Genomic DNA, 144,179 nt, shown 5'->3' on the forward strand with positions numbered 1-144,179 from the left:
AAAAACAGTTCAACATATGTCTACATTCAGAATGTGCTGCAGCATGCTTACCCAGAACAGGAGAGCCAACCTTGTGGCCATCGTAAACCTGAATATAGTCTCCACATAATTCAGGGACCAGGTCGAAGGAGGTAAATGTCAGTCGGACCTTCTCGCCTTCAGGCACTGTAATTCTCCACTGATCCAAGGGACAAAAACAGGACAAACACACACTGTGGTATTTTGTAATGCAAAGAAAGATTCTAGCTTACAGTTTTTAGATGATATCAAAGAGCAAATGGTTGAACCCAAAAAGAAAAGTAAATTAAAAACTAACATGCAGTGTGATTAATGTTGTCAGTATCATGTTTCTCTAGTCTCATGGCAACTGTATGGGCCGCATTTCAACATACTGTAACTCACAAATAATTCCATCCCAGATTCCCCTTCTACTAGGACAGACGGTGATCCGTCAAGCTTAAGCACAGCTGCATGAAATAATGAAGACAGCCATAGCACCATATGACTCTGCATCCAAGCCCAGCATGCAGATACTTGCATCATCTCTGACTCTAATTTATTGTAATTAGATGCATGAATCACTCATCAAGGCCGTAAAGCACTGTCAAAATTAGCTTTGGAAATCCAAAGCTAATGGATTTGCTTTGAGGTGAAACTCTGAAACCTCTAGGTTTGTTGAACACCACATTATTAATCAATAAAAACACTTTGTGATCTATATTGAATTGAATTAGGGACATCTTTCAAGTAATGGGCTGCAGTTAAATTTGCACAATCGATAGGAGTAAACCTCATCTAACTCATTGGTTTCGCCATTGTCTCTTCTTCTGTGATTAGCTTTATCTGGCAAAAAAATCATGCTACATAATAGCTTAAACCTGGATTCACTTTATAAATTATTATCAAAGACATGTTGGAACTGAATGTGAAACGTTTGTGTATTTATCTTAAAAAGGACTCTTGGTGTTGACAAGAGTTTTTCCATGTTTTTCTATGCATCAGATTTATCTTCAAATATGTTCACATCTCTGTTTTTCTTATTAATTCCCAAGTTTTGGGGAAATAAATAAAAACAGATTTTAGATTATTTTCTGATCATGTGTTTATCAAGTAAAAGAAAGGAGTTTCCCGTTTACATATATACTCAGGCACCGTATGATGATACTACCAATTTCTGGTAGTATCACCAGTGGAGTTCTGGTACATCCTACTTTTATCAGTGCTCTTCAACATGTTTCTACTCTTTGAATGGAGTCTGCAGTTTGTTTTGCAAAATTAATAAGGCTCATACCTTATCAAGATCTCACAGCTGATGGTGTTTGCCAGTGTGAAAACAAAGTGTGGAGGGAATTGTATGTAAATGGAGGAATGCAGTGACAGAGATGAATCAATTAGCACTGTACATTCATGGTTATGTACAGGTATAATCAACATACAGAGGACAGTTCTATGGATCCCTGTTTAAATAAGGAGGAATTATGAACATTCAGTGGATGATTTTTGATCATAAAAAGACAAATACCCTCCTGGAAAGACAGCTGCTACCCCCTACCGTCCTAACTAATGGTTTGTGTTCTTCTGATGATTAATATCCAAATAAAAACTCTGTGTTGTTGGATCTTATCCAGGTCAAGGGCAATTTGTAAATGGAGCTAAATGTGGTTGTAAAAGTGGTGGACGCATGAGGAGAGCAACAAAAGTCGGGTGTATGTTGCGCATTCAGTTTAGATGGTTGAGGTTAGGGTACGGGGGCTAGAGAGTGCAGTGTATCACTGGAGAGTCCCTATGGTTGATGCTAACCAGACACTTGTGTGTATTTGTGCAGTGATGTTGCACTTATTTTAAGGCAGCTCTTTAATTTTCTGGTATGTTTCTGTATCTGTTGTCTTTGTGCAGTATGTCTCTTTTGGATGTTTTATGTCTTTAGCATTCCTTTGTAGTTTTGTCCATCATGTTCTTAAATAGATAAATCTAAAAGAATTTAAAAAAATAACACATCACTTTACATTTGATAACATTTACTAAAAAGATTTTTTGTGGAAAACAATATTGCACTCTTTTTTGATAATTCATGCTTTCAAGGGTTTAAGTTTATTTCTTCATTGTCCTTTGCATGTCTTTTGTTAATTCTGTATCTTTTTTAGTTTTATTTGTTGGTGATTTGCATCTATCCCTTGTCCTTGTTTTATTTATTTTGGTACTTGTTTGATTTACTTTACAAATGAAAAAAATTTACATTTAATTCCAAAAGAAGCCCCAGAAGAGGGCTTTCAGATTAACTTGACAGCTGGGTTTGTGCCCAGTTGTCCAATTCAGTAATCTTCCCATGATGTAACACAAACAGTGGAATCAAGGGAAGCATGTCTGCTTAAAAAGATCCCCCCAGCAGCATCTCTAATGCAGCATTTTATTTAGAAAAACTGAAAAGCCTGCAGTTATTGTCTCTTTTGAAGTTTTCGTCTCAACATAATCACTCCCTTTGTTAGGTGAAGTGTGAAGTGAAGTGTGAAACCTGAGGCATAAAAATACATATGCTGCTGTTTAATAAACACAGCAGCAAATGCCTCTGAAAGACCACTTCATACTTGTGGTCATGTGATCTTCTGTAATATAAAGTATCATTTAAAGCAGTTCCAATATAAATTAGTTATAGACTTGTACCAGATACTCATTTCAAGAAAATATGTCTGTGCATTGTGCTGTTTGATGCACTACAACCACACATGCGGATGCTGTTGGCACATTTGAGCTGCAGTGGCCATACCTGGTATAGTGCTGCATTTCTGTAGTTCTCCTCTGGAAAGCCTGGGGTCATCAGATTCCCCTGATCACCTTGGAAGAAACCACCAGCTCCAGCTATTTCTGGCAGCAGGAATAAAGGACACTTCAGCTGCACTGACAACTGATTATACCTGCAGTACAACCCTCCTCTTCCAAACAAGCTAGTGTTATAACTGATACATAGCTGAAATATATGTTGTCTCTTCCTCTTACCTGATGCAAGTTCTGGAGCCACAGCTGCATAATGAGCTTTGAATCCTTGATCTGTTTTTCTTTCATTAGTGATGAAGTTGATCATTAGGTAGTTGGAAAGAATTACAATTGGCATTGGTCTGATGTAGCCACAGAATCTACCTGAAGACACCATACAACACATTTGGAAAAGATTATCTACAAATTACATGAATAACAAACAAGTATACTGTATAAGGACAAAAAATTACCAAGAGGTAGCATATATTTTTGGAGTCTTTTGATCCATGTTTTAATTTTGTATGTCAGTCATTAATTACTTACTATGCACAAGACAATAGTAGCTATAGTAGCTGTTCAATATTATAATTTCATATTGTAATATTTACAACTGTTTATTAGGATACCTTGGATTGTAATTATTATCGGATTAGATATTTTATTAGATATTTGCTTTTAATACATAACCAATAAGTCTGACTTTGTTGTTACCTCACATTTGAAATTATTTTAAAAACTAAAAACATGCCCCATATTTCCCCTAATTAACTACCACTTGGCTGAAAAATGATTCCATACACAATATATATGTAAAAAAAAAGAAAGCCTGCTTCAAGCTGCAATCTGGTGGAAAACAAGTATTTAAACATGTAGCAGTTTTCAGTCGACCAGCAGGATTTTGTGGCTTACCAAGGATGGATGAATCCTTTTAGCCTTGAACAGATACCTGCCTGCCTAAAATAAGAGTCAACTCAAATTTTTAGAAATTATTTCTCTCCTCCCCTTAGGTAAGAAAAATATTTACCAATGTCTGTCAGTGTGTCTCGCAGCATAAGAAAGTCTGCCGTGCAGTGCTCGGTGTCCTCCAAAGCAAACTCCTCAAACCACAGATGAATCACCTGCAGCAGAAACATGCAGAGGTGCTTCATCTTTCTTGTTTTACATCTGAGAAGTCGATAAGAGAGACAGGCTGCTGAGAGGATAGGCAGGAGCAAGTGCTAAGTTCGAAATGTGTGTGCATGCATGTGTGAAAGAAAATATGTCAGTGCCTTTTTTATGTGTTTTTTTTGTGAGAAGAGGGGGAAGGCAGCTCATGAGTGAGTGAGGCTTGCAGGACAGCAGCCATGTTGGCAGAGAGGGAAGGATCAAGGATTGTATTTTGTCCTGTGGGTCTGGGGAGGAGAGCTGAAGAAAATGAAGGAGACGAGGCAGCCATCTGTCTACGATGCTGCAACTGCATTCCTCCCAGCTGTCCCTCTCTGCTTGGCTTCACATTAGACAGCTTCCATAATGTTAACTTGTCAAACTTTAGTGATTAGAAACCAGGCAACTCTGAACTGTTTCAATATGCACATTCCTGGAAAGCAGAGGTCATGTGTTGAAACTAGTTTTGAAAAAGAATCACAAACATTTTTTCAGAAAAATATTTTCTTTCATACTACAAAAATATAAATTCTTGATTCTTGTAAACTGTTCACCAAATCAACACCTGAAGTGGAATCATCTGCCTTTAGCTCTGAGCACAATATCAATTATTACTGCTGCTGCAAAAAATAAAAACTGTTCATATTTTTTTCAAAATGGCCACTCCTTACTGAAATGATGTTGTTTCTGGTCCACTTTGTTAAAGCTATTTAAAGAAGGATTAACTTGTCTGTGAGCAATATCTGAATCCACATCATATTGATGTTCATTAAATTTGTTTTCTAGATTTATAAAGGGTTGATTAGTTTTAAACCTCAAAGTTTTCGCTGTCTGGTGTTTGAAACAGCAGTGTTGCTAATTCCTGTCACCTTTTCAGGGTCCACAGTGATGGTCCACGTGCAGACGTTGCCGTTGTCGTAGCTGCTGGGGTAGTTCCCACTGGAGAAGGTGCCTGACTCTTCAATCATCTCCTGCAGACCCCCACACTCTGGACCTGAAAGAAAAAGGCTGTTACTCAGCTATCCTTTTGGAAAGCATAAAAAAATAATATACACTACCGTTCAAAAGTTTGGGGTCACTTTGCCATGGGATTCAATAGGAAAGTGACCCCAAACTTTTGAACGGTAGTGTAATTTTTTTTTTGTTTTTAACAGTGCTTAACAGTCCTGGGCCTTGTCAGATTTTTCATTTCATCATGTGCTGAATGTTTTTTATAGGTAAAAGGTCTGGACTGCAGGCAGGCCAGTTCAGGATCCAAATTTTTTCCCCTGTGAAGCCATGCTGTAGTGATATATGCCATATGTGGTTTAGCATTGTCTCACTGAAATATGCAAAGCCCTTTCTGAAACAGATTTTATCTGGATGGGAACATGTTTCTCTAAAACCATTATATGTCCTCCTGCATTATTGGCGCTTTCAAAGATGCCTAAGCTGCTCATTATACACCAGTGCAACCCCATACCTAAAGAGATGTAGGCTTTTGAACTGCCCATGATAAGAAGCTGGCTGGTCCCTCTCCTCTTTAGTCAACAGGATATAGCATCCATGATTTGCAAATTATTGCAAGCTGGTTTATTTACATTTTAAATATTGTTCCAGCATTTTTGAATTGGAGTTTTATATTATAAACTGTAAAGGTGTCCTTGTTTACTTGTAACAGCAAGTTTCAGTTCCAGAGCTGAACCACCAGCTCAGACTCTGGCCATTTCAATTGAATTGAGTGGGGACAGTCATGTGTTTACCAAATGTCCTTGAACAGTTGGTGAAATATTTCAGCTTGGATCAGAATATCGACCCAACTAACATGAGACCAACTATGGCTGAAAATAAGTCTGTAATGCTGAATTATTATTACACTAACAACAACACTGCAGGTAAGCAGAGATACACTTTACTGTGAACTTCCAACAATAAAAAAAAATACCTCATGGTATTTGCAGCAATAAATTAAAACCAACTGAAAAGCTGCAGTAAACCAACTTTAATATTTTTTATGTTGTCATCCACACAAGCAGGATGCTTGTGGCTGAAGTAGCTTTTTCAGTCAGTCGGGAGCACATCTGTGTTTAACAACAACATGATGGATTTTCTTTTTTATTAACATAAATGTAAACGTGGTCTTATCTATTCCTCTTGTGTAAAAAGAGAAGAGGATTCTTGAGACATAGATCATTTTATTATATTGTTTCTCATTTATTCATTGATGTTATGATGTTATGATGTTATGATGTTATGAAGGCCAAGTAAGTACAATCCACAGGTCTGTAACGCCACAAAGCTCTTTCTGATGCTATGTCTGTGTGATCATGGTGACGCAACAATTTCTTAAACCTTCAAGCCTTCATGGCTTGAAGGTCATGTGCATTAAGCCCCGAGACTTCCTCAGACTTCCTGAATCTTTCTACAGCATGGTGTACTGTAGGTGTAATGCTTTTCATGTTTTTTCTTTACTTGTTCATGCCATTCTGGTAGCGTCCAATAAAGTGTTGAGCCACAAATCATAATTGCTTGAATAGAGGAACTTTTAGTTTATTTTTTTTTATAACCAATGCTGACACCCTCACCTATGGACTGATATTCTGTGCTACTTCATGACAGCCCAGATCATAACATGAGCTGCAATTTAGTTTTATACTATACAGTCCTGATGCAAAACATCAGTTGTACTGTATGTCTTCTGTTTCTTTGCATTGTCCCTGATAAAAAACTAAAACAAATACAATCTGAAAATAAGAGCTGCAGAACTGGCACATGCCAAAAATAGCTAAATCTCTCCATTCACTTTAATATCTCTTATACAGTTGACAGAAAAACCAGCTAACTATGTCACTTCAGAAACCCAATTAAGATGAATATATTTAATTGTAATTCTATGAAACACACAGTTAATTGATATCAACATGAAAAGATTTTAGTAAGAGTTGTGCATAAAAACGACAAAGCAGGATGCATTTTAATCAAAACACTCACCTGCATGACTAGAAGAGTCATCCTTCTCAGTGAAGTAGATGACCACAAGCCCAATGCAGACGCCGGTCATTGCCACAAAGAGAAATATCAGACATTTTTCCAGGGCATTCAGACCCCTAGATCGACGACCCTTTACATCCATTAACCTTCACAGTGGCAAAGATGTACTAAACTGACTTTTCAGCAGTTCACCACCTTATAACCGACACGAAGAGAACCAAATCTGAACTTTGATCACAAAGATAAATCCCCGTTTGCCCATATGTAATACTGCAGCATTTAAAGCAGGTACTGGGGTGATCGTCATCAAGCCATAAATCATATAGTATCATAGCTGGAAGTTAATGATTGTTGATCCTCCTTCAAGCCCAATTATTGGAACATGCAGTCATCTTTCAGGAGAACTTACTTTCAATAACAGATCAAATTCAAAGCTTTTTTCTATTGTTATTGTTATTTAAGAATACTCAGAAATATATTTTGTAATATGATTTAAACATCAGTCGCGGATTGTGACATAATATTTTACTAAATATAATTCTATAAATTATGTCTTAATTTAATATTAAACAAGTGTTTGCCAAAATCTTGGTGCTCTATTTTAGTTTAACACTGCACAGCAAATTCATTGTTGTGTATGTTATTGATAGCTTTCATAAACAACACTCAGTTGGAAACCTGTTGATACAAATAATCTTTAAATTAACAACCACTAAGGACAGAGATACTACCTATCTGCCAAAGCTGAGACACTCTGAGACACCCAGTGTATATCTTTATCTATAAATCTGTCTCTATCCCGTAATTATTTAGATATTAAACAAATAAAAAAAAAGTCAACATTATGTCAGAATGACAAAAGCAATAAAATATTTTGTTTTCAAATCAGGAGATCTATTTTAAATTTCCATTTAATCCATTTAGTAACATATCTAAGTCTGGTACAGAAGAGTCAGTATTCCACAGACTCTTTGAGATGTAATGTCTGAGGAACATTAGTATCAATATTAAATTAAATAGCAATCAATCCATTAGTAGTGGAGATTTCATTCTGTACCAAAGGGCTGGAAAATATCTAAAAAAGTGAAGTGAATGTTTGCCTTGTAAATAATGGTCTCATTCAGAGGCAGGTTGCATGAGGACACAACTACCTGTGACTGTCAAGTCTCTCCATGTCAAAGCCTGAATACAGGAGATTAAAATGATCTTGATAAAATTGTTCCAGGGGAGCAGGATGAAAAAAAAGATAGCAATAACTATTTTTAGATTTAAAAGGGTAAAAGCTGAGTTTGATCCAGACAACAATTGAAATCGCTTGAAAGTTTCTTTCACAGGCCAGACATTTCTGTACCCCTTCAGATCAAAAACAGGGAAATTAATGTTGTCCACTGTACTGCAGGCACTAAAGAGAGACACAGGCCATGGTTTGACAAAAACACTGAGGTGAGTGATAATGAGTTTCACAAGGAGAACCTTCATATTTGAATGAATCTTTATTCAAAAAGGGTTCAATTGGGTATTTTCATAATGATATTCTGTTCTCACTTTGATCAAGGTTCAGAATTTCCTTTATTCTTGCTTTTTTAAAAATAACAAAAAGAAAGAAAACAATGAAATCGCAACAGCTGCTTATCTGTCCTTGAGGATGCTAAAGACAATGGGAAATATCATTCTTTACATTTTTTTACAGTCCTAATCTTTCACTTTTGCTTTTGGATACACTACATTTGTATGTCTGTTCCTGTGTCCATCTCCACTGAGAAAGTCTGTCTTCCCTTTTTTTTCTTTGTGTTTCACCTTTATCAGTGTTTGTTTTCTATCTTCTTGCGCCACCAGGGGAGCTGTGATTTATGGGCACATCTGTGAGCCATAATAAAGCAGTAATGAAGCCAGGGAAGGTGACCTTTGTGTATATGTGTTCATATATAGGCTTTTTTCCACATGCATCTTTGCACATATATGTCTGTTTTTGAAAGGTTACAAGTGCATATGCACGGATGTTGAGTGGTGGGTAAACAGTAATGACATTAGATGTTGGATTCATTGAACTGTGCAGACAAAACACTGAATATATTTCAAGCTCTTGCAACACAGGACTGTGACAAGAGGAGACAAAAGGACTTTTGCTCCAGAAAACCAGGATTGTTTGATACAAACACACACACTTACACAGGCCAAGACTTCATTGCAAACAAATGTAGGGCACATAATCCACTGGGAACAGAGCGGCCATCAGGAAGAAGAGTCTCACTACCAGCTATCAGGCTAATACAATACAAGGATGAGAAAGAGAGAGGAACAAAAGATGATCATTTTGTGGAAAGCATCCTGCACAGAGGGAGGCCAGCAAAGACTTTAATTACCTCACTGTTAGTGGTTTAGGATGCTTCATTGTGTTTTAATCTGAAGAGAGAGAAGAGTAACTGGGAAAAAGACAAATTGGGAGTGAAAGTTCAAGGAGAAACACAGTGAAAAAGAAAGACACAGAGAGGAAAACCAAAGGTGAATGCAGATGGTGGAAAACACAGCTAAGTATGGAAAAACATTTTTTAAAAATTATGGCAAATTGTTTTCACTAGAAATTGTCAATGTAGTTCTGGAGCCTCTGCAATATAGAAATAAACGGCAACACTGTGTTCATCAGCTCCCAAGATTACCCACTGTCTTAAAATATGATCAGTAAATATTATTAACATCAATCCCCATGACAGAAGTGTATCTAATTTGTCACGAATGAGCTGTGAGTAGATATGTTTTTGGTCTAGATAACTGTAATGGTCTCGCTCCAAGTACTGTAGGGCTTCCTATGAGGGATTCTATAAGAAATGAGGGAGCTTCTATGTTTTTGAAGCTAACTAGGTCACTATGAGCAGATTTCAAATCCCAATACCACAGCATCTTATCTGTAAGACTTCAATCATAGCTAAAAAAAAAAAAAAAACACTGCTGCCCTCAATTTCTTCCAAACTTCAGAAATGCTATTACATGTAGTGGCGTTTACACTTTAAAATTATGGAAAAATAAAGAGGAATAGATGGGAGAATATAAAAAAGAGAACCCTTTATATGATGGAGTTTTTAAACCAACTTGTACACAAGCACTTCAAATAAATGTGCAATTTGCTTAGCAAACAGAAGAGAAGCAGGCATGATTTATCTTTTTATAACTAAGAAACTCTGATAAATGCACACCACAGTTTTCCTCAGAGCCCTTCAGCTCAGCCACAGCACTGCTACCATTAGTTTCAGCATGTCAGCATGAGTCCGGGGAAGCCTTTGGGCTGTAACAGGAAGGCTCCTGCCAGCTCTCATGGACCATCAGTCTTTAATTGTAGATTTTGAACCAGCCTGGGAGTTCCCTTCTAAGATGAAGACAGTCTAGAGATTATTATTTTGTGCTCATGCTTGGTATGGGGGCCGTACTGAAACATTAAATGTTTCAAATAAATACCCGGTTAATGTCTTTAACAACACAGTGGTACAGTGTGTAAATTATTTTTAAATTTTTTTTTTTCACTTGCTCTCTGAAGGGATTAATAAAGTATTTCTATTCTATTCTATTCTATTCTATTCATTTGTACAGTGATGGTCTGGTGAGTTGTCCCCAGTGTATTCAGAGTGACTTTGCACTTAAGCATTGTGTTGTGTGACATAATATGCAATCATTCATTGTGGCATTGCTAACTTTATTATGTGTCATGGAGCAGATGGAGTTAGGTGGTAAACTGTAGCATAATTTCCATAGGGTGGTTGAGGCTGCCAAAAAGAGCTCACAATAGACAAGAGATCAGATTCTAGTCTTTCCTTTAAGATGCCATAAAATCCATAAAGATGCCATAAAAATATAGAGGCAGGAAGTGCAAATGGATGGCAGCATTTTTAACCCAGAATATACTGTGGGTGGGCTTGAAATTTGGCATGTCAGCAACAATCACAAGATCGCACATGTGAAGAGCCAAACAATTTGATTAGCCAGTGCCTCCAATGACAATTGAAACGTTAAACTCTTTCAAATATTCCATTTCTTTTCTAGCAGAACAAAGAAATTACCCAGAGTTTCAAATGGAAACACAAGACTTTAATGACGAATGAATGAGAAGTTGCACCTAAAATGTGGACCCTCTAATATCAATTTTAAAATCACCATAGGTTTTTAACTTCTGAGAAAATTTCACTTAGGCTACTCTCACACTGCTTTTTTTTTTTTTTTTTATTGAAATCCGATTTTTGTGCGTGGTTGTTCACATTATCGTTTCAATGTGACTTTCAGCACACTTAAGTGTAAATGTTGCGTGGCCCTGAAGTGACACGGATGCAAAAAGGACAACACAATGTCAGACGCTGTGTTTACGTAGGTAAATATAAAGCTACATCGGGTAGCATGTGTGTCAGTTTAGGAGTTGTTGTGCAGGCACAGAGGAAAGAAATTATGATGTAACATTGTTGTGTCCCTTGTTTACATTCAATCTTACTGTGTCTTGCCTCCTCTGTGATTTGTGATTTCTGTCTCATTTCAGTGATGTAAAATTCAATGAAATGCTACGTGACCATTCAGACTGAGGTCGCTTCGACACAGATCTGATATATATCTGATGTAGGACCACACATGAAAGTGACCTCTGTGCCGTTGAGACAGCCATTAAAAGCAATCCAACATGAGTCACAAAAATTTGGAGTTGAGCTGCAGTGTGAATGTAGCTTTAGTAACTTGACACACGTTTACTAAAATACTTTACTGACACTTCCTGGTTAGGTTTAGGCAATAACATCACTTGTTTAAAGTTAGAAGAAGATTATGATTAGGACTGAAATACATTCTTTTTACAAGGTGATATTTATCCATATGGATCTGGTTGCGTTGGTTACATATAAACTTAAAACTTTATCCCTCCCTGGTTGAGTTGAAGTAATAAAATCAGTTCATTACGTATAAAAATTAAAACTTTTTCTTAAGGGTTAGTAAACAATCATATTCAAACAAAACCACTACCTTCATGAACTCCCACTTTACATGAAGCTGATGTTATCACCACGAAAGGTTGCATGTTCTTCACATATTAGTGTTGTTTTTTTCAGCCTGCAACACAAATGCTCTATGAAGACAATTTTGTGTGGAACAGAGTCTCCATTGAGACATAATTTAAGCCTTATGATAGACATTATACAAACCAATTTATAAAAACAGTTTCTAGGGCAGTTGAATCCTTATATTGAATTGTGTTTTATCTACTCATATTCATTATGTTTTCGGTCATATTTAAAGCTTTGATGGTTCTTAATGGCAGAAACCTGTTAAAATTTGTTAACAATTGAATGATGTGCAAAAACGTTTACATGACAGATTTGATATGTGATGCATTATCCTGATATGTACATTAGACCACCAAGTCAACAATACACCTTATTTGTTTTTTATTTGATTTTTGTTTGTCCCCAGTACATGAGCCATTGAAATCCCTCTCCATGTTTCTCACCACTGAAATAAATCTTCTCCAGTGCTAACCTAAGTCTGTGATAAAGATGCAGTGTGTAGAAGGTTATTAAAAATTGAAACACAGCTAATTAAAGACAGGCTAAAAGAATTAGATTTGAGGCTAACGAATGCAACAAGAAAGAAAAGAAATTATGTGTAAAGTAGTAGCTGACTTTAGTAGGAAGTGACAGCTGAGGCTTAGGCTGAATTTGGCATTTAAATATAACTCCAAAGATCAGTGTTGTCAGTTTGACAGTCCTCACTCAGCCCTGAAGCATGAGATTTGTCTTGAATAATAAATTCTGTGTAGAAAGCGGTCACTGTTGCCACAATAAACATTCAAAGGTTCTTGATCTTACATAAATCCGAGCAGGTATGTCGGGATAGATATAAGTACGACTTAGTGGCTGACTGCGTCCTCTGATCCCAGTGGATCAAAAATGAAAAAGGCATTAGGATTAGACGCGAAAGTCAGCGTTATTCATTACACGTGACATTTCACAGCACTACTACGGATACAGAGGACTTTTGCATCCATGATTTCACATCCTGATATTAACATGAAGTGACATACTTGTTAAGACAGAAACAGCAGTCACCCTGAATCTGTGTCACAGCAGTCAGGACAGTACATTCACACTAAAAGGAAGTTTATAGTTTGTTTTTTTTTAACTTAAAAGGAGAAGTACTTGACAAAGGAACATAACGAAAGATCGCATGAAATAAGAGAACTGGTTTACTTAGAACCTCAACTTTAACTCTTTAATCACCAGATAAGTTAAGGAATCAGCTAACTGAACACTTACAGCATTAAGCTCTGGTTACCTGGCCTTCCACACTGTGGGGATATAGAGAATGGATGAATGGAGCTGCAAGTGTTAAACTACTACGGAATCACAGAAGTATCAAAAAAAATGATAAATTTGTAAAAACATATAAAAATATTTTCCACGTTGATTTAGTTGTTTTTTTTTCTAATTTTTCTTCTTTTATCTGTTACTATTAGTAGGTATTTCTTACTTTTTTTTAAAATATTGTCTTTGCTATTTCCCATTAAATCTTATTTCTCATGCACTCTGACTTTTCCATGTTGAAATTGCTTTAGCTATTTTCCTACTGTGTGCAACTCCTAACATTTAACATGCTGTTAATAGAACCAAGTCTTGAACATCCCGTATTAATTTTTTTCCCTGTATTTCTACCAGACTATACCTACCAACAGTTTTTATTTTTGTTGTTTCTGTTACTTAGAATGAAGTATAAATAACTCATTTACTTATGAATTCTTTCTCCCTTATTTAGGAAATCGGTTGCATGGCTTTAGCAGAAAATGTTCAATATGCATGTAAAATATAAAATAATTTAACACTTATTTATCATCGAGTTGTGGGCAAGGTCTAGTAGATAACTACTGACTTGGATCTGAACAGGTGCAGTTTAAATTTTGATTAGCATCCTCAGCAGGGAAATAGATATTTAAAAGTAACGACAAAACCTTTTGGAAAAAGGCAAAACAAAAGCAACTGAGACACAAACAATAACTATAGCAATGTGGGGGGGAAAGGAAAAGTTAAAGGATATGAAACAAATAAATAAATGATACATTAAAGTATATTTGATATTTATGCTTTCATTTATTTAACTTTTGTAATTCATGTTTTTATTTCTAAATTATCAGATGATCCAAGAATCCGAAATCCTAGAAGTGTTTTCTTAAATGAACTCCTGATCCATTAATGGTCTTTAGACTGAGGAATTTTCACCAATATTTATTAATCCAGATGTTTACATGTTGTTTTCAAGCTTTCCTGATGTATTTGTATGACATTTATATTATTATAAAACATGTGATGTGTTTCCATTTCTTAACTTTATATTATTTTTCATTAAAAAATAGCTTACGAAATATGAAATACAACAATGCTAACTTCCTAAATCCAAAAATCCAAACACTATGTAACTTAAATATGAACAAGCTGGAAATCAGATTTCAAACATGGCAGGTATGTGTGACGAAAAATTTAGTAATTACAAACATTTGCATTCATAGCCTGCAGAACTATTAAGTTTAAGATAAAAAAATAACACACTGGAATGTGGAGTTAACCCCCAGCATTACTCTGACAACTTAAACCATTATTGTTTCTAATGTTAGCTACTATCAGGGGGTCCATTTCATTGTCCCTCCAGTCTGGTAGCTGTCTTCAAAATCATGATATAAGACGAAATTCTGTCATTTTCCTTGTCTGTTGATCTCATAACAATAAGAAACAGCATAAGGGTGTAGTTAAATTCCTGTTGATATACAATAAAACTATTTTTAAAGCAACTTCAGTGAAGACTAAACTAAACTGCCTATTTATATTCTAAGTCGTCATTTAGTTTGACTAAATCTTGAGACTCGTTTCTGTAATCCTGACTGCAACCCAACAAGCCCTGCAGCTGCAGCACATCTTGTTCCGCATGACTTGCCCTCCATTCACCTTATTTACTGTATGCCTGTTTTCAAAACAAAGACATGGAAATGGGTCTTCTCAGTCCCTGCTTTCACATTTATCAGTCGTTCCTGAAAGCCTGAATGAATCAGCTAAAAGACACTTTGAAGCAGGTTGCTCTTTAAGCTCTTTTGCTCTGAACGATTTGATTTAAAATGGCTGACTGGCTGAAGTTAGTTTGTCTGTTTTTGCTTTATCAAAAGGGCAGGAGTCCTATTCAGATGTCCTGGAGTGGTGGCATGTACAAACACACATATGCAACATTTCCTCTTGACTTCTTGCAGAGATTTTCGACCCAGACTACAAGTGAAGTCATCAGCGAGAGAGACAATGCAAGAACTTGTCAGGAAATAGTCCAGAGCTTCTGGAGCCACTGTGTATGTGAGCAAGTGTGTATGAGATTTTGCTGACCTGAAGACTCATATCAGCACAATAAGGAGGCCAACCCATTATCCTCAAAGTGTAGTAAAGAAAGCATAGAATCTGCATCATGTGCTGCCTCCTGCTCGCTCCAGACAGCCACTCCTACTTTACGTCTCCAGCAAGGAGGGTGTATCCCCTGCGGAAAGCCTCCCACTGATCTGTGGTCAGAAAGGCCTAACCTATCAGTCCAGACTTTTCCCTGAAAATCCCCGAGGTTTGTGACTGAAAACAGTGTTTTTCTGTGTGTGTGCAGAGGAGTCACTTAGTGGTATTGTATTATATGTGTATCTGTCAGATTTTATTTTGACTGGGTCAGTCAATATTGAGGTAAATCAACTTTCTCTTTTATTTATTTTGACAATTGGGTTGTTTTGAGAAAATTATGCTATAAAACAGTTGCATCTCTTTTAATATTTCTGTACAGTGAATTACAGAAATTGGCAGTGGGATTAATGTACTTTTAATGTAATTTTACAGAACACACCTATATGCTATTTTGCATAAGATATATAGTTCAATACAAACTGCAGGGTTGTATAGGCTTCTCAGTGTCAGTACAAAGGAATCTGTGGCTATTAACTTTTTTAAAGTTCATACTAAGAAAAAAAGCAAGAGAAAGGTTTCTTTGTTTTGTTTGGGTGGTCAATAATAATACAAATCTATGTATTTTAATAAGTTAAGAGAACAGTTAATAATATATTTTAAAAAAATAGTGAAATGGTCTAAATTTAAGACAGTAATGATGAGATAACTAACACATATTTATGGTATTACATACACAAACCAGGTGGTAAAGATGGTTTATTTTTACAAAATGTTAATAAAATTCATTATAATCACTAGAATACTTGATTTATCAAACAGTCCTGCGACCCTGTGTAAACACATAAAATTTCTTGGCTGTGAGACACAGCTATCTTTCTTTTTTTACTTTTGCGGATGAACTCAGAATTTGTATTGTTTTTATTAATTAATAACACTTTTTAAAGCAATGTACTTATTTCTCATCTAATACAATTAGTGTGTTTAGGCAATGGCACAGGGCTCAGAAGACTATACAAGGGAAACTGATATTTTCTTGAAATTCATTTTCACAACCGTGATGTGTTGACGTTTTTTTTTTTATCTCTTACAAGGATTTGAAGTTTGTTCACTCTTTAACCTTCTCTCTTCCACTCACACAATGACTGTGGGAGGGAGAGTTGTGATTCGCCTCTTTAACAGTGAGACGTGACAGGCATTCATTTCTATCTATTTATCCATTCCTATCTGATGCTGAAATTCCCACATATAAACCTGAGAAAATGAGAAACTGTTTTAAGTTTCTGTACTGTCAAATGCATTAAAACCTAACATACTTAAAAACCTGGAATACAAACTTTTCTGCATTTTGTTGCCTTGTACATGCATCATGTTCAGTGACGCTGAATTTAATCCAATATAACTGTTTTAACTGTTATTTTTAACCCAAAAATGCCATATGTATCATAATTGATAATTTTTTTAATTTACTCTAATTTTATTTGAAAAACTTTCCTTTTATGAACTTAGTCCACTATTTTTGATACAACTACCAGAACAATGGTTCTTTACCTCTTTTCAAAGTCCAACGTCAGAAATGATTCGTGAAAGTCAGCCATCTTTTTTCTTATTTTAATAATAAAAAGAATAACAGAGATTAAACAGAGCATTTATGTGAGCATACAGTCCCCTTTTTTAACCACACTCTAAAATAAAATTATGCATGAAAAAAACAGCAATCGTATAAATAGAGGGCCCCAAAACACTTTGAAAACATTTACCAAATGCTTCACATGTTATAAGATGTTGGCTTAATTATTTTTGCACAAATGTTCTGACAGTAGACAATATTTCTACCTCAAGGTGAGTGGTTTTTACAGTGACAATCTGGACTTTAAGTCATTCAACAGCCTTTGAAACTAGAATACATGCGCTTTACTATTATTGCCTTCATTAAAAACTCTTCTTTTTCTTTTTAATAACATCTATTTCTAGAAAATAAGTCTTAAAGTGTTAATTTGATGCTTCTATATCCTTTTTTCATCACAAATATCACAAATATTTTGACTCTTTATGCTACAACATTCCAGTTTACTTACTTACAGGGATCGACGTCCCATAAATGTTTCACTTGGCATTGCAATCATGACGAGGGGAGGACAAACATTGTGACCTCTAGGAAAAGGGAGGAGTCTGTCATTGGTTATCTCTGTGCCATGCTAGTCGAGGACAGAGGAGGGAGGGGGACGCACGCAGCAGTTGGGCCGTCTGACATTTTGCAGCATTGACCTGAAAATGTTCTGCTGCCTCCTTTTGTTCTTTTTGCCATGTTGTGGCGAATCAACAGCAGAGATTGACTTTCTGAAGGAGGTCTGGGCCATCAGTTTCCTCTCTTGCTCCTTGATTTTACACTGCAAGTGGCTCTGGATGGCAAATCCAAGAGATTCTGGGTCCACTGAAGCCCCATAGACCTCCCAAGTCATTCCTTGTTCATCCCAGACAACATCGTGGACACTTTTTCCTTTCTGCTTCCCTGACTGATCATCCTCCTTGTTGTTTCTCTCTGGTTCTATCTTCTTATTGGAGCTAGTGTTCTTCGTCGAGGCCTTATTTTTAGTTAGATCTGACTTGGTTGTTGTGTTTGCTGTTGTTGTTGTTATAGGCAGGGATTGCTTGGCCTTGGATGTAACAGCAGCCTGTGACAGCGCAGCATTGTTTCTGTCAGCAGATTCAGACTTAGAAGCACTAGCTGTCCCTGGGGGTGTCCCTGCTTTGAGAGAAGGAGCTGTTTTTTCCACAGATGCCTGAACTCCACTTTTATTATGGACGTCACTTGCCTCGCCTTGCTTCTTGTGACTGCTGTGTTCAATGTTAATTTGATAAACTGGTTGAATGTTACACACAGCTGATCCTAGTTCTTTAGGCTTGGCTCCGGGTGAGGAGTCGAGCTGTGTGGGCAAAGTTTCTGATTTGAAAGCAACATTATGGTTGGGGCACATTTCTGCTTCTACAGTGAGTCTCTCTGACATCTGAGCAGTGGTGGTGGATAGAGAAGCTGTGTACATTTGCTGGAAACCCACTCCATCATTAACCGGGTAGACTATAGCCAGGCTCTGCGCCTCCTCCCAAGGGACTGCACCACTGCTCAGCCTGTGAGTCGCAGTAAAAGGAAGCAGACTCGGACTTGTGGCTACAGCCTTACTAGACGTGTCAGCTACAGCCTGAACCTCCATATCATGACACCGCTTGATTGTGGGCGGTGATGGTGATGAGGTCATAGTGGAAGCCTCCCTGTAGAGCTTGCTGGGCTGCTCTCCTGCAAAGACAGCTGTGGCAGTCTGGCTGGTTGTCTCAGCCACCTCCCCACATGTCGGCATGTTTTGTGTGGCCGGGGGCAAAGTGAAGGAGTCTTTCTGTGAATAAACAGGCTGATGTTTATCTAAGGAGACTTGTGGTCTCTTTGCTGGTGGAAAATCCTTCTCAGACTGTGCTGAACATGTATTCAGATTTTTAGACCCAGCCTCTGCTTCTTTACTCATAGATGGAAGTGTAGCGGAGGGTAAAGTTTCCATGCTTTCTTTAGGTTTTGGTACTACAGAGCTTGATGAAGAGCTTTGTAAACGACCAGTCTCTTCACTTTTCTGTGACACAGCAGTATCCTTGTTTGGAGCTGAAATACCCCCTTTGTTATCACGCTGAGATTCAGATGCTGCATTCCTTAATTCACCAGCATTAGTAAGATTTTTGTTATTGGGAGAAACATGTTTATCACTAACGTTGCTTGCTGTGGCTTTGGCTGAGGATTTTAGTTGCACATGATCCTCCTCTGGTGCACTCGGCCCTTTTATTCTGTAGTCATTGCTATGCATGTCAACAATCGATGCTGTAACAGCAGTTGACAAACCGTCCTTACACACATCCTTTCCACTGGCCGGGCTTAACATTTTCACATTAGCATTAGAATCCCTCTGGTCGCCTCCTGTCTCATCCACACCTTGGCCTCTTAGTGACTGGTTTGGCAAGTGCTGATCTACACCTGTTACAGCCTCAGATTTTGTCTGGTTTCCATTGCTTGCTGCTGGTTTGTCAGACATAGGGCTGCTAACTGGTTCACCTCCCTTGGAAGCTGTCTGTGGGGTGGTGTTGGTGGGAGCAGTCATCACAGATAGGTTATCCTGCTGATCAGGGGGTGTGGGGGAGGACTTTGGACAAACCTGAGAGAGTGTGAGGTGGGGCTCGGTATCCCAATTGGCATTAGACTCCTTATTTCCCAGTGAGTCTACCACAGCCAGCTGAGGCACCATCTGGACTGTCACTGTCCTTTTTGGATTAGTTCCCATGCTGAATTTGAAGTTTCAATCTTTAAATATTTGGTAATCCAAAGACGGGTACGGATGCACAATCAGGCGCTTTATGCAATTCCTTAAGGGAAGAAAGTAGAAATACACTCAGTTTGTATATAATCAAAAAAATTATAATAATAACAAGATAAATATGCACAGACCAGACTCACATGACAATGATTTTTGTGTGCAGGACCAGTAACATGTATAAAACAATAATCTTTGTCAAAATAAAAAAGCCAAGCATCAGAACAATCTATTACCAATACCTGTGTATAGTAAGCACTACTCTCTTGCTCTTTGTACAGCAATTTATTAATAATATTGTTGTGACTGAAGTTGTATTTGACTCCATATATTAACACTGTGAAAATAGAACTTAAAATTTTCTTCGTTACATAAAAATGATTACACGATTGAAACATATTCAACATGTTGGATATTATTGTAAAAGTTTTATATCGCAGGAAAAACTAAGGGAAATCCCTAAGATGCCAAATGCTTTACACAAGCTCAAAGCAAAGTAAATATATTAGTTAAAGAGCAAAGTAGTGAACAATGGCATAAATAAGGTCTAGAAGTGCTTACATGTAAGAGGTTTTTAAGAACAGCGAATTTGCCAGATATCTGACCCTTGAACTGTTCTTGCATCAAATTTCCACCTGGCAAATACTCACCCACTCATACATCAGAGAAAAACAAACAAACTGTAAAATATGTAAAATAATCAATGCTGCATCACATAAACTGAAAAAAGTACTAAAGAAACCAAATGTCAGCCCGACTTAGTTTCACTGGATGTTCATCACTGTTGTAATGTGGCAAAATAGCAAACAAACAAACAAACAAAAAAACACTAGATGTTATTTATCAGTATGTAATTAATTTATGTCTTCTTCTTCTTTTAACAATAAAAGTAGGCTATTAAACTTTTATTTTTAATCCTACAAAATGCAGTTCAATTTAAATGGTCTTCTGAAAACCAAATCACTATTGCTTTGTCCTGCAAAAATGTCAAAAGTGAAATGGCTTCAGGTCTTCTTCTGGCCAGTAAGAAGGTTGGTGTAAATTCTAAGCTGTGATCTGCAGTCTCACATACTTTTACTCCTCAAGGCCTGATGAAGGACTCAGTCACAGTCTGTGTCCTCAACATGTCAAAGCATCTGGCTAATCCTGCAAGGTGCCATTACTCAGCATACAACTAAAATATGTGATTTTTTTTTTTTTTTTTTTTTTTTTTGGAGTCTAACAAAATTAACTGAGCTGTAAACAAGGCTGTTATATCAAACAGGACAGAGGTTTTTGTTCCTCTCTCTCTCTCACACACACCCTCTCTCTCTCTCTTTCAATTTTATGTTTTTTTAGGGGTTCTGCTTTCTAACAACATAGTCTCCCTTATTGTTACCTTTTAGAATGAAAAGCTACAAACTGAACAAATTTTAAACAATACAGATCACATATTTGATTATTTTTGTTACACTACAGCATTTGGTCATTTGTAAGCGTTAGTTTCAAGTGCGACTGGGATAATAGTAGGTTACTGGTTTTGGTCATGGACAGGTTTAGCCAATCTGTGTGTGCTCTGCCACACAGAGGGCTCTGTGGATCCGCGTGTCAGTCGTCAAAACGCACATTTTTATTGGAACGCGTATCCTGGCTGTCATTTCATATTCGAGAATTAAACGCCTGGTGTCTTTTTTTTTTTTTTTTTTTTTTGTCTGCAGCAGTTTGGAAATGGCAGAGACGAAACAGTGTGCATGCACAAAGTGAATTCATGCAAAACGCAGTCTGCATTCAAGTGATGCGCTCAACCTATTCAGGCCAATTAGGATATATGTCATGTCTGTAGCCTCCTGTCCCAATGCAACGTATCAAAAGCCGGAAATATTTGCCTATTCGATTTGACCTTGCAGACTAATTGAATACGTGAATATAGAAGAAATCACAGATTAATAACCGATAATGGTTTACCTTGATGTCCCGTGCCGTGGGTGCCGTTTGCGCGCCCGTGTTTGTGAGATGAGACTAAACCCTAGAAATGAATATTGAAAAATTCAACCCTGTGTCGGTGACACCAAGCCACGCCTTCCACCAGAATATATGAGTCTGTGAGATATCGATTCTTCAGAGCCAAGCGCAAAATTCAAGCCCCTGCTGACTGGCTGACCGTGCGCAGTGAGTCACCGCTGACTGACCGATGGATGCTGCCTCTGAGCTCTTTGTTACCTCTGGCTCAAGCTTTGAAAGAGGACCGTTCAGATGGTTTTATTAGTACTATCCCAGTGGGGAGCTGATCCAAGCTTGCAGGTAGCGTGGTGCAGCGGATGAATGGATGAATGGGAGAGAGGAGGAGAACGGAGGCAGTATTGTCACAGCCGCAGGGATTCACTGGAGGGTCACTTGAACTTGGAACTGATCACTTCTAAATCCTGCCTCCTGACAATAATTTTATAGCAGGAAAGAGAATTTATTAATATGTAGCTTTCCCTTTTTCCCACCTTCAGATTTATGATAAACCATTCCTATACTTTTTGTATGCTGAGAGGTGCATCAAGCAAAATCAGGCTGTTTCTGAATGACACAATTCTAAACATTTTCTATGGCCAGTAAAACATGCAGGGAGGCCTACTTAAAGATTCTTCTATAAGGGTATTTACTAAAGGTTAGACTTGAAGTGATTAAATATGAATAATGTACTCACCAAGAAAATACTTCATCAAAATGATTTAATATTGGCATGTTTTCCTGCTAGCCACATTTGGCCTGGCCTGATTTCAGAGAAAGGATGGTTTTTGTCAAAAATACACAGATCACACTGCTTTCTTTTAATTAGCCAGTTTGTGCACATCATCAATGCCACATTCATAAAAGAAGAGGAAAACAAGCTGTTTTAAAGGATTGTGTGTTCAATAAACTGAGTCTCACATGGCAGCTCAAACAAGGCGGGTCAGGAACACAATGCTGTCCTGCTTATAGGAACTCAGGATAAAAGAACGCTTTATGGGACACTTTAGAGGATAACATTGATTTGTTTAACCCTAGAGTTGTTGGATAGGTTAGACATATATGACAGCATGATGATCCCATGTCAGCCCTTAAAACTATAGGGCCATTACATGGAGAAATACAAAAAAAACACATCACTGCATCATTTAGGAAATAACACAAATCACATGTACCCCTTTTTAAAATCTGTTTTTTAGTCTTTAAAATGGTTCTGTCTTGTGTATGTAATATCAAAATAAAATGTAAGATCAGCATTTAAGGCTATTTTCTAGCTCATCCATGACTAATGTCTCATACTATTATTATCACATGGTTACAGGGGATTCAGTTTTCAAATTTAGCCTGAGTCTCAGACAGGAGATCCTCTTGGTTGTAGTAATTGCATGGGAAAGACCTCCAGTCTGTGAAAGCCAGAGGGACTGATTAGGTGAAAGTGTAGACCAAAACCTAATTAAAGTTGAGTGCAAAACTGGTTAACATCTCAGGGTTCGCTGTATACAGTATATTGTTGTGCCAGATTACTTCTGCCAATTACAATAGTTTTTGGATGCATACAACATTTAAATCAGGTTTTAAAGCCCTCCATAGCACAGAAGTAGCATTGTTAAAAGTTATTATTGATGTTTTCTTAGCATGTGATGCTGGTGACTGTGTGGTTTGTTTTTGCTTGACCTAACTGCTGTCTTTGACACAGTGGACCACAAAATTTTATTATTCCACTTGAATCAACTTGTGGGCATTTGTGACACAGCGCTTGGTTCAAGTCTTATCTGGTGGATAGGTCCTTCTGTGTCAATATGTCAGACTTGGAATCACTGTGCGCTCCTCTGTCGTACGGAGTCCCACAGGGCTCAATTCTAGGGCCACTGTTTTTTTCATTGTATTTATTGCCTCTGAATTCCATCCTTAGAAAGCACAGAACTGCCTTTCATTGCTATGCTGATGACTGCCAGAGTTACTTGTCTTCAAAGAGGAAGGATGGTTTCTTGGTTAAGACCTCTACTGGGTTGTTTGGAGGATATTAAGGCTTGGTTAGTCTTGAATTTTTTTTATAAGAAGAAAACACACTTCACTGTCTGCTTATAAAACTTGTCTTGAAACCTATTTTCATTCTTTGGCTTTCACCCTCAGTGAGATTTAGTCTTTGATCTTTAAAGTGCTGGACTTTAGCTTTTCTTATGTCTGATGTTTTTGTTCCTGTGTGCTGTGGTTGTTTTAAAGTGCTTTATAAATAAAGTTGGTGTGGTATGGTATGGTATGGTATTTCTGAAGGAAAGGGGTTTGAGAGCAGTGGAAAAAGTGTGGGTTGTGTCTTGCCACCATTCATTTGGCAAAGTAACATAAGACTGAATGAACCAGGGTTAAATAAATGAGAACTTTGTGTTCAATATTGTCCAATTTTGAAAATGATATAACTAGTCGATGTTGGTAAGCAGCCTTTTGGAAGGATTTGACATTTATTTAAGCTGGCACACACAGTCATGCTGCAAATCTGGCAGCAACTAGTGATAAAATTTGGAAAAGCAAGAGTTTGACTGATTTATTTGCCATGAATATGCTTGGCAGCTTTTAAAAATGTATTTATTGATTCATTTATTTATTTGTTGACTTATTTATTTTTAACTTTTGGGTAGTTCTCATTCACTTAGCTGCAACTTGAATGTCATGTTTTCTATTTACTGATGAAAAAGGAAACTATGGATTCCTGGACACAAACCTGTAAAAAAGTACTAGAGAAAAAAAATGTAGTTGTTTGGTTTGTGCAGCTGCATGTTTATCTTGCTCTAATTCTGGCATAATCTTTCCATAATTTCAACTTTTCATTTTATTTTATGGTTGCTTAGTGGCCCATGCTTGGTTGTTTTGTTTGTTTCCTTTGATTTTGCATGTTTTTCTGTTTGGTCACTAACTTTTAATCTATTCTGAGTCATTATAGGTTGTATTGTGGTTGTTTTGGACCTTGCTTTGATTGTCACCTTTTTGTGGCCAATCTTTTATCATTTGAGTCTCATTTTGATAGTTTTGCACATTATGGTCATTCCCAGTGGCAAGAAAAAGCTCATTTTGTGTAATTTCAGTCTTTTTTAATTGACTTTTGAGTTTCTTCTAAAACCATGCGTGTTTTCATATAGTTTAAATTTTGGTCTAAATTGACAGGATGTGTTTTTTTTTTATTTAATTTCCGTATAGCCAATTATAAGCCCAGAATTACTCTAGAAATATAATGTGATGGCCTAGCTCCCTGACTTGTCATGGTTCCCGGACCTGCAAACCTGATTATCAATCTGACAGTTATTGCAGCAGCTGTGAAGCAAACTGTGTAGTGACCAGTGGAGACAGCTGCACGATGTGAACACTAGATGGCGCTGTAACAGCGATGGTACAAAACACTGTACATAGTGTTGTGTTTAAAGACATCAGGCTGTTCATATTTAATACATTTAACCTGAGGTTCTCAGCGCGTATCTTCATGTTAGTAAAACATAAGCTCTATAAAACTTTTACAAGAATCTCTATGAAATTTTTTTTTTTTAAAAAGAAAGCTCAATTATCTATCTTTCGTGGGGGACTAGTGTCAGGTAGCTGTGTGTCTGGTCTGAACGTGAACGCATCGTAGACAGAGCTGTTGTCAAGAGACGTTGCTAACCTTTCCACAGAGTAGTAGCTTCAAATTGGAGGTAAGTTTTTTGGTTTAACAACATTATCTCTGCGGTGGTGGGGTAAATTTAACCTCAGCTGCTTGTTTATTATGAAAACTATCAACCCCTATGTTTGGGACGTTACTATAGCATGGTAATGTAGCATAACAAGCGAATGTATTGACAACCTGTTGTCTGGACTGTCATTTGTGAGTTTGAAGCTAGTTAGCTCACTTAGATTATAATAACGAAAATTATACAATTAATAGTTTGCTAATATTCTTTTTTTAATCGAAGCGCCACTAAACTCGCTGGGTATTTGTGACTAAAAGGAATGACCACATTTGACTGGAGTTAGCATTAGCAGTAATGCTAGCCGGCACAGTGCTATTGTTTTGGCCGTGAAGAACGTGTGGTGGCATGTGACTCTTGTCTCATTGATGCTGTGACTCTGATTGTAGATTCTGTATTGTATTTTATAACACCCACAATAACTTGACCCGCTCGGACAAGGATCTACGAATTCTACGGTCATTTTTTCATTGTGTCTCAGCTGCTTCTAAACGTGGCCATTGTTACTGAGACACAAACAGATCAGTGTGTCAGCAGCAAATGCCCTCACAATAACACGTTGGTGGAAGATAGATTACTCACCAAAACTAGCATTTATGACTCACTTTAGAGTTTTGTGTGAAATAAGCTTTGCTTTACTAACACTTTTTTGTGCTTATATTGTACTTCATCCAGGGGAAAGTTAAACTTTTGTTCTTACTCTTACTTTGCATTTCTTGTTATGGATATTTTGTTATATTGGTGGTAGTTTATCAGAACATGTGTATGCTGATAAAGTATACTTGAATTATAAAATATTACTACTAATATTGAAGGTTTGTGTTTTCTTTTTTTCATATACTTTATAACACATTCAGGTACTTCTTTCACTGACAATATGTATTCATAACAGTCAGGTTATGAGTCAGTTACTCCTTACCAGTTACATCAATGTTTGACTGAAACACTAAATTGGAGATCAGCCTTACTTGTTTCACTGTTGATATCTCACCACTGCTTGTTATTAGAATACTTTTTGACCCATTTGTAAAAGCATTCACAGGCTTTGATAACATGTTAATTTACAGTGTCAACTTAAACTGATCCATAACTTCCTATAAATTTTCTATGCTTTATAAGATGAAAACTGAAGGGGAAAGCATACTGAATGTAAAAGGTTGTTTCATTAAATGCCATAAATTAATGTGTGGTCTCTGCCTGTGTTATAGCAATGTTTGGGTACATCTGGCAGTATGTTTATACATCATTTCTGAGATACTGGCTGAAATGGCTTATCAGACAGGCAACAGGGAAGTGTGAGCTACAGAGAATATGCTCTGGATACAAGCCAGGGGCGTTGCGGACAACAAAAGCAGGTGATCTAAAGTACCCTACATGTGGTCCACTTTTTCTTCTTAGTAAACATTTCTTCCGTTGTGATAATCTCCCTCTTTTGTTGTTTCTAGAATATTCTCTTCAGGCATCTAAGAACAAGGTAAGAACATGAAACAACTAGAAGCACTCAGAGATTGCAGACCTCTGTCAAGCCATAGGGTCACTCACCTGAGAAAAAAACCCCTAAAAGGCCCAACAGCCAACCCAGTACTCCTTATATTTTAAACCTTCTCACCAGCATATCAGCATAATCGGAGTCAAATGGATTGTCAGATTATAACATCTACCATGAAGTCATCTTGTATTTATTTATTTAGCCAATGAGTCTGGGCATCATCTGATGAGCTAGATGCTGTAATGGCGAAATTATCCCTATCTCCCTATAGTAAAGAATTCTTTAAAAAAATCTTGAATCCAGATGGTGATCTGGATCACCCCCAAAATGTAATTGCATGTTCCTTTTCTGACATTTCCTGAAAATTTAACCAAAATCCACAACTTCTGTTGGTAACAGACGGACAGACAAACCAATGCCACCGAAAACATAAAAACAAACAAATGAACAGGAGCAGAAGAATGAATGCAGAATAAGTTTGGCTTTGCTCAACAAACGAATGAGGAAGACTCAGACGTGGGAGAAATGAGCCGCTCCTCCTTCTTGAGCTCTAGATGTGCAATACAATAAATGAATATCAGCTTACATCCAGCGCACTGTGGTTACTTTAGCATTATATGATTTAAGTATTTAATGTTGTTATATGTTAGCTGATAAGTGAATGTTGTAAACTAGTAAGCATTTAATATTTTCTATTTGAAATACAAGCCCAAAGTAATCCCCCATGCTAATCAATTATTTATTTATTGAAACTGTGTCTATTTCTGAATGATAAAAAAAATCATAGGGAAAAAAAATTGGCCTCTGTAAACAGCACCTTCATCATTTTTATACTGCTTCGACACTGTCAAAAATACCCGTCTCTGGTTGTTCTAGTGTTAAATAAAAATTCTGGGTCGAGGTGGTGATCAGCATCACCCCCAAAATCTAATCAGTTGTTCCTTATTCCATTTTGGAAAATTTAATCAAAGTCCATCTTGTTACTTTGGCGTTACGTTGCTGACAGACTGACAGACGCACACAGCTGAAAACATAAGGCAGAGGTAACTGTGTGTTATAGCAGTAGGTTTTGTTTATATCTGTAATAACTCCTAGTTAACTTTTAAATGTAGCTACACAAATTGTGCATTAAAAACAGCTCTCTGTTGGACTGTTTCTGTTGAACCTTGTGACCACTTCAGTACCAACTTGTTAGCTGTCAATCAAAAATATGAAAACTGTTGCAGCTTCTGAGCATTAAATATTTGATTGTCTTAATTTGTTTTCTATTAAGATGTCCTTTTGTTTTTGTTTTCTTTTCCCTTTTATTTTCTTTCTTTTTTTTAATCAAGTGAGAAGTTCCAAGGCTGTTTGAATACTGGGGGTTACTTTAGTATTAGACAGGTAGCAAATAAACAGAATGTGTAGATTCATTTATAAAAAGCTATGACACTTGCACAAATTTCCATGTTCTTAGAAATTGTAAGAAAAATACAGATAGGCAAATTTGAATTCAGTGTAATCATGAGTTGTGTCTATTCTGATATGAAAAATTATCTTCACTGCAACAGAAAGCAGATGAGAGCTCACTGTGCTGCTCCCGCAGACATTAAAAGAAGCACCCTTTGCTTCACTACAGACCTTTTCATTATCTTGTTGCCTGTTGGATGTGTGAACGCAAACGTCTTATCAGCTGGACTTAATCAGTCCTTATCTTTCACCACACTTGCCAAGTTTAGATAAATTGACTCTACAAGTAATAGTTACAGCTTTGTAAGCATTTTCCAATCAAAAGTCCATTCAGTCAGAAGTGCTGTTTCACCCTGTCCTTTCTATGAAGTTGACTTTGAAAAACATCCCTTCTCTTGTGATTGACAAGCCAGCCATAATACCTCTTTTCCATCTGATGCCCTTCTGTATCATTTTTTCTGTTGATCTTTCTTTCTTTCTTTCTTTCTTTCTTTCTTTCTTTCTTTCTTTCTAGGTTTTGAGAGGAGCTTTGAAATCTAACAAGGATAATTTGGAGCAATGCGTGGACCAAATTATGAAAGAGAAGAATATCAAATCTCAAAAAGACCCCTTGTGAGACTATTTCTCTTTTTTAGAAATTCTTTTATTTATCTGCATATGTGATCTTGTTATTATTCAGTCATATATTTGTTCTTTCTTAGGTTCAAGGGGAGCCTACACATCTGTCTGCTACAGATGACAGGATACAGCACCTTGTATGTATCTGTGGAAGACTTGAGGAAAGAAGTCTTTAGTCCTGAGAATCCTGAACATGAAGCCATGCTTCTGAAGGTGGGGATTCATTCTTCTGGATATTGCACTGTAATAGTGGCCATACAATATATTTGGCCACAAAAGTTTCATCTGTATAATCATTTTTTTCTGTTCAGTTTGAGCATTGTGAGGCAACAACATATTTTTAATCCTCTCCGTTTTGCCAATTTGACATTTCGGATTTTACAAAAACATTTGTCAGGTTTATCTCATCCAATATGTACAACATCATAATAGACGCCATTGTAGTTGCAACTCAGTACAGTGGCCAGTGTTTGACACTAGATACATTTGTACTTCCAGCTGTGGGACTTGTTGATGCCAACGGTCAAACTGGAATCCAGAATAACCAAACAATGGGGAGACATTGGATTCCAAGGAGATGACCCCAAGACTGACTTCAGAGGGATGGGTCTGCTGGGCCTGATTAACCTTGTGTAAGTACTCCATTCAAAACAGTGTGATTTTTTTATTCATTATGTTACAAAGATATTTAGAGAATAGTTATAGTAAGAAGAGCTAATACCAGAATGTTGTTGAATGGGAAGCAATTAGAAAGGTCAGTCATCATGGACCGGAAATCCCTTTTGGCCTAATTTCACTTACATTAAAGAAACATCAGCAAAAGGTCTTGTTTCCAATTCCAATGTACATGCTCAATGTTTTTGTTTTATACAATATATAGACCTAGGCTTCTTCTAAGCTGTTTTTATTTTAAATTCCCTGCTGTAATGTGTGGATATGTGCATGCTATGACAACAGTTTTCCATTAATATGTTATATATGTATGTATATTTGGAGAAACATTTAAACCTTCTTTGAAACAGCATCTTTAGAGAAAGATGTCATATCTTAACTTTAGACAAAATAAACTGTACTTCAGAAATGTATTTAACAAAAAATGCCAATAAATGTAATGTTCTTTAGTGGAAAAAATGCCTGTATAGGCCAGCTTTTGTAGAATAAGTAACCACTATCAGCATTTTTTTCCTTTTCTTTGACCAGCTTTCAGTGCTCAGTTCCTTCAGCTACCTGATCTTTGAGGCTTTTTTTTTTGCTTTTGCTTCGGCCTCAGACAAGATGATCTCAGATTGTTTACAAGGGCTTTTTGGTATTATGGAGAATTCATAGCTGATTTAGTAAATTCCAGCTACCCTGTCTGAGACAGTCAGGCAACAAAAAGCCATAATACATCCAGCACCTTCATAGCTGGGATTAGGTCCTCCTCAGTGATCTGTGTTTAACAAGTCTAATGCTGCTGTGACCAAGCCAGATTATTCCAGAAGGCCTGATCTCTGCCTGTATGTTCACTGGGAAACAATTTCTGCTCCAACACAGTTTCTGAACAGCCAAGGCTTTTCCCATCTTTGAATGTAAATGGCTGTACCAGCAGGTCTTGTGACTAAAATGTGGGACTACTTTTTGCATTAAACTGTCTGATGTCAAGAGTTTGGTGCAAAAAAAAGCTGTACAGAAACATCTATGACTAAAAGTTAAACTTTGCCCATAGCTGTATAATAAGGCAACACCAATCTCTGTCAGTGATCTACTTGTGTGGAGTGTGTGTTTACACCTCACAGTTACAGTTTAGTAGACTGTTTTTAACCTGCACTTATGTCCCCATCTGATGGAACATAATGTAAGTGCTAATTACAAATCCTAAGAAAACTCATGAAATCACTTTGAATTACTAATTAGAAGTGATTTTGAGTTTTCTTGGTTAAAAAAAGCTCTTCAGTAAACACAAACAGGGTTAAACAGCAGGACTTTCCTGACTGTTGAGGCCATAGACCATATAAATATTTGCAGTTATTAATAGTGAGTACTTGTTTCCTGTTTCGTGTACATCCATAAAAGTAACCACCTTGATCAAGGAGTATTTTATGGTGAGCTTTGATAATGTTGTCTTCTTTTTTTAATTCCACCTGCAGTTTTTTCAGTGAAAACTACACAGCCGAGGCTCGTCAGGTGTTGTCTCATGCAAACCATCCTAAACTAGGGTAAGAGAGCATCGCTGTATTGCGCAATAGAGTTGTCAGACATGATAGTTATTTAAAAAAATATATTCAATGTGAACAACTTGTATATGTTTCAGGTATTCATATGCCATAGTTGGAATTAACTTGACAGAAATGGCTTACAGCCTACTGAAGAGTGGTGCTCTGAAACCACATTTCTACAATACAGTCCAGGGCACACCTGAGCTGAGACACTTTCATCAGCTATACTGTGAGTTACAGCATGAGATCAGTATTCTGTTCTTCCTATTCTCAACGTGGAGTGTTCTACAATGTGTGCTTTTCCTCTTCTAGGTTATCTGGCTTATGAGTTTGACAAATTCTGGGTGGCAGAAGAACCAGAGAGCATCATGCAGTTCAATCAGTACAGAGAAAAATTCCATAACATAGTCAAGAGTCATCTGCAGGACCCTGATGTTTCTCTCATACTGACTGTCAGTACCAACTAATGTGTTTTAAAAATTCTCGCCAGATCTCTTCATCACCTGTGACATTGTTTTGGTCTGGTGCAAAGAAGCAGAAATGTTCAGAAAGAGCAAAAACAGAAGCATCAAAAAGTTCCGTTTCAAACAAAACAAACCCATTTTTTGTTTGGTTAGTGACTCATTTGTAGTAAATGGTAAAGGTTTTACACACAGAGCACAAATCCAGCTCCTTATACCTCCAAAAAATGACCATTCCAGTGGTGTAATTGTTGTTGAGTGTGAAATGGGAGCTGCTGCAGGGGACTCAGATGGTATTAATGATTTTTAAGCACTTTTGGTGATCAAATTTTTGAAGAACAAAGAACAACCAAACTTTAGCTATCTTGTTGTATTTATAGACTTTTTGTTTTCATAATTACCCTGCTCAGGAATGTATGATTGTGTTCACAGCTCATGGCTAAAACTTAATGGAAGGAATGTCTTCATTGTGTAGAGTTGTGCATACTTGTGTCTCACGTCATTAATGCTGTATGTAATCTATGCGATGTGAAACGCAGAAAGGTTTTATGCCCTGGTTCTCATTAATTTGTGTATGAAGACTGAAGCAGAATTTTTATTACCTGTTATTTTTATGTAGTGATTTACTTTTGAGGAAGGTTTGTAAAGACTCACACATCTTTCTCAAAGTTAATAAATTCACATTTGACTTATAACTTGTTTCATGTTTATGTTAAAAAGAAAGCTACACAAAGTATGACAGCATCTGTAAACAAGTCAGATATATTCAGGATTTACAGAAAAATGCTTTACACTTAATTAAGGTTACAAATGTTTTTTCCCCCCATATGCAGATGTGCACTGCTGTAAACTGCCTGGCATGCATATCTACAAATTTTAGATTTACATCCTTAGCATTGGATTGGCAGCACCAGACTCAGTGTGACAGGTTATAAATATTTAAGGAGAACTGTGTGTTTTTATACACATAAAGTTAAATATAATACTCTGTTTACAAGGAGAGTTTTTCCTCCTTTGTTGCCACAGGGCAAAATAAATGTTGGAACAAAGCCAAAATGAGATTACACACTTAAGTTCTCTCATCTACGTTCCAGCTCTGCTGGTTTCAAGTTCCACAGTCAGACTTTAACAGCAGTTATCTCAGTTTGTGGCTTCGATCCTCTTTTTTGTGACCATCATCGCCCTCTTGATTTGCTCAAATGAGACAAACATCACAACATTCCATGATCCCAACCTCAGAAACGAAGGCACAAATCTACACAAAAATGACAAAAAAAGACATCAGAATTTTAATGAAGTAGGAATATTAGAGTTTGTACACCAAGGATGTATGTGTCTACATTTTTCTATGTATTTCTAAATTAACAAAAGTTCATGGTCACAGAGGAAAATCTTACCCTTTGTAGAATGCTGTTGGTCCCTCTTTGGTCATCATGGTCCACGCACAGTTGATGGCACTCTTGTACTGGCCTGGTGGTGAATTCATGTACCTTGTTTTCACCACATCCACTGGGGAAGCAATAACCGTGGTAACAAAGCCAGCACCAAATGCAGACACAAAGTGGCATGGAAGATTGTCTGTGAAGGGAGTTGTAGAATATGTAAAGAAGCATAAGTCAGCAAGGTGGTTGGTCTCAGCTGTGCAGCAAAGACACGCATCAGCAGATTGTGCAATCTTGTGAACGAGGCAATATGAATGATTGTGATCAATGTCATATTAACAGTATTTATGGCAGTAAGAAAGGAAAATACAGCATGTTCTGTATTGTCAGCATGTGTACCGTTATCAGCTGGGGAGGAGTTAGAGAGAGGTGAGTGGGTGTTGGGAGTTTAGCCCAATCAGCAACCCTCTTTCTGGGATGGGGTGTGTTTGTGTTTGTTCATGCACTTACCTGACATGAGGTTATGTCTAAGAATGGCCTCCTTGATCAGGTCATATGTAACCAGCTCTGTGCAGTTGACCAGTGCGTTCCTTGTGATGTTGGGCAGTGTTCCTTGATGACATGAATGATTAATGTTACTGATAAAGGATCTCTAGATTAGGTTTTTCATGAAACTCAAATGGTACCTTTCCAGAGCCCACGCATGCCTTCGTTCTGGAAGATGTGCTTGTAGGCTTGCATAGTGCCACTGTAGCGACGAGCCACACCATCCAGGTTCATCTGTGCTTGGAATCGAACCTTGACCACATCAGTGGGTTGAGCAAAGGATACTGCCATAGCACCTGTTGTGCAACCTGCCAGGATCCGTACCAGCACACCGGGGTCTAGAGAAACAAGAACAAGCAGGAGGAGAATATGACATTAGAAGAAACTGTAGAAACAGCCAAAATGCTGCAACTCCATATAAAAGATAACATTTCTTCAGATAGATGAATTGATTATAAACACTTAATATATATTTAATATTTTTAGGATTTTGAGATCCTTTTTATCTGAACTGGATTTCTAAGCCATATCTTATTCTGAGTTATCTTAGATAAATCTGGCATGCCTCTTCCATCTTAGTTTTCTTTCTTACTGTTGGACATTGGGATCTAGCTATAAACCATACGTTTTATGCTTTTCAGAAGTAACCACTTACTGTCTTTGCCACCAGTGTAGAAGTTTTTGACGTTGTCATAGAGGCCGATTCTGATAGAGGCGAAGCACAGCTGTCTCTGCAGGCCAGCCACCAGCCCGTTATACAAGGACTTAGGCCCCTCTGTTCGGATCATGGTGGTGATGGTCCCGAACACCCCTTTGTATCTGATGCCTTCCACTGCTTTCTTCTCACCCTGAATCTGAAGACACAAATATATGCACAAAGGTAGCTGAAGGAAGGAGATGAAGCATTCAAGTCAACAGAGCAAACATCACTTTGTGTTTCCAAGTAACAAAACTAGAGGAGTTGAAGATCATGACATCAGATGTGCTTCAGTCAGGATGATTTAAGTGATTGAATTTTCTTCTACACTGATATAATTTAACAGGTACCTGTAATCTGACTTTGGCTGTGTCCAGAGGAAATGTGACAATGTCAGCTATACAGGCTGCAGCTCCAGCACTCGCCATCTTCACTCCCAGAGGAGGCGGAACATCTGAGGGTTTAAGTCCTACCATGTTTTCCTTCCACTGTGCAGACAGGTGCATCCCAACATGCAAACATACACATGCAAAGTCAAACCAGGGTTAGGTTGTCTCTTAGAAAATCACAGCATAAATATTTAGCTCATAAATTCATCATTCATTGTTTTTAATTGAACTACAGTGAAATGAGAACAGACTGATGTGTAAATTACACTTACATTGTTTTAGGTTAAGTTTAAGGGTCCTTTTGGTCTACAGTTAGTTGTTGCTAGGCAGGATTTAAATGACCAGATTGTAATCCATGAAGGGCCCAGCCACACAGAAAGGAAAGAGGCATCTTTTCCTCTGCATTTATGTGTTTTCCGATGGGCTTTTCTTTATGACATCGACAAAGAGGCGTTACTGTGTACTCCTGTACACCCGGGTCAAATCAAAGTCCATTGACTGTCAAATAGTCAATGTTCAATTTATCTCACGGTGCAGATGCTTTTCAGAAAAACAAAAGTTTACTTCCCCATTCTATGAAGATAAATCTTCTCATGCAAACTAAATATATTTCCAGACATGTTTCTATAAACTTAGAATTTTAATGTTATTTTCCATGTTCAAATATCCATTTCCAACATTATATCCACTTTTGTGTTCAGTGAGCTAAGTAAAATTCTATATCAGCAGACATAAAACACCTTCTGAGTCTGTTTTAGACTTATTGTTCAGCAACTATTTACTTCATTAGACCAAGTGTCTGTCCTGAACATCAGTGATAACTCAGTGCTATCAGATTATTTCAATGGAAGCTTGTCTGGGCCTTCAGCCAATGATAGCAGAAGTTTGTGAGCAGCAGTGTTTGGAGTTTATTGACTGAATCACAGACTGTTCTGCAGACTTTACAGCCGGCATGTCACCATTTCACTTTCAAAAAAGTATTATGGTATCATTCAGTATTTGCTTCTTTATTTCTATGATGCTACTCACACCCTCTGGTTCTAGTTGTTGGGGAACGGAGGTGGGACAGTCATGACGTGAACCAGTGAAAAGTTCTTATCAGGTTCACTGTGAGCCTGATAAGAACTTTGCATCACACTGTGTTTGGCCTCTTTCATAACATTAAAAGCAGCGTATTAAGCAGCTTGAACAGGAACAGTAAATTATAGGAAAAAGAAAAGAGTGAGATATGCAGATGTTTACCTAGCAAGGATTGAGCTGGTCCAATCCAATAGTCCTGCATTAAATTCCACTATCATAAAAAGTTTAATTCAAGTTTTGCTGGAACTATTTTAGAAATTCAGAGATTTTCTTTGGGAATTGCATATAGTTTTTTTTCTAATATTACCTACATATTTAGTACTTACTCATGGCAGTGATCTGCAGACTATCAGAATAAGGAAATAAAAAGGTCGAATTAAGATCCCTTTAAAACAATTATTGCAAAAATGGAATGTTACTGTTTTTATCTTGAATGTTATTTTAGAGAGAACTACCCACAAAACCCCCAAATACGTTGCTCTATATAGCCTACTACATCTTTCACCATACCTTATTATGCTGTATGTGTATTAACAAGTACTTTGAAAATGCATAAATTTATTCATTTTCATTGTAAAGTATGTACCGTCTGTTACTGGGTGGACCTGCCATGAGACAACAAATGAAAATAAGCTCATTTGCTGACTGACAAATTTACATTTAAGCTATACTAAGCTATAAAATAAACTATAAAATGTTAATTAACATGCACTGTCTCTTTTTAAATAACTGGAACTCAGGTAAACTGAAGTAAACTGAATTAGTTATAATAAAATCAAGATCATACCACATTGCAAAGAGTAACCTGGGAAAGCTGATATGTCTTCACAAGCGCAATAATAATAATAATAATAATAATAATAATAATTTAAGTAAATAAATCGGTTTATTATTATTATTATTATTAGTATTAGTATTAGTAGTAGTAATTATTGTTAGCTGCACAGCACTTATTTTTTTTCTCAATCATAAAGAAATCCCACATAAAAACGTGTTATTTAAGCCCTAGAAGAAGTAACTGTCCATCTGTCCTGGTCCTGACAAACATCATTACAGTTTCAGTTTAATAATTTATAGCTAAGTCATGTGTTTCAGCCTGCAGGAAGTGCTGTTGTGAGGGAGCCTGCAGGGCTGTGATTGGTCAACTGGAGACACAACCCCAGAGTGTTCGGTCTTTACTGATAGACAGGCAGCATGAACGACTGAGGTTAAAGGTGCATCTAGTCATACAGTCTCTCTTTGGTATTAGAAATTATCAATCAAATGGTTTGTTTTACTGCAAGTAGTTTACAGCAGTAATTGTTTGGAATTAACGGGTAGTTACTCTTTTCAGCTGTATTTAATTTAATTTCAGCTAAATGTTTTTTCCTTCAGGTTTTCCAAACAAGTTTTTTTTACATTTAAAAGGATTTATTTCTGGTGAAATATCATTCATTATTCTCTAAATACAGAATTAGTTCACCTTAAATATTAGTTACCTAATAACCAAATTATCTTTTTTTTAAATTTTGCTATTTAGTTTTCATTGTTTTTTTTTTTTTATTTTAAAATGTGTAGAATGGGATATTTTGATGTAAAAGCCAATGTTATATAACAGTTTCTGCCAGATTTGACCTCCTGTGGCCTTAAAACTGAACAAATACAAACAAGTTTGTATTACATGGATTTTTTATGTACTATTGTAAACTATTGGTTTTTAAATACAGTAAAGAAAAAAACAGAAACTTTAAACATTATTTTATCATTATGGATCCATTAGACAATAACCCCAAAGATTACAGCCCTGTGGACTACCAACACATTTATTTATATACTACATGCTACATGAAACATTTCTAATGACCCTGTTTGACCACCTAAACTGTTCTTTAGTTTTCTTAAAAACTAAAATTGACCCACCCCCTGGCTCTAACATTTGATACTGTCCTGCCTTAGAGATTGATGTAGCCACATTATTACACTAGTATAAAGCCATATAACTCTAAGCAGAAACATTGTGTCTGGGTAGAAGTTGATCTCATATTGACAGAAAGACAATGGACATGTTGTGTGGTCAGATGGGTCCACATTTCAGCTGCTTTTGGGGGGAAAATCTAGTTCTACATACCAAATATAAAGCAAACGATCCAGGCTGTTATCAGACAAAGTTGCAAAAGCCACAGGTTGTGATGGAATATGGTTACATCAATGTCTGTGGCATAACTGGGAGTTTGGGATTTTAGAGACTCACCATGAAGCTTAAACTAATTGTAGGTTTAATTAAGACTTTTTTCTTCAATAATATGCTTCATCACTTCCATTTACCCACACTATCAAACTCACCTCATTTTTAAATTCTGTCCTCACAACTCAAGTCCAGAGGTCTTCTTGCCTGATACGTCTTGAGCCAATCAGTCCAAACATATTCATCCATTTTTATTACCGTCTTATTTCAACTCAGGGCGGCAAGAGGGTCCAGAGCCTATTCCAGCTGCTATAAGACGACTAAGGCAGGATACACCCTGCAAATTACCAGTCCGTTACAGCAACTCTCTCACTCCTATGGTGAATTTAGAATGACTAGTTAAACCGTGCATGTTTTTGGATGTTGGAAGGAAGACAGAGTATCTGGAGAACATTCATTTAAACTTAAGTGTATTTTCCCAATTTTGCTTCTGTGAAATTGTCATGGGGTCCTTTCCATTTCCTTCTCAGAGTGGAAGAAACTCAGGCAAGCGAAAGATGTAAAATGCTTGTGACGTTTATTTGCTAGGCCAGAGTCCAGTCCAGTTTACACAGATCCTGAGCGGTTGTTACCTCCTTGGTGTCCATCCCAGCATTGCCCACATCAGTGATGATCCAAAGGTGTAATTCTGAATTAACTTAAAATCATTTTCATTCTCCCTACAGGAATACACCTTCGCCAACATTTAATTCCCCTAATTAATGCCAACAGTAAACACCTTGACCCAAGTCACATGATCAAAGTCTTTCTATTAAGGAACAGCAAAATCCTTCTGCTCAGTTTTGCCAAACCAAGCAGGATGCGGCCCGCGTACCACACCCCGCAACAACTGGTGAGTGTGTGCGTGAAATGTATGCCTAAACCAGGTGAGAGCCACCAAGTGTGCACCCTTGGCTATGCTACTCATACTAAAAAAAAGGGTGATGAAGGGGATGATTTCTAACAAGATAGAGGGAGAGAGAAAAAGCGACGTGTGTGTATGTATGTTTGCACGGATGTGTGGCGCTCGTGTGCAAGTGCTGACAGTCAGACAAAGTGGTGTCGGTGCTCCCTGACAGAAATAAATGCTTCTTTAAAAAAAAAAAAAAAAAAAAAGAGGGTTTTTACGTTTTACATTCACATGGGGCTAAATTCTCTTCCATCAGATGGCAGTGACATACAACATATTCCTGTCATGTAGTTTGATGAAATCAACCTATAAAAGGCTTGAGAACAGCACAGAATTATTGACACTGTATTTTTAATTAGATTGAAGTGATATACAATGCACCAGAATCCAGAAAAGTAACATCTGGACAGTTAAAATTTAACATATTTACATAAAAACAACTTTTAAAAAGCAACTTAAAAATGTACATAACAAAAAAGTATTCAAACTGATTTGGAGTGCAGACAATAAAATGTAAGCAAAAAGACAAGCAACTGCATATTAGTGGATCACATCCTGTTGCAAACAATGTGCAGGCTCTTAACAGCATTTTAGTGTAATTAGCATTCCTTTGAGGACGGAATCAAATCAGTTTGTTTTTATCCGAGGCATGTACTTTCTTCTTCTCTGTGATGAATACCATTTCTAAAATTATGTTAAAGTTATATAAACTTTTTTTTCTTCCTTTTTTTGCAATTTACTGAAACAAGAGAAAGGAATGTAAGGAAATTACAATGACTGCAAGTTTAAACCCAAGATGTAGTCATGTGTAAGAGTAATATTTTGTAAAAGTGAAGCACTGAGAATTAGTGATATGAAGAGTTTACATGAGCAAAACACCAGTGAATAATCCAATCTTCATTTTGTAGTTTTTCCCATTTTTCATAAGCAAACTAAAAGTTAGAATTTGCAACCAATGGTTTTTAAAGTAAGGAAGCAACCGTTTGACGAAGATGTAACGATAACTGATGATAAGCACTGTGGACTATCAATATCCCAATAAGGAACTGCACTGCATCTGTGGACATTTTACAGCTACATATCCTAAGAGTACAAGAGATTACAATATTCACACCTATGCATAAATGCCTTATAAAGTACAGCACATTGTACACTTTGATTTCATCCAAGTAGGCCTTAAGTTAATGTCCTGTTCCCTCTTTATTGGACAGAATCTATTGATTGCTATAGTAAAAGTCTTTCATTTCTGGTAAAATACATTTCTAGAAGCTGTTTTGGTCACATTCTGTCAACTATCATACACTCACATTTTACATTTACCTCCATTCTTCTGAAAAACACCCCCTGACTGATAATTTTTCTTTCCTTTAGAGCAGCACAAGTCCTTTACTAAACCTCATCCAGAAAGCGAGATTTCATAGTCACTCGTTGACAACAGGGGACGCCCAACTTTACGCACATTCTTGGCATTAGTTATGCGAGCTGCCACCTCCACAGGCTTCTCAAAATAACGCACCAGAGCCTGTTCAGTGAGGATGGAGGCCAGGAACTGCTCAAATGTGATGGCCCAGTCTTTATCTATGCTTGTGCTATGTGGCAGGCCCCTGTCGTGGGATCTGCCGGTGTGAGGTTGTCCACTCCTCTCAGTGTTAGGACCATCATCGCTTCGCACCAGTACTGTGTCATCTGCAATGTCCTCGCACTGCAGCTTTTCATCCAGCTCATGTGAACCAACGCTGAGCACAGAGTAAGATGACATTGACGTGTCATCTTTGGTTTCATCATCAGAAATGAGCATGGCAGATGAAGTGCCTGTGTCTTTAGGTGACGAGTCCTCCAGCTTGATGTCTTGCATGGGGGCCAGCTGTTCGCTCCCTTCGCCCCCTCCTCCCTCCTCACATAGACTCAGTTTGTTCTCCAGGCCTGTAGGGACAAAAACATCTCCCAAATCCTGACTCTCCTGGGTGGTTTTGAGATCCATGTAGCCTCTCCTGCATGCAGTGGGCTCCGTTTTAGCCTCCTGGTTGTGGTCCTTTCTACTGGAAGAAGAGAAAAGCTTCCCCACCTCTCCCATTTCCAGCAGCAGACTGGTGACGGTTGCAGTGCCGTGATAGAGCTCTTGCTCTGCAACATCTTCACTGAACATGCTATAGAGGGTCTTGCAAAGTTCGATGAACTGACTCTGAAGGACAGAAACATAAGGTTTTAGAGATAGTTCTATTTATGCCCCTTACATAGATCCATGCAGCAGGTTAAATCTTACCTGATTCAGCTTTGGCAGGTCTTTTGTTTTTTCTCGTTTAGATTTAGTCTCCTGGTTCCACATTTTTAGGTAATGACTGTAATCAGGATTATTAAGTTTCTTCACTGTAAAATATTAAAAGAATGATTAATGGCATTTAGATGTTTCTCCAAACAGTTTTAAAAACTAAGAGTTTTTAAATCTACAGTAGCTGGATAGTTTGTTAAAATTGCAGATGTATTTGAATGCTTCTGAGAAAATTTTTTTTTTCATAGAAGCAAATCCTGCAGGAAAAGTTTCTAGATAATAGCAGCTACAGCAAATCTCTACACCCAGACAGACTGTTAGAGGCTTTTCTCTCTTTTTTTTTTTTTTTTTTTTTTTTTAATTTAAAAAATTCTTTTTACCTTTTTCCGTTTTAAATGTTACTCTGACAAAGCCATCATCCTTCTCACTCCTGCACTTTGAATCATGGCCTAGAAGGACAGAACGATGGATGTGATCAGTTGAAAATACACACCCATGCACAAAAATATAAAGTCAACACTAAGCATTTTACAGCTTCAAGATAATCATACACGTGCAAATAAAGTATAGCATAATGATAACACACTAAAACGGGGACATACAATGTGAATATTTAGTGAATTCTGAAAATATTTGAAAAATTAATTCTCTTTTTCTTTGAGTCTTCTTGGTACATATGAAGGATTCTGATGTTGGTGGTTGAACATTCGGTAAGTTGTAGTTAAACAACAGGCTTATGTACAACAATGTGTCTCAATAGTTCTGCGATGGATAGGTTGTGAAAAAAAGGGGCATTTGATGTTTTCAAAGCAAACGGACAGATATATGGCTTTCCTTAAAGCCAACATCACAGGCTCTGGAGATCAAATGTTGATGGGTTGAAAGTTGGCTTTAGTTCGAAGTTTTAGTTGGTAGGGGCCGACACCAAAATGTTTCATAACTAAGAGAACAAAGAGCCCATTAAAAGCAAAGATGCTCACGGGAAAAGCACACTGGAAAATCTCCATGAACACAAGCTAAATGACCAACAAGAACAGTCCACAACTCGGATATTGTGAGACTGCCCTCAAGTGGCAGCCAAACACTATAACATGTGGACACACAGCTACAAAGCCCCAGCACAGACAACATATTTAGGTATGTCCAAAACATAAAAACGACCCCATACATACTCCACAAAGTTAAGTATTTACTCTCAACCTGTCTTTTGAACTTTTGAGGTTTGGTTCTACTGAGCTTTTAAAACACTGCTGTTTATGTGGTTTTTCCTTTGACCCACACAAAATGGAAAAACTTTAAGATTTCTGAGCACATCAACATTTCTACCACAGTTTGTTAGTTTTACAGTGAGCACTGTAAAACTATCCATCTCTGATTAGAAGTTTAATCAACTGCACAAGGTTTCTTTATGATTTTACATCTCTCTTTTATTCCTGCATAACTAACATTCGTCCTAATTCACTTGTTGCATGTATTGCTATTGTGATTTCATCGCTATTCGTAAGCATAATGTGGTTTACATACAGTGTCTGGTATTATAGGATAAATACAAACTTCATTTTTCACCTACAAATCTCATAACCACAAAATTTGATTTCACTTATACTAGCACCAGAATAATATTCATTACTCATTATTGTTAAAAGTAACATTTCTCTATGATCTGTGAAGAGAAAACCTGAAACACGGTGGGCTGGAGATTTGGTAACGTGTGGTTAAAAACTAAAGGAAACAAACAGGAAGGACGTGCTTTGTAATGACAAAAATAATTGCCTAAAACAAACAGTGGGCGTGTAGTGTGAGCTGTAATCCTTTGGGGTATTTGTTTGATTTCTCTTTATAAAGTAATTACTTTTTCTTTTTTTTTCTGCAGTTAGATAGATAATTGTCAAAGATAATTGGTATTATCTCATGGTTACATCTCAGTGTTTGTAACCAACTGATGTGCCTGCATATATGGACATAGAAAGGGTGTAGAAAGAAAAAAAATTATATAAAAAGTTCATCTTACCAATGGATGTTTCTGGAGTGATGTCTTCAAAGAAGTACTGAGTGGCTTCAAAGGCTGAATCGGGCTCCTCTTGTTCATGAGAGACCTCTGCAGCAAACAATTTAAAGCTCATGTCAGACTTTGCATTTCTATTTTGTAGCTAACATTTTAAAATTGAGATGGATTAATATCTTACTAAAGACTAAGCTTTTTTTTCCCCCCCTTTTATTAAAAAAAGTATTCAAGACCACACAATGAAAAGTCTGACCTACATTTGTGTCATTTTGAGAGATTATTTTCAAATGCACTGAACGGTTTTTATTCTGTAATTTTCATCATCAAGAAACCCATCTGAGAAGAGCCCAGAAATTTAATTTAATACAAATTCTGCTCTACTAATGTGACATTTTCTGTATTTCCCATAGTCAGGTTTTCCAAAAGTCTGATCTGTCTCTAAAAAGACACCCACCAGGTAACACGTGCATCTTGTAGAGGAGTTTCAGCTTCTCAGTGAGGTCCCCATGACACAGAACACCTACAAAACATCCCAAACTTTAGATGGTACACATTTACTACCTTCAAATATGATGCATCACCTTAAAACAATGAATCGACTCAGTAAACAGTCCTCTTCCTACCAAAGCCACTGATGAACTCGCGGAAGTTGATGAGGGCATCTCCATTTTCGTCAAGGAGACGGAAGAAGCGGATAGCCAGGGGGTCTGAGTGAGCTCCATTGGCCCAGGGGAACAGCAGGTTAAACAAGCCCTTAAACTGCTCCACATCGATGCGATACTGCTCCAGGTATGGCAGGCTGGGATCATGACGCTCTGTAGGGTTGCTGCTTCCTCCCCAGTAACAACTGGTCAGGTGCTCTGCCTGAGTGGAACATAAAGGTATGCATGGTCAATCAATTTTGTACTGCAATCAGTAAAATCAGTAAATAAATAAAAGGATTTCAATAATCATAAAGGACTAAAGTTTGTCCGCAATATAATGCCACTCCTGAATTATCTGAATAATTTTTAGACACTACAGTTACGTGCAGTTAGGTAAAACCAAGGCTACGGTTCAGTTTTGCCATGTGATCGGATCATCATCCATTTTCCAGTATACATGCAGGAGAGGCAAATCGACTGATGCTGTAATGCTGTGGACTACATAAGAAAAAATTGAAGGTATTCTGCCACTTTAAGTTACTTGAATTTTGTCAGATGATGCAACAGTTATGAAACCTGGATTTTATTAGAGCAGAGCAACAGTCTGAAAACGCTTGAAGTGACTGTGAGATTATAAATACTAGTATGATGGGGGACTTCAGCCATTGGACAAAAGCAACAGGAAAATATGTGATTGAAAGCAGCTTATAACTTTGTTTTATTGGTAAATAAACTGTCATACTTACCTAGATATTAGCTTTTTCCAGAGTGAAATAACTAATTTGCCAATGCTAACGCTATCTTTTTTTTCTTATAGGATGTCTACTCCGCTACTCACCTTGAAGACCACATAGAGCTCCTCCAACTCATCAATACTGAAAGCTGTCTCTGTTACAATAGATCTGACCTGAAACAGCAAAGAAATGATAATAATGTCACAAGTGATTATTTATGCAGAACAGATGATCTAATAATGTTTTTAATGTAGTTCATTCTGCTGTATGGTTTACATTTACGTAATTTAATATACAGAGGTAAATTACTTTTAAAGTTGTCCATTTCCCACAGTTGGGCAACTATCATTCTAGTAAATGCAATTAAACTACTACTTTAACCTTATAAATATTGTCTTCTCTGCAGTGGGTCCTTACCACATTGCGTTTAGTTGTATCTTCGATGGTTTGGATGACCCTCAGTCTCTGTTTGAAACGCATCTGTTCAATCACATCTGCGCGAATTGAGCCAAATTTCTGACACAAATGGGGAAAGAAAAGCAAAAATGTAGGTCAGCCCAAGACTGGAGATGGCTGTGTGATACAACGGGGCCCATCATGAGGTTTGTCATCTGCTCCGTCAGTGTAAGTGGGACACAAACAAACACATTTAATGCTCTTGACAGTTCTGTAAATCAGTACTGTCCAGTTTCCAAGATATCCATGTCATTTATAAGAAAATGACAGAATCTGCAGACACTTATATGTCTATATGAGGCTAACTTCAGATGCATTCATCTTACTGTGATAACATTTGCATTACATTAACAAGGCTTGTACTAAGCTTGAAGCACTCTAGGTCACACATAGAGGTAGTTATAGGTTTGCAAACTTCTATCTTAAAACAGATTCAGTACCTCATAAGAGCTGCGGACCAGTTTGAAGATATCAACCTCTGGATGTGGTTCTCCGTTATCCGTTAGCAAAGAGTGGAGGTGGGGGATAGGAGGGAGGGTACTATCCTTATTGGTCACACTGTCCAGGTACCTGTGATAGACAAAACATACAGAAACAGTCTCAAAAACGATCAGGAAGTCTTTCTGCAACGTAAGAGGAGGCGTCATTAAAAACCAAGACAAAGAGACAGCAGTACCACAACAGTAAAGACCACAAAATATCAAAAGAAGTAAAATCTTTCTTTACCTTCCCAGTACAGTCATTGCTTCCCCATCATCCTTGCAGCCCAGCAGCTGGTGGATGTTGGCATGCAGCACAGAGAGCGCCAACTGGAAGATGACCTTAATTCCATCATAGAAGAAGCAGTCCACCACAACCACTGCACTCTCGAATGGCATGACCGACAGGAAGAGTGTGAGGAACCAAGAAAGTGAAATAGTGGAGATGACCCCAAGGTCCTGCATGCAGTCGTACAGTTGGGGAACGTATTCGCGGGCAAGCTCCTCAAACACTCCCTGGTCAACAAGAGCTCCTGGGGAGGAGTTGCAAGAGAATTATAGTTAACACACAGAAATCATTAAATAAATAAATAAATAAAATGGTTAAACACATACTGACCTACAACCCTAGTATTGTAATAGTCTGGCAGCATCCTCTCACAGAGGGCCACAAGCAGCCAAAACGCCTCCTCTTCTTTGGCATAAAGCAGCAACACAGATGTCACAATATTCATGGCCTGCAGAGTCATTTATAAATGAGTAAATAAAACAGAATAAAAAGTGTTATTAAGAGCTGCCAGGTTTCTGCCAGCTTGTGTGGAGATTAAAAACAAGTATATGTGCACCTGACAGTATCCAATGTTGGGATTTCTGAATGCATAGGCAGTAAGGACCCTGCGGAGGGCAGCAATACCCATCTCGTTCTGAAAGGCCGGGTGCTCAGGCAGAGAGCGGTGCAGGTCTCTCTCAATCTCCTCTGTAGCCAGGTTGTACTTGCCCATTGATTTCTCCACCAGGTCTTCGTAGTATCCAGGATGAGTGGTCATCTCATTGATCGCGCCTGTAAAATCAGATTTAAAAGTTGAAAACTGTCTATTTGTAAAATCCTTAGGGGAAGGGGGGGTTCCTGATATTTATAATAGTAAGACACAAATATAAGATTCATTTGATCATTTCTGGGCTCTGTAATTAAAGCATCACAGAAGTTGGAGACGTATTGGTAAATAACTTAAAAACAAAACAAAAAGATTAATAAAATATAGAAACTAGGAACTTGCACCCATACAACAGATATGAAATCTAACATTTTTTTTTTAACTACGGCATCAACAAACTAAAATAAAAAGGTAATAAATACAATAACACAATATAGAACAGTCACAGCATTTAAACTCAGATGTGATACACTAACTTCTGTACCTTTTTTTAAGTGAAAGGAAGCTAATGCTATTTAACTGTATTTCTTTGGAGAACACTGGGTCCATAAATCCCTTCAAACTTTCCAATTCTCTTCTGTAAGATGAACCTCAGTCCTTAATTCACAATTAACTATAAATACTAAATTTGTAGATGTCTGATGTTGCACTTGCATGTGGCAAGTATTTTTCCAGAGTGAGGCTAGTTTGATTAAAGTTATGAAATGAACAGCAAACAGATAAACCACAAGTAGGTTAATGTTGTTTGTACACCAGCTCCACTCAGGTGAGGATGAGGATGTGCACAAGCTGCCGCTGGAATACAACAGTGAGACCGTGTTTGTGAACAGAAACATCTGGAACATGTGCAGACATGTGGCAGGTTGGGACAGAGTAAACATCATCACCGTGTCCACCAAAAATGACTTATTTTAAATATCTATTATCTTTTTAAATGTGTTCCCTTTGAACTGGTGTTTCCCAGCTGACACACATAGTTTAATCTGATAGAAAACTATTTATGTCACTTGAAGAGAAGTTTTCAAGTCTTACAGTATCTATTAAATTATTGTTTTGTAACCAGTCAAATTGATGTTTGTGGATTACACAACAAATGAACGAAACATGCACCATATGATGTTCAGTTCTAAAGTGTGTGGTATGCAGGGTGTGGTCTGTTAGGTGTAGTGTATAACTGAATCATGTTTTTACCAGAGAACAGCAGCCACAACTCTCCTCTCATGCCCTCAGGAATCCCCTTGAGAACCAACTCCTTGGTCTTCTCTGTTCGGTACATACACACTCCCTCTCCATACTCTGTAAAGTGGTTCTTCCATGCCTGCTCCTTAAGGAACTCTTTAGCCTGGGCAAAGCAAGAGATAAACAACTATTTGCTACTTAGAAACCACAAATGTCCATTAATGGACACAGATGGATCAGAGTAGCATTCAGCAGTGTAATTTAACTCACCAATTTGGGATTAAACTCCTCAGGGGACCGGCGGCGATACATTGTCATGAGTGCCTCTGTGGCTGTGGGCACGCTGCTGTCGTTCAGGTTGAACGTGCGTTCCACCTCTGAACCCAAACTGTGCTGTGGACTACTAGAGAGCAGGGATCCATGCTGGGAGTAAACCTGACAGCACATCACATTCCGGCTTTAAATTCATTGTCACTGTTCGTTTATAGACTTAAAATATCCTGGAATTTTTCTGAAAACAGTGCATTTAATCTCTAATAATTTGTGAGAACTTTTAACAATTAGTACCTCATCATCCGAGCTGTTAAGGCTGCCATTAAGTTCCCTCTCTAGGTAGATCTTGGAGGTGGTCTGCTGCAGAAAGTCAGAGATCCTCTGCACCAGGAAGTCTCTGTCTTTCAGGTTGGCAAACAGAAAGGTCATGCGATTCTTGGTGCTGATGGAGAGCGGGCTGGGCAGCACATTGGAGCTATCTGCTTTCTCCACAATAGTAACCTGTAGCACATCAGGAGTGCAAAGAAAGAAAAGCACAATGGTAACCAAAACAAAAATGTCTTGCATGGAACAAGAACAAAACAGTTGTAACTTCTATCATAAACACCTTGATACACAATTAAAAAACCCAATTCCAGAGCTGTTCTGTAAAGAAAATGAGTGGCTGGTTTTTCTACACAAAACATTTGGGCAGAGACAACCCAACTACAAACAAAACTTAGTCACATCTTTCCTTCTGCGACTCAATAATAACTCACCTCACGCAGGGGAATGATGAGGCTGCACAGCGTCTCCTCCTTGCTGGTGAAGCAAATGTAGTTGGTGGAAACAAACATCTGTCCCAGGATGTGCATCTTGTTAAAGGGAGTCCACAGAGTGCAGTCTGTGTGTCCGTCCAGTTTTTCATCTTTAGGCAAACGGAAGAGCGCCCGGTAACGCTCACTCTTCGCTCTTGCATCCAGATCTCTAAATATATGTAAAACTCTCATATTAGATAGGAGGCATGAACATGTAGATAAACAGCATAGCAGCTCAAATATCTGATGTTATTAAAGCTGGATGAATGAATGAATTTACACAGTGAAGTATGTTGTAAACGGGAAGTGCTCTACATGAGGAACATCACACAATCCCTGAGTACACCACACTACACTGCAGCCAAACCCCCCCAAAATAAAGTGTACTGTGGATTATTGTAGATTACGTTATACATTACTAGTTATTTTGGAAAACCAACATCCCTTTAAAATTCAAATAACTGCAAGCTGGAAACACATAACCAGGACATAACCTCCTACCTCTTTAGTGCCGACACCTTCTTAGGTGACTTCTTTTTTAGTTTAGGCAGTGAGCGGTCCTGTTCGAAGCCTTTGTTGTCGAGCAGCTGTCTCATGGCGATGTTGGCCAGCTGCTCTGCCAGCTTGAAGGTCTCATTGATGTTGAGGAAGACTGAGAAGACATGCTCATTGGTCCGCGTGCTCACTTGAATCATATCAGGCAGTAGGAGAGTGGCACTCTTCTCCAACTGAGTGATATCTGCCCAGCGCACCACCAGTTTGGCTGACAGTGTAAGAGAACAATGCATTATTTATTTGTGTATTTTTTAAGCAATATTAAAGATAAACAGACTTAAGTTAAAAGTCCTGACAAAACTTAGCTAACACAGCACTAGAGTCAGGAACTACAGTTAAATCCCAAACAAACAGGATTGAATTACTATCCTAACAAGTATGTGTTCAGAATATATATTTAGAAACAATGTTAAAAAATTAAAAAATTAAATATATATATATATATATATATATATATATATATATATATATATATATATATATATATATATATATATATATATATATATATATTTATTTATTTGTGTGTGTGTGTGTGTATACCTTCTTTTCCCAGTAAATACGAGTAAAAGCAGAGGTGGTTGATGCTGAGGTAAAGCCATCCCTGTCGAGGCACCTTCCCCTTCCAGTAACTGCAGGAGTAATAGTTGACCAGCTTCTCCTCCTCAGGCATCCCGAACAGCTTACGGAACTTGGAGCTTGCTTCCTTGAACTTTTCTGTGTCGTCATCTTCTTTGACATCGTGGTTCTTGTTGTACTCTGCAATGATTCCCTGCAGCAAAATGAAAGGAGACATAATAACCTGGTACATAAAAATTTAGGATTATAAATTGAGGGCCAGTTGCAACCCGACTATTTTAAAAGAACTCAAATTTCCCATAATTCTTATATGTCCTGTGGGAATTTCTGCACTTTAAAGGCTCTATCTTGCCAGCATTTTGGCTAAATTTAGAATATTTTAATAGTTCAAGATCCATGGCATGAGAATTTAATAATCTTGAGATGAAACCCGGCCCTTTCAAATGAAACCTCTACATCCATTAAATGAAATGAAAAGTTCCAACATTGGCTTCAAATGTACAGACGGAGTACACACCTGCACCTTCCCTTTGACAAAGGTGGTGATGTCATTCTCGTTCTCAAAGATGGAGAGAGTCTGCAGCAGGTTGTGTTCCAGCCACTCCCAATGCTCTGTGATCTCTTTACGGGAGGTTCCTGCAGAGGAGGGAAGGAGGAGGGCAGGAGTGAGTTCACACGGGGAGCATGAACGAGGGCTGTTTCAGATGGACAGTGGTGGTACTGTGCCACTGGGCCTCATCTAAAGTTGAGAGATTTTCAAATATTTCTTTTTAAAGTTCAAAAAGATGTAGAGAAAACCTGAATCTAGATTATAACTCAGTAATATGTTAACCCTTTAAAGTTCACACAAAGAAAAAAAATCCTTTAAAAAAATTTTTTGTTGTTTTTTTTTTTCTTTCTTTTTTTTTGCAAATGGCCGAAATAAAAGTTAACAATAAAGTAATGGTCATTTAAAAGATCCAACTTTCTAAAACCTAGGCATGCTTTGTGTGTACTTCACTAATGTGATATCTAGCTTTTAGAGAGTTTGCCAGAGAAAACAAGCAGTTTACAGACATCACCTCAGGCTCTATGAAATTGCAGCATATTCATTTGCAGAGCACCATAGTGAGATGGGGGATGTTTTCAAATGGAGGAAATGAGGACAAACAGCATCACCCCAGGTTAATGTAAAAATACAAACAAATAAATGCATGTTGTCTTGTTTTGTTTTTTATCTTACACATAACAGCACTAAAATGAAAATTTGTTACCACAGAGCGGTGAGATTAAAACAGATCTTTGTGGTCACAGGGGGGCTGATTGCTGAACAGTAATGGCTGCAACTATGGACCATTATCCCACCAGTAGTGCACACTGACTGCATTAGCTGCGTCTGCCAGACTGATCCACTTCCTGCCATCTCTGGGAGGAGGAATTAAGAACCGGGAGGGGAGGAGAGGGGGGCCAGTACCATTTCAAATCCAAGCCAGTCTTATCTAGGCCTCCATTTCAGATAGAGTAACACTCTTTTCATATATGCATTTAGTGGCAAAACAACAAATTCAAATTCCACTTTGTCTGCATCTTGACCATATTTAATTTTCAATTAACTTAAAAATACCAGCTGTTAAGGGCAAACTGTTCTCTAATATCTCTATGGCATTACTCTATGATTACATTATATGATAAAAATACAAATAAGGTATTTAATGTGTCACACTGAATATACAACAAATTAATTGCTTCTAATTTCTGATGTCTGTGAATTACTAGTTTTGGATTGCTGCCAAGATAAAACAAGCTATTTGAGTATGTTAGTGGGAGTTTTATGATGGTTGCAGTCAACATTACAGTAAATAACAGGAAAAAAATCTAAATTTATTTACGGTTTTATTTTCTGGGTAAATTAGGATATATTTATCTCATGTTTAGACAGCACATTTACTTCTAAAAAAAACAATCTTTTGTAGCTCCCATCTCTTTAAGGCCCACTTCCTGAAACTTAAGGTTCATTCTCAGTTTCTCTTTTCCACTTTGCCTTGCTTCTTTTCCTAACAGGAACAAAAAGTATTGGTTACATAGCTAAAGAACTGGGAGTCTGAGGGTCAAATGACCACAAACTCTTTGATCCCCTAATGATAAGGGGCACCTTATCATTGCAGAATTACGCTCTTTGTTAACTCCACTTGGTCAGCTGATGGGCCAGAAATGGTGGCGCTACAGTTTCAAGGTGATGCCACAGAATAAATGAAGGAAAGAACAATATTTAAAAAAGTCTCTGCTGGAAGTTAATAAGCAAAATCTTATGTAGGAGAGAATGCCACCCTTTAGTGCTGACTTTAGACCCTGTAACTGCAGACCTTTTACATGGACAAAAAGCTACAGAAGTTTGACCTCCCTTTCCAAATTTTTAAATGAATCCAGGCTAGAACAACACAGATGACAGAATAGAAAAGAGCTGATTTGTATCGATTATCACAAGATGTCTATGAAGCACTTTCTAAAACTGGGAAAGAGCACTTTATGATTTGCAGAGGACATACAAGTTACACAATTATGAGAACAAGCTGACGCCATGAAATTATGATGAAAATCAACTGTGTGATTAGCTGAAAAATATGGATTCCCTGCATCCACTCCTATAATCCTGCTCTCTGAAGCCACTGAGGCATGATGTAATGCAGTTAACATAAGAAAAGGGAAGATATTACGACATCATGTGTTCTATGGAAGCTAGTGAATGTTTGTACAGGGGTAAAATTACAGAGGGTCCATAATCCTAAGATTTTGAGCATTTGAAGTGGTCAAAGTCAACATGCTGAAAGCTCTCAAGTAGTTTCATTGTAAAGTAATGACGTGCTTGTATTATCTTACATGTCTGGTACCAGAGAGTAAGGTGCACGTACCATGAGCAATGATCCAGTACACTGAGGAGTCAGGAGTTTGGTAGAGAATCCTATAAGGGGCCATTCGAGCACTTGAGTCCAGAACAACATCCAAAGTTCCAACCAGCAAACCTGTGAGAAACAAAAATACTGTTATAAAAGAGCAAATTCAAAAGGCAAAGAAAGGCTTCAGGCTATCTTCTTATGAATGCTTTACAAAAAAAACATGTTTGTTGGTCTCAAAATAGTAAAAACCCTGCTGACTCATGACTGAAGCTTTTTTAATAATTCTGTTATAAACAAAGCCCCCCAGGGACATGTGCCCATTATAAAAAAAAACATGATATGGGCAACAACGTGAACAGCACCCATGCTTTTTCATCATTTTGTGATGCTTAAGAACATCACGAGATTGTCATATCTTCAACTCTTAAACTTCACAAACATCTTCTAGGGATTGAATCCCTCTAACTCTGTTATCTCTGTGTACATTTTAGCCACATTTAACCAGTGAATGTCATCTGAGGAGCCTCCAGGCTAAATTGTTGTAGTTATTATTACACATGACCAGATTTAATGAATAAAATATGTAAGATGTGACTTACAGCCTTATTGATGTTCAACAAATCTGTTAATAATTTATAGATAAATTGTAACTCGTTAGTATTCATCATGTTTTTGAAAATAAAAGACTGGTATTTATCTGCCTCCAGTTTTGTCATTCAAGCCCATAATTGTCCTGAAAGTCAACGCATCCCACTTGGCTCTTGAAAACAGATGAATGTAATGTTAAAGTTTACTCAGTGGGGAATAATAAATTTCTTTTACAAATCAAGGAGGTGGCGTTCAAATGGTGGGATAAACTGTTCATTAAAAATATGAGTTTAACTTAATGAATTTGTTCTCATGCACATTGATCTGAAAAAGCTTATGAATGATATGTTGAGTTTGAAACACACTTCTAATACTGAAAAAAAAAACTGATTATAGAGCCCAGAAAGCAGAAGACTAACATTAACATTAACACTGCTTCCCTTGATGGGCTACTGCAATTATGTTTATCTGTATTTAAGACATTACTTCATTAATGTGTTTGCTATGACTATCACATAAGTTTTTGAAGGATTATGAACGATCTGTAGTTTCCTACAGACAGCATCGCATTGTTGTAATTTTGATTGTGCAGCTGTTCGTTGTAAATAAATATTCTCCCCTGGTTCGCAGTAGGTAGACATCCAACTGCCATGAGACAAGTTATTTTTGCTCTGCAGGTCTTCGCTGCAAACAGCATGAGTCATGCAGAAAGAGAGAGAGGGGGAGGAGGGAAGCTGAAGGGTTTTCTTATTTTCAGCTTCAGAGCAGTCTATGGAAAGAAAGCACATGTGAGTGACTTGGACTTACTGACTTGTCAGTTTTCTTTTCTCTTCATTAAAATAAATTAACTCCAAGGACTGCTTAAGAAAAAAAACACAGGAAGAACTTCAAATACCTCTAAAGTTGGTGATGTAGTGATACAGATATTCCTGACTGGCTTCATGTCATGTGTCACAACAATCCCCTAATTAATACTCAAAACATGTATAATCACCTTTCACGAGGATTGCTACAGTATATTAACATAAAGGCCATCATCTGGAGTTGACTGTAACTTTGAATAAATAATAAATAATGAATAATTCTGTCTGCTTTTATGAAAAACAACAGTTTTGAGGATGAAGGCAACTTCCCCTGTGACAAGAGAAAAACAACAAGGTTAAAAAAAACAGATAACTCACTCAGAAGTGTTAACCTGTATGCTATTCCTCTTCAAAAGGAAAATGAAGGTGACATACCAACGTGTGAGAATTTACCACTTTCTTCAGCAGACTTGTGGTAATAACATGTGTAACATAGAGTATTTGGACCCCAGTTGCCCTTTAAGGCACAAATGGTTCAGCATATATAAGTGTGATGATGAAAGTAGGAAACTCAGGTGAGACAACCATTCCTCTACGAGTCAGACTGCATTAGTGAAACCTCAAAACAAAAAGCAGGAAAGACTATTTTTAGTTAAATCTGGTGGTTTTGGTAGAGAGATTCGACAACACCTCAGTCTTAAAAGTCTTGGATTAGGATTGGGGGGGCTCCAAAAACAACCCCAAACATTATATTTCTCAGTAGAGATAACTTATAAAAACATGTGACTAGTTGTTCCAAGTCAAACCTCGGTGTTTACAGTCGTTTTCCTTATCACACAAAGGAGTGGGCGACAACTTGAAGAACAAAGACAACCCTCAAGCCCAGAGATACAGCCGCTGAAGTGCCACATATTCCTCGTATTGTCTCCAACTTGACTGGAAAACTTGCATGACTGGAAAACTTGATGAGCAATCAGCCGCTGAACTGAATAAGCTACAAAAATCATGTGATGCTTTGTGCCTCTGCTTAGAAACAAGGATACAATCAGATGTTGACATTGTTAGAGCAAAATAAATTCCATTCAATGAGATGTTAGTGGAAAAACAGGAAACCAGGCCAACGGCACAACCTGAGGTTTAAGATCTAGCCCACGTAAGACAGGGACAGCATCTGACTCTTAGTAAACACTCAGTTTTAAATCAGCTGTATTGTGAAACAGCCTGTTGCACTCTGATACAAATTACTGTGCAATTTAATGCTATAAGCAGCAACTTGCGCAACATGTAACACTATAGCATGACAGAGTTTTTTTACAGTCTGGTGAACCGATGCTAAACCAAATTTTTATCTTGAAGCAATGCAATCATGGAAACACTGCATACTTTAATGCAAGACTGAAAAAGCTCCCAGAACCGTGCATGTGCAGCTGCCCACAAACTACTAATAAAAGCTTAATGCAAATGACACCCAAAACAGCGGGCTTATCACATTTTTGCATGACTTCTGCAAATCTATATTTGCAAATTTTATGGTCAAATGCATGAATGAATAATTCTCATAAACATGGCAAAGTACTCAAAAATCCATCCAGAAAAAGAAAAACTACAGTAGACTTTTGATGGTGAAGGTATTTAATCAAGTCAATAAAGATTAAACTGGAAAGAGAGCTGGAACTATTGTGGATAATTCACTCAGTCCTTTAACGCTTACAGTTTCTATTAATTATTCTCATATTCACTGGTGGAAAAGTTTAACTTGTATTAATTTGTGGCTGCTGTCTTGTCAAATATTTCAAGTTGAACAAATCTCATCTTCTAGATGAGAGGTAGATGTAAAATAGTTGAGTCAAATGTAAAATTGATCATTGTTTATGGGACAGAATGCCCTATTTGACATTTCAGGTAGAAAGATTTCCCAGGAACTTCCAAAGGATGAACAGTTTTTGTTATTGGATTTCACAGAACCTTCTCCATCACTGATAAGTTGTTAGTTTGTCTCGCCTCTGAATTATTCTGCCATTTCCTGTGCAGCTGTTTCATTCAACACACCATCATGCAGCCACCCACAAGATGCTGCAATTAACTCGCAAGCCACAGTTCATCAAATCACCTGCACATTTTCCGTTTTCCAACTATTCCCACCTGATCCGGCTCAGCTGCCAGTTTGAGTCTGGTTCCATCCTGGTGCTGATGGTGGCTTCTCCTCCCTCTGTAAGAGAGGCTTGAGGGCAGTGCCGTTGTCGCTGGGTGCTGTTCAGTGCCAACTGGCACACAAGGCAAGTCAGCAAGCTCATCTTTTACATAACAATGACATCATCTCTGAACGCCACTCGGCACACTGTGCTGTCAAAGCAAGAGGAGGCTGCATGCCTATTCATTAATGTTAAAGTAAGGCATGTCCCCGGAATTATATACAATATTTGCGGCTAACAAGACTTTTTTGGTAATAAAATCAGTTATGAATAAACTAAAAATGTCATAATAAACAATCTTCATTCTTCTTTCCAGATTTGTGCATCAATGAACTTATGCAAGATCTTTTTAAATGCATAAATGGTCAAAAAAGAACTTCCTAAATTAATTTGTCTTTATTTTGGTTTCTCAGTAGTGTTTTAAGAGTCAGAATCAGATGCATGTTTCTGGTGAGAGGCAGGGTACACCCTGGACAGGTCACCAGTCCATCGCAGGGCCAACATAGAGAGAAAAGCAACCATTCATGCTCACTCCTAGGGAGAATTTAGAGTGACCAATTAACCTAACATGCATGTCTTTGGACAGTGGGAGGAAACCGGAGTACCCGGAAAGAACCCACACATACACAGGGAGAACGTGCAAACTCCACACAGAAAGGCCACCTCCCCCCAGCCGAGGCTTGAACCAGTTACCTTCTTGCTTCTTGTACTTTTTTTTCCTGATACCAGTGCTACATGTTTTTGATGCATCCTACACTACCATTTGGAAAAAAGTGTGAAACAGCAACAGTCATCAACAGACACACATGCTTGCTGTGAATCATCCAGACAATCGCTTGGTCTACTCACACTGGCGCTTTACTGAATATTATCTGCACTCTTTGTTGGTGAGGTGGCAGGGTCAACATCTGCTTCAACTAATGTAGTCATTTGAGTAAATGCCCAGGCAATATTAGGACTTCAGTGTTTGGTTGGGATGATTTTCAAGGAGCCTTCACTCCTCAGAAAAAGTCACCTTGAACTGAGTTGATCTCTACTTATTCCCCAGAAATGGTCCAATCTTCAGACCGGCCCTCAGTTTCCACTCTTGTCACAGATCTTGGTGTTAAAGCTGAATTGTCACAACACTACTGACACAAATTGATAAATTCTTGGTAGCATGCAAAAACTAGGATACTGAACACTGATCAGTCACTTTCTTTAAAGATAATCAAAGACAGAATCTCACCCACAATCCTCCAGCTTAACTGTCTTTTAATGACACATTTGTACTGAAATATGGAAGGATGCACAGTCCAGGTTTATTACTGTTTCCTCCTCCTGAGACCTTTCTATAGCTGAGATGTAGGCATTTTACTGTAGTTGCAATATTTAAGAAAATTATCAGACACCAACTCCAGAGGCTCAGGGTTAATCAATTGCATTGTAATCTATTACAGTTTTCACGTACTAGTATCACTACAACAGACTCATGGATTGCCTCAGATGTTCAGCTGGGTCTCATCTTGTAAACTTGTTGGTGGACCACAGATGAAGATAAACTGCCATCAGATAAAACCAGGTCAAGAAATTAACCACATTTTATGTTTCAGAGTAAAAGCAGGACAAGCAGTCATTTCAATTACCTGTCCCTCCATCCTCTTCTTCCTGCTGCTTGACCCATTTTTGGATGAAAAAATCCAGCAGGAGGAGGAGGAGTGAGGGAAGGAAGAAGGGGAATGATTCAGCATGAACAAGCCACAACACTGGGGCTCTGGTTGGTGGTTGAACAGAAACACTGTTGTTGAGGCTCGTGGACACCATCAGCTGCACAAATGATGGCATGGCTGCCATCCATGTGGATGAAATGTTTTTCTTGCAGGAAGGAATATTTTAAATCCCTAATCAAAACATTATCTTATATGTATGTATGCTGTATGATCGTATGTGTGCTGTTCTTTGCCCTGTAAAAGGGTTTGTTTTGTCAACACACTTAACCAAAGTCTGACTAATCAATTAACAATGAGGTAATTTCTTTAAAGAAGGTGAAAGGCCATCTCACAGCTGATTGGTCATGTGACCCTCTCGTTTGCTGTCCATTGGTTTTCTGATGTTTAGCATCAATACACACTTTACTTGACCCACTGTCACTGCATCAGCAGCCACAGTGAAACTGACCAATACCCTTTTTTAAATCAGAAATTCAAAATAAATATTGTCTTTTTTTTTTTCTTTCTCGTAACTTAGTGACAAAGGTGGGACTCACCCGCCAGTCCTCCGCCTCCATCACCGTGGCCTTTTCGTCTCTGTAGGATGAAATATGGATTTGCTCTCTCTGTGATCCATAACGCACCCGCCAGCAACACATCTTCAGGACTGACCCACATAATTTTGTCCTTTTTTCTCTTTTTTTAGAGGAACATTGAATCTTGAAGGCTGCTGGCGGCAGCCGTCAAACTGGTCCTACTGGGACGAGCTCCAGTGTTCAGAGACGATCGTTAAATTATTGAAATAACGAGGCCGGCCGGATGTTTCTCCTGAGGAAATCTCGATTCTGTAATATCGTATTGTAGCTTTTGGATGTCCAAGCCAAAGTAAAAAAAAAAAAGCGTTTCTATAATTAACCCAGCCAGATCGGTTAGGTTCGGCCTACAACATGGAGGTCCAGACCCCGCATTTGGTGCGCTTACACTTCCAACCGTAGCATCAGTCTCTTATGTGATAAAAAAAAGACTTTATTTGAAGAACAACAGGAAGCCTGGCTCGGTTTTCTGCAGCACGTAGCCGTGCTGGATCAGTCTTTGTTGTCCATGATCCGCGGCAGGTGCGATCCCGGTTCGTCAGCCGATGTTTGCGCTTTTGTTTTGCAAAGAAGTCCGCGATGTGGCCGATCAAAACCAGCAAGAACAGCCTAATACATCTTCCAGATGCGACGTCTGTCCTTGTGCTGAACCATATCGACGGCACTCTGACAGACAGGCTGGCAAATAAGGCTGCATTTGTCGTCTTCTCCGCGTCAGCTGAAGCGCCGCTGCTGCCGCACGCAAAATAAATCGTCAGCGTGCAGGAGGCGGAGGCGCGCGAGCGAACGATGAATAAATTAGGGTTGTGAAGTGTGAAGTGAATCCAGATTATACTAATTTGCTGTGCCTTTAATCTGCGCATGTCATACATTGTTGTTTAAGTAATTACGAGGACTGATCGAAGGTCAATGATAATTGAAGCAGGAAACGCACGTAAAGCAAACATTTCCTCTGCTTCACCGTAGCACCATGTCAGCTGCAGGGCAACCACAAACTTGTTTTCTTCTTCTTCTTACAGTTGAGACTTGTCTTAACAGAAACCAATAGGTCATTTAATGCGCACGATTATAGCATATGCGACTTTAGACTTTGCACCTACAGACTACATGCACCAAATTATTGATCACGACCTTATCCACAATAGAAAAGTTGTCCAAAATACAGAATGATCTCTGGGCAGTTTGCCTTGTTAAAATCATATTAATCTCCCTCTAAGCAGGCACTTAGTAACAGTCTGGGATTAGAGGACAGGGGCTAGAAAAGGGCAGTGTGAGAGAGAAAGAGATAAATAATAAAAAGAAACTGGGCAGTCACAACAAGTCAGGATTGTGTAGTCCTGGAGCCAAAGAATACTACAGAAATACAGCACAAGACCAGACAAATAAATCTGATACATGAAGCAATGGCACACAGATGCATACAGAGAGGAAGAGGAGACTGGGTAAAGGTGCTCAGTGCATCATGGGTCATCTGAGCAAGCCACTGTCAGCTTTACTAAAAAGGTTTTTAGCCTTAACAGAAGAAAAGAAGATGTCTGCCTCCCAAGTTGGTTCCGCAAAATAATGAGTGAACCTTTTTATTTTTACAAAGTACAAAAGAAGTAAGCCTGCAGTCCAAGAGTATAGTCCTCTGTTAAATGGATATAGTCTTTAAGATAGAGCATCGTCCTTACGTATCATATGTGATGTGTAAAACATGTCTTCCCATGTCTGAATGTGTGTGTTACAGCAAAAGCACTTAGTATGTAACAGAAGTGCTGTACGAGTGTGTGCATGAATGAGTGAGTGTGACATGCAGGGTTAAGCACTTTGAGTGGTCAGCATGACTATGTCTACCATTTACAAATAGTTCAACTATTTAAAAGTGGCTGAAGAAGTGTTCATTAAGTTAGTTACTATTTTCAGCTAAATCAAATCAAATCCAGGTTATTTACATATAATTAGATTTTACAGTTCACACAGCAGAAACCGTAATTTTTAGTTAATAACCCTTATTGTTGACCAATAATGAGGTTGTTGGTTAAACAAAATTTTAACCAATCTCATTAACCAACATGATTGGTTGAAAGTACCAGGGACCTCTATGGGCTCTTTATGCCAAAAACCAGCAGCCTTTGAGGCTAAAGGTTTTGTTTTGGGACAAATATCAACTTTGCCCAGACATCCATCTTTTGGCAACATTAAATATAAATAAAACCAAAATATATCATAAAGAAGTATAATAAAAGAGATAAGGGACAAACAAAACCAAAAAAGAAAACAACCAAACCACAGCAAGTTTCTGACACAGCTGTGTTTCCTGCTCTGTGGCCTCAAAAACAGGATGCAGAAAGTGGTGGGGGGTTCATTTCATTCATGGGTTGACTCAGCTCTTGTTTCAGGTGGTTGTTTACAAACTTTCCCCACCGGTGAACTGTACCAAGTTCACATACTGCACACTTTCAGGGTTTACATATCTGTACCGGTTATTCACCGGTTATTTAGAAGCAGGGACAGAAATGAGTGAACTTCTTCAGTGCCTCCAGTCTGGTTTCCCCCTGTATGTTTTTACATGAAGGGACTGAAGGTAAATGAAGTATAACAACATCAAAATAACTCACTGACATTCTAATATTAAGGGCAGGGAGGTTAGATTGGTTAGATGAGTAATCTCTCTGTAAACACACAACTACATGCTAACAAAAACATGCAAAGATGCAAATGAAAGACTGTAGTGTTTTAGGAAAAACAGCATAATAGTATGGATGGCTGTGTGTAAGGGGGGTTTCCCTTCATTGTATTCCTTGAAATTGATTAACAACTTTCAGCTTATGACAGGAATGACAACATTCCCTGTTGGTCATGCTTTACTTCTAAAAAGTACCACTAACAAAGTGTTTCGGACAATCTGTTCCATTTCTTAGTTCCTGAATCACATCCCTATTCTATACACACAGTTGGTCTCTTCTTCCTTTACCAGAAGGGAAGAAAAACTTTGCATGTTTGGTTTGCTGTTTGTGACCTCTGATTTGGACCTTAGTTAAAAACATGAAGACGATGTTTGAAAAGCACAAAACAATGGTTTATTTTCCTACTGTAAGGGTCATAATGATCATTCAAAATTAAACTGAGCTATTTGAATGGATAAAAGCAGAGAAACAGTCTGAAAATACACAGTAGATACAAAACCTTTTATATAAAACACTTTTCCTTCAAAATCAATGATTCACAAGTATCTGTTTGTACATTTCTACATCAGCAAAAGCAGGGTTTTATAATTTAATTATAATTTATTTTAAATAAAATCATACATATGTTGACTGAAACATGACAGTTACTGTTATTTGGCAAATAACCAACATTGTGCGGCTGCTGTAGATCGTATAGCGTAATCATTTGGAAATCCTCACTAGATTCATTTTCAGTTCGTCCACACTGTTAAAAGAAAGCAACACTGCCCAGTATAATTTTCCAAAGGGGTTTTGCATTGCTAAGTTTCCTCCACTTTTCAGTGGAATTGACTTTCACAGTCATACGTAAAAACATTGATATTTTATAGAGTAATTTCCAGACAAAAGGGAATCTCTGAAACAACTTCCCTTTTTTTTTTTTACCATGCTAAATGAGTGTACTACACTCTCCTCATCTCATCTGAACAAAACATAACAGATTCAATGTCTGTTAATAATGGGCGCTGTTGTGCCCCCTTCAGGCCAAACTCAAAACTGCAAGTTTTTGTTTGAAAACACAAAAAACAGTTGTGTTTGTGCCTGTAGTAGAAGCTTCCTTACTGATAATGTCCTTTGGTTATGGCACAAAGGTGTGGCCACTCATTCGTCTCACCCCTGTGATCATTATTGTTGGACACTGTCCCAAAACCATAAATGTTAATGTGCGTCTGTAGCAGTCTTCATTCTTCTGGGAAGTCTTTCCACAATATCCTGGATCCTGGCTGGCTGCAGGGATGTACGGTGCCATTTCAAGCTGCTTTTCGAGTTCATTTGATTTCCTTCTCGCTCAAAGTTTGAGCTTTGCACACTCCCTTTCCAATGACTTCAAACGCAGCTCCTTTGTAGGTTGCGATACACTGGGCATCCGTGTGCAGGTCTGGCTGAATCTGCTCCCACACCTTCTTTTTAGGGTTCAGCTCCTTGTCTGGCTTACCTGCAATCAAATGGTCAGTTTAATCTATTCAGAAGTTCTCGATTAACTTAAGTAAACCTTAACATAAGCAGAATTCACAATTTTAAAATTCCTTCACATTTTGCACAGTGTGTTATATTCTTATAAACCTACTAAAATATCACAAGGCCCAATTACAACTATTTCCCTTCACCTTAACCATCAACTTGCAGTGACAAGTTGCCTCTTTTCTTTTGAAGATCAAAACTTAGAGGTCATCAAACCCTTAAAAAACATGACTTTGGGGGTCATTTGGATAGTGAAATTACCACTATGACCTAATTACTGAGAGAAGAAGGTGTAACCTCTGAGAAACAAATAATGGTGTAACTACTTCCACTGTAACAAAGTTTCCCAAAAGATTATAGAAAACAATCACAGTGATTTGCTCTCACTGAGCCACAAGAGACCAGTGAGGCAGCAGTAAGGATCAATGATGGCTGACAATCATTAATTCCTCCCAAACATAGAGTTGGTTTAAAGAACCTTGTGGATAAGGCTTTGAACTTTATTATCATATCTGAAAGAGAGATGAATGATTTCCTTTCAGTAGAACACAGCACCTATAAACTGTACAAATGCACAAGTGTACGAGATGCCATGCTGTGTGAGGAGTGCAGCAAAGTCTCAATGTTGTACTACCTGGGAATCCCTGGAAAGTAATTATGTCCCCTGGTACAGCTCCACTTGGAGGGTCAAGGAGCTCCACTTTGTCTTGTGAACTAGCGCACATGAGCATTGCCTCGTTCACCACTCCTCCAACCACCACTGGCTGCATGTTACACAACACGACCACCAACCGATTCTGCATCTGCATGTAGGAGCAAATCCATTTTCTCAAGAAACAAAAAGTAAGAAGTTATACTAAAATTTATTAAAAGGGAAAACACTTAAACCGATTTGTTAAGTTTGGGCACAGGACTGAAAATCCAAATGAATAAAGTAAGAAAAGTTGTTATCAAATATCTGCTAAAAGAAACAATTATAACCAGAGCGTGGGTTCTTCCAAAATTGAAATAAATACATAAATTCAAATAAATTCACAATAAAATAAAATAAAATCTTGACAGAAAACAGAAATAAATAAATTGTTGTTGGGCTGATTTACATGATGGTATGTCATAGCTGCTCTCTGAGTTCCGTCTTAATGCCACAAGCAACACACACACACACACATCCCACTTCTGTCAGCGGACAGAAAGAGCACATCAGCCAGCTGAAAATCAAACAAAAGTTTTGGACACTGTAGTAATTTGAGTATTATTACGACTTAAAATGGATCCAATATTCTTTGTAGGTTTTGTTAATGTTGACATGCATGCTGAGATCTGAGCTTTAAGAATATTTAGAGAGACTCCACTGAATGAAACGATTTTCATCAGGTCGTCTAAAAAGTTTATCGGTTTTCTGTGCAGGATGTTTTTTTTTTTTATCATGGTCTTTTTTTAATCATTTCCCACTGTAATGCTGTAATGGGTAGGTCGCCTTTACAGCTAGAGCTCATGAATACATGATTCAGCAGAGCTGAGTTTAAGGTTGAGATTTACACCCTGTTCACTGAGCCTGTATCCAAGTATGTATGAAACTAAAAAGTTGAAACAGACTACTTGTTATTTGTTGATGAATGGATGTGAGTCGGTGTGAACCTGGGGGAAACACTGCGTTAATCAAAATGTTTATCCTTGATCACACTTCACCTGGTCCACAGGTACATGTTTAGCCAGTTCGCTGACCACTGTCCTGGGAATAACCTCTCCCAGTTCGATCTGCATATACAAGCTGTTAGTTTCTGGGAGCTGCACGGCTGTCAATATACGTCCAACACGAAGGTCCAGACGAGACACGTCCACATGGGTGTCCTCTTGGCTGAGTGCTGCCTTCTTCTTTCCCGTCCTCTGCCCTGCTGATGTCAAAGACATATTAGATAAGAACCTAAATCATTCTTTGCAAGTGATCCAATCAGCATGTATCTGATAATAACAATGTGACGCTTTCAAACAAAGAAAATCTGTTCAAAGGTTTGGCTGAAGCAATGGACTGTGAAACAACAGACCTCTGGGAACATATGTGAGAGCTGCTTATGCTTTGACTGAAAGAGAAGGGTGCCGGTAAGAGGGTTCAGCAGTCACAGACAGGAGTTATCATACACAAATATATGCTGCTAGTACAAAAGTTTGGACTCACCTATCTATTCGAGGACGACACCCAGATCTTAAAATTCTTGGGGTTGTAAAAATGTCTCACTAACTCCAACTTACCGACTCAAATTAATGAGTCAATGTGCAGAACTTCATTGGTTGTTGGATCTATTTGAGCCAGGTGTGTTGGAGCTGGGAAACACTGAAAACACGCAGGTCAGTGGACCCCAAGGACTGACTTTGGACATCCCTGCTGTATATTGTTTTAGCACAACATGCCAATTTCTACTTCACTTTATACCATAATATTACATAGTTGTAACACTTGAATTTTCTCCATTATGGATCACTGGAAATGTACATTTTTACTGATGTTTGTAAATGTTTCTTTTATTTTTTTATTTTCAGTTACAGAAAAAAGTAATGACATCAAACTGTCAGTGTGACTAATTTATATTTTCCATTTCTTGTTTAATTTCTATTAGAGACGATGAATTAGTTGTACTTAGGGACACATTTTTCCTTTTCCTTAATTGCTGTCTTGAAATGAATTAGTCATGAGTTTGGACTCGGACCACAAGAAAGGTTATATAATGCAGAGATGGAAAAATTGTAAACCTAATGCAAATAAACCCTTTCCAGCATGCTTTTGATGACTGGATACACCAATGAGTATCTAACTACACGAACTTCTGGAGGAGTGTCCACAAGTTTTCAGACAGGAGTCTGTCACCTCTTGTAAATCCCTGTATGTGCTTAAACATATATGTATTTGTGTATGCATTCACATGTATATGCTCATAATAATAATCATTTTTATTTTATTAACACTGGGAAATTCAGTTCTGACCCATCTCTAGATGTACTAGAGAGCAAGAGGCTTCCATGTTTCAGCTCCTGGAAGCAGCTGGTCCAGGTTAAGGGCCCACACTACACTGGTTTAAATCTTTTTAGAGAATAGAAAGTACTTTATGTCAATAGGTAATTTTACATCTGAGCAGACAAAAATTACATGTGGAGTTCCCCAAGGTTCCATCCTGGGGCCTCTTCTGTTTAACATCTACATGCTCCCACTGGCACAGGTCATGAGGAAAAACAAAATTAGTTACCATAGCTACGCAGATGACACACAGATATATATTACAATGTCGCCAAGAGATTGAGGCCCCATGCAGATTCTTGGTAAATGCATTGAGGAGATTAATGACTGGATGTGTCTGAACTTTCTTCAGTTAAACAAAAACAAAACTGAGGTGATGGTCTTTGGTGTGAAAGAGAAACGATTAAAGGTCACCAAAGAGCTTCAGTCTATACACCTAAAAACCACCAACCAGGTCAGAAATCTGGGGCTACTGATGGACTCAGACCTTAACTTTGAAAAACACATTAAGGGAACTACAAAATCAGCCTACTATCACCTTAAGAATTTATCAAGGGTAAAAGATCTGATGTCTCAGCAGGACCTGGAAAAGCTAGTCCATGTTTTCATCTTTAGTCGGCTTGATTTTTGTAACAGCGTTTTTACAGGTCTACCTAAAAAATCAATTAGACACCTGCAGCTTATTCAGAACTCTGCTGCTCGAGTCCTCACTAAGACCAAGAAAGTGGACCACACAGTCCAGCTCTGAGGTTTTTACACTGGCTGCCTGTTCGTCAGAGAATAGACTTTAAAGTTCTGCTGCTGGTCTATAAAGCTCTGAATGGTTTAGGACCAAAATACATCAGTGACCTCTTGACCCAGTATGAACCTTCCAGAACCCTCAGGTCATCTGGTTCCAGTTTCTTATCAGTTCCCAGAGTCAGAACCAGACATGGAGAAGCTGCATTCAGCTTCTATGCTCCACATGTCTGGAACAAACTCCCAGAAAGCCTCAGATCAACTGAAACACTTAGTTTATTTAAATCCAGGTTAAAGACCCACCTGTTCTCGGCTGCATTTCATTAGTTTTTAGTCAAAATCTACATCCCACACTGAAATTTTATTTCTTGCATTTTATCTATTTTATTTTAGCACCTTTGTTCTGTTTTTATTTCATTAATTGCATTTCTTTTGATCTTTTTAATCTTTTTTTTTTTTATTATTAATGCACTTGTATTGCTTTCTGCACCCTGCTGAAATGTTTTATGTAAAGCACTTTGAATTGTCTTGTACATGAAATGTGCTATACAGATAAATTTGCCTTGCCATTTTGCCTTGCCACAATGGTTCACCTGTTATCACATCGGGGACGCAAACCCAGGTTGAAAAGACCCAAGCCCTCCTCTGTAACTACTAGGCTACCACTCCCCCTGGAAAGTGATATCAGGACATAATACTGAACAGTAATATTGTCCATTTTCATTTACCTTTGTAGAAAACTTTTTGGTAGGTGATGGGTTTATATACACAGCATATTATTTTTACTTCTGAACTATGGGGTCACTGTTGCCCAAATATTTTTGATACACCATGAACCCCGAAGCTAAAATAACAACTGTATAGTATTATTTATTATTGTTGTTATTTTTAATTTAATCAGGGAAAAACTCCAGTTCACTTGTGTTATTGTGATGGTCTGTCTCCTGGTAAACATGGCGGAGGCGTTGACGTATCGCATGAACAGGCTTTATACGTGTGTGTCACATTAGTCTGTTAGTGTAAAGCCAGACAAGTATTTGGACGCCCCAACTGGTGCTTCTCATTCCCACGGGTCCTGAACACACCTTTGTGCTTGCCGTCTGAGGACAACGGGCCCTGGATGCCCATTTCATGCAGCTCCCGGCGGACAGTGCTACAGCTCACGTTGGCCCCTGAGGTCGTCTGAAACTCGGCGGCGATGGCCTTGACGGAGGGCAGGCACTTCTCCAGAGCAACCCTCTCCAGCAACTGACGGTGCTCCTCCTTGAGCTTGTGCGGTCGGCCGCTCCGGGGCAGAGCCGTCGTTATCCCTCCGCGTTTCCACCTGAGAATCACGGCGCTCACTGTGGAGCGAGGCAGGTTTAACAGAGCAGAAATCTCACGGACAGACTTATTACACAGGTGACATCCCACGACGGTGCCGCGCTGAAAGTCACTGAGCTCCTCACCTCGACCCATTCTACCTGACATGTCTGGTTACCTGCATTAAAGCGTCTCTTGCTCCTTTTTTCTGGAAAGCTTTTCCCTTTTTTCTTCTTCTGTTACTTTTTATTTTAATGCCAGTTTAAATACTAACAGTACTGCCCTCCGCAGGATGTAAAATGAATAATAATGAAAAGAAAAAAACAAAACCTATTAACTTTTTATGAATTTTTCCCATAATAAATCTTTATTTTTTTAATGAACAAATAATCCCTTCTTTGACATAAATACAACACTCCTTTATAAAAAAAACACTGATTAAAAAGAACAACCAGAACACATATTTAAACATCATATTCAGCTAGAAATAGGCAACAAAAATATATGGGTTTTCGTGTTAGTCTTTTTTTTATGTGTAATTTTTCAATTAGGCTAAGAATAATGTTTCTCACCATAAAATTGAGCATCATGTAGAATCAGTGGCTGCAGTAAAAATGCCGCCTGTCCCCTAGAGGAGTTGGTAACAATTTAACCTTAATGTGCTCATTTCCTGCAAATGTCACCCCCCAAAAAACAAAGAAAAAAAAACACAACTTTCTATTATGTTATGCCCATTTACCCTTCCTCTCTATTTTCTACTTTTCTTTCAAGCATTTTTCTTCCAGATATTTTAATCTCTTATCAGACTATGTTCAATATTTATCATCCATTGCTTGAAACGCCACTTTACTTTTTGTTATATTATCAATATGGTTTAAGAGCTTTGTTTCTGTCGTTATTGCCAAACCTGAAAAGCCTTTCTACTCCCAGCTGTAAGAAACCATCCAAACCTTTGTTTAAAAGCAATGGATCATGGTTAAATGTAAACATGTAAAAATTAAATGTAGTTATAAAAGCAGAATGTGACAGGCAAAAATTAGTAAAGCAAACACAAAAAATAATAATAATTAGACAAATTTTTAAGAAAGATGTTTGAAACACAGCAGTCCACAGTAGAGGAACTTCCACTAAAACACCAGATTTGTTTGTTTGTCTATGAAAACTATGGGACTGAGAAATTTTTGTGACATTTCTGATCCAATATTAACTGGAAGATGTTTAGTTTGATGGGAATTCCACTGATTTAAATCATTTTAACACAATTAAACCTTTTTTTAATTTTAAAAAGTGTAGCCAAATTTTCCAGCCAATACACCTTTAAATGCACAGAGGAAACATAAATGAACACGGAGCTGACGCCAGATGAATATATTCACTTGTTGAGCAGTCACCGGTGGTGTATTTAAAGAAAGCCTCATGACACAGATGTATATGCTAAAAAGTCCTTACAGGAGGGTGAGTTAACCATTTCATGCCTGTCAAAACAGCAAGAAATAATCAATTTGAGTAGAAACAACGTGTGAAGATTTATAACCAAGAAGCACTGTTAGAATAAAAAAAAAATGACCAAACACTTCTTCCATAAAAGTTCAGTTTTAAACGAGTCACACTGTTCATCACTAATGTTCTTGAGGTTAGAAATGAGATACTTAATAAGCTAAAACATGATTTATGCTCAGTGCATTTAAAACTAGACCTCCAGCAAGCCATGGGGTCACCAAAAGACCCAACAACCCATCCAGTACCTCCTATATGTCTAACCTTGTTTCACCAGATCCAGAATATCAACATGATCTGAGTCAAATAATGTTGTTTAACATCTACCATGGTGCCATCTTGTATTTTTTATTTACTTTTTTCTTAATTTCTTTGCCAGTGATCCTGGGCATTATCTGTTGAGTTAGAAGCTTAAATGGCTAAATTATCTTTAATGGGTTGTTTTATTTACGCTCACACCATTTTTGTCCAGTTAGAGCAAAATGGGCCTTTCAGGAAGGAGGCTTTAGGGACAAGATATGGCGATGATGTGTGTACAGTATGCATAGTAGTAGAAAAGCAATATAAACTTGTAAAGGAGCATAGCATGGGTTCTTTTAAGATATTCCCCCCAATTACATTTCTTTTTAAATAATACCTTATTAAGCATTGTTACATTGTCGTAACACAGGGTCTGGGCACCAATTCTTTCATAAGTGAACTAAATATCTATAAATGAAATCTTTTGTTTTTGTTACACCGAATTACTTTCCATAATAAAGAGATTTATTACTCAAAACAGTGTAAACAGACAAAAACAGACCTGATACCTTGAAGAATATTTAATTTGGTCCACCATGTGTTACCATGTGCTCTGTTTTACTCTGTTTCTATGCCAACCAAACAAATGATCAAATTAACATCTCAGTGATGCTACAATAGTCTGCTACATGTACATGTAGACATGCTGGTTACACAGTAATAGTAAAACCTTCTATTGTACATGAAACACTGCTGCTGCAATCATATGGACGTCAGCTGTCAAGCTGCTACATTCAAAACCATGCATACAGTCACACATTAAAATAAACACCAATAAGGGGTTGTGTGAGGATTGTGTACTACAAAAAATTATTTCAGGTTTATGCAGGATTTCATAGACACAATGACTGAAAACGAAAACCACCACTTGAATTATAGTGGCTCCACTGACTGAGTCAGAGGGTCTGTGCTTCCTCGCTGCTCAATTCTGCAGGAATGTGAGAGGAAACGGCTGCAATCCAATACTGGATCATACGACTTTAAAAATAGCATTTAACAGATGATAAACAGGACAAGATATGAAGATGATACATTAAAAAAAAGGAAAAATATGGAATAGAAAAATAGAAAATGCATTAACAGTCATTAATCATCAGCAATGATTCAGCATCATCAGTTTACATACGTCCACACAAAGCTGAGTACAACTTTTCAACGTTATACAGAGCACATTTTAAGCATAGAAAATAACCTTACTCATGTGTGCAGCGGGTAGTCTGGAAGAAAAACCTTGATATTATTTATCCTGCAATAGTCATGTAAATATAACAGAAAGAATTATTACAATCTCCCTCTTATTTTAGCTGTTTGTGGTCTCAGCCAGCGTCTCAGGCTGTGAAAAGCAGCTGACTGTGCATGTCTGTCGTCTGGTCCTGGTTAGATCAATGATGTGCTGAACACAAAAGGTGAAAGTAATTTATCTTCAAGAACAAATACAACACTGTTCTGACAAAAAAGTCAATTACAGCTGTTTTACAATTTAACAGTGGCAATTTAAAAATATCTTTTAACTTTTCAATCATTAAAAAAAAACAAAAACAATATGTGAACAACAGAAAAAAGTTATTCCAATATTTGATTGTATCCAAACAAGTGTAAATATAGAGTATGCAGGTGGACCGCAAGAAGACAAAACAGAGGTTCAACCATCTGATTTCCACCAGCATAACAAGAGACATCTGCTGCTGTGGTGCAACTCAGGTATTTTCATTTTAATGTCCAAGTCTCTGTTAAAACTCCTCTGACAAAGAAAACACTCATGAACATCTATGCTTTTTATCTCCAAAGTTTGCCAGCTTAGTGTGGATGAGCTCCACAACTGTAAATATATTATGTCAACGATAATGTCATTTTTATAAAAGATGTGCTTGGAGCAGCGATTTCCCAAATAGAACCCCAGTAATGCATAGTTCCCTTTCTTTTTCACCTTGTGTCTTCCTGATATTCATGAAAAGATTTATTTTCATTCCCTCATGATAACCAGGGAACAACTGAACACAAAAAATAACAATCTTTGACATACAGTAGATAAGCTTGGCACAAACACTTGTGGTCATATTTATACTGGCTGTCTTGTAGCTCTGTATACAACTACTATATCCAGCTGTGCTTAGCAGCAGTTTGTCTGTCTGACAAACAGCAGAAAGTGAAGTCTTGCTTTATGTCTTAACAGGGCAACGGTGACATCACTACAAACTGCTCAAGACCACCTACGATTGTCAAACGTGAAGACGGAGATATCTACCTTGTGTTTGGTTATTTCCACAACAGTCATATGCAGCTGGGTAAGTTTACGGTTGAAACTAAGATCTGCAAAAAAGTAACAGATATATTTTAAGAGATTACATTATAATGTGTGCTTAGATATTCTAACTCCTTAATGTCTTGTGACTGCCTGTCATTGATGAATTACTGGTGTAAATTTTGGATTCAGCTGGTAAAAAATCTAATAAAACTCACTGTACATGCTAGATACTTTCCCATTATATGAGTTAAACCTCTGTATTTTGTTGGCAGTGATTCTGTTAGAAGTTAAACACATTTTCATGCTAATTAAAGCTGCACACATGCATTAGGAAGCTTTAATACTCCTGTGTTTATGTTGTGTCCAGCAGCAGGATTAGTTACCACTCCTAATCCTGCAACTGCCCTCTGTGACGAGCTTCAGCATCTCCACGGTTAGACTTTGTGCATTTCAGATTCTAGGCTGAAGGGTGTGAAAAGGTTTCATGGACAAAAACTGGGGCACCACAATGTGAGAACTTGCTGTGACTGCTGGAGAATAAGCAAGTAACATGACTACAGATGCAGTGCTGAATCTGTTTTTTTGGTCAATGAAGACAGAACTGGGGCTTTTGTGCTACTTTCAGTTACATCTGCCCAGTTCTCCGTCTTCTTTGAGGTCACTTACTCCAGTTAGCCACAGATATGACTAATCTTTCTGGGTTCCCTGATCCCTCAGCCCTTTGTTTCCTCCTTTTCCAGGCTGCTTTTCTCAGAACCGATTGGTTCTGGACTTGACTTCATCACATTCTTGCTCCATGGAGAGGTCGACCTCAGACATGCCTATCTCCACACTCATGATGGCAGAAGCATCTGAATCACTGCTGAGAGGTGGCTGGTGCTCACCTGAGGGATGAGAGGTAGATGTAGTTAATTTCTCAGCTGCATACAGATATAATACATCTGTCTGTTCTCCTACCAAACCTTTTCTTAAATTATTATTGTTAATGTAAAGAATTAGTAATAAACCTGCAATAAACCTTGTTGGCCACTTTGAGGCAGCGAAAACAAACTAAGCACATCATAGACATTTTGATATGGAAAACCTTCTGTCACTTACTAGATTATTTAAAGTTGTTATAATGTACTCAGTAAATTCAACTCCAACATTGTGAATTAACAAATTTGTGTCTCTCAAGATGCTAAATGCAGTCCTGCTCTCATCAGCTTCTCATTAACTGTGTCTGTCCTTAGGTATCACCTAAGCAGAGTACACCGTGGTTTTAAAGCTTCCTTTAAAAAACAGGGGAAAAAAAGGAAAAAACCTGCCTGTTGTGGCTTTAAACATTGGCTATATAATTCTTACTTTCCACAATGTCAATGAAGTTACCCAGCAAAAAAATTTACACTGGTTTGTGCAATAATACTCTAATAAATGTATGAAGTGATCAAACTTAATTGACCATTTCCTCTTTCTGTTATCAGCCTTTTTATTGCTCTTTTTCACTTTGCAAACAACTGAGTCTAGAAAGCCAGAGTATTAGCACAACCGGCCTTCATCACCATAAACCCTATTTATATCATACTGAAGTGCCTCAAAGTTCAAGATTACTTACTTACTGAATGGGTTTCCCATTAAATTCTAATACCATAAGTTGTGTTGTTTAGTTAAACTGCAAATAAGCATGTGACCACGCAGACTGATATCTGCATATTTAAGGTGAATACTCACTGCTGGCAACAGTGTGGCTCTGCTCTGCCTGTGATGCCGTCTCTGCGTAGTGATGGAGCTGCTGCACATCTATCACTCTTCCCGCAGGATCCAACACCACCAAGCTCTCGTTAACAGTGATTTCACTTGCTGCACTGATGGGATTTGTGAGTGGACCCCCGACGGATGTCTCGTAGTCTGGAGGGATTTCATCTGTGCAGTCTGCACTGAACTGGAATGTAACAAACACATTTTAGAAGCGCTCTTGTGTTTGGTTTTTAATTACTTCTGATACCACAGATAAGAGAAGAAAACAAATCAAATATAGCTTACTGGGATTCCCAAAGCTTTGAGGATGTTCATTTTACACATGGGGCATGTTCGATGGTCTTGTAGCCATGGATCTACGCAGTGTTTATGGAAGACATGTCTGACCAAAACAAGAAGGACATATTTAGACCATTTTAAAGACAGCAGCTTCTGCACATCTAAACACCACTAGCTGTGATATATGAGCTAATGTGTGTATAAACAACAAAGATCAGGCACACAGACCTTACCTGCATGGTAATATCCTCACAACATCATTAGGCTTATAACATTCAATGCAAACTGCACAGTTGTCAAAGTCCGGTTCAGTTTCCTTAAACACAGACAGAAAGGATTCATTCTCAAATAATTTTAAATACCTTATTTAATAAAAATTGTGTTATTAAAGTAGCAGTTTAAAAAGTGAATGAGTTAAAAAGTGGTTGACTCAACCAGGTGTTCAACCGCTGCATGAATGCTGAGTATAACAAGCTGCAGACAGCCAGATTTGAAATATTTGCCTCATTTAAAAGTTTAGCAGCTTGAAAAAGGTTAGAAAAGCTGTTAATCTTATATTTTGCTTGTGGGGACAGAGCAGACTCAAAACATCCAAAGTCACTTCTGGTTATCTGGCTTTACCCTAACAGTCAAAATTACAAACAACAACAAACATATTATGATGATGTTTTTCTATTCAGCAGTTCAGCCAATATGAAGATTATAAAAAATATAACCCAGACCACAACTGTTGTGGCCAAAATCAGAATGGACTAATTACACAACTTCAGATTGTGTGAATGTCTAAATTAATGAGTGAATAAATATCCTGGTGCATTCATTAAAGCACATGTAAATCTGAGTAAAGTTATAAGGATGTAGCCAATATAAAAAGAGATTCCCTTAAATTAAAAATAAAATTAAAATAAAATTTTGTATGACCTTCAGGTGATAAAATATCAGATGGAATAGAAGGAAAAACTATTGATAAACTAAATGAAACAAACTATGTCGTAAAACATTATATGAACCAAATAAAAGATTTACCTTGTCTCCTTTCTTTATAGTGCGTACTTGAAGCTTACTGATGGCCTTTTTAGCAGCATCACCCAGACGCCTCTGCAGACATAAATAAGAGCTTCTTTAATGTCATCATTATGTGGTCAGATTTTACTGCAGGATAGGAAAAAATAAACCTCAGCATGCAGTAAAACAGTATGCAGACTTCTCATTGCTATGAAAATATTTAGTTAATGTTGTAATTTGAGTGTTTGGTTTAAAGGATCAAAAGCTAAAATAGTTGCTCTTCCAGTTTATAAATGACAGAATCAGGCATCATGAGCCAATCTGTTAACAGAAGCGACAATTCGTCTTCAAACTTGTTATATTTAAAAAAAAAAGAAGTAGTGGGAGCTGGTATCACCTGCTGTGTAAAGCTAAGAAAACACCAGCAAAGTGAGAAAAATCAATGAACCACAAAACAATACGCTTATAATACATGTGGGGGAAAAAAATACGCTTAATATATGAAACCAGAGCATCTGTCTTTACCTGTGGATGTTTGTGTTAGTAACATGTTATGTAATGTAATGTAATGTTATGTTATTACTTTTATTTAGAGACTGAATTCTTGAGAAATAATTCAGCATTTTTCTGTATTTTCATGAATACTAAAAGCAAGAAACGCAATAATAAGGCACTTTTTGTGGTTTTAGTAAATATGTAATTAATGAATTATTTTTGTACTGAGAAATAAGAACACCGAGTTTTTTTGCATTAAATGAAGCGTGAACATGTATTTTTACTACAGTAATCAATACTGTGGCTAAAATTTCTGTATAACATAAATGAACATGATTGAACGTGAAAATACGTACAGTTGTCACAGCTACTATTCTAATCCTATCAGGCATGATGATGTGTGATCATTACAGACGTCATAAGAACGTCATTGGAGGTCACTCATGAAAAAGTGATGGCAAAAACAATTATTTGCACAGCCGGCTCAAAGGGCCAGAAAACTGAACTGGTTGCCATGTTTCTGTTCGACCAGCTGTCAGGATAATTCTAACCCTGCTTTACAGTCTTACTGCCTTATAGCCTTAGAGGTGCTGTCATGACATGGAAGCATGCAGAGGTCAATATCAGGGATGAGATGACAGCACACTCAGGATCCTTCAGATCAAATGGCTGCACAGTCATACCTGGTTGCGGTCTCGTGCATTAGCGTAGCGGAACCTCTGGATGTAGTAGAAGACGAGCCAGGCGAGGGAGATGATCATGAGGATGATGAAGGAGATGGAGACAAACACTACAGATGTTCTGCTCACATACTTCTGCAGGTTGCGGGTTCCTACAGTGATGTGCAACATGACCACAATGTGGTGTTCCAGTAAGACCACTATCTCACGACCCTTAGGCTCCGGGATCATGATGGCCACAATATCGCCTGTATCTGCACAACACATGTAACACAGGAAGCAGCAGGTCGAATATGCAGGAAATTACTGCTGCAGATATCACTTGAGGACAAACACATCACAGTGTAAAGTGTTTGGTTATTTTACAATTTTAAGTAGCTACAAACTTATTAAGCTTGTTTTTGATTGACATGTTCAAAATAACATCTCAACCAATGTCATCTGAAAAAACAAAAACAGGTGCAGTTCAGACTTTGATGCATACACAGTAAAGAATAAGGTGGGGTATCACTATTGCTTTAAAAACAAAAAAACAAAGAAAAGAAAATCCATTCTGGTAAAAAACAAACAAACAAACAAACAAAAAAAAACAGTTCAGTTGGAATTCCTATTTATTCAACATAAGTTTGGTTACGTTAACAATTCAGCTTGAATATAAAACAGAAGAACCAAAATTGGGCAACCATGAAACTAAATGGGATGGAGCTTCACACAGAAAGAGAAAAAAGAAAATTTCAGGCCCAAGCACCAATAGCGCAAAAACCCGATTGAAATAACAGCGTTTTATAATTATTTTCATATTTAAATAACATTTTTGATGGGCTGCAGTAGAACTTCTGGAAAACTTCATGTATAATTGAAACAAGTGTATGTTTTGCCTGTGCTGGAGTAGCAATATTTAATGTATCACCATAGAAAGGAGGACAAAATTCATTTATAGCCACCATACAGCATCATCCAGTTCAAGTTTGACACATATTTTGAGACCAATCCCCAATGACCCACAACAGAAACAGGAAGTCATGTTTTGCTCCTTTATAAATGCATGAGAAGGAACTGGGCTGCGTGTCCATGATCATTAGCCTCACTGGGCCACATACTGCTGCCTAAAGCTTTTAGAAAAGATGGATCTTGGCTCATTATGAATTCATATCATATCTTAGAAAAAAAACTGATCTAAATTAGAAAAACAATATATTTCTTAGATCCAGCCCTTCTACCATGAAGAATCTTGGTCTGGTTAGTGGGAGCTTACACAGAGCAGTTAAACTAAATCCTCTCTATCAGCGTCACAGGCTTTCTGCCAGAAACCATCTGTTGATTTTGCTGATCATGCACAATGAAAGACTGTGTGCTACAAACTCAACAAAGATGTTTCTACCCCTGCACCTGAAAGATGTTCGTACAGAATACGGATTTATTGTTTTATTAAAAGAAATTCAGTTTCCTGAATGGACTGATCTGAAATAGATGATTGTTTAAAATATGCAGCTTTTTAACCAACTACACTTATTTTAGCTATAAGCTATATTATATATATATTTTTATAAGACGGTTCTGAAAGATTTACAACTCTGTTTATATTCCATAGCAATATAGAGCATTAGCATTAGCAGAGTATGACCAGGTACCCTTGTACTATAAATGAATCTACTTATCTCACTTAACGATTGTAAAATATGAAAGAAGTAATGTCATGTTTTGTTTTTTAATAAATGTAGCGCTGAAAATGGCAATATGGCTTTAAAAAGCTTAATTTTTTGCTTATTTATTTTACATGAGCGTAGAATGATCTACTAATTTAATGCATGAGATTTATGTCTGTGTTTTCTTTGTTGTTGTTTTACATCTAACCGGTTTGATGTAGACAGTAAACTGCTGGGAAATAGTAATGTAACTTATGTCAAAGCAAAAGCAATATTTAGCAGCATTTCATTTAAAGTGTGAGAACATTTTATTTACGTTTCCAGCTATATCAATTTAGCCTGTTAAAAAAAAGCAAAGAAACTCAGGCCTGAATGCACTGATTGGTTTAATGTTGCAATTTAAGCCCTTTCCAAAAATCATACTTTTGCTCTTTATTTGGTTTTAATATCACATAAAAAATGCTACACCAGGTATTGGGGACTATTTTGAAACATTCTAAACTCCTGAACTCATTGGTATGAGAGAATGACATAATTGAGAAACTGCCATAGCAACACAATGAAAGTGAGAAAGTAACACGGCTCTACCTTCTCAGCCAAACCTCAGAACCTGCTCCAGAATCATTATATCATTTCCCCCTGCTGTGGCAGTGTGGCGTCAGGGAGGGTCTCTGCGGTGGTTCACTCCATCTATCAGTTTCCATAAACACAGGGTTTGTGCAACCTGGCATCACAGAGCACACAACTGCAGCACTGCACGGGTCACTCTGATTCTGTCGCAGAGGCGCTCATGCTGACAGAAAATCTGTTTTCAAAAGGAGTAAATGACTTTGAATTCAACAGATGTGAGACATATTCAGCATGCAGTGCCTTATAATGTCACACACATGAATCTCTTTATGTAACCTGTGGGTTATAAAATCTACAAAGCTCCAACATTTTAAAGAGCAAAGTTTTACTTCAGCCAGGAATTTCTAATAAAAAAGTATGAATTTAAGATGGATTTCTTTTTTTCTTTGTGATAGTGATGCACTGAAGTTACAGAAGAGTTAGGTTCAACCAGCTGGCAGAATTCTCACTGTCAACACAAAGATGTGTATAGGTGGTTGCTCCTCAAACAGAAGCTGTCAAGCAAACACAGCTTCAAACGATGACACATGAGGCTAACGCTTGTTTGGAAAGCAAATGGATGTCAACAGTCTACTAGACATCACTGTCTAGCAGACTGTCAGGAGAGGCCTGGAGCACTTTTACAAGGCTCTCTTTTTTAATAATATAATTCAGACACGCTCTCTCAGGCTGCAGATTTATGGTTTTATGAAGCACAGCCATATGGCATGAGGCAGAAATCACCTTAATAGAACTCCTGCTTTTGTTAATACAGGACTACACCACATCACCTCAGGTCAAAAGGCAAACATTTAAAATCACAAAACTGTGGTGCTCAAACTCTGTACTAATTAAAAACCACTTTTACAGCTCAAACTTAATAACCTGCAGAAATAAAAGGAGGCATATTAGGGCATGCAAGGTTTCTGTAAGCCTCAACTCTTATCTGCTTCCTCAGTGACGCAGTCAGAGCAGACAAAAATAGCTGTTTCTAAAACAGGAGGGGAATGTCTGAGACCAAGGCTCAACTAAAGTAAAAATATCAGTGTTTTCAGCCAAATGGAGTGGTCTCAAACCTATTATAGAGGCACAGATTACTAAAGAATTATGAGGTTACCCTTTTATTTGCAACCATGCACTGAAATAAACCAGATCTCGGCCAAAAAAAAAATAAAAAAATTAAAACTCGCAATCATTTAACTGAGCAGCATAAAATTAAAAAAACGTCAAATAAAATAAAATAAAATAAGGTTAATTAAGAAATAGAAAAGTCCATTTTTTATATATATAAAATTGACATATTTTCCACTATCTTAAAATTTTGTCAAAGAAATACAAAAGCTGCTTATCATGCAACTGTGCAGCAGACATGACAACAAAGATCTGCCACCTGGTAAAAGTTTTAGGAGCAGCGCTTTTATAGCAGTGATAGAAATGTCTGACTATGAGAACAATCAGAGATAACTGAATAAAATAAAGTGAAATGATGATAGAGTTGTACTCTCATAAGTAAGAGGCAAGAACATAATGCTAACCTTCCTTCTGTTAAGCTAAGCTAAGTGGCTGCAGCTTCAGCTAGATGCTCAACACATAATCATAACAGTGTACAGCTAAAACAAAGATTTAAAAAATCATCAGATCTGCTGGCTGCTTTTCTTATGCCACCGTAAAATCTACCAAAGTTCAGTAGAGCGACTTTAAGACAATTTGTTACAGATTGGTGAACCTCTGTCCGTCTAAGGCTGTGTCCAACACTTTGGTCAACTATGTTGTTTTAAAAGTGCTCTATAAATAAAGTTGGATTGGATCTTTACACCTGAGAGGCTCTGTCTCTCTGAAATGCTTCGTTTATGTCCAGACATGACCTGATGCCAACTAACCCAACTAGTTGTCAAATGCTCTTAAAGTTGTTTATGATTTTTGCCAATGATTTTTCCTGCCTTCTGTTTCTCCAGTGCCATTTTTTTTTAGATGTGTTGCTGCCATCAAATTCAAAATCAGCTAAAATTTTTCATGAAATGATAAAATCTCTCAGTTTCAGCACTGACATGGTGTTTATGTTCTACAGGGATATAAATATGGGTTTATGAGATTTGCAAATCATTCCGTTCGTTTTAATTTACATATCACACAGCATCACAACTTCTTAGGAATTGGGGTTGTAATAAGTATAAAAATACAAAAACAAGTTGCTAATGCTTTAACTTTTGACTGGCTTTTTAATAGTCCAGGTGGAGCTAACCTCAAGACAATTCCTGACTTCAGTCAAAGAATCTCACAAGTGCTTTGTGTTTCCATGTTAATATTTCCATTCTATGTCCGAAGTACAGAATATGAGAGAGGACAAAGGTAGGTTCAAAGTTGATATAAGGTTTCTGACAATGTTCTGCAAAAGCTTCAGAGACTTTGTATAGAATTTAAACATTTGTTTATGATGATAAGTGTCAAGTACAAAGGTAGTCTGGCTTTGCAATCATTTGACAAGTAAGTCATTACGTGTTGGACAGCTTGTTTGAACATCTGTTAAGACCAGCGTGCACGGAGCTGTTGTCTGGGGTGGGTGTGATGGTCAAACCTTTGTGAAAAGTACCAACGAGATGAGAACACAGTCCCAACGGAAATTTAAGTCGAGTGGAACAGAAAGCTATTCTAATAAAGACAATCTTGGTGTTCATGACTACAATGGGAGCTAAAAAAATTAAATACTTGGAAAACAAATTACAAAACACAATAATATTAATGCATGGCCTAAATTATGACAGTCCTTCAGCCCCCCTTCTGGTTTCATGGGGTCTAATCATATTCTGTCTATTTAAGGCAAACTGTTATAATGTGTCTGTTATCATTTAAATAATGAGTATTTTATATTTATCTTATTCTGGGACTATACACAGACTTCTATTGAGCAGCTTTAGAAAATCTGGTGAATCTCACCAGCGGACACGTAATCTTTCTTTGTGAAGACTGCAAAATGAAAACTTCAATATATTAAGTAATATTTAGGTTTAAGTTATTAGTTTTGAAGGCGCGACATTTCTATGGTATTAGACCAAAGTGTCAGAGGCACCTTGTATCCAGCTTTGTCAAAAAGCAAACGCTCAGAAGACTATGGAGTAAAAGACGAATTAATACTGAGGTAAAAGCAACAAAAATGTTTTTTTGTAACTGCTACCTACATTATTTATGGATGTATATAAGGTTCTATTTGAGTCCCCATAACAAAGTTAAAAAGAAAAAAATCTTTATTATTATTATTATTATTAATAACAATAATAATAATAATAATAAATATAATATAATATTTTTTTTATATTATAACCTGATTTCTTATTGTAATTTGTTTTCAGCTACTTAAAAAAGTAATATTAATGTCCCATTTTCTTTGGATTTGTAAGCCTGTATGAAATTAGACTAGATTTGGTAGGCTATTAAGTGTATTTTTATTTATGTATTTTTTTAAGTGGAAATGTATAAATACATTTCAGGGTGTATTATGTATTAAGTATTATGAACTTTGCAATAATAAACTTGTTAAAACCAAACTTACAGTGGCAGCTAATTCATGACCTACAGTCAGTTATTCTGTAGTGGAAATGAGCCTATCTGCTTGGGGAGCCAGTGCATTGATTATCTTCTACTTTTCTCCGATAATACATTGATAAAATATCGTATTACACTGATGAAGCAGCGCTCTGTGGGCTCAGCAGGAGGGTGATGACCATTAACGACCCAGTGCTTGGATCAACTAATTGACACGTGCTTTCAGGCCTTAGTAAAACTGGCTGGACACCTGTAGCAGGTGGCATGTGCTGCTGGCATTTAGTACAACTGGTAAATTATATTTATTGGTAGGGTTTCTCTCTAGCTATAAGGACTGAGTCCGCACAGTAACACTGCCCTTGAAGATGACAGGGTGCCTCTTACCTGAGTGGGGCATTGTTATGGTGTCATTGGCGCTGTTGTATATAACAACTGCAGACGCATTTTGGTTTGCGACGTTTCGGATTTTCTCCCGATAAGTGCAATTCCCCGCAGCCACCAACGCCACCCAGGTGGTGCCATGAGGGACAGATGGGAACCTGATGTTCGGGTTGCACGCCTGCCTGTCCTGCAGGAGAGCCGGGACCAGGACAAGACCTCTGGCCTCTCTCTTGGGTGAGTGCTCACCATACCGACCACACTCCGTTTTCTCGGTCTTGACCTCCAAGGTATCGGTGTCCAGATAGGTAATGTTGACAAAAGCTGTGTACCATTCCTCTTTTTCTGCAACCGTGAAGTCCAAACAGAGCAGGTGGACAAAGCAAAAGGACAGCAGCCACGTCGAAAGAGCCAGACTGCGGCAAGTACAGATGAGGGACGATGCCATAGTGCGGCTGATGGATTGGGATGGATGACGAGCTCCGGGTGTCCACCTAAGCTCGCATCACGTCCCTCTTTTAAAAGATGCGCAGCTTAAAATGACATTAAATCTATATAATATTCTGGGCCAAGTCCAAGCCGTCGTACAAGAACTGTTGGAGGAGTTTGTGCATGGATGAGCTGCACAGCATTCGCAGAAGTCTGGACCGTGTTGTTATTCCCTGTCACTCGCTCTAGACTGGCTCGCTGCTCATCCGCACGTGACCTGGGGTGAACAAGGTGCCGCTGACGCCCGAAGCCACGTGGTACAATCACAACAGGAGAGTCAATGGCACAAGGGAAATTGTATTTTGTTACAGTGGAATCAGACAATATCTTTTCGGTTTATAATAGCAAAACATTCCTCTTGCGAGATTTGTTTATTATGTTTTTATTCACTTTGTCTTTAAAGGTTTGACTGGCAATCGATTATCATTAACGGTTTTTAATATGTCAAGTTGTAAATATACATTTTTTGTTATTAGGCCTAATTAGTTAAATATTTTCTGTTAAATTAATAATAGTTTATTATGTGCCTATAAATAAAGCAACTCTTTGGCGTTTTTAACTAAAGTTAACTGAATCACACACGTCCAACAGACTGAAAGAACAGTTTTCTCCTTGCGGAACTATTCGCTCTGGATTTTGTTTCAACGAACTCCTTTTCCGGACGGACGTGGAAGTAGTAGCTGTACAATCCATTAGGTAAAAACTGTTTAAATCAGATTAATATCTCTAAAATGAAATGACGCATTAGTGCAACACCAACGAACACAAGTGGGGTTGTTAGTCTAAAACTTCGTGATTTACAAACGGTTTAGCTCGCATTAAAAAACAAACAAAACAATATAATTTACTTGCTGTGGGGCGGCAGTGACTTGGAAAGCTAGCCATCAAATGGAAACATAAGAAACTTTACTTTTCGGTCTTTTTCAGTAGATGTTCGTCCCCGTACATTGTCATCTGCGTATGCGACTCACTTAGCGAAAAGCCAGGCTTGTTCCTAATATCATGATCATACATATATAATATCATACAACCTAGCTGTGGTTTGGCCTTTTTGCAGGTGAGCTACCAGCCGCCATAAAGCAAAAATGCCCAAAAAGAAAACTGGAGCTCGGAAAAAGGCCGAAAGTCGTAAAGAGCGAGAGAAACAGATTCGAGCTAACCGGGAGCATGTTGACGTGGCCAAACAGCCCTGTAACTCCAACATGGTAAGAAGCTACACTAACAGTTGGATATAACACAATTTGTACATTTCTCAGGTCTATTTCTCACTGTCTTACTTTGTCGTGTTTTTGTAGGAATGTGACAAATGTCAGAGGTAAGTGTGTATCGTTACGGACAACACACCATAAGACTGCTTTTTACGGGTGAAAAAAATTAACTTTTTGTTTTTCTTTTTTATCTTGGTAGAAAACAGAAGAACAGAGCATTCTGCTATTTCTGTAATTCGGTGCAGAAGTTGCCTGTCTGTGCTCAGTGTGGTGAGTACCCTGCAGCGATTTTACTATGTTTTTATGTGGATTATAAGATATATTTTAAAATTTGTCACTGAATTCTTAAGTATTATTTGTCAATCTTATTACACCACAAGCTTTCCTTTTTGATACTCATATCACAGATCTTTTAAATTAATTAATTAATCAATTCATTTTTATACTGATTATTCCAATTCAGGGTGGTGGGGTGCTGAAGCCTATCCCAGGAAGTAGTTGGCAAGAGGCAGGGTATGCTCTGGACAGGTCGGCAGTATATCACAGAACTAACCGATCCTTTTTTATAATAAGTAATGTCTCAAATTACTCTTAAAATATTTTTTTTGCTCCACATATCAAGACCAAAACAAAAAAAAAAAAAAAAAATTTTTGGCAGAAATATTCAGACTCCCAGAGATTGGGTAGGAAGTGTTGGTGCACACTTTCAGTTTTTTCCAGAGATTGCTCCACTTGGTTCAGATTGGTGGACAGCTTCAAAACTTTCTCAGCTTTCCTTAGTTTCTTGGTCATATGCTCTGGATAATTATAGTTATAAATTTAACCCTCTTCCTCAGTCTGATGCTTGTCTTTGCATCTGTTTCTCAGTTCTGATTCTTGATTGCTGAAAGACGTCTCTTCAGAGTGATGTTTGACTGTAGGGATGATAATGATATGGTGCTCAGTGCCTGTTTCCCCACCCATCTTTGAATCTTGTGGCTGGATGGTTTAACTTTACAGTGGCAGCCTACTGTTGTTCAGGTGCCTTTTTGAAAAATCCCATAAGACTGTTATATGCCTTATGGTGGGTAATGGCTTCTGTCTGCACTCTCTTTCATCATGGAGTAATCACAAGAGTGGCATATTGATAGCTGTTCTCTTATAAGCTTGGGCCATTTCCACAAAAGGACATAGGATGTGATTTCATAGACGAATGCATGTCTTTTCATTGATATCCAGTTCAGTAATTTACAGCAACTGCAAACTGCAGAAGCACCTTAGAGAATCCTTAACAGAAGTACGACGCTCCACAGCTCAGATGCAAATGTTTTCTCTTTAGGGTCTGAACTCTGATGTAAATAGGATCTTTAGGTGTTTTAGAAAATGCTTCTAAAATCTGGGTTTGCTTTGTTTTTGGTTAAGAATTTGGTTCAAACTAAAGAAGCGAGCAATGATTCGCTTTATTTTAAAATGAGTTTGAAAAATGTTGAAAACTTGAAAGTATGAAAGTAACTTGTTTTCATGTATAAAAAAACATAATTTTGCAACATCTGGCCACTGATGGTTTTAGTTAGTCATTATTAAAGATGAAAAATCAAATTTAGTTGAGAGAAGGTCAGAAAGACGTTATTTTTGTCCCCTAACTTAAGTTAAATTGCAAAAACACTTAACTTTTTTCAGTGCGTCACAAGCCGTTATACGGTTGACACTTCCCACCCAGTTTTTAATGTGGGGATGGAGAGATCACAGGAAAGACACACAGTTTAGCTTCAAACTGTGAGACTCACACCCATGTTGTCCATGGTGTGCCGGACCTCTTGAAGAATGGCAGGGTGACTGATTTGGAGTTTTTGATTGATGTGCAGGGAAGACATGCTTTTTAAATGTTCTTAAAATTTCTTTAAAAGTGAAACAAAAGATTATGCAGCTGGTGCTGTCTGGTTAGTAGCTTCACTTATAGCAGGTAAACCGTGACTCACATGCAATTTAAGTTATTGTGACTTGAATAAAAATATATATTGTAAAGTAGTGCTCCTGAGTGGTGGCATACAGCACTCAGTGGCAATTAACCTCTAAATGCCTCTAGAACCTTTGCCTTACCTGTTTAGAACATAAATTGAGTAGTTTTAATCTTTTCATACTCTTTATTGATCTCTTAACTGTGATTTCTTTTCCTCCATCTCTTTCTTCTGTTCTTTTAAATATTCTTAGGCAAAACCAAGTGTATGAAAACGTCAGACTGTGTTATCAAGCATCCAGGTGTCCACAGCACTGGAATGGCCATGGTGGTGAGTTCATTGCAACATTTTTGGGTTATAAACTTGCATAGCACAAATAAGTTTTCTTTTCTGATTCAGTACTGTTTCATTAATGATGAAGATGCTTCTCTATTTTCTTAGTACATATGCTGCAGTAAATATTTGTTGTTTTTAAAGAACAGGGATACTGCAGTTTAATGGAGACATGTCTGTTTTATGTACATGTATCCAGGACTCAATAATCTAAAGATAATTTCTTTTATAAGAAAAAGTGAAAGTAAGCTTAAGCTAGAACACTACCTGCAGTAGTTATTGTGTTAATGCTCCAGCAGGTCCTACAGGTTTGGTAGATTTGTTAAGCAATAACACATAGCAATAAGACTGTTGACGGGGTTATTTGTTTTACTTTGATGTATCTTGATCAGGAGATGTGGAAAATTGGCTTTCAGGCAAAAACGTCTCTGGACGCTAACTTGAATAATAAAAAGAATTTTCTTACAAAAGTTCAGACATCAAAACAGATTTCTGCAGCAAAATCTAGAGGTCCCAAAACCAGAACCAAGACCTAAAGACCTGATGTGTCGTTCTGTCTTATATGGGGTTTAAACAAAGAAAATTCCTCAGTCCTGTATCCTCCAATCATAGAGTTTGCCTATAGGATGCTCATTTGCATAGAATGCATGTTCGTGTGTGAATCCAGTCTGTAGGACAGAGAACCTTATATGGTAAAAACTTGAGTGTGTACCATACAAGTGCTATGCTTAGATCCCTCATAATTCCCCTCTTCGGGACTGGAATTAACAGTCCCGAAAAGAAAACAAACTATATAAGACTCAAATTAAATAAACATATATGAGAGCCCCAAAAGAAATCATAAAACGCCCAAAAGAGGCTAGTCGACCCATCGGACCCCTCCGGGCCTAAGTCCTGCCTAGCATTTCTCACCTCCCGAAACAAAAAATAAGCACTCGAGGTCACCCATATGTATCCACATACTAAGAGTCACAGAATATTATCTATTCGCCTAATGTTAAACCCCGTTTATGTCTACCTAAAAAGTAAATGCATAGCAATAGCACGCATAACATCATAACAAATTCAGATTAATACAGTATATGATTAAATATGGAAACAAAATAAGGCAAATAAAAATATATGGCTCCGAAACCTCCAGATGGGTAGACTGATATGGTGATGATGTTTCAGTCCACAGATGTCATCGCGTTGACATTCAGAGTTCACTGTCCATGTTTAGTGTCCTTATATATACTTTTGAGTCCACTCAGAATGTTGGGGCCTCTGAATAACTAGCCACCCACCAGGTGGTCGTCCCCATGTTTACTGAGAAGAGAGAAAAAGAAAATTCCTCAGTCCTTTATCCTCCAGTCAGAGTTTGCCTATAGGATGCTCATTTGCATAGAATGCATGTTCGTGTGTGAATCCAGTCTGTAGGACAGAGAACCTTATATGGTAAAAACTTGAGTGTGTACCATACAAATGCTATGCTTATATCCCTTAACTTCTTTATATTTAAAATACATGTTATCCTTAGAAAATTGTGTCTGTTATCACAGTTTTTTTTTGTTTTTTTAAACTTATGCCGTTTTATGCAATTACAGACTAAATGAGTAATGGCCATAAATGTATACAAATAACATACTATATAATAATGCTAAAAATATATTCATGAAAGTCCAGGTGCTCCATAATCAGTCTGGTTGTCTCAGTTATTTACTTTTGCTTTAATTATTCAGCTCGCATTAAAAAAGATGTTCACAGGTTGAATTAACACTGAATCATGAAATACATTTACTATATATCTAGAAAGAAAATAATAAGAAAATCCTTGTGGACTGATCTTGTAATTTCTTTTTTGAACCTCAAGGGGGCAGTGTGTGACTTCTGTGAAGCCTGGGTATGCCATGGCAGGAAATGTTTGAGTACTCATGCCTGTGTGTGTCCCCTGACTGATGCAGACTGCATCGAGTGCGAGCGGGGAGTCTGGGATCATGGTGAGACGCCCCACCCCAACTGTTGTGTTGAATTTCACTTGTTCATATCAATGTGACCCTAAAATTCACCCTAGGTTTTTTGTAACTTCTGAACAGGAGGTCGCATTTTCCGGTGTTCTTTCTGTCACAACTTCCTCTGTGAAGATGATCAGTTTGAGCACCAGGCAAGCTGCCAAGTCCTTCAGGCAGAAACATTCAAATGTGAGTCATTCTCTTTCACCTGATGTCATTCTGTTAATATTTGTGGTTAAAGGGAGGTTTATCTTTTTATTACAGAGGATAATATCTTTAAGATGTGTGCAGTGAAGAGAATGTAAATGTGTTTATAGTGTTCTTTATTCTCATGTGTTATAGGCGTTTCCTGTAATAGACTGGGACAGCACTCCTGCCTGCGGTGTAAGGTGAGAGAAAATCTGCATCGCATCGCATAATAATCCAGTATTGGAACATTTCATTACATGTTTAGCTGCTCTGTTGACAGCAGTAAGAATTTTGCTTTAAAAAAACTAACCAAAAAAGCTACACCCATCTTATCAGCTTACATCACAAGTTGTTTCTACAGCAAAGAACAAAAACAGGAAAAGCATATTTGAAACAAAAGCTTAGGCTCCTTTCTCCTAAACAGTAGCAAAGAGCAGGCTGATACAGGCACAAATAGGACGGACAGGGAGGCAATAGGAGAATAATGCATCCTCCGCTTTGTGTTGAAATACATACCCTTACAGGTAAAATTGTGTTTCCTAGATTATTCTGGTTTATTTTGACTCATCAGTGTGAGTTTCATAAATGTAATTTAGGCTTAATAAACAGGAGGTGTAAATCTCAGCAACCTTAAAATTAGCACAGCTGAATTATGTATTCATAAAGAACTCTGTAGCTGTAACACACTGCCTACCCAATACAGCTTTACAGTGTGAAAATGACAAAATTATTTAAACATCTCACAGCTGCCCTCAGCGGTGTAGTCGCTTCACATTTTCAAACCTCATTGTGGATTTATTTTCCATTAATGTCTGAAATGTGCCAAAAACCACAGAGGACAGAAAAAAGCTACAAATTTTAAATGTTCTGATAAGGTGAATAAAGATTGTTTTGTAGACTTGACCCTGAAGACCTGAGGGATCTGGTTTGTTTCATAATGAACCAGAAGATCCTGAATGTATTTTGGCTCTAAACCAGGCATGTCAAACTGGTCCAGCAAAGGGCCGTGTGGCTGCAGGTTTTTGTTCCAGCCAGCCAAGAGCACACAGTTTGACCAATCAGCTGTCTGAAGACTGAGATCAGTTGATTGAATCAGTCAAATCTGGTGTGCTGCTGCTTGGTTGGAACAAAAACCTGCAGCCACACGGCCCTTTGCTGGACCAGTTTGACATATGTGCCATTCAGTGCTTTCTAAACTGACAGCAGGATTTTGAAGTAAATTCTTTGATAGACAGGCAGCCAGCATAAAGGTTTGAGGACTGGAGTTATATGATGCACTTTCTTGGTCTTAGTGAGAACTCAAGCTACAGCGTTCTGGATTAGTTGCAGCTGTCTGAACTTTTTAAGACCTGTGAGGACAGCATTACAGCAGTCCAGTCTACTAAAAATAAATGCATTTTTGTTTTAATCTTGCTGAGTCATCAGTACTTTAATCCTCAATATGTTCTTTAAGTTAACTGAAGGAGGTTCTGGCACATCTAGTCTTTAATTTGATTCATGTAGTGGATCAGTGTTTGGTGAAAATGGTTATGTAGATTTGTATGTCATCGGGGTAACTGTGCTGACATTTTGTTGTTTTTCATCATTTGAGCGAGTGGCAGCATGAAGATGTTGCCTTGGGGAACCCTAAAGGTTATTTTAGTTCACTTATATTTATAGTTACTTATAGACACAAAGTATTTGCTGTCTAAATAGGACTCAGAAAAGTAATTGCAGTGCCAGAAAGTCCTGCCTCAGTCGATCTAGTAAGATGTTATGGTCGACCGTGTCAAATGCAGCACTGAGATCTAGTAGTACCAGGACTGAAATGTTTCCGATATCTGAGCTCCATCGGATGTCATTAAGGTCTTTAATGACATCCGATTGACTTTAACTAGAGCAGTCTGTGTTGTGGTGTGGCCGAAAACCTGACCGGTAGACATCAAAACAGTTATTTAGTATCCGGACGTTGTACAGCTGTTGAAATACAGCTGTATCTATAATCTTGCTAAGAAAGGGGAGGTTTGATATCGGCCTGTAATGATGAGTCTTAAGTTTTTCTTTTTCAGTAGTGGCTTGATGATGGCTGTCTTTATGCAACCTGAAACATTCCTGGAAAAAACCCACTTGGCAGGGCATCAAGACAGCAAGTGGTGGTTTTCAGATGTAAAATGATCTTATCCAGATTTTTAGGACTGAAGAAAGGTGTGTCATGGTGTTCATTTCTCCTCTGAGTGGGCACATTAATGACATATGTCCTGCCCTTGGCATGGAAGCACTGACTGACTGCCTGATTTTCTGAATATGGCCAGTAAAGAAAGAAGCAAACTCATTACAGGCCCTGTTGGATAGAAGTTCGGGGGTTACTGACACAGAAGGATCAGTTAGTAATGATAGTAATGATATCATTGCTAAGAATTATTGCTGTTCTTAGCAGTGATGTCAGAAAAGAAAGATGGGCTCTTGGGGGCTGCAGCATGTGCTCTTCAGTTTCCAGTGCCAGTGTGTAGGATGTATATGGATCTAAAGGTAAAAATGATTGCCAACTAAAAAAACCCACTTCTACCAGCACCAGTGAAAACTTATTCCAAAGGTCCAGCCTAGAGCTGGCGTTTGACTTGTCCTTTCTGGGTTACTGCAGATAGGTGGTAGTGCAACATGGTTGTTGTTATTGCTGTTGGATTTTACACAGCTTAAAATACAGTTACATGATATTGCATCTGTGTGATCGCATGTAGTGCTTTAACTGTTTTAAAAGTGCAGTCGTTGGTTGGTGTAAACATCCCCTTTACTCACCCTGGCTGAGAAGAATCCTTTCTCAGTTTTTAAGTGATTAGAAATAAAATCATTCCCCTACTGACAGTTAATCTAAATTTAGGCTGAGTAGGACAAATTAAGCTGGTGTCATCATACTGACATACTGGCTATTGTTGCTGTGGTAGTGTTGCACAAAGAGATTATGACAAATTAGTAAAGTGAAATGGCAAATTAAAAGCCTGCTCAGCCTGTAAAAGAAAAGCTATATCATAGAGGTCTTTAATCTGCATGTAAAAGGGAAAAGAATATGTAGAAAAGGAAGAGGAAGGAAGTAAGTTTCTATGTTTCTTATGTTGCCTTGGCAGCCAATTTACACACAAAGGAGCAGAAAATTTTCTATTGGATGCTGCTTTCAAGGAAAACAGTCGTTCTGTTTTCTGCACAAACATGCCCACACTCAGCAACTCTGGTCTGTATGCAGGAGGGGAAATCAGTAGTTCCTTGAATGTTCTGTTGCATAATTTTCTCACTGCAGTTGACATCAAATCAAATCAGATTAAACAGAAAATATGAACACAACTATTTTTGTGACGCTTACTTTTCAAGTGATATCTTAAATAAAAATCACATTATGTCAACATTCAACAGAGTTAAACTGTTTTATGAATTTATATATTACACAAAAAGGTCTGAAGAAATGTTGCACAGACACGGTGTGACATCCTAACGTTTAAAATACAAAGCCTTCAAATCGCATTGCCATTCAGCTTTTAGGCCTAAACAGCTATTTTACTTTATTCCTATATTTTTAGAAAGCATTGCAACCGTGGATCAAATGTGTGTTGTTCTGAAACATTTCGCTGTGATTGGTGGTTTGATTAAAATGTTAACTCTGCTGTGTCCCTGCAGGCTTGTTACTGTGATGATCACGCTAAGAGTAAGGTCTTCAAACAGGAGAAGGGCAAAGCTCCACCATGTCCAAAGTGTGGCCATGAAACGCAGGAAACCAAAGACCTCAGCATGTCCAGTGAGTCTCACGGCAACTCGGCTTGTTTTCCTTCCTGTAAAGCTGCTGTTTCGAAGAAGTTAGAGCATGTTTGAGAACTGGAAATGAAACTGAAAGAGTACAGAGAAGTTATTGGCAGATTAACTTATTTCCTGCATGCATGTACAACTTATCCACAGCAGAAGTCTTTCTGCTTTTATGACATTGATTTGTTTTTATTGATATTCATATGTCCATTTAGAGGGTGGGATCATAATATGACTGTAATGAGAAATCCTATGGAACATGTTTGGTGGTTAGACTGATGTGTGTCATGTGAGTGGCAAATTCATGCATGAGGTTAGGAGATGGAGCCAGGACCACTCACAGTCTGAACACTGATAGTAGAGAAGTTAGGAGATGTCTGAAAGGTCTGAGATGCCTTGGGGAATCTAAATAAGAAAGACAGTGATAAAATTGCAGTGGGATTTAGAGAACAAGGAATACGGGCTGATTGATAAAATAAGGCAAAAGGATTTTTGGAAAAGAGAGGGAATGTGGAAATTGAGGATGGAATTATTGGGGTTTTTTTTTTTTCAATTAAGGACTTAAACTTTGTTATGAGGCCCAAATTGACGCATGAGGATGTAAATGAAACTATAGTGAATATGAAATACACTAACATGACCCGTATGTCCTCCGCAGCTCGCACCCTGAAGTTTGGACGGCAGACCGGTGGCGACTATGACTATGACGACGACTATGACGGAGCGTCAGGGTATGATGCCTACTGGAAGAATGTGGCATCTGGAGGAGGTGGTCAACAGGACAACTATGGAGAAGATGACGACTACGAGGAAGATGAGTATGAAGAGGATGACGATGAGGAGGAGGAAGATGAGGAAGACGAGGAAGAAGAGGAAACCGCTTCAGAATCCCTGACTGAGCTAAAGTTAGACGAGACTGTTGCCCAAACTACCTAAACTACGACAGACTGGAGAGTCTGTCAAAGGGGAGAACACTGTGTGGGGCTGTGTTGATCCTCGAGGTTTACTTCAGTAATTAGAGGGATATTTCTTTGTTTTTATTGTTTTTTTTCCCTTTGAAGTAGGGCGGCTGTGTGTCGTATTTATTAGTCATTTCCTTACCTGGGTTAGACAGTAATCAGAGCAAGCTTATTTTGAATGAGAAGAAATGTCTACTGAGCTAGACTAACAGCTACTCAAAGGAGCCATGAAAAGAGTCAATTTTGCCAACTTAAAAAAACCAAACAAATCTAAATATTTTTCATAGTGATTTTAGCAAGAATTATGTTGTGGATTTTTTCACCACTTCATGTCTGCATCAGATAGCGGTTGAGTTTGTCTACATTCTTTCTTAACTGCAAAACATCCTGGTTACAACATGGGTTGAATTATGTAAATCCTGTCTGTGTAACTACATTATGTAAAAGTGACACACTTTAAAAATCTACAATAAAATTTGCTCAAACCACTAAAAAAAAAAAAAACCTCTGAGGTTTGAGTTGGTTTAGATGGCAAAATATTCATCCTTCTATGCCCCTCCTTTAAGTAGGTCTCAACTCCCCTGTGTCAGGTAACTTTTTTTAACTTATTACATAGTCCTCTGGCTGCTACTGCAGGTCAGACTGACAACTCATCAGGACTACAAACAGCCACACCTAAAAAACAAACAACTATCCCTTTAAAATGGACACTGAATACAGACAAGATGACACGTCTACATGCAAGTGGATGGTATGGAGTGTGTATTCTGATACTTTCAATACCTTTAAGAAAATGCTGTATGCTCCCATTCAGTGGCTACACATGAATCTGTACAGACTAAGAGAATAAAGTAGCAGGCTCAAGTGATAGCCTGTTTAAATCAGGAGCTAACATAAAATCATTTCATAAGTTATGAATTTAACTACTCCTGGAATGAGTTTTTTTCCTCCCTTGGGCTGCTGCCAAAACAGTTGATTTTAATAACCGGTTCAGCAAATTGCTTTATTCTTTTGATGTTATATTGAGGCACAAGTGTGTGCTGTAAATGAATTTTGATAGATGGAAAATCTGATAGCTCACATTTGATTCATTTTGGCAAATTGCATCAGTCCCTATTCCTATCTTCTTTTAAAAAGACAAAAAACAAATTTCTGTACACATTCAACAAATAGGGCTTGACTTACAAAGGATGGAGTGCTAGTTAGGCTAGTTAGGGCACATCGCTCAGCACCAGGTCATAAAGTTTATTGCTCTGACAGATTTTAGTTTTCTGCAGCTGCTTTCAGTGGGATTTTATTGGCACTGTTAACACCCATTGGAAAGAGAAAATAAATAAGATGTCGCTTTTTTTAAAAAATGTTTCTTTTAAGTGATGCCAATGTTTTTTTTACTGGCTTTGAAAATCAATTTTAATCCATGTACCAGGTGTTTTTCACCAAAGGTAATTTACATGCCTTCCCTTTCTGTTTTTTGTTGCCTCGCAATACTGGGCTAGTATTAAAAAGTGTCATAATTATTCACAGCTTCACACATTATTCCACCACTTAATCAGCTGTAAAACAACATTTTACTTGGCACTTGTTATGTATCAGGTTCACTGCAGGGAGTAGACTCCTGTCAAAAATAAAAGGAAGTGATTTTGAGAAATCGCTGCAAACCATTTAAACAAAAGTAAAAGAGCTCTGGGACAGTTTGGTAAGTTAGAACTGGAAGCAGCTGAATTTAACATAATATGAGAAACTTTTCCGCACCGAAGCCATAAAAGTAACAGGATGTAATGAGATTACTGCTGAGATGTTTGTGTTAAATTTATTATGAAACAATAAAGATTTGAGCAGAAAGCTTGTCATTGCTGGAGGATTTACTGCTATAAATAATACGTAATAAAAAACTTGGGCAGCTGCTGCCACTGACGTGCAAAGAAAAAAAAAAGACGGGTGAAGGAGGAGTGATCCTAAACGTGACAGAAGCTGGGCGTGTGTGACACGGCCCTTTGCGAAATCTGACCAGCGCTCGCGCTCCCCCCACGAGATTAATAGCGGATTCAAACCAATGAGACAAACCAGCTTCAACGCGACGCGTGAAATGCAAAAATGTAGTGTGTGCCCGCTGCTGTGCTGGGTAGAAGAGCACCCGCTGGCGCTACGCAGATGATAGGCTTAATGACGGCGCTCCTGTTCATCCTGTTCCAACTCTCGTGCCCCCGAAATCAGCGAGCGGTAAGTTTTCAGTTTGTGCGAGTGAGGTAAACACAAACCTGTTGGCCGATCACAGTTCAGATTTGGGACTGTACTAAGTATAACAAGTTGTCGCTGTCAGCTAAGAATGATGACAGCAGGACATAAAACGTGTAAATATTAGAGGTGTGTCAACGTGATGATGCACGTGGGTCGACATTTCAGAGCAGCTGTCGATTAACTGTGGGTCTTTATGATTATTTGATTAAAAAACTCTTCAGACTCGCTGTCACTAGTTAGTTTTACTTTCAGTTGGTCAACGACATTTGGCTGAGCTAGCTCCGCCCTCTGGCTGTAAGTTGTAAATAACCCCGAGCTGATGTTTATGGAAGCAAACTGCAGAGGACAAACGTGTCTTGGACCATACAAGACATCCCGTGTAAATCGGACTTTGCATGCTGTTATTGCTTTATTATTATGTATATAAAGGCCTCAGTTATATGTGAAAGTGCACGCCCAATACATCAACTTCCAACCACTCAGACTGCACGTAAAAATAATATCAGTAATAATAATAATTATAATAATAATAACAAAATTCTAATCAGCATATGTGCATTTCTCTTAAGAGACTAGATAGCCCAATTAAGCAATACAAAGTCTTTGCTTTTTGAATCAGAAATACTTTTTTAATCCCCAAAAGGATTGTTTTTGTAATAGCACTCCATTGGAAAAATATAAATTAACACTACATTGTAAAAAGTTCACTGTAATTTTTACAGTAAGTGCCTGGCAAAAATAAAGTTGCCAATAAAAACCTGTAAAACCACCATTAATAACTGTAAATGTGATCGCATCCAAATACTGGAAAACTAACAGGTTTTTACTGTAAATGAAATAGAAGAGTGGTCTGTTTTTTGGGGGGAAAAAATCAATAATTAACTGTAATCCAGTATATACTTTTTTATTGCATTTTATTCAAATAGCTGTGATTAATTCACAATTCAATATGATGTAGAAAGCCTGTTGGCACTGTTACAACTTCTGTTTACTTCAGACAAAACTTTGTTAATCCAAAATTCACCTGTTAAATAAAGCCAGGGTCATATACATTACAAAATAAAGCTTTTTTTAAAGCTTAGAGTTCATATTATAGTACATAGGCCTCCAAACTTTTAAATCACATGAAAAATTACATTAAGAAAAAAATAAGAAATGAATAAAGATGTATATAAAAACATAATTAAGAAAGTTTTAGAATTTAGCATTTTGTCTGAATATATATATATATATATATATATATATATATATATATATACATATATACATATATGTATGTGTATATATATATATGTATGTGTATATATATATATATATATATATATATATATGTATATACATATATATGCATATGTACAACTTCATCTCTGTATAAATAAGCCTTGAGACTACAAGTGTACAGTTAAGTAAACTAAAGTAAAAATGCAGTTTGTTGAATTACTGGGATTTTGACATGATCTGTTAAAGCAGTTATGTTTTACTGTTGAGGTTCCACAGTTTGCAGTTAAACATTTGTTTGTTTATGATGATTACAAAAGAGACAGAAAAATAAATAATAATTAAAAAAATAAAATAAAATAATCAGGCATCCAGTCAAATTGTAGCTTCTTTAGTTCTCGCAGTGCTTTCCTCTTTGAAATACAAGGCCAGTGTTAATCTGGGTTTTGTCCCTTTTTCCATCTGACAAATTCTTCGCCAACAACCAATTTTTTTTCCACCATTTTGCTTCGAAAATATGCGCTGCCATTGCTTGCTGGCTGAAACCTTTTATAGGGAGGGAGGACCAGGGCTCAGAGAGAAGGGAGGAGGTGGCGATTCACATGAACATACTTGAACACACAGTCAGACCGGCTGGTAAACACGGGGCTGGAGATCAACACTGAGAGACAGTGTTTGACGTCATGCTATACTCCAGATGAAATTACACCTCTAGTTCTTCACATAGCTATTTTTTAATTCCTCCAATCTAGAAACTAGAAACGGTACTATCAGGTAATAGTAGGTAATATCAGGTACTATCAGATACTATCAGAGGGATAAAATGTGCAGCTGGTGGATCCTGTATGTGTAGCAATGTTACTGGTTTTTGGGGAAGTGATTTACATCTGCCTGCTGCTAGATTTAAGTTTTTGTGTTGATGTTTAAACATCAGGAGTTCCTGCTATCTAAAAACTATGGCTTCCTGTTTAGTTCAGATGTACAGTAATAAATATAAGCCACATTGCTGACAGCTGAGGTTATTTGGGATCTGTCTGTGGAGCCTGAAAAAAAGCCTTTCGTGATCAATAAGTTATGCCTACAGAGACTGAAGGCAGGGGCGTTGTTAGACATAGGGCTCTACAGGGGCCCAGGCCCCCATTACTTATTTATGAGCGTTACAGAATTAACAGTGTTATGTTCCAACTGCTTCCCTTTGCTAATCTGACTGTTACTGTTGCTTCCAAACCGCTGCTACTGAAACTGAAACAATAAATAATAATAATAATAATAATAATAATAATAATAATAATAAAAATAATGCAGACTTTCTAAAAAAATCCTCCTTTTTGTGAGTTGTCAAAAAAAGTGGAACATACAAATAGAGAATTTATAATCTAATCAAATGTATACATTTTTATAGATTTAAGTTAGAAAAAACCTCCAAGTGAATATCAGATTATTGTGATAAATGCAGTCAGCTGATGTTATTTTGAGCGCTTACATGAATTTGGAGGGTTGCTTTAAAAAATCCAGCATAATTAGATTTATATATTCAGACTTTACTCACATGTATTTATATTTACAGAAGGACATTATTATAAGTGACTGTTGGAAATGTGCTCCAGCAAATATGTTGGAATTATATTGAAATTTATTCTCCAGTAAATGTTTCTGAATCATGTTTTGTATTGAAGCTGCTGCCTGACTGGAAACTGTCTAACTTGGAACTGTCTGACTGGACTCTGCCTAACTGGGAACTGTCAGTCTGGGAACTGTCTGGCTGGGAAATGCCTGACTGGGAACTGCCTAACTGGGAACTATCTGACTGGAAACTGTCTGACTGGGAACTGCCTAACTGGAAACTGTCTGTCTGGGGGTGGGGGCAAACTATACCATTTACCCACTGCAGGGTGGGGGCCCTTGAAAATTCTGGATTGAAAAGTTATTTCGCATTCCATTTTAAAATGTCAAATTATTACTATAAAAGTCAGGTTGCCTAAATTAAGGTGCAGACAGACGCATTTTGCATTATAATTATGATGGATGTTCTTAGAGGCCCTATCACCCCTCTAAAAGTAAGACGGGAGGTACAATACAAAACATGACTGGTGTTTGTTGTTGTAGCCTAGCAAATGGCTTATTGCATAACAAACATATATATTGAACATGATGATGATGCGTTCAGGGTCCTTGCTGTAGTTTTGTTACTACTGACAGCTGTTCTGAGATCAAGCCTGGACCCAGTAGGATTCCTGTGTTAGTTAGTAAAATAAGGAATCGAACACGGTCAGTTTGTGGGGTGAATCGATCTAATCTGTTAACTGTACCTTGTATAACTCAGAATACAACAGAGACCAGTGTAAACTTCATAAAGCTAGCTGTACTGAATGTTAGATCTCTGTCCAACAAGTCACTGTTAGTTAATGACTTCATCATTTCTCACAGTTTAGATTTTCTTTTTCTGACAGAAACGTGGTTAACAGAAGACACAAGTGCTACAGTTCTCAATGAAACAGCACCCTCTCATTTTAGTTTTATGAATAAATGTCGAAACGGGAGGAAAGGGGGAGGAGAAGCTGCCTTATTTAAAGATTCATTCCAGTGTAAAGAGATTTCATTTGCTGATTTTACTTCTTTTGAATATCTTAGTTTTATTTTAAAGGGCATTCCTAAAATCCTATTTCTAATCATATACAGACGTCCAGGACACTGTGTAAATTTTGTTGATGAATTTTCTGAATTATTGTCGGTTATCTCTACTGATTTTAACCATTTCATCTTAACTGGGGATTTTAACATTCACATAGATAACATGACGGATGGTAATGCCAAGGAATTTTCTTCCATATTGGACATGTTTGGTTTGTGGCAGCATGTAAAAGAACTGACTCACATTCGAGGTCAGATTCTGGACCTGGTTATTTCAAAGGGTGTTGATATTTCTTCTGTTGTGGTCACTGACTTGGCCTTGTCTGACCATTTTTGTATTTTGCTTGATATACTGATCACTCAGAATGTCCAACCAACCTGCTCCTCGGTTACGAAGAGGTACATTAATGAAAGAACAGGTGCTAAGTTTGTGGAGGCCATAGCTATGTTACCAACAACCAGTGCAGAGTCAGTTGATGGACTCCTGGATCATTATAATCTGAAAGTCTTGAATGTAATGGATGCTGCTGCACCGATAAGAATCAAGAGCTCTTTGATCAAACAGAAAACACCATGGAGAAATACCACTGTGGTTACCAGCCTAAAAAGAGAATGCAGAAAAACTGAGTGGAAATGGTGGAAAAATAAACTTCAAATTCACTATAAGCTGTACAAACAAAGCCTGCGTAACTATAACAATGAGCTGTGCAAGGCCAGAGAGCTGCATTTATCTGAAATGATTAACAGGAATGTCAACAATTCTCGCACTCTGTTTGCTATAATTGAAAAACTTACTAATCCTCCTACACAGATAAGCCCAGAGCTCCTTTCCACTGAGAAATGCAACCAATTTGCAAACTTTTGTAGCCAAAAAATTAAAACAATTAGGCAAAATATTAATTCCACACAGTCACACAAGAAAAGTAGTCTGTGTCTAAAACCCAGAAATAATTCTGATGTTATGTTGCAATTTAAAATGGTTGATTTAAAAATCCTACAAGAAACAGTTTGGCATTAGAAATCAACAACATGCACTCTGGACATGATACCATCCGACTTTTTAAAAACAGTTTTTACCTCAGTAGAAAGTGATCTCCTACTGATAGTTAACAGCTCACTGGCATCAGGCATTTTCCCCAAGTCACTAAAGATAGCTGCTATTAAGCCACTTCTAAAGAAAAGGACTCTAGATGCTTCTATAATGAACAACTATAGACCTGTCTCTAACCTCTCTTTTATTTCCAAGATTATTGAAAAAGTTGGACTTTCTGGAGCAGTCCTTAACTGGTTCAGGTCCTATTTAGCAGGTCGGAGTTATTTTGTTAAGATCGGCAGCTATGAATCCGAGCGAGTGGCCATGACTTGTAGAGTCCCCCAGGGGTCAGTCCTTGGACCTCTTCTGTTCAACTTGTATATGCTCCCTTTGGATCAAATATGACAGAACTATAGCATTAATTATCAAAGTTATGCTGATGATACACAACTTTATGTGTCTCTGTCACCAGATGACTGCAGTCCAATAGACTTATTGTGTCAGTGTCTGGAGCAAATAAACACCTGGATGAAGGAGAATTTTCTACAATTAAATGAAGACAAAACTGAGATTATTCTGTTTGGTAGCAAAGAGAAGAGGGTCAGCATTGGCAAACGCCTGGAGACTCGGGCTCTTAAAATCACCGACCAAGTTCGTAACCTTGAAGTGTTGATAGACTCAGATCTGACTTTCAGCAGCCACATCAAAGCTGTCACTAAGACAGCTTTTTACCAGCTCAGAAACATCAACAGAATTAAAAGTTTAGTCTCCCAGAAAGACCAAGAGAAACTAATCCATGCATTCATCTCCAGTAGGCTGGATTACTGTAATGGTCTTTTAACAGGACTTCCTAAAAAGAGCATTAAACATCTGCAGCTCATCCAGAACGCTGCTGCTAGAGTTTTAACCAGGACTAAGAGATCTGAACACATCACACCAGTTTTGAAATCTTTACACTGGCTTCCAGTCAGTCACAGAATAGATTTTAAAACCTTCTGATCATTTACAAATCCCAGAATGGTTTAGGCCCAGAATACATCTGTGATATGTTCAGAGAATATAAACCTAGCAGAGCTCTTAGATTCAAAGACTCTGGTCAACTAGTCCAGACCAGAGTCCAGACTAAACATGGAGAAGCAGCATTTAGCTGTTATGCTGCAAACAAGTGGAACAAACTGCCAGTGGAGAAACTTTCACCAAATGTAGACATTTTTAAATCCAGGTTACAAACATTTCTTTTCTCATGCGCCTATGCATGAAATCTGCATGTTAACTTGTTTAACTTTTCTTGCTTTTAATCATTTTAATGTAATTTATTATTTTATTGTGATTATGTGTTGATCCCTTTTACTATTTCTAAATATCTGTAATGCCTTTGTTTTATGTAAAGCACTTTGAATTGCCCTGTACATGAAATGTGATATACAAATAAACTGCCTTGCCTTGAACCTTAAAACACCACTTTAACATTGCAACATCAGTATTGGCAAAGATTAACTACATGAACCACATGGTCCTCAGTCTCAAACCCAGCAGCAGCATCTCCATCACTTTCCACGTGCTGTAATAATTTTTGTACTGTCTCACCACCTCGATCATCTGATAATTAAGGCCTCAGAAAAGGCCAAAAGCCAGTCCGACAAGGCGCACAGATCTTGAGAAATTATTATTGTGAATTCCCTGTGTCCCTTCCTTCGTGTAGTTGAGTTGGTTCCTGTTTTATTTTAAAGTTTCTGTTGGTACTTTGAAGACCTATTAGTAAACCTTTTTTAAATTTTGTATTTTATGATTAAACCTGCACAAAATGTGTCTTATATCTTGCTGCTGTGTGTCAAAATTTTGGTTGGTTCCACCAAATCTCACTCCAATGATTATTGAAAAGTTGGCAGCTCTGTTATAGTGTATAAATGATTAACAATAATACAAAAAATAACTGTAGATTGATGCTTTATCAGATTAAATAAATAGAAGTTGCATACTTCAGCTTCATCACAATCAGTGAGGGGGGAATGACTGGTGTTGCTAGCTACAGGCAGGAATGATTTCTTGTGTTGTTCGGTGATGGTCCTGTGACTGACCAGCACATCATGAAATGGATGTAAAGTGTTCACTATTATCTTCTTGGGTGGGGTACCAAATTCAGCTAGGGGGTCTGGGGTCTGGGGGCACCAATGGCAGTTCGCATCCCTGCAGAGCGGACACCGCTTCTCCTGACATTTCTGTTCTGGGGAAGGGAGTCCCTGAAGTTAAAATCAGAGTCCCCCCCCCCCCCCCCCCCCCCCCCCCGAAAAAAAATTTGAACATTGTAGATTAAAATTATACCACAAGTCCTCGGGCTGCACATGAATTACAGCGTATGCTTATTTATTTTAAGGTATATGACCCTCCTACGTGCTGCCTAATAGCAGCGCCGCACCGTAAATATACCTTTTTTTTTTTACAATCCACACTGCTCCATTCCAAAATTACACTGATACCGTTCACGTCTGGCAACAGGAAACTGATTATACTATAAATCATCATTTAAAATATTAAATGCACTAATGAAGACGCAAAAACAGGGATGCCGAAAACATTTTATTTAAACTTTTTATTAAAACATTTCTCTCTTGCCACCTCCTCTTCTTCACAGCAGCATTCTAGCTCGCATGTGGTTCGATGCCACAGTGACACGGTAAACACACAATGGCTGTTTATATAAAAGCAAACATTATTATATATATGTACTTTATGGGTACGTTGCAGACGCTTATCTAAAGTGATGTACAATCAGCTACGGCTTAGTCAGCGGTACCATCGAAATGGGCCGGTTCTCTAAACCAGCGGTGTTTCCTAATCAGTTTTCAGATCAAGGACCATTTCGTTTACGCCAGAGACCCCGCAGTGCTTAATCTGGAGGTTCAACAATCATTAATAAACATACGGAACCTATAGCATTAATCATTTTTAACACTTATAGCCCATCTACATCGGCGAAATCGGCTATAAAACATTTATGTTGCTAACTCTACTGCAGCCTCCAACAAATGATCCATAACTCTCATCAGGGATAGAAGAGATAAGAAGCCTGCTGCAGTTTATATTAGAATTATGATCAAATAACTTCATACTTACAACAATAGAAAATAGCCTCCGCCTGCATCGGTACCGCTGAGTCAGTGGCTGCCATTATTCAGCTCTGAAAAACTGGTTGAAAGTCCCTTCCCTTCCGCTATATCAGCAAGATGGCATCCGTTTAGTGCGCGTAGTGTCCATTTTTTCGCACCAGATTTTTGGCTGAGTTTAGGGCAGCATCCGGGTACTTTCAGTGCACTGAGTTTTTACTGAAATTTCTGTGTCAGCGCCCTAAACACTTAAATGCAGTGTTCGAAGTATAGAAGTGCGCGGATTGAGACACACCCATTGGCTAATGTTAGCTTCGTAGCATTGGCTCATGTAACGGGAACTATATTGCCATTTATTCCAGGTCATCTGCATCCAGATGTTAGCGCTAGCCATCATCCCTGTAATTATTTAAATCCCACCAATAGTTGGCAGAAAACCATGAAACTGAAGTTCTTGTGTTTTTATCATATACTTACTGACAAGCCTGTTGTAGAGCTGATTGTGTCCTTTCTATTACCAGTGGCAACATTGCTCTTTGATATTCCCGCTTCGGTGGCCTTGCTCTAAGGCCCTTTCACTAGGACCGTAGATGTGAGGTGCCCTCTGTGTGCCTGATTAAAATACTTTTTATTTATCTTTTTTATTAGCTTTTGAAATGTTTTGACATTCAAATATAAACAAAGTGTGCTGTGCCGTATTAATAGTAAAAATAAATAAATAAATAAACAAAAATAAAAAATACAATTTTTTCTGGGCTGGCCAGTGGGGTGGCCAGCTTTTTGTTCAGGGTGGCACTGGCCACCCCTGGCCACCACTTGGGGGCGTCCCTGGTGTTAAGATGTCAAAAGATTTAGATCATTAAATAAAGAAGACAGGTGGTGAACACTTGGTGGCAGTTTTATCATTCGCACAAAATCACCAACAGAAAATATGTAGTCATGAAAATAAAGATTTTTTCATGTTGACACAATGACATAACAAATTATTTACTTGCTTTTCCTTTGTCCAATTTTCAGAAAGACACCCAGTTCCAGTTGACCTGCGTCCTGTGCCGCGACAGCAACAAAACTCAGGTGTGGTTTTGTTTCTTGATTCTGAGGTAAGCATGCAGTGTATGACCTGCTGAAAAGTTAATATTGATTAATATGCCTGAATCCCAAATAACTTTAATTTCCAAATAAAAAAAGGCCAATAAAACAAATATGCAAATATTAACACATACAGGAAAAACAAATAAATGAAAAACTTCAGTGCGCTTTTATCCAGTTTTAGTGGCTATATTTGACAAAACTCTTAAAGACATGGACAAAAAAGTTTGTAGGCCAAGTACATTTCTGTCCCTAACAAAATACTAGTTATTCATCAACAATTCTAAGTAGTTATTGTGAACTGCTAAAGAACTGACATCAGCTGTAAAAATGGCTGCAACTTGACAAATAATTCCCTTATGAGTCTTATTATAGTTAGGATTTCTCCCTTATTTATTTTTTCTAAGGAACAGCATAGGTACTGCATTGGCTACAAATTTCTGCTTAAAATTATAGGAAAAACTACATTACAGTTAATATTAGTTCATGTCCTGCATTCAGCAATGCTTATCACATCACTCCTGCTAGCAAATGTTTTTTATAGCCTAAAAGCATCACTTTGCAAACACCTAAGCTTAGGTGCATCTTACGCTTGACTACACTTGCAACAACTGTGGTCATAATTATTGTGTTATAATCTATCCCTTCTCTCCGAAAGCTTCCTGGGTACATGCCCACGTGCTGGTTGTGTGCCTGAAACAGAATATCTACAGACTTGCTTGAACAGGTGGAAAGACGAGCTTAAGGTGAGAGAATTTATCAAGGGTACATTTTTTTCAAGGAAATGCAGAAAAAATAAGCTAAATTTGTGTTTTTTCTATTTCTTTGACTAATTTGATGAATGTTAAAAATATACTAAAACTGGCTCTGGAGAAAACTAGATGAGAGAAACCAGTTCTTCAGGGGAAACTTGTAATGGCCTGATCGTGACTTAAAGAGTTTTTAAATATTAACAGCATTAAATTGTCATGGTCAGGGTTAAGTTGAATTAGTGATGTTAATACAAACTACAGTGATAAGTCAAATTTGGTCGAAGGTTGGAGAAAAGTGTGAAATTGTGCTAAATTCATGTGGATTGGTTACATTTCTGATTGTGAACCCTGGAGAGACAAGCTTGTTTCTTGGTTTGTAAATTTTTTAACTAATACTTTGTACAAACGTAACTGTAGTGTACACATTTCACAGGGGTTGTGGCTGTTTTATTAAATTAATTATATATGTTTTTTCATTTTTGTCATTAAATTTTTAAAACTTTATCAAAAATTATGATATCCTAGCCTAATCCTAACTTTTTTTTTGTTTTTAGAAATCTGATGCTATGCTGTATACCCCATCACTTAACAAAATTCAAGTAAGTTGTAAAAGTGTAAAAGTCTTAATTTATTTTCAATTAAGAAAATAATGATAAATTGCAGACACATCTTGCAGTGGAGTCTGACGCCTTATTCTAAGTTGAAATGTAAGCTTAAGTTGGACTCGGCATGGTCATTTCCACTCATTTAATTTTTAATCATGAATACCTCTAGATTAGCTTTGCACCCACCATAACTCCAAATATGTTTAAATTATTTCATAATTAGGTAGAGGGGCAAGCGTCTCCATAAAAATATCAGAGTTTTGATTAGGTGTCTTCCGATTGGTCAAAATCCTGGAGGAGTTGGTCGTAGGGGGTGATTGTGACTCATAAATATGCACCGCCAGTGTGGGAGGTCACCAGAAGGAACATTTTAAACAAACATGATGTTCTCGAACATGCTGTCGAATTAAATCCAGCTGTGTATGTAAGCGCTAGACTCAGATCCGGAAAATTAAAGTCCAATGATATGCCACAACAAAAATTACAGCAACACGTTTCTGGTAATGCTCATTACCTACAGCTGTGCAACACTACCGATTATGTTGTCTTTCATTTCCTCACCGTATACATTTTTCTGTATATTCTCGTGTTAATAGGTGCAGATGTACGAAATGTGAGGCAGAAAACATCTGCTACAAAGAGCTAGACAGGTAATGATTCTGACACACTTCCCCATTATTATGCAAAGCCAAGTTGTTAATACCAGGACGTGGGTTTGATTTTGACATTGGCAGGGCCCCTGGAAGAAAAATGTTTTTTCTTTTTGGACTAATAGTAAGACATTTATTTAAGAATAAGAATAAGAAAACCATTTTTTGTCCCTCAGTGGGGAAATTGCTTAGTTGCAACATTACAGGCGTGGTAAGCAGAAGCACACAGGTGATATAAAAAAAAACACACATACACACACAAATAAAACGTATAGTATATGTTCTGACAGGGTGAGTATATACAGTGTGTAAATATGTACATGAACATGCATATAAATATGTAAACATAGTTTGCATACGTTCATTGTAAAGTCTGACTGCAGCAGGGAGAAAAGACCAGCGGTATCTTTCCTTCGCACAGTGAGGATGGATCAGTCTGTCACTGAAGCTGCTCTCCAGAACAGACGGGGCATCCTGGAGGGGATGGGACTCATGGTCCAGCATGGATGTCAATTTTGCCAGGACCCTTTTGTCACCTTTCTCCTGCACTGAGTCTGGAGATCAGCCCAGGACAGAGCTGGACTTTCTAATGAACACTTGTCCAGCTTCTCCCTTTCCCTCTCTGTGATGCTACTGCTCCAGCAGACCACACAGGATGGCTGATGCCACCACAGAATCATAGAAGCTCCTCAGGAGTGCCCCGTTCACTCCAAGAGACTGCAGTCTCCTCAGAAGATAGAGTCTGCTCTGACCCTTGCTGTACAGTGCTCACCTGTGAAAACCCACCACCGTCTCCTTGGTTTTCCCCATATTGATCAGGAAGTGGTTTTGCTGACACCAGTCCACAGAGTTCTGTGTCAGTCCTCTGTACTCCCTACTGTTGTCCTCAGTGACCCATCTGACAATCGCAGAGTCATCTGAAAACTTCTGCAGAACGCAGCTGTCCATGTTTTGCCAGAAGTCTGCAGTGGAGGGGGTGAAGAGAAACGGGGTCAAAACAGTCCCAGGCTCACTGGGAGACCTTCATCTGGCAGAGTGGCTCTCCACTTTCAGGAGCACTGACTGGATGGTGTTAAAGTCACTGGAGAAATTAAAAAACATGATTCTCACAGTGCTGCCGGGCTTGTCCAGGTCAGCCAGAGCATGATGTAGCAGGAAAATAATCGCGTCTAACACTCCTGTGCCAGGCTAGTAGACAAACTGCAGTGGATCCATGGAGGGTTCTACTTAGGCCTGTCACGATAACAAATTTAGCTGTACGATAAATTTTCTCAGAAATTATCGCGATAAACGATAATATTGCGCAGAGCGCTAATGTGTCATTTTGAGACCATTCTCAACTAATATAGTGACATATGCCGTAATAATGCAAGTACACATTTTCAAAGGTCAATAAACTAAATAAATAAAAGCGCCTTTTTCACTGTTGCATCTTCAAATAAACTCCAGACAAGTAGACAAGCATGCCGGTTTTAATGACGAACCAAACTTCAGCACTTTACATCGAACAAAAACCCGTGTTCTTCTTCTGCTCTTCAAAATCTACTGCTTGTGAAACAAAGTCATTCTGCCCTCTGTTGGCCTTATAAGTAACTACAACCCAGCAGTTAGCTGGGATACCACATTCACATACGCCGGGACACCGGCCCAAAAGTTATGCGGCCCACTGGGAATCCTCCCAAACCTCTCGATTAGCCGGCATTGCTCTTAATGTGTATTTTGTCATATACGGTAGTATATAGGCTGATTCTATTTGCGTAATGTGCCTGCGGATTACAGGGGTTATTACGGTAGACCAGGAAGTGGGGGCTTTGTACTGACGTCGTAAGCTAGAATGTGTGTGTTCTGCTTACATGTGGGAAGCAGCGAAACAATAAAAGAGGAGATGCTTGCATCTATTATTTACATATTTCAGCATGAGAATCGGAGGTTTAGCGCGAGAGCGTGAGAAGCCACTTAAATACGCAAGTCTCACGGCCATTGCGTGTTGGCAGCCGTGCAAAACAAATGCGGCTTACCGGCTCGTGCTGCAACATGCTGCAGTCAAGTGTGACACTAGAGAGATCACTCCGCAAGAAACCAGAGCGTTTAGTCGAAATACTCCATAGTGAAACCTATTGTCATACACAGTCTATGGTAAAGGGGGGACGAAAAAAAATTATCGCGGCCGGCAAACTTATCGTGCTCTTATTTTCTTATCGTTCAATTAATTGACTTATTGCTTATCGCGACAGGCCTAGTTCTACTGTGGGGCAGAGGTGTTCCAGGATCAGGTTCTCCAGTGTCTTCATCAGATGGGACGTGAGAGCCACCGGCCTGTTCTCTGGCATTTGATGTCTTTGTCATGCTCCATAACTCCACACAGTTCATCTGCGCTGAACTTCAGGAACCTTGAGCGGATGCCATCTGGTCCAGTAGCTTTTTTTGCCATAATCCTCAACGGGTCCTTTCTCACCTGGGCTCCTGTAAAGGAGATGGGTAGGCAGGCGGCCTCTGTGATGGGAGGATGGCTAAGACTATGTCCACATGGCACAGAAGCCGGTACAGGTGTGAAAATGGTGCAAAAACTAGGAGAAAGACTTGACCATCCCCAAAATCGCTCTAGTACATACTACAAGGCTGTGGGGGGTGCTATGATGATTAAAGAGTAACACTCCAAAGCTAGAACAAGACATAGCATGTGCGCAGATCAAGGCTCACTGCGTGTTGCAGGAAGTTCACATTGGAAGAAGAGAAGAGAATGTGGCTGAGGATTCAGTGCGAGGCAAAAGAGAAACATTTTCACATTTGTAAAAGCAGTGCATTTTGGCATATACCTGGCCATAACAAACTGTCCAGGAATCTGGGCTCTAGAGGGCAAGCAGAGGAAGAGGAAGCAGCGACAACTGGAGATGGATCTTTGGAGGGCGGCCCAGAGGCCACGACGTCAGGAGCTGGGACCCCCCTGGCAAATCCAGCAGGATCCACCCACAGACAGTCCCTGGTGCTAAAGGTGGAGGAGGAGCGACCTCCTCATTACCAGAAACATTTTTTCCCCTCCCCAGCTTGTACATGCTTGATGTGTGAAAACGTGGTGCCACTTGGCTGGACATCCCCTGGCCAGCTGTTGTAGCTGAGCCCTCCTTCAGCCCAGGTTGTCAGTGTTGTCTTTTTTGGGCGGGCTGGTTCATGTAACCCTCTGCTTTAGTTGAAACTCCACCTGTGCAAGCTGCCACCTTCCAGGCCAGGAACAAGGAGCAAGTGACTTGAAAGCCCCATGATTCACTGGTGCAGCTGATAGTTCTCCATTCTCGAGCTCCATCTGTTTGGCATCCAAGTGTGCATCCAGGGGTCTCCTACGCCTCCATCTCCGAGCTGCCATGGACCGTGCCAGAGCAAGGCGAGAGAGACGGACATTTGACGGCAGAGGGTTCAGTGGTTGCCCCTCTCTCATGTCCATAAGCATACACACACAAAGTTTTCATAAAGAAAATAAAATGTGTTCCACTGCAGCTTTCAGGCTGAGTGCCAAAGGGGCAGCTAATAAAAGCCAAAGCTATAAAAATAATAATAATAATAGATTAGATTTATTCAGCGCTTTTTAAGACACCCAAAGCGCTTTACATTGTGTCCATTATTCATTTATTACTCATACCTGGTGATGGTAAGCTACTTGTGTAGCCACAGCTGCCCTGGGGCAGACTGATGGAAACGTGGCTGCCAGTCCACACCTACAACCTCTGCGACCACCGAACATTCATCCACATTCATTCACCAGCGATGCCAACACTGGAGGCAAGGAGGGGGAAGTGTCTTGCCACAGGACACAACGACAGATGACTGGGGGTAGCGGGACTTGAACCTCCAACCCTATGGTTATTGGATGACCTGCTATTCCACCTGAGCCACTGCTGTCCCTATAAACAGCTTGGTGGCAATACCCTGGCGGAAAGCTCCCCAGAGAAGAGGCAGTAAGGGCCTCATTGCTGCATTGTCATTCCGTGCAAGAATACACAGCACCGCCCAGGAGCCATTTCACTATTCCACTAAGAGAGGGCACCACTGCATCATGGATAGGGCCGTACTTGGTGGAAGGGCTGTGGTGTGTGTCCCCGCTCTCCCTCATGTGGTAGAGAGGGGCTGCACATGCAGCTTTACCCTGGGTGCTAAGGACGATTTCAAGGGGACTCGGGTTCGACACTATTCCCCCGCGATACACGGACCCCGAGGCTCAGAGTGACTTCAGGAAACCAGTGCACACCATTTTACTCTCTGCTCAACATGGATGCTCCCCTGGGCATAGACACAAGTGCACACCTGGCCACCCGTTCCCTCCCCTGGCCTTGATACCCCCGACTCTGTCCAGGGTGAGGGAGCACAGTCACACACATTGGCTGGTGGAGATATATCGGTTGCTGCGCCCTCAGCTTTGGCAGCTCCCGCTGTGCAGGGGGGCAGGATAGTCTCTACCCGCACTTGGAACGTCTGGCGCTGTGGGCTTGGCCCCTGAGTGACTCATTCTGCCATCTGTGGGGCTCTCATAGTTGATTGGTCATAGGTGATTTCCACTATACAAAATTCTCAGGCCCCCTCCACTAGATCGTTGTATGTCTTTAAGTGAAGACTGTTTGAGGAGGGGTGTCATAGAAATGGCCACATTCCTTTTCCATGCCTGGTAGGGGTGACATTGTCATTCTTACAGGACAACCAGAAAAACCAGACTCAGAAACTCTTTCTTACCCTCGGCCATCAAACTCCTTAAAAGCTGGTAGGAGTCCGTAAAAATGGCCTTTACCCTGCACGTTGACTTTATATTGTCAACCACAGTAACTGCAATATTGGTTACTTCTTATGTCTGTTATTACATATAATAGATATTGCACATGCCTCTTGCCATCTACCTCACAACGGTTTTCTTTGAACAGCTAATCATTCATTGTTGAATGTGGCACAACAGTTTATGTACCACACTGCACATTTATGTACAAAGATTATTTACACAGAGCTTTTTTTATCCTATCTATATCTTTATCTTCTATCTAGTTTTTTTAAGTTTATTTTTTAATTTATATTCTTTTATGGCATTCTGTATTGACGGCAATGTAAGAATTTCATTGTTCAGGGAAACTTGACTTCTTGCAGGATCTGATTGAAAAACAGAAGCCTTCTCTATAGTTAATGTACAGTCACACTCTGTAATATTTAGAAGTAAATCAGGGCAAACCACCTAAAGAATTTGACCATACAAGGAAATCTAGGAATGATGAGGTTGCTAAAGAAAAGAGCTAATGGGCAAAAATATGAGACTCCTGAATAAATTGTGTCCCTTCTATATAAAAATACTTGATAAAGCTTGGCTCAAGTTGCAACAAGAATGGGAAAGCAAATATGAGTGAGAAGTGCAGGAAAATACCTTTTTTATAGTTTATTCAATAAATTAACATATAAGGATCAGTATGAGAGATGGCAGGTATAAATTAGTGATGCGTGGGTTGGGTATTTTCCGACCCACGGGTCCTGCATGTAAAATAATCTGCCCCTGCCCCTCACAACCAAAACCAATATTTACGCACCACTATTAAATACACACTAAATACGCAATTGAAGGCAGATTTTTTTTGGGCCTAAAAAATGAGAAGAGAGTGGAACTGGCAGTTGCCACAAACAAATGATGTTAGACTACAGGTTACGCGCAATGCACCTGCGTATGCAATTAAAGTGGAAATTTCTTGACCCGACCTGGCCCAACCCATTGATTCATGGGAATGTATTGTGCACACAGAACACACACACACACACACACACACACACACACACACACACACACACACACACACACACACACACACACACACACACACACACACAAAAAAAACATGCTAAGCAGGTCACTACCTAGAAACATACCAAGACTTAAATTTTTTTTTTTTTTTTACTTTCTTCTCTTCCTATTGGCTGCTCTTGGTAGTTTTTATATAATAGGAGTATTTTGCATCAAATTTAAATAGCAAAATATTGAATTAACAACACACCGGAGGGCAAGGGGTTAAAGGGGCAGTGAACACAACTATGGACTAAGATTGTAATAATCTAATTGTTAAATGAGTGAAAATGTATTTTATCCATATTTGACCATGCCTCCAGTTGGTGGATATTACACTTGAGTTATTACATGACAGCTCAGGTCAAGAGCTCTATAACAGTTGATCCCATGTCTTTAGCCTCTTTTGTAGGAGCCATGTAGAGCAGTGATCACCTACCCTGGTCCTCAAGGCCCACTATCCTGCATGTATTAGATAAATTTACATGATGCAACACACCTGATTCAAATTAAACAGGCTCTGCACAAGCCTGCAATGAACCATTAATTTGAATCAGTTGTGTTGAAGCAAGGAAACATTGAAAGTCTGCAGGACAGTGGGCCTTAAGGACCGGACTTGGGGTGTTTCATTGACAGAGACCTTCATATGCTTAGTCTTAAAGAGCATTTGCAATGGCCAGTAGATAAAATTAAGCTTTTTTTTTCCTCAGTTGTTGGGAAGTATATTCCACTATGAGTCACCTTTAGAGTTATAATATTATTTACAATCAAACATATTCATGTAAGCTTCAAAGAAGGGATGAAATGCTGGATTTAGGGTCAGCATAAAGTCTATGGGTCAGGGTCAGGATTATATCAAAGATTTTTAAATATGTACACATGTCGACTAACATTTCAACAACCCTTTAGACGTAATGTAAAAAGAAAAGAAATGAGAAAGGTTTATTGATGTGAAATTGGAATGTAAGAACTAGAAGGAAATATATAGATTTTAAACTGGACATAAAACATATTTAGTATTTGCTTCAATTAATTAATTAATGCAGCACTGGCGTTAAAATACAATTCACTAAGTTCAGTTTGATTAAATGAATCAAAGTAAAGCAGAGTTTAAGAGAGATGTGGTCTATAAAGACCTGCGTAATCCCATATTGATCATGTTTTATAGTTATAGTTCAAGACTAATTTAATTTGTGTACACATAAAGTTTTTCCAATTATCCCTGTAGATAAGTCTAATTTCCAAGTCACTATTGGAACGTGCTGTGCACATACTAGCATCCATAGCAACCACGTTAGCAACGATCTTGCGAGACCTGAGAGAATCTTTGTAAATAAAAAATGCTTTTGAGCTTTTTTAATTCAATCATTTAATTAGTTTAAGGTCCATTGGGAATGAGAAGCATCCTTTTCATTGTTGTTTTGTTCAGTCACAGTTAAAATGTCTTAATTTGATGTAGTTTTTCCTGAAATTGCATCGTAATGCTAAGGATTTGAGGCTCGCTAGTGCACTGGATTCTCTTTGTATGGGACCGGGAGTCTTTCTGTATCAATGCTGCTGATCAGTAATATGGATCAATTATTATAGCCCAGTGTCCCAAATGAAAGGGCTGATAACCACTGATAATGTCGAGTCAGGAGTCCATTCAGTCCGAGCACCTCATTGATATATCACCATCCTACTATACTTCTTGTTTTTACCAATATTAGCAGTAAATTGATGATAGGAGAATAAAATGATCTTTTCAGTCATGTAAATGAAACATTTCAAAAGTCAGTGGTCAGGTTTTATTTCAAAATGATCTCAGGACGTACAAAAAAACACATAGTACACACACCTACTACACAATAAAAACATTTTCTGCCTCTTTTGTTGTTTTGGAACCAGAAAAGTTCAGCAGACAACACGACAGAGCACTTCCAGTGACTCGGACACTTCGAGAACTTCATAGGGATATGTACGAATATCCTTGCATTATTTTTCGTAATAAAACATACGAACCATTCGTGAGAGCAGCATAGATATTGATAGTGAAATATTAAAAAGGTAGTGACTTATGGTGAGCTGTGTGCTTTTCCACATTATTAATACCACTCTGATGTACCCAAGGACTTAAAACAATTGCAAATACATGAAATTTTTGTATTTGTATTTGCTCATACAGAGTTTTTGTTTCTCTTTCTCTCACAGGATAAATGTGAATATATGGCCCTTAACTGTTACATGCTGGAGTTGATAGTGGTCATTAATGAAGAGTATATAACTAATGCAAGTTGCTTTCCTCATTTTTATGACAAACACAAAGACAAAAATGAGGTAAGACTTTTTGGATTTTTTTTCTGTTTTTACATCTTGCCATTTTTTCCAGTGTTTTGATTAAAAACATTGTTTTCACTTTAATTTTAGGGTGGCTGTCCAGCATGTGAATCATACTCACTTCAAAATATTACAATATTCATTGAGGAACTAAGTAGGATTTTGGAAAAAATGAATAGTCTGGCAGGGTAATCATGAAACATAATATGATGTGTGTCTATTGTAAGATGTAAATATGTGTTTTTATTTGTAGTTATATTTTGTATAATGGGATAAACATGACAACGTGTGGCTAACCATGCCATCCTTAAGGATAAATGAAATGTTGTGTATCATTTTATATTCTAGTCCGGCCAGATTAATTTAATAACAGTCTGAATGTAAAGTGCTACACTAACAGTGCCTCATGTTTGAAGAGCCATTGTATGATATGTACATGATGTATAATACTGAGCTCATTGCTAAACACTAATGAATGTGATAACGGCTGTACCATGTATGTCTAAAGAACTCCAGTATCTTCAGTATTTTTATTATTCAGTCACCTCAGTAAATACCATCTCACCTCGTTAGTTTCATGCAGTTTCTTTCAGTTTGTCTGTGAATGCAAAGAAGAAAATGTTGAGTGTTCAGCTACCAATGAGTCATCTTGGTTGTATGATTTAGTCTTAACCAACTTGTGTGTGTAATCCATGCTTTAAAAAAAGTTTTAGCTGCTTTTATTTCACAATAACCGGACAGGAAAAGAGGTCTTTCTTCTTCTTGATGCTCTGTGATTGTTAGAGCCATCTTCAACATGCGACATGAACAAAGCTCCAGTGTTTGTATGGATTTTACATCCAAACTATGTCTGGTTTGTGCTTTGTGCTATTGTGTAATGTCATGAAAATGAGTATCCTCATTTAACTTTTTTCCATGTTGTAAAGAGAAGATGCAGATGAATAGACAAGTCAATTAAGACAGGCATTTGGTAAAAGTGTAGATTATTGCCTATAGCTGCCTGCAGAAGAGCCTGATTGGTCTGAACTTTTGTGTTTTGGCCACAAATGGATAGCTTGGAGCATCATAGGATGGTGCTGCTCGTGTTTACGATTAAAAATCTTGTTGCCTTCCAAAATAAGTCCCCCTTTGTGGTTTCAACATAACCATAAAAAAGGTGCTAAATGATTTGAGGGGCTTGACAGCATTGTTCTTGATGAAAAGGGGGCCCTGTAGAAAAGGTCTGGGAACCACTGGGTTAAGAAGTTAATACCACATGTTTATTCTCAAGGAAATTAGAAAATTTAAAGCACAAATGTGTTGGGCAAACTTAATTTTCAATAACGATAATGATTTTTACTTAATCTTCAGTAATAATAATGATACTGAACAGGAATTTGATGCTTTATATCCTCATTATTACAAAAAAGAAGTGTTAGACGTTGGATTTTAATATGACAAAAACTTATCTTAATGTACCCATAAATGGATTGTAAATAAACTTTTAACTTGCTTGTTGATATTGTAAAAACATACTGTTACTCTACTGCTTTGTGAAATCAACTATATGTGAACAGTAAACAATGATTAATACCTGGTATGTCCTCTGTCAGTATTTTACTCTTATTTTTTGATGATCTTTTTTACAGTATGTTTTATTCTCCATTTATTATGTCACACTGAACCAATGAAACAGACAAACAAAAATGAAGTGTACATTTGTGAAAATTACAACAATATCTAAATTCTGATACATGGCAGCATACAATAGACAGATTCAAAATCAAACCATTTAATTTAAAGCGGTATTTCTAAATGTTTAATGAAAACTTAAACAAATTATTTCAAACATGACTTCAAGCCCAACAGAGGAATATGAAGTTATCATAAAATACCAACATAGAGTTGGTTTCAGAAATAAGGCCCACTGTCGGCTTCTACTCCTTTTGGTCTGACTGAGAATTTTCATGAGATATAAAAATATAATAAAACATCTAATTTTGTAACACTACTGATTAACAGTCCCAAAGCAACTGTTTAAACCAGAACATGCAAAACCATAATGAAACATGGTGGAGGGCAAAGTTCTCCATTGTTGAGCATAGTATTTTAAAAAAAAAAAAAAACTTTGAATAAAATACAAAAAACGTGTGTTTACCTATGTGTGTGTGTGTGTGTGTATATATATATATATATATATATATTAATTAAAAACTTAAATCTTAAGATGTTGAATTCTTCATGTATATAAATTCAAGTTAAATAGCTTTAGATCTTTTAAAAGATCATTACTATAAAACACTCACACACTCTAACTATATACAGCTTGTAGCTCTGTGCAATGCTACCTGGAGCCCGAAAAACAAGTGGAAATAAGTGGAAAGTGCATTTGAAAAAATAAAAAAAGTAACATAAGTTTAAATCAAATATTTTATTATAAGTCTAAACATGTACCCTCCTTGCATGAAACACACCAAAAAAGGCCATACAGCAAATGTTTTTGTTATAAACTATAAATAATTCCACATATTTGCTTTCATTCATAAGCTTTCAAAACGGTTCTTTTAAATCACAAAAAGAGTTTTTAGACTCTGCATGGCGTTTGTCCTTAAGAGTCAACTTTGCCATAAGTCCCCTCTGGTGGTCGGTAGATCTTGGGGAAGGCCATCAGCTGCAACATGTTGAAGGCGTATTTCCTGCATCTAATATTCTTTTGAACATTCTCAATCCGACATCCATCTCTAATGATCAAATAAAGAAGAAATGAGGGAAGGAAAGAAAGAACAGGAGGACAAAAAAAAACAAACAAAAAAAACATGAGTGAAGTTTCAAATTATGTTTAAAATGAAAATGACAGGCACAGGCCTTGAAAAGACATCAATTGTGTCAGTAAACGAAACAAAAAAGTGTGTTCTCATTGAATTTGGTTCGTTGCTACACTAGAAATGGGGCATTTGAGTCTCTCTGATCATTCTGTAAATACAAAATTTTAATGACTTTGTGGCCATATAGACCAACCTTCAGGACAAATCCTTAAAAATGATCATGCAGGTGTGATTTGGTTAATATGATCAGCTTTGAGTAACTTCATAAACATCACCATGAGTAGTTCTTCTCTGCAAAGTCTTCAGTGATATATCTGTTAAAGGAACCTGAGTAAACGTTATTACATATTACTTGCTGTACCTAATGCTAAGACACATGCTAAGACATGTTTTTTTTTTTCCTGGTTAGCTTGGCTGTGAGTCATGCCAGGTTATGGTAAACTGGGATCTCAAACCCAGGTTCTCTGTCCAGCAGGTTTTAGAGGTTTCCCACACCTGGCTCAAATTAACGTCCCATTGTGGAGGCCGTGCGGTCCATGTGTGGATCCATTTTATTTGAATCAGGGGTGTAACAGCAGGGAAGCGTTTAAAGCGGAGGGTGACCCTGTTTGAGATTCCTCTTCTAAACTAAAGTATTTATAACAACTACTATGTCTGCTTTGACACAATGGAAACACAGAGGTGTTAAGTGCAACAGCGTAAGAAAACAGAAAAATTAGAAACAAGCAACATACAGAGTGCCGCCATCTGAGATGTTTTTTCTACCATTGTAATTTTTTTCCTTGTTACTGTAAGACTTAAATTTCTACAGGATGAATAAAGTATGTTATCTTCTCTCTCCAAAACACTGTAAATTCCCTTGAGTTGTATGATTCATACATAACATGCATTTCCAGACATGCAGTTTGTTGAAGTTGGTCACTTGCCAGCAATTTTAAGCCTGTTTAAAATAACACTTTGTTTGCTTTTCACTTTTTGTAAGAGAGCGCATCTTCATGCTGATTGTTAAATATTCTTTAAACAACTTTAACATGCTTTTGAGTTTTGTGTTTTCTTTTCTTTTTTGTGGTCGGTTGAAGCTTTCTCTGACTCAGATAGTGAAAATCCAGTAGTTGTTGCATGTGATGACAATAAGAGAAATCACCTGCATGACAACAAAGTTTATTGTGGGGACAAAACATTTGATTTCAAATGTGCTTCTGTAACGGCGTCCTTCCCAGATTGGTGGTCAACAAAACAATGAAGTTTGATGTATTGTGTTAAATGTCAATTGTAGACAACTCCCTCTCAACAATTAGATTGTGGCTCAATGTCATGGCTTCTTTTCATCAGCTGGTTCTTCCAAAGTAAAATGAAAGGAAGATTAATGGCATTTTTCATTTCAACAAATCCAAGGAAAATGTCAACAGCCAACAAGCAAAACGATCTCATTAAGACTAAATATTGTTATCTGCACCATATGTATGCTCTTATCTGGGTTACCTCCACTATCGGTTACTGTACTTATGTACTTACGTATGTTTTCAGAAGAAAAGAATGAGCTGGTGAGTGATACAGTGTAAGTTAATTAGCCCTGACAAACATGTTTACCAATGGTGTTGACAGGAAGAAGAATATAGAATAATACCCAGCTTATCCATTAAGCACACAGGTGTGTTTGGGTCTATTATCAATACAATTATTATTCAATTACTGGTCTTTTTAAGTTTTAGTCTAGTAAGGAATAAGTAGATGAAAAAAAAATCCTGGTAAACACAAAAAGATAGAATCTTTTGTTACTAATTATTTGACATAAAACTATTGGTACTGCTTGATTAACAACCTACAGCTTGATAGAAACCCATAGTTAATTCATAAGAGCTTCACTCATGAAAGAATAAGCAGCAGACAAAGAAAAAAGGAGTGAATAGAGATGGCGTAGAGATCAGCATTTTATTGATATTTTGCAAGCAGAAAAACAAGACTTAAAATGAGCCACACAACCAGTAAGTGGGAGCTAACGAGCAGCAGGGCAATGGGATAAAAGTGTCGTGACGCTGGTTTGTTCTCTGTCACGGCGCCAGCCTCGGGGTCCTCCCACTGCCCAATGTCTCCCTGGGTCAGCCGACTGCCGGTGTGCCCATCAGAGTGAAACAAAACGAACAGACAGATCAAAACAAACACCGTTGTGTTAGTACAGAAGAGATTGTGTCTTAATGGACTTGATTGGAATGCCCACTAAGACACAGAACCATTAGTTTGCACTGGATGCTCCTAAAAGTAGCAACAAATAAGCAGGCAGAGACGGACTGAGAGGAAATGGGAGAAACAGTCTAAGCCACACGATGACGTACTGGACACAGGGGTGAATGAAGCAGCATGCAGTCTTTAATGTAAGCAGTTTGACAACTTTAAATTGCTCTCATTTTGTGGCATTAAATTCCTTTGTATTGCATTTTTATCTAAATTATGTTTTAATTTTTGGTAATGCCAGTGGTATTGAAACCATCTTTTTCTAAGTCAAAATAATTACAGATAACAATGTTAATCAGCACCTTTTGAACAGTGCTGACATTTGATCATGTCTGTTGATACTCAGACTTTTATAAAAGAATTTCATCACAGCTTTTGGACTCTCTAACCTTTTTAAAGGTAATGATGACACAAAGGAGAAGAAAACACACACACACACATATGCCTCATTGTTTCAGCCAGCTAAAAGAAAGAACGTACCTCAAATATCTAACTCTGCAGACGAGATAAACTAAGACAGTGTGCATGATAAATGTGAATGACTTGTTTCATGTACAGACAGGTCAATAACATGTTTTGACATTAAGCTTCATATCCTGTGCAGTAGGACAGCTTTTAAAATTCTTCTGCAGAAGTTGTTTCCATACAGTGGATTTTAACATCTTTTTTGAGACTGCCTGTACACTGCCTGGCCCAACAAAAAGTCACCATCTGGATTTAACTATAGATAATTAGTACACGGGCGATTACATTTCAGCTGGCAACAAGTTATTTAACCCCAACTGATGCAATGATTAGCTTCTCATTTCTTAAACAGCTATGTGGAAGGACATCCTGTGGTCGTGGAAAAGATGTTTGTCCGTTTAAGAAGGATCTGATCATTAGCATCAAGCAGAGCATGAGATTGCAGAAACTACTAAAACTGCGTTAAGAACTGTTCAAAAGCTGTCAAAAAAACCCCAAAACAATAGTGGGGAATCATCATATTCCAGGAGCAAATGTGGTCGGAAAAAATGTTTCACTTAAACGTTTGGTGAAATCAAATAAAAGAAAAACAACAGTAGAACTCAGGGCTATGTTTAATAATGAAAATAAGAGCATTTCCGCACGCACAATACAATGGGAATTCAAAAAATTGGGACTGAACAGCTGTGTAGCCATAAGAAAACCCCTAATCAGTGAGGCTAACCAGAGAAAAGGGCTTAAGTTTGCTAGGGAGCATAAAGATTGGACTCTGGAATAATGGAGAAAGTCATGTGGTCTGATGAGCCCAGATTTACCCTGTTCCAGAGTGATGGGTGCTTTAGGATAAGAAGAGAGGTAGATGAAGTGATGCAGCCATGAGGCCTAGTGCCTGCTGTACAAGCCCGTGGGGGCAGTGCTATGATCTGGGGTTGCTGCATTTGGTCAGGTCTAGGTTCAACAACTTTATGTGTCCAAAGAATGAGGTTAGCAGATACCTGAATATACTGTATGACCAGGTTTTTCCATCAATGGATTTTTCTTCCATGATGGCACAGGCATATTCTTAGATGACAATGGCAGGATTCATCTGGCCCATAATGTGAAAAAAGTAGTTCAGGGAGCATGAAACATTATTTTCACACATGAATTGGCCTCCACAGAGTCCAGACCTACACCCCATTGAGAATCCTTGGGATGTGCTGGAGAAGGCTTTGCGCAGTGGTCGCACTCTCCCATCATCAATGCAAGATGATGGTAAAAAATGAATGCAACACTGGATGGAAATAAATCTTGTGACATTGTAGAAGCCCCCAGCACTTAATAATCAAGATGCATGGTACACCCTGGACAGGTCACCAGTCCATGGCTGAACCAACACAGAGACAAACAACCTCTCACACTCACTCCAGCTATTCTACATGCATGTCTTTTGGTTGAGGGAAGACCCTGGGAGAAATCACGGGGAGAACATGTAAACTCAACACAGAAAGGTCCCTCAGCCAGGCCTTGAACCAGTGATCTTGCTGTGAGGTGTACGAACCATCACACCATCATGCAGCTACTGGTGAAACATAATGTCTGGAAAATGTATTTTTTCCATCTTCACAATCCTGGCCAAACACAAACGCAGTTTTGGAGAACTGAAACCAGGTGAAGAGTTTCATTGACTTAGATTATAGTGTTTAAGATTGGACTGGAAAATTGGAAAACTTTGTTCCTTTTAAATATTTTGATGTGCTTCACTGATCCAACGAACCAGATTCGAATTAATGGACCTTCTGAAGTTTTTTTTTTGAAGATCTTTGCAAGCCTGTAAATGAACCAATAATTTCAGCCAAGTGTGTTGAAGCAAGGAAACTTCAGTGTGTCCTGAGGACAAGGAATAGGAGTCAAAATAAACCATTTGGACACCATTTGTATTTTAAAGAAGGACCATCAAGTAATGATCACATCAGCAGTAGTCAATCACAACATCTGACTTATCTCTATTATTCTATTGTTTTTTTAAGCCTTATTTAGCAAAGCTATGATTAGCAGCCTCAATAGGCAATTATCTTTATAGCTACATTGAATATGTTAAGTGACTGAGTTGTGGTCAATATTTCTAGACTGTTACAATTATTTTCTGCCTCTGGGTCTTGAATTGTGTTTTCCTCTCACTCATATGACACTACTGCCGTCAGCAAGCCTGTACAAATCAATACCACAGGCAAGCTCACTGTACAGAAGTTCCACCTTATCAGATAAAGGTAGATGCAGATGTTTACCCCACTGGCACACACAAACATTAAAGGGAGCAGTGCTCCTGCAGGACTGACAAGAACATTCATGGCAGCCTTTGGATGTGTGAAGGATGGTGCTGATGGTGGAAGGAGCGCAACTCATGGCGATAAGCTGAGAGGAGAAGGTGCCAACAAAATAACCTTGATGTGTGCAATGGAAGGTGGGGGTGCAGGTTATTACTTTAAGCACATTTGCAATACCACATCTATCTAAGATTAATTGAAATTTTATTCCAATGTGCCACTTGTGATATAAAAAAAGATGATAATAGTTTTTTGAGTTGATTTTTTTTTTTTTTTAATTTCTCCTGAGATCATTTAAAAAACTTACTACCCACACATCCTGCAGCTCCTTACTTAAGAACAAAAATGTTTTCCTTTTTTTTTTTTTTAAATGTTATCCACATAAAATCTTTCAGAGGAAGATCTGTGAACTGCCAAAGCATATAGAAAACAAAGTCTGGTTTCTGAAAAGATAAGAAGCTCCTTAAAAAATGTAAATGTTCTTAATCTTCTGAGAATCTCTCATATTGGAGAAACGAGATTTTATCAAAGCAAATAAAACCAGAATCATCTTTTTTATTTTTTTAATTTCATGAACTGAAATGGATTTAAGTGCAGTATGTTAATTTGCTGGAACAATAACTTGCACCCTTTGAAGTTTGACAACATCAACCATTCCTGTCTCACCTTCGCATACAGTCCAGAGCACGAACGAAGAAGTCCTTGCTGAGCTGGTGTTCATCTCGCAGGAGGGCACACTGCTCTAATGTGACAGACATGGATGTTCGATCTTTGGCACTTTTACAGCTGGTAAACCTGATACCATTTAACCTTCGGCAGATCTGGAGGGAGGTGGAGACAGAATTACATGCATCTTTGATGCAAACTGTTTCGTTTTAGTTAGTAAAAGTAATTCATCTGAGAGGGAAACTTGGCCTTGTTTCACATGCTTATGTTGAACTTGGACTTTACACTAATGTAAAAAAATTTAAAATCAACTTTAAAAGTTAGTTCACACATTTTACAATCAGTGCTTTTATATTAGAATTAAACATATCTGTTCAGCTCTTATATAACACAAAGTGATTTAAATGATGAATACCTATATAGTTCATTATAAGCTTATAGAGCAATGTTAGACTGTGCACCATGTACGTTCAAACAGAAATGTTAATAAAAGATAAAATATATACATTTTCATGATAATTCACAAAATCATACTTGATAATGAAGCCTAATTTTGGTGATTTGCCTAAACTGTTTCTATTTATTCTGAATAACCTGTTGGTAATTTAAGGCAATGTCCAACAAATCACTTAAAAAATATTTAATTGAAAGACATAGACTGAGACATTTTGCCAGAAAACACTCAATCCATTTTAAATGAGCTTGGGCAGCAGTGTTTCTGGGTCTTGTCTTTTTTTTCTGTGCATGGTAGAGATTCATATTGAATCTGTGGATACAGTGATAAACTGTTCATGATTTTCAAAGTTTTCCAAGGTTGGAAGCATTTCAGAGTTCTTGCAGGGATAAAGGTATCTAAATTAAATGTACTGTTGTCCCAGAGTCAGAAGATTCCCAAATCCTTTGCAAATTTATCATTTAAAAAAAGGTTATTTTCATATACATAATAAATAATTAATTATTAAAAAATGTCCATGGTATACATATTATGGAAATTTTTTTCCACAAGCTTATTAAATAATAAAAAAAAGTGTTAATAAAATGGTTTGACAAGTATCACAGGGATACACCACAGCAGCTCTATTAAAACGGACTGCCATGAACATAAGTGTAAGCTCCACTCAGCTTCAGTTAACTGCATGGACTGACTTATTTGAAGTTTTTAGTGGCGATTTTGTTGCTTTTTGGATACAAATTACGATGATTACCTTTGAAGAACATTATACCGTAAGTGGAAGAGCACCAAGCTAACACTATTAGCTGTGTGTGTATGTGCTGTGTGTGATATGTGTGACATACCAAAGTGAGAGAGAAATACTTAACTGGTAATAGTATTTATAAAACGTAGATTTCCATTGTCAGCAGTTTAGACTAGGAAAGTTGATTCTCATTCCTCTTTTAAGCTACACGTTCTCAATTTGTCTCAACTGGTAACATACTGATGTTTTGTAAAAAGCCAGTTTTCATTGAACAGGATTAGTTTCACTTTCTGTTGCACTGTAACAGGTACTGTATATGTCGTCTGTTGTTCTGATTCAGAGCAGGACCGGATCTACTGACCTGTTGTTATTTTTTTAGATGTTCTGCCAGTTGTTATTTAGCACATTTATTTTTAGATTTTGTACCCTATGCTCTAACATTGTTAGCTATGCTGGAATAATTGAAAAAGAAACAAATAAAAACAAAACAAACAAACAACAACAACAAAAAAACTTTATCGCTGCATCATTTCCAACTAAATATGCGTTTAAATGGTTTTCGATTTTCAGCTTTTTGTTTGTTCACATTTTATATAACATGCTAGCATGTTGGGAATTGGTCAATATTAAACCAGCGTAGAAAGTGGGATTATTTTTTTATTATTTACCAAACAAGCGTACTACTTGACCTTGACAGGCCTTAGGCCTTGTTTTTCCACAACTATTTTTTTTTTTTTAATTTTTATTATTCTTAATGTTTTTTTTATTGACTGAATGAACCACTAGAATTCAGAGTGCATGTTGGCGGGCTGTGTAATATATAAATTAAAACAGAATGGAATGATCTACAAATCTCATAAAACTACATTTAATTCCCAGTAGAATCTAAACAACATATCAATGTTGAAACCAAGACATTTTAACATTTCATGGAAAATAGCTGATTATGAATTTAATGGCAGCAGCACATTTAAAAACAAGTTGGAAGAGGGTGACGTTTATCACTGTGTAGCCTCCCCTCTTCTATGAACGCCTGGGAAGTGAAGAGCTGCAGTTTGGGGAGAGGAATGTTGTCCGATGCAGGATTGTAGCTGCTCAACAGTCCGGAACCTTTCTTACAGGGTTTCTTATTTCCTGATGCACTAAATGTTTTCTATTGGTGAAAGGTCTGTACTTTGGGGAGCCTAGTTCAGGTGCTGAACTAGGCTCCCTGTTTTTAATGCAATGCTGCCTGAGGGCCCAAAGATCACTAGCCAGCGACTTTTCCAGCTTTTTGTTGTTCCCATTCTAACTTTTCTAAGATGCTCATATTTTTCATGAAAAGATAAAATGTCTCAGTTTCAGAATCTGATGTGTTCTTTATGTTCTGTTGGGAATAAAATATGGGTGTGTGAGATTTACCTACTGAACAACAGGTTCACTGTGTAAAGCGGATGTATGTATGTACAAGTTTAACAGTTCACTTACAGAAATGAAATACAATAATAAAATACAGTGTATAGATTGTGTGGTCCTTCAAAGCTAATCAATCAAACATTGACAGTTGTTTTGTTTTTTTTTTTTTGTTTTTTTTTTCAGTTCAGTGCCCCATTGTAGCCCACAAAAAAAAAAAAAAACACTAGAAAACATCCAGTGAAGCGAGATAAGACTCATATTTGACATGCAAGAGAGAGTTTGTTTTACAGCTGAAAGAAAGCCTCCTTGAAGGGAACAAAGAGTTAAAAGAAATAAAACAACTCACGGTTCCAGCAATCCATAGTATTTCCACATTCTTTTTCTTCTTTGTGAACACATTTTGGCCCAGCGTTTCAAGTAATTCCTTTATGTCAGCCTGTGTCTGAAAACACGGTAGACCTGTTTGTAGAAAAAACAAAACACACTGTCAGCTTCACTTTCATGAGTGAAAACAGGCTTTATGTCAGGAGTGCATCAAATGCAATATTTATTTAACAACTTAAAGTGAAAAATAAATAAATAAACCAAAATTTGCCAGTTACATTTTATTTCTATAGAACCACATCTTTTTTTTTTTTTTTGTAACAAAGTGATTTGGAAAAAGAGTTATTTTTTTGTGTTTTTTTTCTTTTTTCTTTTAATTCAGTAAAACAAACAAAAAAGAAAAAAACGTCATACTTACATTCTGGTGGCACCTTTTCACTTAACAATTTATAATAAGCTTCTAACATCTTAAAGTTCTTCTGGTTTATTCTTTCTTGTAGAGAGATATCCCCAAACCTGTAAGGATGGCAGGAAAAATGATCACAGTTACAAAAGGGATCTAAATTTTCATTCAATATAACAATATAACTCTGCTGGCAGGTAAAGGCTGAATTCAGATTTTTAAAATCAAATAATACAAACTGAGTGTGATTTTTGATTTTTAAGGAATATGTCTTCCATTAACACATAGAAGAATAAGGAATTAATTAATTATATATATATATATATATATATGTATACACACTTTGGGGAAAAAAAGATGAAGAGCTAAGCTGTGAACAACACATGGAGTGTCTGTCTTTAAATGAGGGGATGTTCTGTAGTGACCAAAGAGTGCCTTCAGTACCTCTCTGCTATAGTTTGTTGTTCATTGATGCCCACGTTAAACAGCACAGGGAAAACTTGCAGAGGCTTGCCCTCCTTGATCTCCTCAGGCAAAGTCTGGAAAACCAGTTGTGGTAATGGCACTTCTACAGTGAAGTGGTCTCTAAATGCAAAGAGAGTAAAACCATTTAAAAAGAAATTCAATACACTTTGCAATGCGGTGGAATATGATGCCTTCAGGAAGTTTTGTAATATGCTTCCTGAGAAAGCTTTGAAAAGAAAAATTGATGGTGTGCATGAGCGAATGGGAATGTAACAGTGTAAGACTGCCTGACGGACTGAAATGATAGTGGGAGGATTGTGCATCTTTTCGTGCTTGTACAAGGACAGCTCAACAGTATGTAACAGTATACTGTATATAGTAACCAGCTCAAATAAAAAGTCCTACAGATGAACCCTTCCTTTGCGGCAAGATGAATTCAGCTCTATGAATGTTACCAATTAAATAAAGAAAAAAAGGCTTTTTTAAAAAATGGAGTAAAGGTCACTGAATTAAAAAGTCAAAGCGACTTCCTCATTACCAGAGCAGATGTCTTTTACGAAACAACTTATACCACAACACTCCTAATCACAAATATTTTTGGTCTTTATTTATACAATTTTTCCTTTAAGTGCATGCTACAGCTATGGAAATACTACAAATAAATATACAGAAAGAGACAATATGAGAATTCACACAGTGGTTTGGAGTTAGATTCACAAACTGCAAGAGGTCAAGTTGTTTATATGTTAATGTTTCAGTTAAGGAGACAAACTAGAAGTCAGAGTTTATGTTTGTGCAAAGAGGGCTGTATGTGCACTGTGTAGGTCTGAATGTGATGATGTGTGTGTGAGAGTATGATCAGGTGTGTGTTATTGAATTATGTTTTATACTTGTGTCATATATATATATATATATATATATACACACTACCGTTCAAAAGTTTGGGGTCACTTCCCTATTGAATCCCATGGCAAAGTGACCCCAAACTTTTGAACGGTTATATATATATATATATATATATATATTCACACATTCTTTTTTCTCTATAACATGTATTTTTTTTTATTGTATTTTATTATATTTTTTATACCATATCATCGTATTGACACTAAACGAACTGCACCTTATACAGGTATTTTCGTTGTAAAATACTGCATTGCTACACGGGCAGTAAAGAGTACCTAACTAAAAAGTGCATTTCAGACGAGGCGGCTCATGACCAGATATGGAAGAACATGGTGAAAGTTCTGATAGAAATAAGATCAACCCAAGGCCACTAGGACCTGATGCAGCTCCATGTTTTGCAGTGGAAACAGAAGGTGTATTTCTAGTTGTAAGTCTAAGAAAGAAGCTGCAACTTATTGGTTAAAAGTGGTTGTACGGTCTTATAAAGAAGACAGAAAATTTTCCCTTTTTTTTAATAAGATCTCAGTAGAAGACTTAGCAGTCTTTGTACTGTGGAGCGGTAGAAATGACTGTAATATGTATCTTAATACAACCTAATCTTTCCTTTCACATTTTTAACTAGAGCAAAGACACTTAAGCTAAGGCTTAAGCTAATAACAGAAGGTTGTCTGGGAGACAAGAGAGACAGAATAACGTTCATTGACAATCACAACATGTTTACTGACTGTTCTAACTCATGGTGCAGATGAATGCAAAACGTGTGCTGTATTAATTAATGAGGCAGAAATTTGACAAAGTACACAACATTGCAATTTTGTGCAGCTTGTTCTTTAAGTGAAACCAATGAATGTTTGTATTTGAGCTGCATTGTTGCATTGACTCACCAAAGCAACAATGATAAGCTGTATAAATCATATAACCTACCTCTTACACAGAACTAAAAGCAGAAAAAAACTGTCTAATATTTCTACAAGTTAAATGGCACATGCTGTATGAGCTTTATCCCTTTTTATGGTTAATTCTTCTAAGGTTTAGGCAGATAGTAAAAGTGATTATGTGACCTCTCTTTATTTGCACAGGAAGCAATTAATGTTTGAAAAAACAGGTCTCAGTGTGACTCAATCTAAATATCGATAATGTTCTACAACATCAATACAACTTACAACTGTGGCATTATTAAAACACCTCATTATGTTGTAGAACATAATGCGGTGTTTTAATCAACTTCATGTTGGTGCCTAAAGGTACCCTTTAATTAGTTTAATAACAATAACACATTTCAGTAAGTGTTTTTTCTTTCCCTTTATATAATGCATTTACTGTTACACAGCCTGTATTTGAACTAAGTAATCTCTTACCTTTTCTGAATAAAAATTAAAATTTAGCTCCCATTTGAGTAAAATTTCAGTAAGGTAGACTTTTACCTGTGTAAATTTCTATACTGCTTTTAGTGCAGATTTTATTTATCCAGGAAATAAATGCACATATTCCTTAGTGAGGATTAAAATGGAATCACACTAAAACTCAGTGTGTCCACATTTATGCTATAAGTATTTTTAATTCTATTTGTCTTGCATAGTAAGAACTATATCCACATCAGTGTCTCATTCTGCATTAGAAAACAGAACATGCACTGTGGCTTGTCTGGTTTTTATTAAACCAATCAAGACCATTGTACTGCTGCATAATTTTGTCAAAGGAGGATTTGTTTTGGTTACAAGCAGTCACTGAAGAACCACAGTTTGACAACTCAGCCCAGATCTACCGTGCAATTTTCTGTTTTCGTCAGTAGCTTTAAAGTTAATGTTTCTTTCAGAGAGGGCATTTAAAGTGGTAACATGTAGGAAGAAGAGGGGGACAAACTGTCCATTATAATAGCAAGGACATGTGGGTAGTTGGAATAAAGGTATCAATTTAACAGTATAGCCACGTTTCCACCAACGGGTGCCGGTCGGGACGTTGGTCGGACATTTTAGGTGGGTGTTGTTAACGCGGAAAAGAACGAAGCAGAAAGTGTATAAATGTAAACAGCATATGATGGATTTACACCAGGTGCACAACCCGCTTTCTCGTTAAATATAAAATAACCTGATCAGCTGTTTATTGAACATAAAAAGACAGATGAAGCTTCTTGTGGACTATGAAATAATTGCACCACTACAAACTTTTTTCTTGTTCTTCGAGAACAAGAACAAATGTATGTAACAAGCTTTAGGGTATGGATATGGTTTGTAAACTGCAAACCGTACCCTTACCTGAGAGGCGGCGTATCAGTCGGATAGCGATAGATACTTCAGTTATGTAATAGCATGGCGCCATCGCAGCGCAGCACCTTCCTTAAAGTATAACCAAAATATGACTCAGAAAGAAAGGAGGAAAATGGTTTTGTGCTTTCTTTTTGGTCGGGTCAGATATTAGGGTCCTTACTAGACCTGCACCTGTTGGTGAAAACAAGGCTTATGTCATCTCCTTGTAATTAACAACAAATTTTACAGCTATCTTATGCGAGCGTTTCTTAAAACCTGCAGTTACATGTGAAGCATTTTCAGTAAAATATATATATGTATAAAATAAAAGAACAACTCTAATCTTAAAATTCAAAAGATGCCACTTTGGCTTCAGAATATGGCCATCATGACACAAAGAGACTGAATGAAGCAGAGATGTCTCACCTTCGGCCACACACTAACGGCTGCAGCTCATGGAGGTCATCTGTTTTAGCCTCTGTGACCCTGAACATTACTTTCTGCAGGTCTGAGATTCCAACATCCATGTCCTCCAGCATCCCGACCTCCTCACCTTAAACAGGTAAACAGAACAAGATCAGCGTTGTTTTCAGTACCGCTTGTTTCATGTATTTTCATTCAGTACAATCCCGTCATGTTAACTGCCAGAAAGCAGAAACTGCACGAGTTCTAGCACGCCACAATGGGTCTATTCATCCCTGGCACGGGTCTCCCCTTAATTCAGCCTCTATTCTCTGCAATTACCTAATAAATACTCATCTTCTCAAGTCACTTTACCAGGATAAGATGCAGGAAACCTGCAGAGCCACGAGTGTTTGTAATAACAATATTTATCCAAAAACTACACCGCACTGACACATCCCTTTGCTAGTGTACGTGTTGTAACTTGTTACAGTCTGATCACTTATCATCAGATTCCCCTAAACCAAACATCACTTGTAAGGTTGTTCCTGCTGGGAAGTAAATGAAAATAAACTGTTATCATCAGTGGATGTTTTGAGATCACCAGTTGTGATGAACTCACTGTAGGTGCTGAGCAGGCTTTCAAACTGAGCCACCAGGCCAACTTGGTGGAGCTGCCTCAGGAAGTCTTTGTCCTGCAATCCTGCGTACAATCTCATGACGAAACCACAAGCCAAGGCTGCCAGCTGTTGAACCACAAACATTTTAAAAGTATTGCTTTGGCTTTTGGATTTACTAAATCAAAGATGATCCTATTTGTGACTGATGCTTTAATCACAAAGCTATAAACAGTATAGAGTACAAACATGTCAAAACATTTACCAAGTGTTTTATAGACAAAAGCCAAGAAAAAAAACAATTTCAAATCTAAAAAAAAAATCTCAGATGAACAAAGACAAATTCTGAAGAGGTCCCACATCTTGTAGGTCTTCTAAATCATTGTTTATTAGAGCAGTGCAGCCACCTACCGCCTGACTGAAGACTACATCTCGCCTCTGCTGCAGGATGAAGCCTTGAGGTATGCTGCAGGCTGCCTCCTGCAGGAGCACAAACGTCATGGCTTTCTTTGCCTTCTCCACCACCTCCATCACACAGTCCTTTAACCTGGCCACTAGAGGACACAACTGCTCCCTCCAATCACCTGTGGAGAAAGAGGGATGGGGATGCTTCTTTATGACAATAATCTGTTTACTTGTGAGTTGATACTGGTTAGCAGTACCTGCAAGAAGACAATGATGAGAAACATATGGCCAAAAAAATTGTTAACAGCTAACAAAATCAATATAGAAGAACAGCCCAGCAAGAGCCCAGATCATACATAAGTAATGACATGTGATATATGTCATCTCCAGCATAATCAGACAATAACATCTGAGCAGCCTGAAATGTGCTGAGGTGTGCAGTTGTTTTGCAGCACTCCAGCATAAGTTTCAAGAAATAAAATCAAAGTTAAAACAAATTGGGCAGCTGTGACCATAAAGTACAGAGCATACATGTCTATTTACCATTACCAGACAAGAAATAATGTCACATAAATAAATGAATATATCACACACTGTACCACAGATTATCATAAATATTAATTTGTCAGTAACTCAATAGTAACTTTTCCTTTTAAAGCTAAGTTTATCTTTATAAATCGATAAAATTTACATCAGTGGTGGTTAATGTGAAAGTTATTTACTGGAGTCACTTTTTCTTAGATGAATATAGAATAAATAATGTGTAAGAAAGCACTGAAAACTGCTCTCACTGTACCCTCACTACAAACTCTAATTTTCCACCTAACACTTCTGTAAGCTGACTTTTGGACCAGGGGGGTACCGTATTCCAGAAAGGAGGTTTAACAAATCCTGTAATAAAGCCTGTGCTCAAGATTGCTAAATCCTCTAACATCTTAACCTGCGTTGTCAGTTCCAAAACACCTGCTCTGAAGTAGCTATCACAACCACATGTTGGTTAAGCCAGTGTGTGCATGTCCATGGCAAACCTTTAAAAGCGTCACCCACTGAGCCCTAAAAATCACGATGAAAATGACCAAAAAAGAAAAACAGCTGCATCGCCAACGCCTCTTTAATGGAAGATTTTATACACATACCCTTATATTCTGTAGACTACACTTTGCATTGTTAAGGCTTTGGCTTATGTTTTACTCAGGGAGGATAATGACTGTGTACCCAGATAAGGATTTAGTGAGCTCCCCTTCCCCCTTTTCTTCCTTGTACCAGGCCATGAGGGGTTTACTACAATGACCTTCGACCTCGATGTTATCAGCTCATGCTCTGGGTCTATATTAACCAAGCACACATGTATCTCCCCAGACTCGTGCAGCCAAAACTTCTTTGACTGTGTGATCTCATTGCTGATCAGGTCTTATTAAAAATACTTTGTTTGATTCTCACTTAGTGTGTGATCTTTGATAAATAAATTCCACTACACCTCCTGCGACACTTAGCAGAGGATTTCCAGCAAAGTCAACATGTATGGATGTTAAATGCATGGGAGCTTACAGCTGGCATGTGTTATCTAATTACTAAATTTAATAAGCTTATTATATTATATTATATTATATTATATTATATTATATTATATTATATTATATTATATTATATTTTTAGCAGGTGTAACCTGTCCATCCACAAGCATATCTGGGTCCAAGTGAAAGCAAACTATAAAAACATTCTGTAGACTGGTAACAATTTCTCATCTGAACCTTAGAAAAAAATTCTTCAGTTGCCAATAATTTCCATAGGCTCCGAGCAAAGGGGTATACCTATTTTACAGCCAATTAGAAGACGTTGGAGAAACGGAAGACAGGTTCGGGGCGACTAAAACAACCCCTCACCCCTGTGGAGGAGCTTGCGGTGAGCATCGGCCAGGACCGCCCAATGACAAGGGGCGTTACATCATCAGAACTGAGCCCAGATGACTGCAAAGTAACTATAAAGTCTACCTACAGCGCCAGATCGCAAAAACAGACCTGGAAATGGAATACTGAAATTAAAATTAAGAAATCCATAGAGACAAAGGCCGAAATGTCAGTGAAAGATGACGTTGCATGACAAAGTGTTTTTCCCTTTAGGAAACAAAGCATCCATTGGGGAAATTGCCAGACAAAAATTGAAGAAAAAAATAGAAAATGGAGTTGTTTGTTTACTTGTTTAAATCAAAGTGGTTTTGACCGATGAAATCATATGTTAGGCATAGCCTAAAACAAAAGCTACTCCCTACCAGACTATGTTAACAGCATAAACTTACCTAGATCAGCCATTTTGGAACAGAAAACCCAAGATTACTGTTTAGTCAAGGTTACCATAGCCAGCTAAACCAGTAAATCCGCTTTTTGGAATAAACCCCCCTAGAACTGGCTTCACAACTATTTTTGATATTCCAAAACCAAAGTTTTAGGTTCATGTCTTACACAATAGCGAGAAACTTTTCTTATTTTTCTCTTTTTTCTTTTTCTTTCAGCAGGTAAATTTGAGAACAACTTTCAACTTTTCACAAACTTTGAACAGATGCCATTCTTTACAAAGCTTGTCCAACACTGATTGTTTTCAGTAAGGTGGGATGGACCGGCTCCTTTTAAAAGAGGATGTTTGATGTGAACACAAAGCAGATGAAGGTCACTTTGATGTGAAAGTCTGTTCACTAATCCACTGCAATGTCTGTCGTTAAATTCTCACATAAGCAATTAAAACATGGTGCTGATGTGTTGCAGCTTACTGTAAATGATTAAAAAGGAAAACAGTATTACAGCATTTTTTAATCCTATGAGGATATACCACCACTTAAACTGCAGTGGCTCAAGTGGTGATCATCTTCTAATGTCCTTACATAGGATCCTTCAGAAAAACCTTGAGCCACACATCATCCCTGATATGCTCATCATTGTGTGACTGCAGAGTCAGAATCATGCATTGAGAACTATATTTAAGTATATCAAGTGGATATATAAATAACAGGTGCACTACATACTATTAACTGACCTTTTATACACCTGGGCTCTGGTTCAAACAGTGTTTTGTGTACAGGAAGGTTCCCAACTATGTAAAATGACCTTAAAGTATTTAAGTTAGAGCTGGAAGGAGATTCAGAAATTTATTTATAGTTGTACTGAGCTTGTCTACACCATCTAGGGGACACGTATCTCTGGTTAGGAAACACAGCAATGGATGATTTATTGCATAATTAATGCCATAATTCAAAATTCACCTTGCTTTTAGTTTCTTTCAACTTGCTCCAAACCTGATCAGAAACATGATGCAGGATCTGGGACAGTTAAACTGTACAGCTGTGGCATCTTGTTCCTTTAAAACAGGTTTCTATTGAGAGTTGTATACAGTAACCATCAGGGGGCAGTGTTGGATAAGTATTGTCCAGGATCAGATTTCCGACCATAGGCTTTGTTTGGCCTTCACATATTGAAAAGTTCTTGGGCAACAAGACCAAATCAGTGGTGTACAAACATATATGCACAGTAGGATTCCCAGAAAGTGCTGCGTGGAGAAATCCTTGTCAGAGAAATCATGCCTTATCTCATCCTGCAAATACTGCCCCAGCATAGAAACGGAGGGTAGAAAGAAAAAAATCAAAACTTAAGCTGTCCCCTCCTCACCAACACACCTGTCCAAACATCCAAACCCCCACAATGTGTTGTCATCCGATGCCCAGGAATTACTGGTGTCCAAAAAGAGATAAAGCCTCTGTCATCATTCCATCCATGTTCCTGTTTAGGTAAGCAGATGACCACATGCTCTGAGGCTGTTCAGCATCTTATTAAAGGTGCTCTGGGGGCTGAGCTTATCTTTCAGACTGAACATCGGATGGCTGGCCTTGTTCAAAGCCGCTAGCTCACACTAACACACAAGGCACACATATTGGCACAAAATGATAAAAAAATGCACCCACACTTCCACAAATGCCTGAGTGTGACACAAACACACCCGGACAGATAAAGCCTCTCCTTGTAGCCCGGTCAGACTAATGGTGCTGCTCTGTGTGCCAGATGGCAGCTATAGCAGCCTGGACTCTTCTCTAAACACGAGCTTTAGGCAGGATTTTATTGGACTCAAGATAAAACCGGGCAGCTTGTGGTCAACAGTGAGCGGCTCTGCATTTTAAACGCAGCTTTCAGTTTCTCTGGCAACATTTTCAGTTTTGATTTGGAAATACTTGAACTTTGTTACAACTGGACGTGTCACTATTTCCAATGCAAGTGTGCAGTTCTTTGTGCAACATGAGCTAATTGTTGTTGCTACCATGAGGGGACTCCTTTATGGTGCAGCCTAATTGGAGCTTATAACACAAATACAGTCAATTGTGTCCTTTTCTGGTTGCATAGAGAAGTAGCAATTTAAGAAATGAATGCATGAATCACAGTCAAAATATTGCAAAGTATATGAAAACCTTCAGTTATTGAGCTATAATCACAACAGTTAGTAATCTTGCTGTCTTCTGGCATGCAAATTCAAATCCTGATCAGCTAACAGTAATATTATTAAGCCCTGATATAACAAAATCTGGCTTCAAAACTAAAAATGAAGCTAAGATAAGTAAAAAGTCATTTACTGGGATTGTGTGAGGCGATGACATCAGCAAGCTGCTGCTCAGGGATTGGCTCCTGCTTGCTGTTGTCTTCTTCTTGGAGTTTATCCGCCATGGCAATCACACAGTTGAGGCATTTGGCCACATTAGCCCACAACCTGTCCTGAAAGAGACAAACACACAACCAGCAGTCAGGCCAGATCTGCCTCACTGATTTTATCTGTCTTCTTTATTCACTCTCTGTTTGAGGGAGTAAGATGGAGAGAAACAAACAAAAAAATTAATAAAAAAGCTTAAAAGCTAAAAAATACAGCTCAAAGGAATTTTTCTGTACTGTCAAAACTGGCTTCATATCAAAAAGATCAAAAGGAAATGGCTGTATGGATTACTCTCAAAGCATTTCCATTGTTTCTTGCTTGCTTTTTCTTTTGCGGAGCTCCTGCTGCTCACTGATGAATAGACACTTATTTCTGTGTGTGCATGAGTTGTGTATTGGTTTTTGTTGGTTCAAAAACATAGATTGAACCTGTTATAGCGCTAAGGAATGTTTTGAGTGATAGTTCCACATTGGTGTGCAAAAAAAAAAAAAAAAAAAAAAAAAAAGAACTCCTGCTGTCAGCGTGGCAGATTCTGTCTTCACATTCACAAGCAAACAATCATACACACTCACATGAAAAGAAGCAGGCTGGCTTAGGTTCAATAACAAGGATACCATAAAATAATCCTCTGAAGTCGGTTTGTCAGGATGAAATATTTAAAATCCTTAAAAAATAATAATAAAATCCCCTAAAATGAAAGCGTGATGCATAGCATGCAGTCTAATTTTCCACGTAAATGAAATAATTTGCCAAAACAAACAGTAAAAATTACAATATTTCATCATCAGAGATAGAAAGTGGCATGCTATTTAGAAATGAATGACATAAATTTACCCATTCCTCCTCATCATACTCTTTATGGTGCGGTATGGAGTCTTGGTGTTTTAGTGACACAGGCTCAGCTTCTCCGCCAGTCATGGTTTGCAGCCCTTCCACATTATTACACACCACTGTGCTCTCGGTTACTGGTGTGGCTGGACTGTGGCCTGTAGGTCCCTGGGCTGGGCTCTGATTCTGGTCACTGCCCTGACTGATGTGGTCTTGATGATGGCCCTGCGCCGGGGTTTGTTTCTGGCTTTTCGACACGTACCCTGGCTGTGCTGCGTGTAGTGCCAGCAGCGCGCTCTTGACCAATTCATCCTTAAGTGTGTGAACAAATAGTTCCGTCTGCAACAAAACAAGAGAGATATAGATTTAAAAAGAGAGACAGTGAAAGTTACTGCGCGATAACGTGGCAGATAAAAAGTGAAGTGCTGAAAAAGCAAAAGAGACAGAGCGAGTGTGAGAGACGGAGAGGGACAACAAGTCAAAGAAAACACAAGGAACAATTTACAGATGGAGCAAAAATAAAAAAAAAAAAAAAAAAGGAAAATGAAAATGAATACTCTCCTTTACCATAAAGAAGCTGCTCTACCTTACTGCAGCCCAGTGAGGAGAATAACAGCAACAAACAACAAACAATTCAATTACCCCTCCTCCCGCCTGCCTCTCCAAGGAGCCCACCCCCTTTGATCTTAAATTCAACAGCTACTGTAAGTTGATGATGATCCTGGTACCACGGAGCTTTACGTTTGCTGCCGCCACCGTGTAACAAATGATAAGGGCTCTCCAGAGTAATTGAGTCACCAATGCAATAAGCAATTCTATCACCACAGAAAATGCAGCCAAACAAAACACATAAGCTGCTCCATTAAAAGAGACCTGCAAGGTCATTATATACACACATTTACCATACAAACACTGTTTTCCTGCTTCCACCACTCTGATGTAGACCCAGCCTACTGAGACTGCCTAGTCCATGTAGAAGTAGGTAACTGGTGAAGAATTCCTGGCACTTTCTGTGGCTGTCATCATGAAGTAATCTCCAACTTTATTTGGCTTGTGGCTTTTTTTGAATGAAACAATGTATAGTTATTTTTCTCTGTATCAGGAGGCAAAATTACCTTTCCCTGTTTTAAGAAAAGAGTCATTCATTCTGAGTAAATTAGATATTTCTACTTGCTTTAAACATTTCTATTGCTACCATTTTCCCCACCAAAAGGCTATCTATTTCTACAATTTTCTAACTTTTTTATTTGCTTTGTTTCTCTCCTACAACTTAACTGGATGCCTTTGAGAATCTGTGGATTGATAACTAATACCTATAATAGCTAATAACTTGAATTGATTCAAATAATTAACTGCAGCACATATTTTAAAAAACATGGTTTGAGGTATGTAAGAGTCATTAGTCATCAAGCCACATTTTTCAGCTTGAGTCTAAAGGCATCACATTATGTAGTCAAGCCTGAAGTCTAAGTTTATTCAGAAAAACAAACAAACAAACATCTTTACCTAAACATATACATACATATATCTATATCTATATCTATATATATAAACCACAGTACTAAGTTTTTCTTCGTGCTGACTCTTGTTCTCTTTCTGCAACACTTTATTATTTAGATTTCTGGTTCTTGTTAGCTGAATAAAAGTTACCATTTTATTCATCTGCCTGCAAAACTAATTTGAGAACTCTTCTCATGCACTACACCATCCCATAATTTTGGTCTTTTAATCAAACTCATCAAATACTTCTGTTACTTCGATCAGATTTATTGCTTAAAAACAAAACTGTTGAGATAAAAGAGTCTATTGTGAGCAGTGTTCCTGTTATGATTGAGCTACAGTCTGATTTAGTCATTGCTAAAACACATATCCATCTGGGCCTGGTTTAAATGTTCTGCCATTGATTAGAAAAATTAAGGCTTTTCTCCAAAAGTGAACAGGCCATTTGCAGCACATTTAAGCAGAGAAACAGACTATAGGTCACCATTACATGTAACTCAAAAGCTTTTTAATTACCTTCTATGGATCTAAATGAGCTCCATTACTGTAAGTCAATGATGTGACATCTATACTCTCTAGATAGAACAACTTGTGTAATTGTCTGAGTGCAGGCATTTCTGCTGGACTACTCCTGTGCAGTCGTCCAAAAATAGTTAAAAAAAGAAAAAACAAAAATACACAAAATGACAAAAAAATTGGCCACACTTGATGGAGTAACCCAAACATTAGCAGTTCAAAATGCAAATGAATCCAGATTGAACTCTGCTTATCTGACCTCAGTGCTAATTTGCAATCTACGAGACCGTTTATTATTCACTTTCTGAAATGAGAGAACAGCATCCAACACTGCATTTAAAATCTCCTCAGTCTTATTTGCATTTCTTGACCACAGGGTCAGAGGATTTGTTTGATTTGATTTTCCTATGAAGGCAACCCATGAATCTTTTGTGGAAGTAAAATGATAGCATTACATAAAAAGCATACTGAACAGCTGAACAATCACTGAGACACATTCCCAGAAAAAAGAAAAAGATCCTAAATATAGGCTATGCTTGATTGGAAAAGGACCCAAATTGATTAATGATGTGCTCAGGATCCAAACGGATAAAAAATGTTTGCAGCTTCTGTTAAGCAAAAAAATGTCTTTTTATGTGTTTTTCTTCAACACTCATTTTAAAAGATCTGAAATGCTCAAGATCCCTTGAAGTAAATTGTGTTGGCTGTCTTTCCTTAGTGTGCAGTATCTGCTGATGTGATCTTTACCGAGCAGGAGTACAAGTCTGAAAATGCCTCTCTGCACTACAGCTGTGAGAAAAAAAGAGTAAGTTTGATGTAAAAGGTGGCAAAACTGTAGACTTCTATTCACCATGGTTTCACCCTGAAGCATGAACAGGTTTTGGTTGTTAAAAATAGAACTTTTTTCACTCTTTCCACCTTCACTTGGGAGATGGAGGGAGACTGAATGAATGAAGCTGGTCAGGTCCTGACAAAACTTGGCTGTAAGGACACTTAGTATGCATTTAAGACCCCTATACACAAGTAAAACTTAACATAGCCATGCACAGAAAATAACCCTCCTTTTTTTCCCAGGTAACTGTTAAACTGAGGACATATTACTTGTCCAAGGACACAGCTGGAGGGAGGGGAGAGGCGTTGCAATTGCCATTTCACTATGATTATCATCAGAAGGAAATTATTATTATCATCATCAACAGAATCATCATCATATAAAGAGAAGAACCTTCACATCCGCCATGTCCAGAACTAATCAGAAAGTACCAGGCAAAGTGTTGGAGGAAGATATGGAATTAGGCCTGAAGACAGGTGGTTTGAACAACGAGGGAAAAATCAAAGGCAGAACATGGAAACAGAAAAATCTGATAAACAGTTGATTTTTACTGGAGGGTTCACATCGTTACCAGTTCTCTGAAAGTCTGACTTGCTCCAGTTTCTGAAGAAATTTATCAGTATTTTAGATGAGCTTTTGTTGTGGCTTAAAGGTAGACATTGAAGGGTTGCAAGAGATGATTGTTTACATTATCTATTAGTAAGGCAATCAATTTCTTTTTGTTTTTTTTCTCCTTTGGTCAGAAATATATGATCGTCCTACAGTAAAAACACAATGGAACTTAACACAGAAATTAATAAGTAAACATTTTTTTTAAAACATTAATTTAACAGTGTATTTAACATTGTATCATTCCAATGCAAATAACACCAAAGCAAATAAAAACACTAAAAACAAAAACACACATAAAAAAATAAAAACCAAACAAACAGACACCCACACAAAACCAAACAAAGAAAAAACAAATAAAAAAAGACAAAAAACAACCAAAACAACATCTCTGGCAGCCAACAAAGCTTCTCCAAGATGCTTTGATTACCAGGCTGCTGTAAAGTGGTATTCAGTTAGCTGCTATCTGCAATTATGCTGCTGGACGTCTCTAAACTCTACATATTTATCTAAAGCCTTTTGTTCTTTTGCTTTGTTTTCTGTGAATATGATCCCAATAATGTTGAGGTCTGGGCCCCATGAGACTTGATTTTCAGTCAAGATTTTGTGTCATTTACAATACCATAGTGGAAGCTGTTTGATTAGACCTCAGTGAACAGTAGATGGCTCAACTGATGCACCAGATGTATTTTTCAGGTCCTGTGTCAGGTCTTTACAGGATTTTTCCTGTTTCTCAAGAACTTCACTTTCAGCAACTGTTTATCTGCTGTAGATCTATTTTTAGGCCTGACACTTCTTCTTTTGTCTTTCACATGTTTAGTTTCCTCAAATTTCTTAAGGACATACTGCATATAATGCCATGATGTGTCAAGGTTTCAGCTAATAGCTCTTCAAATAGTCACAAATAAAAGATCTGGAACACAATAAAAAAACATCAAATAGTAATAAATAGTAAAATAAAAATAGTTTAGCAGGATTGCTGACTGTTCCATGTGTGCCCTCCTAAGTGCAAATGTGCCATTATACAGTTATTTAGTCTGTGTGGGTGGCAGTGGTGGTAGTGGACACAGTGAGTTGTCAAATCTTAATGCTTGGGGAAAGAATCTGTCCAGCATCCTGCTGGTCCTGCAGCTGATGCTCCTGAGTCATTTTCCTGATGGTAAAAAGGAAAACAGAGTGTGGGATGGGTGGTAGAGCTCCTTTATGATGCCTGTCGCCCTGGTGATACAGCGGTCCTTATATATATCCAGCAGTGATTTTCTGGGCTGTCTTCACAATTCTGTGCAGCTGGTGTTTCTCTTGCCCTTTGCAGTTACCAAACCAGGAGATGAGATTATAGGTGAGGATGCTTTCAATTGTGCCTTTATAGAAGGTGATCAGATGTTCTTTAGGGAGACAAGCCTCTCTGAGTCTGCCCGGAGGGTGGAGTTGCTGCTGGGCCTTTTAAATGACGGATGTGGTGTTGATGGTGGAAGACAAGCTGTCTGCCAGGTGAACCCCAACAAATTTAATGCTGCTGAACCTCTCTCTACAGATGCACCGTTGATTTTTAATGGTCTGTATGTACACTCTCCAGACCTAAAGTCCACCACCATCTACTTTGTTTTTCCCACATTGAGCAGGAGAATATGGGACTTGCACCAAGATATTAGCTGGTCCACCTCCATCTTGTATGCAAAGGGTCAGCAAATAAATTTAGCTTGGGGCCAATTTTTTTTTCTGACCAACTGAATCTTGAATTCAGAATTTCCTTTTCATGAGGCAAAACTAGTTTTTTCTTACTAAACAAAACTTTATTCATATGTATGCTAATATATCTTGTTCAAAAACGTAATTTAATAGAGTTATTTATTCAGAATCAGTTGAGCATTACAGACTTTTATTACTGTGTTACTGATTTGGCTCCACACTGTGATAATAAGGCTTCTGTCTTTACTCAGCCATTCACACTTTGTCTATTAAGACATAATAGTTAAATAATTACCATTTTAAAAAATAAGTACTTCTTAATCATTTTTGAGGACATTTACTGTAATGATTTGGCAATGATTAGTAACATTGTCTATTCTAGTGTGATGTTTTGATGCTGTTGTTTTAATTTGTGAGACAAGCACAACTTCCTGCTTTTATTCTATTTTATTTATTTGATCTTTGACCTGAGCTATGAGCTATGCAGTGTTTACTGCTAAAGCTTGTGGCAGAAATATTCACCGTTAAACAGGCAGTTTCAGCTGGTGCTGTGATTGCTTACTCTCTCTCCCCTTTCCAGCTCGACCTTAAAGGGGCCACGCTGTTTATTAACACAGCGCTATAACTTTAGGTTAAGAAATTAACCCCGGTTCTCTGAAACATGAGTGAGGTATCTCACTATGGGACACGCCCCCAGACGCTGTCCCCAGAAGCCCTTTTTCATTACGCCAGTCCTGACTGGCACGCAGAGGTCACGTCTGCTCCGTAAGGGAGGGGCTTCCTCCCGCTATAAAAGCTTGACGTGACCATCTCTTTTTAGTCTAGGTAAGCGCACCTCTTCCTCGCTCCAGGCAAGGAGGGTGGTCTGGTGAGATACCTCACTCATGTTTCAGAGAACCGGGGTTAATTTCTTAACCTAAAGTTCTCTTTCAACATTCGTTTCGGTATCTCACTATGGGATATAGAGACTCCCGTATTGCCAGACAGGCTTACCTCGAAGACCCTTTAAGAGTTCACACAGACACGGTGCCCACGCTCAACACTGTGTGAGACAGTGAGGGAGCAGTGACATCCAAATTGTAAAATCTAGCGAAAGTATGCGGTGTCGCCCAGTTGGCGGCCGCACAGATGTCTTCCACAGAAGCGCCCCCAAACAGAGCCCAGGATGCAGCCATCCCACGAGTGGAATGAGCACGCAAGCCTGTAGGGGGTTGTAACCCACTGCTGCCATATGCCATTGCAATGGCGCCCGTAATCCAGTGGGACAATCTCTGCTTAGTGAGGGGCTTCCCCCTGTGGGGTGGGGCCCATGAGACAAACAGCTGCTCAGATTTCCTGAATCCAGCTGTTCTATCCACATAAATGCGTAACGCCCGAACCGGGCAGAGAGCGTGAAGCCGCTCGTGCTCCTGCGACGAGAAAGGCGGCGGATAGAAGGCCGACAGTTCGATGGGGCGGTATAACCGGCCCGGGTTGTAGACCTTCGGCACAAACGCAGGGTTAGGCTTAAGCAGAACCCTAGAATTCCCCATCAGAAACTGCATACAGGCTGGGTTAACTGACAATGCCTGGATGTCACCCACACGCTTGGCTGAAACCAACGCAAGCAGCAAAGCCGTCTTAAATGACAACATTTTCAACTCAGCTTGCTGCAGTGGCTCAAAAGGTGGGCGCGACAGCGCATCAAGCACTACAGGTAAATCCCATGGAGCGGTTAGGCTCCTGGAGACTGGGCGGAGACGACGTGCGCCCCTCATAAACTGACAAACGAGCGGGTGCTGGCCCACCGTTTTGTCCCCAAAACCTATATGACACGCCGATATGGCAGCCAGATAGACCTTGACTGTGGAAAAAGCCAAACCTTTATCCAGCAGCTTCTGTAAAAAAGTCAAAACAGTGGGGATGGGGCTCTGAAAAGCCACCACACCTGCTGCCGCACACCAGTCCTCAAACGCACGCCATTTGCCATCATATGCGCTGCGGGTGGAGGAGGATCTGGCGCTTTGAATGGTGTTAATAACGTTCTGTGGGAGCCCGGAGGTGACCAAGTTCAACCTCTCACGGGCCAAGCCCACAAAGCCATGCGCTCCGGGTGAGGGTGGAAAATCTCCCCGCGCGCCTGTGACAGAAGATCTCTGCGTGGAGGTAGAGGCCACGGCTGGCTGCAAAGCAGCTGAAAGATTTCTGCCAGCCAGTGTTTCCCAGGCCACCGGGGTGCTATCAGGATGAGGGAGTGACCCCCCTCCCGCACCCTGGCCAGAGTGGGAATGATCAGCTCCAGCGGAGGAAACGCGTATAGAAGGAGGCGTGGCCATTCGTGCGCTAACGCATCCAAACCCAGTGGAGCGCTC

At 38.0% G+C, this 144,179-nt stretch overlaps 9 protein-coding genes across 15 annotated transcripts in view; 2 read left to right on the forward strand and 7 right to left on the reverse strand.

Annotated features, from left to right (window-relative positions):
* zgc:154142 (uncharacterized protein LOC555481 homolog) overlaps positions 1–7,009 on the reverse strand; it is a 19,377-nt gene extending 12,368 nt beyond the window's left edge. The window contains exons 1-6 of the mRNA XM_041981976.1: positions 6,868–7,009; positions 4,767–4,885; positions 3,779–3,872; positions 2,995–3,135; positions 2,765–2,862; positions 52–178 (exon numbers count right to left, since the gene is read on the reverse strand). Of these exons, the coding sequence (XP_041837910.1) occupies positions 52–178; positions 2,765–2,862; positions 2,995–3,135; positions 3,779–3,872; positions 4,767–4,885; positions 6,868–7,009 (721 nt within the window). The remainder of the gene's footprint in view (positions 1–51; positions 179–2,764; positions 2,863–2,994; positions 3,136–3,778; positions 3,873–4,766; positions 4,886–6,867) is intronic.
* Positions 7,010–17,381: 10,372 nt separating this feature from the next.
* On the reverse strand, positions 17,382–21,948 carry gprin3b (GPRIN family member 3b). Its single transcript, XM_041982322.1, has 2 exons — positions 21,593–21,948; positions 17,382–19,700 (listed from the first exon to the last, which is right to left on the reverse strand). Exon 2 carries the CDS (start codon positions 19,616–19,618, stop codon positions 17,498–17,500), a length of 2,121 nt encoding a protein of 706 aa, XP_041838256.1. The 5' UTR covers positions 19,619–19,700; positions 21,593–21,948; the 3' UTR covers positions 17,382–17,497.
* A 3,213-nt stretch (positions 21,949–25,161) lies between these two features.
* Positions 25,162–32,242, forward strand: elmod2 (ELMO/CED-12 domain containing 2). Of its 2 annotated transcripts, none has more exons than XM_041982325.1 (9): positions 25,162–25,305; positions 26,547–26,693; positions 26,784–26,812; positions 28,791–28,888; positions 28,978–29,107; positions 29,393–29,526; positions 31,021–31,089; positions 31,185–31,318; positions 31,402–32,242. In XM_041982325.1, exons 2-9 carry the CDS (start codon positions 26,549–26,551, stop codon positions 31,554–31,556), a joined length of 894 nt encoding a protein of 297 aa, XP_041838259.1. In that variant the 5' UTR covers positions 25,162–25,305; positions 26,547–26,548; the 3' UTR covers positions 31,557–32,242. The 2 variants fall into 2 exon arrangements, with proteins under 2 accessions (XP_041838259.1, XP_041838260.1); XM_041982326.1 differs by lacking the exon at positions 25,162–25,305 and adding an exon at positions 25,725–25,796.
* A 129-nt stretch (positions 32,243–32,371) lies between these two features.
* ucp1 (uncoupling protein 1) lies at positions 32,372–34,948 on the reverse strand. The gene is made up of 7 exons (XM_041982324.1): positions 34,837–34,948; positions 34,526–34,663; positions 34,134–34,332; positions 33,619–33,816; positions 33,443–33,544; positions 32,948–33,128; positions 32,372–32,805 (listed from the first exon to the last, which is right to left on the reverse strand). The coding sequence occupies exons 2-7, from the start codon at positions 34,649–34,651 to the stop codon at positions 32,691–32,693; spliced, it is 921 nt and encodes a 306-aa protein (XP_041838258.1). The 5' UTR covers positions 34,652–34,663; positions 34,837–34,948; the 3' UTR covers positions 32,372–32,690.
* A 4,732-nt stretch (positions 34,949–39,680) lies between these two features.
* tbc1d9 (TBC1 domain family, member 9 (with GRAM domain)) lies at positions 39,681–59,151 on the reverse strand. Of its 2 annotated transcripts, XM_041983797.1 has the most exons (21): positions 58,364–59,150; positions 52,551–52,661; positions 50,180–50,298; positions 49,627–49,855; positions 49,030–49,291; positions 48,490–48,697; positions 48,026–48,232; positions 47,729–47,893; positions 47,471–47,621; positions 46,190–46,404; positions 45,964–46,081; positions 45,592–45,877; positions 45,306–45,435; positions 44,827–44,925; positions 44,514–44,582; positions 43,655–43,895; positions 43,486–43,551; positions 43,038–43,124; positions 41,407–41,475; positions 41,021–41,124; positions 39,681–40,939 (listed from the first exon to the last, which is right to left on the reverse strand). In XM_041983797.1, exons 1-21 carry the CDS (start codon positions 58,482–58,484, stop codon positions 40,154–40,156), a joined length of 3,843 nt encoding a protein of 1,280 aa, XP_041839731.1. In that variant the 5' UTR covers positions 58,485–59,150; the 3' UTR covers positions 39,681–40,153. The 2 variants fall into 2 exon arrangements, with proteins under 2 accessions (XP_041839731.1, XP_041839732.1); XM_041983798.1 differs by lacking the exon at positions 41,407–41,475 and having other exon boundaries at positions 58,364–59,151.
* A 2,796-nt stretch (positions 59,152–61,947) lies between these two features.
* LOC121638332 (aminoacyl tRNA synthase complex-interacting multifunctional protein 1-like) lies at positions 61,948–67,867 on the reverse strand. 2 transcript variants are annotated; one of them, XM_041983055.1, is made up of 4 exons: positions 67,402–67,867; positions 64,258–64,460; positions 63,203–63,371; positions 61,948–62,542 (listed from the first exon to the last, which is right to left on the reverse strand). In XM_041983055.1, exons 1-4 carry the CDS (start codon positions 67,784–67,786, stop codon positions 62,376–62,378), a joined length of 924 nt encoding a protein of 307 aa, XP_041838989.1. In that variant the 5' UTR covers positions 67,787–67,867; the 3' UTR covers positions 61,948–62,375. The 2 variants fall into 2 exon arrangements, with proteins under 2 accessions (XP_041838989.1, XP_041838988.1); XM_041983054.1 differs by having other exon boundaries at positions 64,258–64,463.
* A 985-nt stretch (positions 67,868–68,852) lies between these two features.
* Positions 68,853–82,702, reverse strand: rnf150a (ring finger protein 150a). The gene is made up of 7 exons (XM_041983053.1): positions 82,036–82,702; positions 75,860–76,110; positions 74,703–74,774; positions 73,910–73,992; positions 73,683–73,779; positions 73,371–73,581; positions 68,853–72,544 (listed from the first exon to the last, which is right to left on the reverse strand). Exons 1-7 carry the CDS (start codon positions 82,475–82,477, stop codon positions 72,411–72,413), a joined length of 1,290 nt encoding a protein of 429 aa, XP_041838987.1. The 5' UTR covers positions 82,478–82,702; the 3' UTR covers positions 68,853–72,410.
* Positions 82,703–83,127: 425 nt separating this feature from the next.
* Positions 83,128–94,029, forward strand: znf330 (zinc finger protein 330). The gene is made up of 10 exons (XM_041983665.1): positions 83,128–83,214; positions 83,576–83,723; positions 83,814–83,833; positions 83,926–83,996; positions 85,917–85,993; positions 87,849–87,975; positions 88,072–88,176; positions 88,330–88,376; positions 91,822–91,939; positions 92,603–94,029. Exons 2-10 carry the CDS (start codon positions 83,604–83,606, stop codon positions 92,878–92,880), a joined length of 963 nt encoding a protein of 320 aa, XP_041839599.1. The 5' UTR covers positions 83,128–83,214; positions 83,576–83,603; the 3' UTR covers positions 92,881–94,029.
* A 21,928-nt stretch (positions 94,030–115,957) lies between these two features.
* Positions 115,958–144,179, reverse strand: part of inpp4b (inositol polyphosphate-4-phosphatase type II B) — a 174,008-nt gene continuing 145,786 nt past the window's right edge. For 3 of the 4 annotated variants that reach the window (XM_041983757.1, XM_041983759.1, XM_041983760.1), the window contains 10 exons: positions 136,689–137,021; positions 135,781–135,919; positions 131,178–131,350; positions 130,772–130,895; positions 130,174–130,300; positions 126,575–126,715; positions 126,146–126,243; positions 125,750–125,862; positions 122,813–122,967; positions 119,057–119,250 (listed from right to left, as the gene is read on the reverse strand). In XM_041983757.1, the coding sequence (XP_041839691.1) occupies positions 119,076–119,250; positions 122,813–122,967; positions 125,750–125,862; positions 126,146–126,243; positions 126,575–126,715; positions 130,174–130,300; positions 130,772–130,895; positions 131,178–131,350; positions 135,781–135,919; positions 136,689–137,021 (1,578 nt within the window). In that variant the 3' untranslated portion in view covers positions 119,057–119,075. Of the gene's footprint in view, positions 117,060–119,056; positions 119,251–122,812; positions 122,968–125,749; positions 125,863–126,145; positions 126,244–126,574; positions 126,716–130,173; positions 130,301–130,771; positions 130,896–131,177; positions 131,351–135,780; positions 135,920–136,688; positions 137,022–144,179 lie in introns of those variants that run through there. The other variant, XM_041983758.1, reaches the window with a different exon arrangement.

This window comes from Melanotaenia boesemani, chromosome 4, assembly GCF_017639745.1.
Source record: "Melanotaenia boesemani isolate fMelBoe1 chromosome 4, fMelBoe1.pri, whole genome shotgun sequence".
Taxonomy (NCBI): Eukaryota; Metazoa; Chordata; class Actinopteri; order Atheriniformes; family Melanotaeniidae; genus Melanotaenia; species Melanotaenia boesemani.

Bases quoted from the DNA above. Each gene is read 5' to 3' on its own strand.
- gprin3b (XM_041982322.1), bottom strand. From the start codon at position 19,618: ATGGGAACTAATCCAAAAAGGACAGTGACAGTCCAGATGGTGCCTCAG.
- tbc1d9 (XM_041983797.1), bottom strand. From the start codon at position 58,484: ATGTGGGTCAGTCCTGAAGATGTGTTGCTGGCGGGTGCGTTATGGATC. The intron at 49,856-50,179 runs GTGTGTACTCCG...ATTTTGCTGCAG, and splicing joins TTGTCAAAGGGAAGGTGCAG to GGAATCATTGCAGAGTACAA. The intron at 43,896-44,513 runs GTGAGTAGCGGA...TGTTCCACTCAG, and splicing joins AGCTCTATGTGGTCTTCAAG to GCAGAGCACCTGACCAGTTG.
- LOC121638332 (XM_041983054.1), bottom strand. From the start codon at position 67,786: ATGTCAGGTAGAATGGGTCGAGGTGAGGAGCTCAGTGACTTTCAGCGC. The intron at 63,372-64,257 runs GTGAAGTGTGAT...TCCTACATGCAG, and splicing joins AACATGTACCTGTGGACCAG to ATGCAGAATCGGTTGGTGGT. The intron at 62,543-63,202 runs GTAGTACAACAT...ATTTGATTGCAG, and splicing joins TACTTTCCAGGGATTCCCAG to GTAAGCCAGACAAGGAGCTG.
- elmod2 (XM_041982325.1), top strand. From the start codon at position 26,549: ATGTTTGGGTACATCTGGCAGTATGTTTATACATCATTTCTGAGATAC. The intron at 26,694-26,783 runs GTGATCTAAAGT...TGTTGTTTCTAG, and splicing joins GTTGCGGACAACAAAAGCAG to AATATTCTCTTCAGGCATCT. The intron at 29,527-31,020 runs GTAAGTACTCCA...TTCCACCTGCAG, and splicing joins CTGGGCCTGATTAACCTTGT to TTTTTTCAGTGAAAACTACA.
- ucp1 (XM_041982324.1), bottom strand. From the start codon at position 34,651: ATGGTAGGACTTAAACCCTCAGATGTTCCGCCTCCTCTGGGAGTGAAG. The intron at 33,817-34,133 runs GTAAGTGGTTAC...TTGTTTCTCTAG, and splicing joins CTACACTGGTGGCAAAGACA to ACCCCGGTGTGCTGGTACGG. The intron at 33,545-33,618 runs GTACCATTTGAG...CATGTCATCAAG, and splicing joins CATGCGTGGGCTCTGGAAAG to GAACACTGCCCAACATCACA.
- znf330 (XM_041983665.1), top strand. From the start codon at position 83,604: ATGCCCAAAAAGAAAACTGGAGCTCGGAAAAAGGCCGAAAGTCGTAAA. The intron at 87,976-88,071 runs GTGAGACGCCCC...ACTTCTGAACAG, and splicing joins GCGGGGAGTCTGGGATCATG to GAGGTCGCATTTTCCGGTGT. The intron at 91,940-92,602 runs GTGAGTCTCACG...TGTCCTCCGCAG, and splicing joins CAAAGACCTCAGCATGTCCA to CTCGCACCCTGAAGTTTGGA.
- rnf150a (XM_041983053.1), bottom strand. From the start codon at position 82,477: ATGGCATCGTCCCTCATCTGTACTTGCCGCAGTCTGGCTCTTTCGACG. The intron at 73,993-74,702 runs GTAAATCTTTTA...TCTGTGTTTAAG, and splicing joins CTATAAAGAAAGGAGACAAG to GAAACTGAACCGGACTTTGA. The intron at 73,780-73,909 runs GTAAGGTCTGTG...TGTTTTGGTCAG, and splicing joins GTGAGGATATTACCATGCAG to ACATGTCTTCCATAAACACT.